General features: G+C 52.8%; 5 protein-coding genes across 7 annotated transcripts; 2 read left to right on the forward strand and 3 right to left on the reverse strand.

The window, feature by feature from the left end:
- Positions 1-10,676: 10,676 nt before the first annotated feature.
- RTN4RL2 (reticulon 4 receptor like 2) lies at positions 10,677-24,373 on the forward strand. Its single transcript, XM_079789516.1, has 3 exons — positions 10,677-10,921; positions 15,760-16,241; positions 23,274-24,373. The coding sequence occupies exons 1-3, from the start codon at positions 10,891-10,893 to the stop codon at positions 24,021-24,023; spliced, it is 1,263 nt and encodes a 420-aa protein (XP_079645642.1). The 5' UTR covers positions 10,677-10,890; the 3' UTR covers positions 24,024-24,373.
- Positions 24,374-31,624: 7,251 nt separating this feature from the next.
- On the reverse strand, positions 31,625-55,936 carry SLC43A1 (solute carrier family 43 member 1). Of its 2 annotated transcripts, none has more exons than XM_079788292.1 (15): positions 55,661-55,936; positions 54,220-54,386; positions 45,543-45,720; positions 45,378-45,433; positions 45,170-45,246; positions 42,432-42,524; positions 40,628-40,761; positions 39,552-39,721; positions 38,308-38,454; positions 38,180-38,215; positions 37,837-37,975; positions 35,587-35,728; positions 35,235-35,308; positions 33,193-33,316; positions 31,625-32,243 (listed from the first exon to the last, which is right to left on the reverse strand). In XM_079788292.1, the coding sequence occupies exons 2-15, from the start codon at positions 54,371-54,373 to the stop codon at positions 32,097-32,099; spliced, it is 1,671 nt and encodes a 556-aa protein (XP_079644418.1). In that variant the 5' UTR covers positions 54,374-54,386; positions 55,661-55,936; the 3' UTR covers positions 31,625-32,096. The 2 variants fall into 2 exon arrangements, with proteins under 2 accessions (XP_079644418.1, XP_079644417.1); XM_079788291.1 differs by lacking the exon at positions 55,661-55,936 and adding an exon at positions 55,185-55,462.
- An 8,577-nt stretch (positions 55,937-64,513) lies between these two features.
- TIMM10 (translocase of inner mitochondrial membrane 10) lies at positions 64,514-67,783 on the reverse strand. 2 transcript variants are annotated; one of them, XM_079787015.1, is made up of 3 exons: positions 67,671-67,783; positions 67,080-67,189; positions 64,514-65,243 (listed from the first exon to the last, which is right to left on the reverse strand). In XM_079787015.1, the coding sequence occupies exons 2-3, from the start codon at positions 67,148-67,150 to the stop codon at positions 65,042-65,044; spliced, it is 273 nt and encodes a 90-aa protein (XP_079643141.1). In that variant the 5' UTR covers positions 67,151-67,189; positions 67,671-67,783; the 3' UTR covers positions 64,514-65,041. The 2 variants fall into 2 exon arrangements, with proteins under 2 accessions (XP_079643141.1, XP_079643142.1); XM_079787016.1 differs by lacking the exon at positions 67,671-67,783 and adding an exon at positions 67,288-67,509.
- Positions 67,784-69,960: 2,177 nt separating this feature from the next.
- Positions 69,961-82,092, forward strand: SMTNL1 (smoothelin like 1; the record flags this gene model as incomplete). The annotated part of the gene is made up of 8 exons (XM_079786889.1): positions 69,961-69,979; positions 75,405-76,099; positions 76,350-76,482; positions 76,592-76,643; positions 77,664-77,822; positions 78,039-78,153; positions 78,269-78,420; positions 81,948-82,092. The coding sequence occupies exons 2-8, from the start codon at positions 75,407-75,409 to the stop codon at positions 82,090-82,092; spliced, it is 1,449 nt and encodes a 482-aa protein (XP_079643015.1). The 5' UTR covers positions 69,961-69,979; positions 75,405-75,406.
- Positions 82,093-83,591: 1,499 nt separating this feature from the next.
- UBE2L6 (ubiquitin conjugating enzyme E2 L6) lies at positions 83,592-94,080 on the reverse strand. Its single transcript, XM_079789450.1, has 4 exons — positions 93,438-94,080; positions 90,383-90,478; positions 86,390-86,576; positions 83,592-84,814 (listed from the first exon to the last, which is right to left on the reverse strand). The coding sequence occupies exons 1-4, from the start codon at positions 93,462-93,464 to the stop codon at positions 84,663-84,665; spliced, it is 462 nt and encodes a 153-aa protein (XP_079645576.1). The 5' UTR covers positions 93,465-94,080; the 3' UTR covers positions 83,592-84,662.
- Between the last annotated feature and the right edge of the window lie 9,374 nt (positions 94,081-103,454).

Genomic DNA, 103,454 nt, shown 5'->3' on the forward strand with positions numbered 1-103,454 from the left:
ACCCTGGGGGTATAGATTCTCCCCACCTTACAAAAGAGGAAATACAGTCCTGGAGAAGTGCTGTAGCTCAGCTCAGTGAAGCTCCTGAAACGTATCTCAACCCCAAACTTGCTCTGAAGCCATCAGCAGCCACTGCTGGGAGGAAGGAGAGGATAAAACCTTCCACTGAAAAGAGACTGAGAGAGAGGGTCCCGGGCCCTGCCCGTGCGGTGGGAGAGGCCTTCGGGCCTTGGCATCTCAACTCCTCCGCCTGGGTCCACCTGCAGCCTGAAGAGTCTGCATTCCTTAGGTGGGTCTTGCCTCAGGCAGAACATTCCTCTTTTTTTAATTTTAAACTTTAAATTATTAAAGAGATAATACACGCACAGGTGTTTTGTTTTTTGCTTTGTTTCTTTAATTAAAAAAAAGTACAAAAGGTTACGGAGTAAAAAGTAAAGTTTCCACGATCTGGGGCAGAGCCTGGGGTGGCTGTTGTGGGCATGGCGGTGGGAGAATCTCTATTACTCACTTTCCCAAACCCCTCAAATTACCCCGAGACTCGAGTACAGTCTGCTGGCTGGACAAGCACGAGGGCAAAACCAGCCCTTCCCCTGTCATCTCAACCAGCATCCTTCCGACACACAATCTGGCAGCTCCTCTCACCTGTTTCGTTGATGTCTTTTCAGAAAGCATCTATGCATGTTATCTGTATGTGTGTGTGTGTGGTTGTATATATTTCATCCCACAGGGTTTTGACACAAATGGTAACATACTAACACATTGTTCTGCGTTTTGCTTCGTTAACTTAGTCTCGTTGAGATTATCCCATATAAAAACATCTGAGTCCTTCTTCATTCTTTCTAATGGCTGTGTATGGATGGGCTGAAATTTAAGTAACCAATCTCCTACTGACGATATTTAGGCTGTGTGTGCTACATCATATGCTACTGCAAACAAGGCCGCATTGACCATCCATCTACACATGTCTTTGTGCACAAGAATAATTGCAGGATAATTCCCTAAAAAGTGAAGTGTGGGGTCAATGAACATGTGCATTTTAAAGTTAATAGCTGTTGTCAAATTGTCTTTCAAGGGGTCATACCACCCAGCTGGCATGGCTCAGTAGTTGAGCATCAACCTATGAACCAGGTGGTTTTAGTTTGATTTCTAATCAGGGCATATGCCTGGGTTATGGGCTTGATCTCCAGTGGGGGGCATGCAGGAGGCAGCAATCAATTATTCTCTTTCATCATTGATGTTTCTATCTGGCTCTCTCTCCTGTCCTCTCTGACATCATAAAAAATATATGTAAAACAATAAAATAAAATAAAATAAAATAAAATAAAATAAAATAAAAGGGTCTTACCAGTTAAGATCTCCACCCATAATAAGTGAGTGCCTCTTTTCCCCACGCCCTGGAAAGGCAAGAAATTCATAGACCCATTTTGGGAAGAGGGTATGTTGGCCTGTTTTAGACCCCTCGTATTTAATAAGACCAAGGGAGGACTATAGTGGTAAGAGAAGGACACTGGGGTCAATCAGCACTAGACTTGAATCCGGGCTCTGTGACTTACCCACTCTGTGACTCCTGCAAATGCCTTAATCTCTAAGGGCCTTGGTTTCCTAACATGTAAAGTAGAAATTAAAAATCATATCCATTTCATGGGGTCATTATAAGGAGTCAATAATAAAGTTTCAATTATGCCTATAGATAACAATACTGCATTGTGTACTCAAAAATCTGTTAAAAGATAAATATCATGTAAAGTGTCCTTACAACAATGAAATAAAAATAATTGTTTAATATATATTTTTTGGCCCAGAGATGGGCCAATGGATGAAAAGAAAACCAATGAGATAATGTATATGTAAAGCTTCTAGGATCATGCCTGGCACACAGTAGGAGCTTAATAAATAGGAAATAATTATTGTGGTGGGCAACCTGATGAATATGAGTGTCCTCTTTGTCTGCTAATGGCTTTGATCAGGATTTGGCTAAGAAGCCTTGGAGAGGCACTGCGCCTGGGGACAGGAAGGACACGGGACTGAATGCACCCAGCTGGGAGGGGCTGGGAGACCCCAGAGAGGGCTTCTAGCTGGGATGGGTCCAAGCCTCAGGAATGACTGTACCTGAATGGATAGGGGGTGTAAGACTGGAACTGAAGGTTGGGTCATAAAATAGTTCAAATTTTCCAAAAAGAAGTGTACAAGATGATCTTGGGTGATTTTTTATACTATTAATGTTTTTGTATTTTATCATACTTTGGTAAACACAATGAACACATTTAAGAGATAATTCCTGCCCTGGCCAGTGTGGCTCACTGGATAGAGCGTCGGCCTGCGGACTGAAGGGTCCCAGGTTCAATTCTGGTCAGGGGCATGTACCTTGGTTGCGGGCACATCCCCAGTGGCGGGGGGGGGGGGGGGGGTGCAGGAGGCAGCTGATCGATGCTTCTCTCTCATTGATGTTTCTGGCTCTCTATCCCTCTCCCTTCCTCTCTGTAAAAAATCAATAAAATATATTTTTTTTTAAAAGAGAGATAATCCCAAGGCAATTCTTGCTCAAGATAATGCTAGAGAAGGTGTTCAAATGTTTAAGGAGTGCATTGATTTCAAGTTAAAGATTAAGTAAATCATAGCACATGGTGTGTGAGCCCAAGTTATCCCCCAGATTGTGATGGTGATACATTAATAACTGAAGTTCATTAAACAACAACACACAAAGCTATGGAAATCAGCACAAGTTCTGGAATCAGACAGCCTGCGGTTGAAGTTCGGCTTGGCCACTTAAGGTGAACAGTTAGGCAGGTGGGCTAACCTGGAGGGATCTCAGATTCCTGATCTGTAAAACGAGTGTAATATTAGTTTTTACTCACAGGGTTGTCATGAAGAGCCAATGAAATCACATACGTGACTCACCTCACTGCCTGGAAGGTAATGAACACTTAACAAATGTAACCATGGTAATTATTATCGTGAACGTAGGCTAAAGAGTTTTGACTGTATTCTACAAGCAGTGAAAGAGGTTTTGTTTTTATAGAACTCATTCTGTCATAAAAATAACACCTCAACAACATGAACAGGGAACACTCTTAAACAAAAAGGAGAACCAGTCGTTATTCTCCCAATTTTAAATAATTTTAATTTTTGCATATTCTCCCCCAGACTTTGTCAACACGAGTACTTACTGTTCATGGTTGCAACCACAGTGTTCATGCAAATTTTTGTTCTGCTTTTTCTCAACAAATGTGCTGTTACACACCATTTCCATGCTTCAGCATATTCCTCATAATGTCATTTCTGTGGCTGCATTTTTGCACTGGTGAGATTAGCCATCGTCTTCTTAACCATCTCACTGCCTGGAGAAGTGCAGCAGGATAACCCAGTGGGCCATCTGGAGCATTTTCCATGTTGAATTTCCTTAAGATCAATTCCTGGAAGTTAAATTAATAGGACAAAAGGTAATATTTTTCAAGGCGCTTGTTACACATTCCTAGATTCTTTTTTTTCCTTTTTTTTTAAATCCTCACTCGAGGATAGAGGGAAAGACAGAGCGAAATACCGATGTGAGAGAAACACATCAATGGTTGCAGGCCGATGCTCTATCCACTGAGCCAAACCGGCTAGGGCCACTTTCCTAGATTCTTTTCCAGAGTTTCATGCATTGCTTCACTTCCTCATTTATATAGTGAATGGACAGGAGACAATCCCTTTCCCCCATAATTCTGTGGGCTGAAGCCACTGAATTTGCAAGGGAGAGTGAGTACCTGCGTGAGGGGCGTGGTAAGAAGCAAGGTGGAAAGTCACCAGCTCTAGCTCAGGGGATATGGACCCTCCTGCCCATCCCCACTGCCACTGTACAATTCAGACCCCACTAGGGGACCAATCACAGAAGCCTACTGACAGATTTCTCTGTCTCTCAGCCCATTTTCCTCAATTAATCTCAGAATTAATCTTCCCAAGGTGTAGCTTTGATCATGTGCCTTATCTGGTTACAAATGATTAATATCTATCGATCTAAATGCTCACTCAAGCCGATAAGTAAAGCCTTAAGACTTCAACAGGTAAACTGGTGAAAGCTGTGGACAAGTACTTCCCCCAGCAGGGTGAGCAGAGAGTCAGCACATACATAGAAAATGGTTCAACAGAAAACCAGGTGAAAGATGTGGACAATCACTTTGCCCAGGAGGCTAGCAGAGAATCAATAAATACTTGGAAAATAGTTCTACCCATTAATGATGAAGGAGATGGAAATGAAGGCAGTACGGGGGGAGCATTTCATACTTAATGATTAGCCAAATTTGCAAGCACCATCAGCCAGTGCTGACAAGGCTGGAGGGAGTCCCTTCGCTGCTGCACTAATTCTCCGCCCCTCCCACCTCCTGGGAGACACCTTCCTCTTGTAGTTAAGAGGAGCAGCAGAAGTTTCTCTTCTGCTTACAGGATGTTGATTGCCTTGAGCTCAAAATACTCTGCATTACACAGAGACACATCTTGGGGTGACTCATTCTGAATCCTTAAACCCCATAAAATGGGTTCCCAGACTAAAAGAGTCAAAGGCAATTCATTTAATAGGCGTCCCCAGGCAATGCTTCCCAATACTCCCCCACACCCACCCTCCAGACTTTCCCCATCTGCTGGACATCAGCATGACCATAGCACCTTGCAACATGATTAGCATCTTCCTCTCTAGACCGGGGGTCCAGTAGGTCAGCAACATTTGCCAAGTGCCTACTCTGGGCCAAGGCTGGGCCAGGTGCATGAAATAAGCAAAGAGAATATGGACCCTGCACTCAGTGAAGTCACAATCTAGGGAGAAAAGGAGGCTCTCTTCTCTTGGAAGGGAACTTAAGCAGATACAATGGAACCCAACTTTCTAACCAATACACAGACCTCCAGGGAGTCAAAATTCTGATTTGTGGCCAAGACTGTCATGGACTTTCATGAAAGAAGGAAATATTTACATAGACCTGGATTCAGAGCCTGGCTCTTCAGCATCCTGGTCATGTCCCCTTTGATTAAGTCATCTGCAGGGCTGGAGTGCAAATGGAGGTACTGCTACCAAGGACTGGGAGGTTTCTCCCCACCCCACCAGTCCACAAGGTACCCCGAACCTCCTACTACATCAGCATTGCTCCTTTGTATTCTTCTAAGAAACCTGACATTGAAAAGCTAGGTTCAGTTGTAGAGATCTGACTCCTTGGAGTTCTATACAGAAATATGGCCACCTCCTCTTCTCTTAACAAATACATCTCCATTCCAAACAACAAGGGGTCTCATGGGCATGCATGGGAATATCCCACCCACATGTCCAAGCTTCAGCCACACCCTTTGATCAGGATGCACACACTGGCAGAAAGGTAGATGGGAAAAGATGTCCACACAGATCCTGGAAGTAGACTTGGGCCATTTGAGCAGGGGATTCCCATGTCCTGGCTACCCAAACTGTGGTCTAGAAGGGAATTCAGGCTCCCAGAGGGCAAATCCCTCAGTCTCGGGGACTTTTCACTCCATGGAGGGAACGTTGGCTGGAGGAGAACCAGAGCAAAACCCTCTAAAGCAGTGGTTCTCAACCTTCGTAATGCCACGACCCTTTAATACAGTTCCTCATGTTGTGGTGACCCCCAACTATAAAATTATTCTCGACCCATAGGTTGAGAACCCTGACAGCGGTTCTCAACCTATGGGTTGCGACCCCTTTCACAGGGGTCGCCTAAGACCATCGGAAAACACAGATATTTATATTACGACTCATAACAGTAGGAAAATTACAGTTAAGAAGTAGCAACGAAAATAATTTTATGGTTGAGGGTCACCACAACATGAGGAACTGTATTAAAGGGTCGCGGCATTAGGAAGGTTGAGAACCACTGCTCTAAAGCATAGGATCCAAGCCAAGACCCTTCTTGTCCAAATCTAAGCATAGTATTACCTCTCTGAGCTTGTTTCTCCATCTGTAAAAAGGGATGGTATTAATAGACCTTCCTTTATAGAGCTACTCTATTAAATGAGTCAATACACATAAGTTCATGACATAAAGTAGGTGGTTAATAGAAGCCAGTTATATTATAAAGAATACAAGTGGACAGGGACTCTAGAAACCAAGCAGGAAGGAGAAAACACCTCGGACACCCTTGCCCTTTAAACTAATCTAGTTTAGGCTTTCTTCCCTGTTTTAGAAAGAACCTGGGAAGGAGCCATGTCCCCATCTGGCTGGGCAAAGTAGGCTGAGGAACTCACTGTGGGAAGGGTGACACGGGCAGGCCCAGTCCCTCCCGCCAGAGTCTGTGGTCACCGACAAGCTCAGGGGCAGGCCTGCTGGCCACTGGGAGGGCTGCGGAACCCAGAGTGGGGTCTAGGGGATCTCTAGAAATTCTGATCTTCCTCTGGAACCCTCATCACACCCTCCGAGCTGGGAATGAGATCCAGCTCAGACGCTCCATTTTCGGTAGTTTCCAATTCCAGAGCTACAGAGAAACAAGGATGTCGCAAAGTCATGGCTCTGTGAGACTTTCAGGAGCATTCAGCTTAATGTTCCTTTCGATGATGGCGAGCCTGAAGGCTAGAGAGGGGAGAGGTCTGTCCCAGGTTACCCGGCCATTCAGAGGCAGAGTCCAGGCTAGAACTCAGGACTTCTAATCCAGGTGGAGATTGCTTTCATCACACTGAGCAGCCTGGTCTGAGCCAGGGGAAGGTGGGGAAGTGGAGGTTAGCTTGGGGTCAGACACACAGAGGGTAGGAGATTATAACTAGGAACTGACTCCCTGGCCAAGCTCTGCCACTCACGACTATGAGTCCTCAGGTGATGACTGTGCTTTCTGCCCCTACACTGCAACATCTAATTCTTGGTGTGCTGTTAGACTAAAGGAACAAATTGATACTATTATTATTAGTGTTTATTGGCACAGGGTCAGGTACTCTGTTAGGTTCTCTCATGGTTTATCTCATTTAATCCTTAAGCAACCCTATGAGATAGTATTGCCTGCCTCCCATTTTCTGGATGAGAAAATTGGGAGTTAATTTTCTTCTGTTTAACTCAGAAGAGTTAAACACCTTGCCCAAAGTCGTCTAGCTAGTGAGCAGCAGAACCAAGACATGAACCCATCAAAGCCTGTGCTCTTGACCATTGAGCCACCCCACCTCGTGCAGTAACTGCCAAGAGACCTACACAGTGAGGTTGCCAAATAGGTGGAGAAAAGGACCAGGGGAGTTCTGTGGACTCACTCGGTGGGTTCCCCCAGATGGAAGAGAGGCCTAGGGTGTCACACAGAGTAGGGGGTGCTGTTACTAAGGGGAAACTCAGAGGAAGTGGAGACTCCTCTAGTGTAGGCCAATATCCTGCTTCTTCTACATGACTTCCTTTCCACTGTTCTCCACACAGCAGGTCGTCCCCCTTCTCAGGGAAAATCTATCCATCAGCCATTTCTGGAGATCCTTGGCTTCCTGTGGGGCTGCAGATCCATCGACAGCCACCAGAGGGCGGGCCAGCTCTATGGCCAAGTCTAAGGACCCAGTACTCCCCAGGGTCTAGCCAAGTGTCCCGCCAGGGAGGCACCTAGTTGCGCTATGGCACAGCCCGCCGTCACACTTTGCCACCAGCTTTCTCCCTCGGTTCTCAAAAACATCTCATTGCAGAAGTTCAGCTCACCTTGAAACAAGGTGTCTGGTTCTACAGGAATAAAGATCTTGTGAGTCACCACCCAAAAGGCAATGGCAACAGGCACCACCACAGTCTCTGGTCAGAACTTCATTTTACTAAGCACTTTCTCACACCTTGCGTGACGGGAGATTCATCAAAGCCTCATGAGCGAGTGGCATATTCACACTGCACAGATGAGGAAACTGAGGCACCAGGAAGGGGAGTAACTTGCTTAGGGTCACCTGGAGACCTCTGGTCTTCAGACTCCAGGGAAAGCTTATCCAATTCCCTGCCTGTCTGGAGGGGGGCCAGGGGGGGGGAGACTGCAAACGTGGGTAGGGAGAAACAAGGGGTCGAATGTTCTACCAGGAAGACCAGATGCATGGTGGTATTTCCTGTGGACAGACCAGCCAGCGACCCACCCACCCACCACCATCCCTCCCCAAGTATACCAGGACACTGAGCACCTGCGGAGGACACAAAGGTGGACGGCAGGCGTCTCCTGCCCTCAACAAGCTGGCAGTCTAGTGCGAGGAAAGCGGTGCGTCAGCAGGTAGTTAGAGGAAACCGACGCCTGTATAATGGGACATGGGCAGAGGGGTTCATAAACGTCAGGAGCATACCCAAGTTGGGGGTGTCCCCTGGGGCTCCAAGGCCTGAAGAAGAGACCTAGAGCCAAGGACTATTGGCAGATGCACCCCTTTCCCTGAAGCTCACCCCGGGATGGGGGCTCCCCTCCCAGCTTCGGGGGCCCGCTTGTGTTGGGAACCCGGGGTCCCCCCACCCCCCACCCCTCTCCGAAGCGCGCGGGCTCCGGGAGCCGATGACAGCACACCTGAGTCAGCCCGCCGCCCACCCACCCCTCAGCGTCTGTCTACGCATCTTGTGATATTTCGCTCCCCGGGAGCCAGCCCCACCGCGCTCCGGAGGCAGCTCGGCAAACAAACCCAGCGACAGATTGTGCCGCGGCTCATTCCGGGGAAGGACGCCAAATCCCACCCTGCTACCCCCAACACTCCCTCCCCGCCTCCCCCTCCAGGGCCGCCTCCCCAGGCGCGGGCCCTCCCCCGCTGGGTGGGTCCCGGGAAATGCGGGGCCTCTTCCATCTAGAGGTGGGCGGGGGAGCGGAGCCCCAGAGACGCCCCTTTCCGCTCGCTACCGACCCGATGGAGAGAAGGTGGGAGAGGAAAGCAGGTGCCCAGAGGGCCTGGTAGCCCAGGAAGAGCGGAGGATGCGGCCAGCAGGGGGCGCCCGAGCTCAAGGTGCAAGTGGGCCGGGAGCCCGCTAATGAAATGAGGTGGGAAAGGTGATAGAGGCAGAGAAAGAGGCGCACGAGGCACAGAGATGGAGGGACGGGGAGCCACAAAGACCGAGGGAAGCGACAGAGCCACGGAGAGACGAGAGAGAGAGAGAGAGAGAGAGAGAGAGAGAGAGAGAGAGAAGACAGCGAGTGCATAAAGGGAGGGAATAACAGGGAGGGAGGGCAGGACAGAGACGGAGACCATAAACTATGAATAAGGGGGGTGGGGGAGGGCGAAAATGAGAAAAACCGAATGAGAACGAGGGAAGAATGAGACTGTGGATGGAAGAGAGAATGAATGGGAAATTAGACCAGCATTTATACAGCGCCGACTGTTTGCCAAGCGCTGCGTAGACCTGAGACAGGAGAGGAGGAGCCAGAGAGAGGCGGCGGGGCGAGGGGTTCCTTTCCTTTGCTCCCGGGAGGGGCCGTCGGGGTTCCCGCGCTTCCGTGGGCGCCGCTGGGCTGCGCGCAGATGGCACTGTCCTTTCTAGCCACTCCAGCTGCCCCCAACCCGGGCCGCGCCTGTTGGCCACGGTCCCCGAAGCGACTCCCTCCAAGCCCCCGCGCCTATCCCGCCCCGGGGTGGCCTCCAAGGGCCGGATGCCGGGCCCGCTGGGCCGGGTCAAGGCCAGGATGTTTGGCATCGCCGCCTTTGTCAGGAAGCGGGCGGCTGGTATCTCCCCGAACGCTGCCACGAGGGGCGCGGGGGGGGGGGGGGGGGCGCAGCCGCATGAGATCACAACGCACCTCTCTTCAAAGGAAAGAAGCAACTCGCGTGAAGCCAACGCTCCCCTCCCCAACCTGGAGCCCTCTCCTGACCCCACGCGGGAGATGGGATGTCCCGTTTAGGACACATCAAACATACACATAAAAATGCGCCTACGTGCGCACCCAAATTTGCACCCGCTCGCAAATGCATCAGACACGCGGACACAGGTCCCCTGGCCACCCATCTCCAAGTTCGCTCGGCCAGGCTCACACAGCCTCACGTTTCCCACCAGCACGGACACGCACGCGGGCGGGCGCGCAATGGCTCACCCGTTGGCACACTCACGGGCTCCGCTCTTCCCTGGGCCCCTGGGCAGGTAGCGTGTACGCACTCAGAGTCACACCTGCACGGGCGTCCTTGAGCGCGCGTGCACGCTCCTATGCACTAGCTCCTGCCTACACTGTTTTCCTCTAGTCTCACACTCGGGGCTCGGAGTCCAGGAAAGGAGGGGGAAAGTGGAGCTTGGAGCGCTCCCAGGGGAGAGAAATGTTGGAGGTCTGAACCTGGGCTCCAGGGACGCCACGAGAAGGCGGGGAGGGTGACCCAGGAGCCCATCTCCTCCGGAACAATTGGGAGGGGGGGAACTGGACAAGTCCATGAGGTTCCACACACTAAAGCGCCCCCCTCCCCCTCCCCCTCCGCCTCCCCCCCGGGATTTTTCTGGAAGCGAGGCGCCGCGAAGGCTATCGAACACAGTCCTCCGGGTCCCCCAAGGAGGGGCGGGGTCCGGGATGGAGGGGGCTAGGGAGCCGCTCCCGCCTCCTAGTGGCCAGGAAAGGGTTACGTCGGCAAGCTAGGAAGCGAGGGAGGAGCCAGCGAGTGCGGGAAGGAGTGGGGGTGGTTGGGAAAAGCATCCTCGCTGTCCCCACTCTCCCTCGGCTCGCAGCCGGGGCGCACGGACCGGCGGACCCGCGCGCCGCCTGCGCTGCTGGGCGCACCCTCACCGGGCTTCGACGGCTAGCCCCAGCCCTCCCCACCCCGTCGCGCCCCGCCCCGTCCCGTCGGGGCCGATGGCTCCTCCCGAGGCCCGCAGCCCGGGGGGCGCAGGGTAGAGCGCCGCGGCCCGGCCTCACTGCCCGGGGACTCCCGGGCCCTCCCGGAGCCCCGCGGAGTCCCCGCTGTCCGTCTGGCGGGCTCGGGGAGCGAGTGGGAGAGCCCCCCACCCCCCACCGCCGCCCCCTCTCCGAGCGTCGAGACAAGATGCTGCCCGGGCTCAGGCGCCTGCTGCCAGGTAGGGACCCCTGCCCGCCGGAGGGCGGAGGACGTCCTGGGGAGGGGAGCGGGGCGCCCCCGCCCACCGGGCTGAGGTGGGGCAGTTGCTGGGGGTGGGGGTAGCCTGGCGAGGGGAAAGCCTTCGCCCCGGCCCCGCCCCCAGGGCTGCCGGCCGGAGGAGCGCACCCGATCGGAGCCTGGAGCCTGCGGGGATGTGTGGGGAGCTGGTGACCGTGGGGGGGACGCCGGGGCCAGGCGGGCCGGGCCCGGAGGGGGGAGGGAAGCTCAGGTTCCGCTGTCCCGGCTCCACCTGCTCCCGGGGACGCTGAGGACTCGGGCCGGCTGGGGAAGCGCCGACTCAGCAACTCCTGTGCCCGGTGCCTCAGCACTTTCCAGTCACCTGAGAGGACGAGGGCTGTGAGTAGGGGGCTGCCTGTGAGCACAGGGGCGCAGAGGAAAATCCAAGTGTGCCCCCTGGCAGGACAGATGGTGGGCGCTGGTAAAATAGAGTTCCACGGATTGATTGACAGCCAAGGGTGTGGGCCAGAGACTGGGGGTGGGGCGGGGAAGGAAGGGGTCGGAGGGAGGCGGATAGGAGGGGGGCCATCACGACGGGAGAACGTGGTTAGCGAAGGAGGGAGACAAGGGAGGAGGAGGAATAAAGGTTAGAAGGGAAAGGCGTGGAGGGAAGTGGGACCCAGGTTGGGACCGAGGAAGAAGGAAGGAGAAGGTAGACCGGGTTAGGGGAGGGGGTGAACAGACAACTAGGGACAAGCACCCAGAATCTGGGGACAGGGTCATGGGAAAGAGCCTGGGACCCTGGAGACTGCAAGGAAAGGGGAGTGGGAAGACCAGAGACCAGAGGAGGATGGGGATGGTGGACAGAGACGGAGTCTCCGGCACCGGGAAGAGGACCGAGGATGGGCGCTGGGGTTGGGGATGGGTAGCCATCGATGAGAGGGGTTGGGAGTTGATGCCAGGGTGGGGATGGGAGCTGGAAAGGAAGGAAGGGGAGGAAGAAGAGAAAGGGGTGGAAGAGAGGGATGGGGTGGGGGTGGGGGTGGGGGTGTTGCCAGGGATGAGACAAAGAGGCTTCTGGTAACCACTTCCACGTGGGAAGCCCTCCATTCCCAGAGCGCCTGCCCATCACATCCCTTCTTTCAGGGAGTGGTCGGGGGCTCGGAGCTCAGGGCTTTGGGGGGTGGCCGTGGGGGGGAGAGGGGAGGACGTTTGCACGGAGTGGCAGCCTCGGAGGGTGGGCACCCTGGCTGGCTCCATGCTGCCATTTATATCTCTGGACCTCACGTCGGATCCTGCCGCCGCCACGGTGACTGCTTATTTTGGGGTGTCACATTCTGGCAGAGTGAGAAGCCGTCTGCAGCAGTCTAAACCTCCGAGGCAGCGTCAGTGCCTCCCAAGGCCCCTGCGTCACCCACCGGCACTGCCACCACCTCCACCCCGCTCCTGGCTCCCGCCTCCCAGCCCCTGCCCCCTCAGCATCTGCCCCAGGCCCCAGCCTTTTCCCAGCCTTTCCTGCGGGGAGCTGTTGCTTCTCATCTGGGAGCCTGGGACCCTCCTTCAGAGTCAGAGGCCTTGCCTTCCCAGGCCGCTCTGCACCGGCCTCGCTGCCTGTGGGTTGGTGCCCTGGGTCCTGCCTCTGCCCTGGGTCCATCTGCTTCCTGTCACTGGGGCCTCTGAGCCAAAGGGTGGCTCCAGGGGTGAGAACGGTGTTCCTGAGCCTTGGTTCCCCGGGGTGATGGCCCAGATTCCTTGACAGTGGTCCCTCAATGAATGGATACTTTTTGGCTCTGGGCACCTCAGCCTTCTGGGATCGATACCATGTTCTGGCTGGCCTCTCTCCATCCCTCCTCTGGTCAGTTCTGGCCATATCTTCTGGGCACTGGTCATCTCTCCTTGACTCCCAACAGCCTCCCCGCTAGAGCAGCCCTGACCGGGAGCCCAGGAGAGGAAGGTTTGCAGAGAGAGCCTGGTTCCCTCTTTGCCTTGACTCTGAACAGCCCAACAGACCCAGGATCCTGGCTGGCCCAGCCCTGTGCACCTGGGCGCAACTTTTGTCCTCCCTTTATCTCAAGGGCAGCGTCTCTCGCCCTCAGAGCAGTCTCCTTGGGTGATGTGAGGTCTCCCTTCGGACACATGCTTGTCCATTCTGGGTCCCACCTGTTCCAGCTGCGTGGCCTGAGGCAACTCATTCCACGTTTCTGAGCTTCCCACCTCTCTTCTGCAAACTGAGGCCATTGTATGGGTCTCCCAGGGCTTATGTTGTAGTCTATGCGCACAAAGACATGTACAAGTAGTGTCTGGCACACAGTAGGTGCTTAGTAACAGATGGTTTCTGCCTGTCCCTGCTCTTCACTCCCCTGCAACATTAGCCATTACCTGCAGACTTTAGAAAAAAAGGAGAAAAGAGAGGAAGGGATGAGCAGAGAGGGTGGGGACACTTAGAAGGGGCTTTCCTCGGCCCATAGAGGAGCGGGGAGATGACATGAAGGCTTCGAGAAAGGAAGTGAAGGCAGACTGTCAGATTCGAGTCAGAAGCTGAGCCTTCCCCTCTCAGGCCTTCAGTGGTGTTACCTGGGCAGTAAGAGCTTTTGCTCTGATGGCCGCTGAGGCGCCCCCTTCCAGCTCTGATGCCCTGTGCATCTTGCCCCAGTCTTTGCCAGGGATTCGCACCCTGAGGGCTGGGAGTGGAACTGTGGTCCTGGAGAGAGAGGAGGCCACAGGCCTGGAGGGAAGGACTGATGGGGAAGAGCCCTGAGAAGCAGGGGTGGGGAGAGGACCGTGGTGAGAGGAAAAGGGCAGGGACAGGAGGGCAGAGGAGGGAGAGAAAGGCACAGCTCCCCGCCCCCAGCCCCCCTCTGCCCAGGAGCACTCCAGCCAGGCCTGGGGGCAGAGAAACCAGTGCCTCCCACCTCCCCCTCCTCCGAGCCTCCAGTGAGAGCTGCAGCCTGAATTATGGATGAGGCTCCTTGGGTTACAGCTGCTTTGCATGGCAGCGATGGCCAGAAATGGCAACAGAGTCACTGTTACGCAGCAGCTGTCATGGAGGGGCCCTGCTCAGGCGTGGGGAGGTGGGCCAGAATGGGAGAGACATGGGGCCACGGGGTGGGAAAAGAAGGGAGGACCCCCTTTTGTGGGCAAGTGGGGGCCAGGGAGCTGTGGGGAGAGGGATGCTGGCTCCCCCTGAGCTGCTGAGCTCAGCCTCCCGCTGGGAGAGACCGTGGTGCCACACAGTAGCCCCTGACTCTGGAGCGCTCCGGATTGCACATCCCTCCCTCTGTCTCTCCTGGGGTACCAGTCAGCCCTAGAGGCCGGGGGAGAGCAGTCCTCCCTAGGGCTGGCGGCCTTCAGGGCTCACACTCTTGTGAGCTTGTGGATAAGGGGTAGGATTAAGGGATCAGAGAAGGATTTGGCTTTCTCTGGTGTCAAGTCCTTGGGGAAGCGAGCTCAGAGGGTGCCTCTGCCAGGAAGGGAAGTGCCCTGGCCAAGCATGAGGAGGTTCCTTTCTGGTCCTTGCCCTGCCAACCACTTTGCTGTGTGACCTTGGGCAAGTCACTTGCCCTCTCTGAACCCCAGTTGTGACTTCAGTAGAACAAGAGCTTGAACCAGGTGGGCTGGAGAACCTTTCCAGCTCCGACATCGCCCGTTCTAGCCCCAAATCTGAAGCCCACTGAGGTTCCCTATCCGCTCCCACATCCCACCCCTGCCAGGTTCTGGTGAGGGGTGAGAGACATGCCCCCCCCCCCACGTGGCTCTGAAACACTCAGGAGAAAGTCATCGTGAACTGCCGCACGGGGGAGGGGTGAGAAGGGCCGAGAAACGCGGAGGTGGTGTGAACGAATAGCACAGCCGCGCTGTGTCACTGAATGTTACATCACACCCAGCCTACACACGCATGGGGCCGGCGCTCGGCACTCGCACACGCGTGGGGACAGCCCGCACATGCAGGGAGGACTGGGGATGCTCGTGGTGAGGCCCCAAATGTGAGCGGGAGCATCACATTGGCCTGGGGTTCCCCACCCTTGCTGTGTGTCCCCCATGGGAGGGAGCTCACGGGCCATCCATAATGTCTACGCCACTCAAACAGCCCGGCTCTGCAGCTCTCCGGGTAGTGGGCACTGGGCTCAGACATAGACATTCACGCGCAGCGCCCGGCATCATGTGCAGTTATGCACCCCTCAATCCCCCCAGGATCTCTGGACCCCAGGGAGCCTTGCAAGTAGGTCCTGGGTCCAAGGCCCACTCTTCCTCCTCTTGGCCTTAGATTCGCAGAGATCTCAATTTAGCCCCAGCCGGTCTCAACTGGGGGCGATTTTGCTCCCCAGGAGACATTTGGTAATGTCTGGAGACATTTGGTTGTCATAATCAGGGGGAAGGTGTTACTGGCATCCAGTGGGTAGAGGACAGGGATGCTGCTAAACACCCTAAATAGGACGCGGTATAGGACTGTCCCCCACAACAAAGAGCGATCGCCTCAACTCTCAACTCGAAAGTTCAGGGGCCTGACAGTTCACACAGTCAAACCCACCGCAGTGACAACAAGAGCGGAAGAGACCACCACTCACCAAACAGCCTGCAGCATAGCAGTGCTTTCCAGTGTCCTCTCGGCATTTCTTTATTATTTGTTAATATACCAGGGGTCTCAAAAAGTGGAAATGGCCAGGGCCTCTTGCAGTTAGGTTGTTTGCGCCCAGAACCCTCCCACCTAGGAGCCAGGCTCCTGGCCATTGGGGGAAGTGGGGCTTCTGGCCATGGGGCGAAAGGGGGGGTGGGCAGGCCCCTGGCGGGCCCTCCTGCCCTTGCAGCCTGCCCAGAAAGGCCTGCCCCCTGTCCCCACAGGTCCCGCCTCAGCCTGCCTCCTGCTGCTGCTCCTGGCCCTGCCCCCAGCGGCCCCCAGCTGCCCCATGCTCTGTACCTGCTACTCGTCCCCACCCACCGTGAGCTGCCAGGCCAACAACTTCTCCTCCGTGCCGCTGTCCCTGCCGCCCAGCACCCAGCGCCTCTTCCTGCAGAACAACCTCATCCGCACGCTGCGGCCCGGCACCTTCGGGCCCAACCTGCTCACGCTGTGGCTCTTCTCCAACAACCTCTCCACCATCTACCCGGGCACCTTCCGTCACCTGCAGGCCCTGGAGGAGCTGGACCTCGGTGACAACCGGCACCTGCGCTCCCTGGAGCCTGACACCTTCCAGGGCCTGGAGCGGCTGCAGTCGCTGCACCTGTACCGCTGCCAGCTCAGCAGCCTGCCCGCCAACATCTTCCGCGGCCTGCTCAGCCTGCAGTACCTCTACCTCCAGGAGAACAGCCTGCTCCACCTGCAGGTGAGCCACCCACCCATGCGCAGGCCCCTGCACACACCCTCCTGCTTTCCCCTCGCTGTCTGCCCCTGTGTGTGTCCCTCCGCTCTCCCCAGCACACCCTTCCTGCCTCAGCATCTCAGCATCCCTCTCCATGCCTGTCCCTTTTCTAAGTGTGTCCCTCTCACTTTCTCCCGGGGCTTTTCTCCATTTGGTCTGTCTGTCTGTCTGTCTGTCTATGCCTGTTTGGTTCTCTTGCTGCCCCTCTCTCTCACTCCCTTATCCCCCCCACCACCACTGTGTGTCCCCTTCTGCCTCTGCCTGTCTTGTCTGTCTATCCCTCTCTGTCCCTCTCTGCCTCTCTCACTGACTTGCCTCCCCCATCTGTCTTCTGGTCTTCTGTCTGTCTCCCTTCACACACCCACTCCACGCGCACCCCATGTCTGGTTGATGGATGTGTCTTTCCGTGATCTCTCCTTTCCCCTTCGTTTGCCTTCGGGGGCTCTGTCTCTCCCCAGGCACCAGGCCTGAAGGCCTCTGTGGCTGCTTTCTCCCCACCCACCCCCTCCCACTGCCGCTGGGGTCCCAGAGAAGGTCCCACCTCTCTCCAGCACCCTAGTTAATGGGACAAGGAGAAACCCTACCCTTTCTAGATCCCCATCCCCAACCTGCTGTCTCAATGAAAGGGAAGAAGGAAAAAAAAAAAAAAGGGTAAAGAGCTGTTAAGTAGCTGGAAGATGGATGCTCTGAAAACGGAAGGAATAACAGTAATTGCTATTTATTGTTATTATTATTGATCTAAATATTGTTTATTGTTGTTATTAAGCTGACTGTCTGACAGTCAAATCCTCCCATTCTATTTCCCCAGGAAGCAATAACACACCCTCCAAACCACCCTCCCTGGGCTCCACAGCCTCAGGCTGGAAGGGGGCTGGAATAGCCAAACCCTCCCTTTCCCCAAGTAGATGGAAGGCATACCTCCTCCCACCCAGGCTGGTGCTGATCTGAAAATCAGGTCAAGGTTTATGCTGATAAAGACAGTAACAAGGGCAATAATCACTTAACAAACATGTATTGTGCACCCACTATGTGCAAGGCGCTGAGAATACAGCAGTTAACAAAACAGACAAAGCCCCCTGCCTTCACCGAGATAGCACTCTACGTGGTGGAGAGAGACAGAAGTGAAATACGGTAGCCCCCCCTCTTATCTATGGGAGATCCGGTCCCAGACCCCGTGGATGCCTGAAATCTCGGATAGTAACGGAACCTTATATGTACTATGTACATACACACCTAAGATAAAGTTAGTTTATAAAATAGGCACAAAAAGAGATGGACAACAACAACTAATAATAAAACAGAACAAGTATAACAATATACTGTAATAAAAGTTATGTGGATGGCTTTGGGGCCATAATTAAGGAAAATAGAGGGGCTTAAACACAGGCACTGTGGGACCACCACACTTGATCTGACAACTCAGGTGGCTACTGAGTGTCTGACAGGCAGGGAGCGTATGCAGCATGGAGATGCTGGACAAAGGGATGGTTCACATCTGGGTGGGATGGCTTCGAGATTTCTCCACGCCGAATAGAAAGAACAGCACGCAATTTAAAACTTACGAATTGTTTATTTCTGGAATTTCCTATTTAATCTTTTGGACCATGGTTAACTGCAGGTAACTGAAACCATGGGAAGCAAAACCGTGAAGGGGAGGCGGGGACTGCTGTACATAGTATGTTGGAAAAATATGTCGTGTTGTTATGATTGCATCAATAATGATAATAGTACCCACTACAATTAGTGGGCACGCTCTGTATTGGGCGCTAGGCTAAGGCCCTTATGGGTATCAACTCTGCCATTTACAAGTGTGTGACATTTTTAAATCCCCCTGAGCCTCAGTTTTCCCATTTGTAAATTGGGGGTAGCACCAGCCCATCTCCTAGGGATTTCATAAGTGTAAGTGCATGAATAATTTGTAGAGCACTTAGAATAGTGTTTGGCATGCGATAAGCACTATATAAATGCTTGTTAAAATACTATTTAAAAAAGAGGCAAGCCTCATTGAACATTGATCTCAGTGAAATGGCCCATCTTGGACCTCATCTTGGAGATTTGGGTCAACTTCAAGGGTGATGCCCAGGCCATGGGTGGATCCTAGAAAACTCCCTCTTTTCTTTCCTTCCTACATTTGCCTAGCACCTCACAGTTTCCAAAGCACGCTCAGCCACCTCATCTCATTTCCACAGCCCTGTCAGGAGATGCTCACACCTCCCCACGGATGAGGAAACTGAAGCCCAGGGTCCTAAGACTTGTAGATGTAAGGCCTCTTCACATGAAGTCTCTTCAACCATTGCCCATATGACTGGGGGCTCACATGTTCTCAGCAGCACGCTTAACCTCCCAAAAGCCTGGCAATAGAGACAGCTAGGGTCAGAGGGCCTGAGCTGGAATCCCTGCTCGGTTGTTTCCTGACTTATTTAACTTAAGGCATGATGCCTCTCCTCTCTGAGCCTCAGTTTCCTCATCTTTAAAGTGGAAATAAATAAAAAGCATCCTTTCCACAAAGAATGGCTGTGCAGAGTAGATGAGTTGTGTAGATACAGCGCACAGTTCAGTGCTGAATAAATCCTGTCATTAGAACCTGGTCCTCCATTGACTCTCTGAAATGGGAAGTTGGTTCTACACACCCCTGGCGTGAAGGGTATGGCATCTTCACACCGGGTCCTTTATAGAGAAAGAAAGAGTCCGCCTCTGCCTGTGAACTGCCTGGAGGAACTAGGCTGGGAGATGCCGCAGGTGGGGGAGGACACGTGGGCTGGGGTGATGTCCACAGGATGCAGGTGTGACCCGAGGCAGGGCTGGGCCTGCCCTCAGAGGGGCGCTTTGGAGGAGGCAAGAGGACCACAGCTTGTAATGGTTAGGAAGGTGGAAATGGAATGGGGTGGGCTGGAGGTTCTCACAGACTGTCTTCTGTGTGCCAGGTACTGTGCCAGGTGAGTTCATTCATCACCAGATATGTATTGAGTGCCTACCGCGTGCCGGGCAGTGTTCTGGGTGCCAGGGACTCAGTCTCTCTGCTCTCCTGGAGTGTATTTCCTACTCGAGTGGTACCAGAACTTGTCACTCATTCACCAGCCTGCGTGGTGTGTAAGAGCAGTCTTTGTACGCGGGCACATCTGAGTTTGAATGCCAGCCCCACCTCCACTTTGCTCTGTGGCTTTGGGCAAGTTACCTCAGCACTTGAAGCCTGCATGGCCCCATCTGTAACACGGGGAAAATGCCCTGTGCCTCAGGGTTTATTGTGAGGGTTCAAGGAGATGCTGCTTGAAGCGGGCCCAGCAATGTGTCTCATTCAGAGTAAGTGTAACCGGACAACCAATGGGTCCAGGCCACCTGTCACTACTTGAGCCAATTAAGCAGAGACAGGGTTGAATCGTTTAGGAGCATTTATTCCAGTAATGCTGGCAGTATGGGAGAGGAGCAGGTCATCCACAAAAATCTGCTCTCCCCTCCCCATAAGCCATCTGCTTATATTGGGCAGAAGGGCAAAGATTATGTGGGAAAGTAAGAATTCCAGGCCGGGGAAAGTAGGCAAGGCATAATGGTTACAGGTTACAGGCAGTGCGGGCTTGGACAGGGGGAGAGGGGGGTTGTAAAGGGCAGGCACCTCCAGGACTAGATTGTTTCAGCCATGAGGCTGTAGGGAAAGGAGGATGGGCTTCATTCCAATGTTAGTTCCCATGTCCCAGGGTGTGCAACTGTCAGCCAGGTAAGAATGTGCTTTCTCTAATCAGAACAGAACAATCACGGTTAACAGAGCACAATTAGTATTTCTCATAATTATAGCTAGTCCCCAATATTCTATTTCTGCCCCTAACATAAGCATCATTTCCCCCATTTAACAGCTAAGGACACTGAGGCTCAGTGAAGTTAAGGCACCAGCCCAAGGTCACCCAACTAGCAAAGGCTCAGCCTAGAATTGACCCAGGTCTGTCTGACTCAAGTGTAGCCATTCAGAATCCTGTCTCCACATTCTACTACATATTAGCTGTTGAAACCTAGGCTTGCCCTCTCCCAGCCTCCCTTTCCTAATCTCTGAAAGGGGAGATAATAACATCTGCTTCGTGGGGTTGTGATGACCAGGTTGCTACAGGAGACGTGTGTAGCACAGAGCTTGGCCCATAGTTAAAGCTGAGTAAGTCACCTGCTTGCCTATGCTGACGCAGACCATGACAATGACACCAGGCACAGATTGGTGATCTCTGTGAGTGAGGGGGGGAGGGGGAGGCGCCTGGCACAGAGTAGGCACTCAATACAGCTTTGTTGAATGAATGAGGTACATTCCAGGATTCACTCACTCATAAATATCAGATGAGGATGGATCTTAATGATCAACTATCTCAAGTCCCTTGTTTCACAGATACTAGTAAAAAAAACTGAGACTCAGAGAGGTACCTGGAGCTGCCCAAGGTCACACAGCTCAGCCACTGGTGCCAAAGACTGGAGCTTGGGAGGGTTGGAAGGAGGCAAGGTTAAGAACAGGATGCTGTCCGGAGAAGGGGGGCAGGGATGCCGCGTTGAGATTCCATATGGATGCAGAGAGCTGTGAACTGGCTGGGGGAGGTGAGGGAAATGTGGTTTTGGAAATGGAAGAAGATGACTTTAGCAGCCACTCTCAGCCCAGAAGGAGGGGGCGATAGGGAGGGGGGGTAGTGGGGAAGGGCGAGGGCTGTGAAAGTCAAGAGCTTATTAATGCACAGAGAAGGTTTTAACAGTGGAGAGAGGACTGGATTTGAGAGCTGCAGCCCAGGAAGTGGCAGCGGGATTTGGCAACAGCTTGGATGGGGGGAGGGGAAATGGACCCCCAAGCTGAGGTTCAGAGAGGGAAGGGGCAGGACTTTTGCAGAGGGAAAGGGGGGAAGGAGAGGAGGGTAGAATCAAGGAATTTTGTAGCCCAAAAATTGGGGCTGTGGGCCAAAGGCGCCGCAATTCCCTAGGGGCTCTGAACCTTTGATCTTCTCTTCCTAACCCTCCCAAGCCAAACTCCATTACCTGTGCTCCCTCAACTCCGCCCCCCCCCCCCCCCACACACACACACACACACTAATCCTCTCACAGGTATCTCTGAGGGTGTCCCACTCTTAATGATACCCATAAAAAAGAGAACCCCTAGCTGGGTGTTTGAATAGAAGGGACTCAGAGCCCACTCTCAGGGTGAACCGGAAAGAGGACAAGGGTACCAAGCCCAATTGGGCCTGGCCAAGGCCACAGAGGTCCAGGGAGCCCGCTGGAGACCTGAACTGAGCCTGGGGGTGGCACAGGGAGTGGAGAATGCTGGTGTCAGAGGCAGCCGAGAAGGTTGAGGGGGACGGATCTCAATGTGGCCAAGAGGAGGGTTCTTGGCAGGCTCAGTTCCTGTAGCGGAGAGGGCGGAAGCCAGATGGGAGGGGGCGAGAACACGCAGGAGCACAGGAAGGTGGAGGCTGTGGGTGTGGGCTGGGAGTCAATGCCCTGCCCCCACCTGAGAGCCTTTGACCAGACTCCTGGGTGGGGTAGGGGAGGCACCTCCCCAGACAGGGAAGGGTGGGAGAGCCACAGTCCCCAGAGCGCTGGCTTGAGCATAGAGGATGCCTGTGTCCCTAAGAACCAGACCTCCTGGGCCTGCTGACCACAGTGACGTCCTGCATCGCTGCGGGAGGGCCTCAGGCCTGGGGCTCTGGTCCCCTCTGGCAAACTCTCCATCTCAGTGCTCTTCTCTGTAGAAAGTGGGCTGGGCTGGTAGACCCTGGAGCTCATCATCACCTTCGTGAGCTGGTTAAAATGCAGAATCCAGCCCCTGGGCCCTCCCCCACGCCCACACCCCCCTTCATTCTGAACCACAGTCCAAGGTGAGCAGGGCCTGATTTGGGCACTGCCCAGCCCCAGACAAGTGGGACAGCCCTTCTAAGTGGGCAGTGATGTAGGACATCAGGCAGCAGCCTTCTTTCCCCTCCCTGGCTGCCTTTGAGGGTCTGGGGCGGGGGGGGGGGGGGGGGAGCTGACACCTGGTCCCCTTAATATCTTAGCCTAGTGGCAGGACTTTGGGACCCCGGGGAGCTCCTCAGTTATCTAACTGAGCCCCTCTGGTCGTAATAACCATCATTTCTTGAGGGTGGTGGAGGTCCCCACCAGGTCCTTATAGCATGATCTCATCTCACCCTCCCCCAGCCTGCTGAGTCTTCTCCAAGTTATACAGACTGAGGAATCCGAGGCTCTAGGAGGCTAAAGAACGTGCCCAAAGTAGCACAGCTGGGAAGAGGGCAAGCTGAATGGGCTCCTGAGCCTGTGGGCTTCCTCATTGGACTGGATACTGGTGTGCCAGGCACTGTGCCCGGCACCTCACCATCTGATCCTTATTGGATCGTCTCCTTTAATCCTCAGAACAAGCCCATGAGGAGGTACACTCATCCCCACTTCATCGTTGAGGCGACAGGCTTAGAGAGATTACTGGCTTGGCCAAGGTAAAGATAATGGCCAACTCCAGAATGCCTTGCACACGGAAAGCTTGTTCTAAGCACCTTAAGCCATGTTGCTTCATTTAATCGCCCCATCTTACAGATGAAGAAACGGAGGCGCAGAGATGCCGTGACTTGCCCAAGGTGGCACAGTCAGCTGTGATAGATCCAGGTTTGAAGTCGGGAAATCAGGCTCCTCCGTCCGCACGCTGAACGAGTATCTTCTTTTCCGAGCGTGGTCCCCTGCCCAGCAGAGGCAGCGCCTCCTGGGAACGTGTAGACAGGCAGATTCTAGGGCCCCACCTGCTAAACCACAAACTCTGAGGGCAGCGCTTCGGGATTCTGATGGTCCCTCAAGTTGAAGAACCACTGGCCTCAATGATATCACCTTTTCCACCTTAACCTCTAACTAGGTTAGAGGAGGGAGGATTCAACCCCAGGACTCCGAAAGGAAGTCAGATTGTTTCCCACGGTGCTCCCCCACCTCCAGGCCCTGGGGCAGAAATCTCCAGCTGTCTCAGGACCTCAGGACCTCTCTCTTCTCCACCCCTCCTCCCAGGATGACCTGTTCGCGGACCTGGCCAACCTGAGCCACCTCTTCCTGCACGGGAACCGCCTGCGGCTGCTGACGGAGCACGTGTTCCGCGGCCTGGGCGGCCTGGACCGGCTGCTGCTGCACGGGAACCGGCTGCAGGGCGTGCACCGCGCGGCCTTCCGCGGCCTCAGCCGCCTCACCATCCTCTACCTGTTCAACAACAGCCTGGCCTCGCTGCCCGGCGAGGCGCTGGCCGACCTGCCGGCGCTCGAGTTCCTGCGGCTCAACGCCAACCCCTGGGCGTGCGACTGCCGCGCGCGGCCGCTCTGGGCCTGGTTCCAGCGCGCGCGCGTGTCCAGCTCCGACGTGACCTGCGCCACCCCCCCGGAGCGCCAGGGCCGGGACCTGCGCGCGCTCCGCGAGGCCGACTTCCAGGCCTGCCCGCCCGCGGCGCCCACGCGGCCCGGCAGCCGCGCCCGCGGCAACAGCTCCTCCAACCACCTGTACGGGGTGGCCGAGGCCGGGGCGCCCCCCGCCGACCCCTCCACCCTCTATCGAGACCTGCCCGCCGAAGACCCGCGGGGGCGCCAGGGCGGGGACGCGCCCACCGAGGACGACTACTGGGGGGGCTACGGGGGCGAGGACCAGCGTGGGGAGCAGACGTGCCCTGGCGCAGCCTGCCAGGCGGCCCCGGACTCCCGCGGCCCCGCGCTCTCGGCCGGGCTCCCCACGCCTCTGCTTTGCCTCCTGCTCCTGGCGCCCCAGCACCTCTGACTGCGGCGCTGGGACTGCAGAGGCCCGGCTGGCCCCCAGCCCCCCAGCTGCAGCTCTGGCCCCATCCCCGCCCCTGGCCTTGCTGCCTCCCTCCCCCCTCTCTGCTCCGCCCTCCTCTGGGACCGGGCCGCCTCTCCCGGCCTCCTGGGATGCTGGCTTAAAAGACTCTCCCGAGGGGCTGTGTCTGGCGGCTCAGCCCGATTCTCCCCAACTCTGGCCGTTAACTCGGTCCCACCCCGCGGTGGGGTGGGGCATCCCAGGCAGGCGCTGACCCCTTCTCGCAATGCCCACCGCGGACTCGAGAGGAACCTTCGTCTGCAAAGCATCTTCCACCAGCAGAGCCTTCAGAAGCCCCGGAAGGGAGGCCGCCCAGGAGCCCTGCGGAGGGATGCACAGCGGGGCCCGGCTGACCCGGGGCCCCTGCTTCTCGAGCCCCTCTCCGTCTCCCGACACGGGAGGAATACTTTTCTCCTACGTCTACCGGGACACTTTTTAGGGTGCCTGGAGAGAACTTTCCTCTCCACCGTGGCCCCTGTGTGGTGAAGATCAACAGAAGTTGTTTTGGGGGGAAAATTTATTAAAAATTCTATTATTTTATCTCCTTCTGTAAGGTTTGTTGGCTCGGGACCTCAAAAGTGGGAGGAGGGCGAGGAACCACCAGGATTTCAGGGCCAGGAGGATTAGAGAAAGGGGGTCCCATTGTGCCCTTGAGGAGCTTCTTGCTCCCCCCAAGGAGAAGAGGCTATGCCTGAGGAAGAGGGGTGTGGCCTGGAGTCCCAGGCAGGCCACGAAGGGGGCTGACAGCACCTCGGCTCCCCATTTGTCCAGGACAAGTGGCTCCAGCCGACCCTGACTTGTGTGGTGCCCAAGGAGCTAAGCCCGGGCAAGGCCTCCAGCCTGGCTGACTCCCTCCCAGTTTCCACCTTCTTTCTCCTTGCAAGGAGGAATCAGCCATCCATGGTCACAGCCAGCCCAAACACAGCTTTGAGCAAATCCGAAAAAGACACCTCTTCTGCAGGGGAACCCAGCCCCACACCAGACCAAACACTCAGCAAGCAGAGCCTCGGGCTGGATTTCAGCTCCCACGTGCCCCTCCGCTGCGTGCCCGTGCGCAGTGCACAGCCTGCACCCTGGTACACAGCCCTGCAGCCAGCCCGTCCCTGGCTCCCGCGATGGACCATATCAGAGAACCAGTTCTCCAGGTTCCAGGAGAAACCAAGGGGCTGGGTGACCAGAGAGACAAGAAGCCTATGTTGGGGTGCCTTGCTGGCTTGAAGCTTCATCTGCCCAGTGTGGGGATGAGAGGCTGGAGTCAGGGAAGAGCCTGGGCTCAGAAGGACCTATGATGGAGGTGAGACTCATCCGACAGAAGCATGAGGAGATAGATGTTCAATGGTTTAGATTTAGGGTTCAGAATCTAACTTAGGAAGTGGGAGTGGAAAGAGAGAGGACCTGGATGCCAGGGTTCATGGAGGAAGAATGCTGAGATTCTGTGACTCTGGCCAGGCAAGTCAGAAGGAAGATGAGATGAGACGAGGTGGCAGAAACAGGAAGGGGTCGACATCTAAGGCCTGAGGCAGGTGGACTTTGGGAAAGGGTGTGAGACGGAGGGTGGGGGTAATGAGAGCAGCCAGCTAGTCAGGAAGCAGGGGGTCTCTGAGGCTGGGGTCTCACCGGGGCCTGTGTCAGGCTGGCTTTACGGAGGCTAATGTTGGAGGGGAGGGGGACGCAGCCAGGCAAGAGCTCTGATGGAGGAGGGCCTGCCAGGGCCTGGGCAGGGGGAGGGAGGATGCTGTAAATCAGCAGCAGGCTGTCCAGGTCACAGAATTATCGTTGTGAAATATTCATGGGCCTTCGGTCCAGATGCTATTTCAGAGCAGTGAAAGCAAGAGGAGTGTGTGAACCTCAGGAAGAAGCCTACAGCGATGCCACTTTCCCCACCCTCACCCCCACCAGCCCAGACAGACCCACGGACGCCCATCACGTGCACTCCACGCTCGCACGCTCTCTCACACACATTCCCACAAAGCGGAGCTACAGAACATGTGCAGCATGCCAACACCCACGGGTCCCTCAAAGGGCAGATGCACCCCCAATACTGACATGCACACAGCCGCTCAAACGGGACCCCACGCAGAGACCACCCACAGAGGTCTCACACACACAGACCCCCCAGCCTCTCCAAACCTCCCAGATTCACTACCCTCACACACCCTGAAATGGGAGGGACGATAACGGCCATCCAGTCCAATGCTCTGATGAGGAAACTGAGGCCCAGAGAGAAGGGACTTGTCCAAGACTCCCCAGCATAAAAGAAACAAAACTCATTCATCAAACCAATCACCCCCCATTCTGTGGGCGTACCCACATTCTGTGTTCTCCTGCCTTCCTGACACCCAGCCTAAATGTAGTTATCTCCTCCCTTCTCTAATCTCTTATATCTCCTCACTCGGTCCCTCTCCAGCCCCAGTCCATCCCTTCCTTCCACTCTCCCTGCCACCTCCCCTGCTCCATCTCTTCATTACCTCATGCCTAGAAATGCAGGAGAAAATAGCACCAACCTCCTCTCCAGTTTTCCTACGTTCAGTCTCTCTCTCCCTCCCACCAGCCTGCCCATGGTGGCCAGATTCAGGCTCACTGAAATGCGCATTATGTCCCTGTGTCGCTCAGGAACCTACAACAACTCCCTGTTACCTACAGGTTCAAGGTAAAACACCTTCGCAAAGCATTCAGGATCCTTCGGAGTCTGGTACCAGTAGCCTCTCTAGTTTTGTCTCATGGCCATGTCCCAAACCTCCACTCCAGCTAGAATGATTGCATCATGTTGGCCATCCATTATTATGCACTTGAAACCTATAACTGACCTTGAACTCCCCCTTAGGTCCCTCAATCTCCCCAAACTAGGAACCCTCTCTCACTCTCCTCGGGTGCCGACTCCAAAGCCCTTCCCCAAGGCCAAAGCTGCATCTCTCTAACCTTATCAATAGGGATTCTTTTACTGTCCTTCAAAGCTGCAGGTACAGGCTCAGGCTGAGGCTGCCTCCAAGCAGATGGCTGCCTCCTACTGGCCACTGGGGAATCACAGCCAGGCTTCAGTATCCTAAACTGAGAGTGAGCATCCCTCTATCTGGGGAGAGGAATAGGAGGCCGCCAGATGACATGGTTTATAAGCCCTTAAGCCTCTAAGGTTCTTACACTAGGAGTGGGAGCAGGGTTCTCCGCGCTGCTTTCTGAGCTGCTGGCTCCTGAGTTTAGTCCGTAATCCATAAGAGAACCCCTCTCCTGTGGAATACAAAGACTTGGGGCTCCCAGGACCCTGCTGAAGGGAAATTCACCCACCAGGCTCTGAGAGACCACAATGCCAGGGACAGTCCAGGTGGCAGGCCCAAGGTCCAGCGGGGGTCAAGTTTCCACATGAATTTTTAATGCTTCCAGCCAGACCTGTCAGATGTTCCGAAACCTGAGCATCTCCTTTCATCTCTGGACATGATGCCCTTCCCAATCCATTGCCCCTGGGGGAGGGGCAGGGGGGCAGGTCTGGGACAGCTACCCAGCAGCCTCTGGAGACAGGATTCTGGGCAAGCAAAAGGGTGAATAACCTACTTATTCTCCCACTTACTGTGTGACCTTGGGGGAGTTACTTAACCACTCTGAACACCCCTGGTGTTTTCTGTTTTCTTTTTCTCTTCTATAATTTGTAACCTGGGAGCAATAGTGCCTGTCTAAACTGGGTTGCTGTGTTAAGTAAGTGTATAGCCCATGGAAAGGTGACCTACATGTTCGCTGTTATTATCTTTCCTCCTGCCTCCCTCCTTCTGTGTTTTTCCAACCCCAGGGTGCCTCTACCTCTTTCCTTTGGCGGTGGGGACCTTGGTTGGCTCTGCCATTCCCTGCTAAGATCCCAACTGCCCACCCCAGGACCCTTTGGCCTTGCTAGAAACTTTGGGTGAGGAGGAGGAGGAAGGGAAGAGAAGTGAGGCAAGGCTGGTGGTGTGAGAGGCAGATGGAGAAGCGAAGGCCGGGGGGAGGGAAGCCGGCAGCAGACAGTGGAAGGGTAAGACCCTGCTCAGAGAAACAAGAGCTAGGTGAGACTCTCTCTCCTCCTCCTCCCTTCCTTCCCTCCTTCCTGGCAACTTCTCCACACCTGGTCCTCTCAGACTGGGAGCAGAGATGGCCACACTGAGCAGAGGTCGGGAGGGAGCGTGGAGGAAGGACGGGGAGAGGCGGGCAGGGCTGTGGAAGGAAGCATGCTGAATCTTTCCAGCCCACGGGTTCCCTGCACCATGTTTCTAAGCCTCAGAATCGAAGGGCCTTTACATCACACTTGGGTCGGAAGCTGCTAAATGCGGATTCCTGAGCCCTCAGACCCGCCCAGCCAGATCTCTAAGGGGCCCTGGAATCTGCATTTCAACAAGTGGGGTGGGTCCCGAAGCACTCTAAAGGCTGAGAAACACTTCCTTCAATGTGGGTGGTCGGTGGGGGTGGGGTGTAGACCGGAGAAGGCAAAGGAAGAAATGTTAGATCCTGCCCCCTCCACGCAGACTCGATGGGAGTTACAGACAAGACTCCTGCTTGCAGAGGGTGATGCCAGCGATGGGGAGCAGGGGACACGGAGACAGAGGGGGAATGGGGGACGCAGAGAAGGTGACACCCAGAGTAAGCAGCCGCAGAGGAAACAGACTTGGGGGGGGGCCCTCCCCACCCCCCCACCACGATCTGAGAGACTGAACTTCTGGTCCGGGATGCGGAGACCCCTCCCAAGTCCAAGGACCAGCGCCCTCGCAGAGGTGTGATGCGCACGGATACCCGGATACACGCCTGCCATTCTCCGGCCAGAGCGCCCCAGTCCTCCCCTCGGAGCTGGCTCGGGTCCAGCGCCGTCTGACCTCCCTCCCCTCCCCTCAACCCCGTCCCAGCTCATCTGCATAAAGTTCCAATTAACACTCTTCCCGACAGCTCTTTAAGATCCCTGAACACGCTCCAAGCTCAGGAGCCCTCTGCCCGCCGCCCCCTCGCCCCCCGGAGTGCGGCCCCATTAACCCGCACCACCCGGGCAGCTCCCAGGGGCCTGGACCCCGCCGGCCTGGCCAGCGCCGGGTTGAGGGGGGCGGGGGCGCTCAGGGAGTCGGGGGCGCGCCCGGGGCGGGCGATTGCGCGGCAGGGTCTGTCGCGGGCCAGAGGCCAAGGCACCCCGGAGAAAAAAGACAGGCGCTGGGAAGAGATGGGGAGGGGGCTTCTCCCGGGAGACTCGGGGCGTCGAAATTCTTGGTTCCTCATCCGCCGGCCCCCGCACCCCTCCTCCTCCCGCCACGTACCCTCTCCCCTCCCAGCCATCTGTTCCACTCGGCAGCGCAGCGACAAACACGGCTCCCGCTCGCTTCCGCCCCTGCCCAGCCCCCTCCCCAAGCTCCCAGCCCGTTAGCGGGAGTGAGAAGACACCCTCCCCCGGAGGCCGAGGTTTCTGCGGGCGCCGCCCACCCGGCCCCGAGAGCCACAGCCCGGCCGGGACCAGCGCCGAGATCCCCTCCTTCGGTCTCCAGGGTCGGTGGGGCTGGAGGTCCCGCTTGAAAAGGTGGGGATCGGGTAGGGCGTGGGGAGATCTCGAAGGAGGGCAGAGCAAGCCAGGGTGGGGGCTGAAGGTCAAGGCCCAGGGGGCCAGACTCCTGGGCAGCGCGTGCGTGTGCAAGGGCGCAGGGTTCCCTTCCCGGCTCGCCTCCCCCTGCCACCCCTCCCCACGCTCCCCCACCTCGTCCCAGTTGCAGCCACGCAGCGCCGCCTGCTGGGCACACCGCGTACCCCGCGCACACGCTGGGTTCCTTGGCCGCCCCTTACCCGGAATCCGTGGGATCCCACTGCCATTCACCACTGGCCATCAACCTCCACCAGCCCACCAACACCCGAGCTCAGAAAGTCAAGGTCCGGGACAGAAAGTGCAGCGACACCCGGACAGGTACTCTGGCAACCCACCCAACCCGGTGGTGGGTGCCGTCCGATTCTGATTTGGCATTTTGCCCAAAGGGCAGTGTCAGAATCCAGGGGACTGGGCTCGGATCTGCTATGGGACTTTGCCCAAGTCTCCAGACCCCTCTGGACATGTTTTCGCACCTATAAAATGGGTGGGTGAGTCTTTTTTATTAAAAGAGTTTAAGACTGTAATACTGTCCTCTCAGCTCTAACATTTGGCGGTTTTTCAAGCTTTTTTTTTTTGAGGGGGGGAGGAGGGAAGGGCCCTTGAGGTCACTCTCAGCCTGAGGGGACAGCTGAGAGCTGGGCTGAGCTGCGTGGCCCTCCCTTCTGCCCCTGGCTGCCCTGTGGTTGGGACTCCGCAGCCAAACTGCCCAGGTCCCAAGCTCAGCTCCACCGCCACCAGCTGTGTCCTCTGGTCCTGTGCCCTAAGCTTTCAGCGTGGCGCTAAGGGCCGCTGGGCTGCAGTTGGGATGAAATGAGATACCTGTGCAGATCAACACACGTTAGTGCCCCTTCCCTCCATTCTGACTTACTCTAGCCTCTAGGATTGATGTCCTAGGGGCCCACACAGGTAGAGCAGTGGGATAAATATCTTCCTGGAATATCAAAGATGGTATCCTCCCTTGCTGCGAGTAATTTTAAAGCCTCGCTTTAATGTTAAAAGTAAATATCAATATAGTATAACAAGCCCTAACTGGTTTGGCTCAGTGGATAGAGCGTCGGTCTGCGGACTCAAGGGTCTCGGGTTCAATTCCGGCCAAGAGCATGTACCTTAGTTGCGGGCACATCCCCAGTGGGGGGCATGCAGGAGGCAGCTGATTAATGTTTCTCTCTCATTGATGTTTCTCTCTCTCCCTCTCCCTTCCTCTCTGTAAAAAATCAATAAAATATATTTTAAAAAATATATAGTATAACGCGAAGCTCAAAATTTGCATGACGTTTTAGGAGACTATTAAAAAGTCACTTTCAACAGGCCCCCAGGGATAGTTTGGTAGGAAAGTTTGAGAGCCATCCATTCTGTCTAAAGCAGTGGTCGGCAAACTCATTAGTCAACAGAGCCAAATATCAACAGTACAATGACTGAAATTTCTTATGAGAGCCAAATTCTTTAAACTTAAACTTCTTCTAACGCCACTTCATCAAAACAGACTCGCCCAGGCCGTGGTATTTTGTGCAAGAGCCACACTCAAGGGGCCAAAGAGCCACATGTGGCTCGCGAGCCGCAGTTTGCCGACCACGGTTCTAAAGCATCCTGCCCTGACCCCCTGTGTGGAAAAAGGCCAGCCTCCTGGATGTACCCCAAACCCGGGAAGCGGGGGCAGGAGTAGAGAGAGAAGGGTCTGAATCCAGACTCTTAAGGACAGGGCCTGGCCGAGAGCGGGGAGGTCAGCCAGCCAGCTAGCCAGAGGTAAACAGGCTGGCACTTCAGGCGTCCTCCTTCGTGCCCAGCCAAACCTGGGTGAGGTGATGGGCGGGGGTGTGGGAAGACACAGGCACACACCAGCCAGTCTCTCACTTCCCTTTTTATTTCCTCTGAGATCTGCAAAAAGCAGCACCCGGGAGGGAACCCGCCCTCCGGCCCCTGGAAGGGCCTTACCCCCCCCCCCCCCCCCAGACTCCCCATCCATGACACAGCCAGCACCTCAGGCCCCTTTCCCCTAGGGGAAGGTTGGTTCACACACGCACACATGCACATGTACACACTTCACACTTACATGCACACTCAGGGCATGACACAGCTGGGACTTGGGGGTAGCCTGTTTGCTGATCCCCAGCCCCCAGGAGGCACTAGGAGGATGAAGGCCCAGAGAAAGAGCAGCCCCGCACCCTGGTCTCCCCCAGTCCAGGAGGAAGAGGCCCCATCCTTCTAGCGCAGGGGCTGTCTTCAGTCAAGGGCACATTGCTTTGGGGGATTTTTTTTTTTTTTTAGGGATTTTTTTTTTTCTTTCCTTTTAGCAAGTCCCTACAAAAATAGAATTTCTCCTGGTATTTATAAATCCACGGCCCCTGGCTCTGCGTGTGTTACAGGTAGAAAAGCCACATGAGGCGTTCCCTTTGGTTCTCAGGCCTTGGCGGCCTGTCATCGGGTCCGTTGTCTGCGGAGGTCTACGCAGTCACCTCGGAGTTGCTCAGCGCCTTCAGTGGGCCCTCCCAGTCGGTGGTGTGCTCCCTCTGCAGCCGGGCTCGGTAGTAGAAGAGGTAGGAAGGTAGCAGGAATCCCAGGAGGGAGAAGAGCAGGAGGCCCAGGTTCACCTTGAGGGCAAAGAGAGAGAGTCAGGCAGGTTCCCGTTCTCCCTCTCCCCTCCAACAGGGAGGAGGAGGCCAGAAGGACACAGAGCTAGAACGTATTGTGTTCCATCACTGAATGGTGAGTGGTCTTGTGAAGTGGAGAGCCTGGTTTGAACCCTGGCTGACGCCAGCGCCCACGCTGGGGACACTGACAGTGGGGTCGCTGGGGTGGTGAGAAGAGCCTCCCAGGCGGCAAAAGGAGCTGGGCGCTCAGCCTGAAGGACGGAAGTCTCGGAGGCCCAGCACAGCGGCCCCACACGGGCGGGCGGGCGTGGACCCGCCTCGCTCTGCGTCCCGCTCTGCATTGCTCTGGGCTCTAAGTGCCTCCTCCTCAGCACCCTCCCGGCCAAGATGAAGGGATAAAGCACACGGTGTGCTTAGCGCCTGGAGAGCGCTCTGTAAATGGTAGCGGTCACGTCATGGTCTTTGTGGGAGAAGGGCTTCTGGGAGTGAGTGGGGCATGGGTCAGGGAGACAGGCTTTCGGGGGGCAGATGTCAGTTTGGTGTAAGGAAAAGCCTTCCCAACAGTCCCAGCGGCTGCTGCCGCGTGCAGGACCGGTCACTGAGGGACCCCCGACAAAGGAGAGGGTCCCTGCACTGGGTGGACCTGGGTGGGATCAGTTCTGGGCCATTTCACATGTCACCAGGGAGCTTATTAAAAACAGACTCCTGGGCCCAGGCCAAGAGCTGCTGATTCAGCAGGCGGGGGAATTTGTGTTCTTAACACTCTGCGAGGGGTTCTGACGGGCAGCCAGCTTGGGAACCCCCCAGATTACAGACTTCCAAGGCACCTCCTGGCTGCGATGAGAAGAGGGAAGGATTCTATCCCATACCAGCTCCCCCGCCCCCAGCTCCTGGGCTGCACCCAGGAAGGGGGCTCCTGCTCCCCCCCCCCATCACCCCCAGTTCTCACCCAGAAGGGGTTTCCTCTCAAGCGTCCCACCATGACTATGAAGAGCGGCTGCTGGAGCAGGGCAAACACAGCACTGATGAGGGACTGCAGGCCTGTCAGCGTCCCAAAGTGGTTGGACGGGAACCTGTCAGGGAGAGGGGGCCAAATGTGAGGGGCCTGTGGCCCTCTCCTGCCCGGCGCCCTCCCCGTCCCCTTCCCCAGACACCGCTCTGTTCGCCAGGCAGGGTAGAGCTTACGAGTTCAGGCTCTGGACATGTGCTCTTTGGTCCCTGGCCTGGAGGGTGTGGATGCCATGACTTCAGGGCCACCAAACTGGCTTCTGACACCTCCTCCTTGTGCAATTCGCTCAACCTCTCTGAGCCTCACTTCCTCCCCTAAACACAGGGCTAACCCTCGCCTCACGGAGCTGTTCATTTATGCTTTTCACAAATATTTATTCAGCTCCTACTATGTGCCGGGTGCCAGTCTAGGTGCGTGGATATTCAGCCATGAACCGAACCGACAAAGATTCCTGGAGGTGGGCCGAAACCGGTTTGGCTCAGTGGATAGAGCGTCGGCCTTCGGACTCAGGGGTCCCAGGTTCGATTCCGGTCAAGGGCATGTACCTTGGTTGCGGGCACATCCCCAGTGGGGGGTGTGCAGGAGGCAGCTGATCGATGTTTCTCTCTCATTGATGTCTCTAACTCTCTATCCCTCTCTCTTCCTCTCTGTAAAAAATCAATAAAATACATTTTAAAAAAAAAAAAGATTCCTGGAGGTGGCATTCTGGTGGGGCGGGTGGCAGTCACCCACTAAGCGAGATAAAGGCCTCATGTGCTAGCCGGTGATAAGAGCCAAGGGGAGAAGTTAAGCAGAGATGGGGAGGGTGTCGAGGGGCTGCAGTTGCAGATAGGATGGCAAGGGAGGTGCCCCTGAGGGCAGCGAGGTGGGACCTGGAGAAGATGAGATAGCGGAGAGCCGTGGGGAAGAACGTTCTGAGAAGAGGGAACGTGCCTGGGGTTCATGAGGCACCAGGGTTGCTGAGGCCATCGGTGGAGGGCAAGGAAGAGGGCAGAGAGGTCCCTGGACCAGGTCTTGTGGGGCCTTTTAAGCCATAAGAAAGCCTTTGGCGTTTTCCCTGAGTGAGACAAGACTGAGTGAGGAAGCCTTGGAGTGCCACGAAGAGACTTATGTCCTAACAGGTGTCTCCAGCTCTTGCGTTATAAATAGCCCGAGGGAAGGCGAGGGCAGCCAGGACGGGGTGCAGGGGTGGGGCCGGTCAGAAGGGTTAGATATGCAGCGGGCAGGATGGTTGCTAGATGGGACGTGGGGTGAGAGAAGACGAAGAATCAAGAGTGACCCCACAGTTTTAACGTGAGCCAATGCGGGGGGGGGGGGGGCGGGGGGGATGGAGCTGAGACGGCTGGCGTGAGGTTTCAGTTAGGGGGTGCGGCCAAGTGTCCCGCAATGTGTCCCCACGGAGCACATGCTCAGTAACGGCCGGGATGTTGTCACCGCTATTGTAACATCCTATGTTACCGCATCGCATACGCAGGGAGAGTCGCCCGGCCGCGCCTGGCCGTGGGGATCAGAAGAGAAAGAAGGGAACGGGCCGGGCCGTTCAACAGGAAGCAGGAACATTGTAAGGCAAACAAGACTGCGGTCTGGAAATTTCTACAGGGCTGACACGGGGAGAGAGGCCACTTGGGGGACCATTTCAGAGAGCAGACATAGGACCCACGTGTCACCAAACCAAGTACTGCAGCTTCCTCGAAGGGGGGCTTCCTGACGGGGGACGCGTCCTGCAGTGGGGTGGGCTGCGTCTGAGGAAGTGAGCTCCCCGTCACTAGCGGAGCTCGAGGGGGCAGTGGACCGGACGGCCTCCCAAGATCCCCACCAATCCTCTCCATCCACCCCTCCTCGGACATGTCAGCATTCCGGGGAGGCTGGGGAGGGCTGGAAGCGGTGCCTGAAGGGGTGCCTGGGGCCCCTTCCCCTCTGCTCTGGGTCCCTCTGCTTCTGGGGGGAAGCTCAGCAAGGCAGGTGGGACCAGGTTGACTCACACAGCCGCGTAGAGGCCGCCGCAGGCCGAGTGGTAGAAACCCCGGACGATGGTGTGCAGCACAAAGGTCACGAACTGAAACCAAAAGGGAGAGGAAAGGAGTTTCAGGGCTCGGGGCAGGCAGGACGAAGGGTGGGCGGTGGGAAGAGGGACACGGAGCCTCGCAGAGCCCGCCTACACATGCCGACCCTCTCCGCGACCCAACCTGCTGGAACACTCCCCAGAAAACCCAGGTAATAGATCCGGAGGAGGAGAACCACGCTTCCTGGACAGCGGGCACCAGGCGAACCGTCCAGAACGGTCCCCTTGGAGGAGGCTGAGAGGCAGGGAGAGTGGGAGACGGAGGCAGGTACCTGGAGGTGTAAGTTGTTGATGAGGCAGGTGATGCCAAAAGCCACCAGCAGAACGTTGGTCAGCGTGAAGGCGTTGATGGCGTTGGTGAGCTTCTGGATCTTGCGGTAGCGCGGTCTGACGGACTTGGTGGCAATCCCGTCCCTGCCGAGAACAGGATCACTGGCCGCTGCCCCTCCCTCTACCTCCCCGCAGCTCCCTGGTGCTCAGCCCGGCCCCTGCCCCTTCTGCTGTGGCTCCCCACCAACTACACCAGCACCCCTGGGACCCCCTAAAATGCAGACACCCCCCCCCCCCCGCCTCGGTCCAGACTCAGACTCTTGGGAGTGGGACCCAGGGATCTGCATTCAGACAGAGATCCCACGTATGTCACACGCACACTGACATCTGAGACTCGAGGATGGGAAGGCAGGTAGAGGATGGGGAGCTCTCACACCGTCTCTCATCAGGAAAGTGTCTCTGCCCATCAGCCTGGACACGCGGCCTGCCCAGCAAACCCTTCTCTGCACAGGGTCAGGGCTCCACGGCTGGCCCAGGCGAGAGGGCAGTAGGCTGGGATGAGGGCGGGCTGGCATCGGTCCTAGACAGAAGGGCCCTGCTAATGGGCCCTGGCCCCCAGGGGCAGAGGGCTGAGGAGGAAGGCTGGTGCCAGGGCCGGGGCACCGCTGGTGGGAAGGAAAGCCACTGATTGCTCCTTAGCTACCTTCTCTCCTCGTCTCCCTCTCCCAACCTCACAGGAGACTACTGACTGAACACAAAGAGAACAGCAGTCGGACCTTGGACCCAGAGGTGGTCTCCGGCCAACAAGTGGCCCCGGTGACCCCCGCCTCCTGTATCCACACCCTAGCCAGTGATGGCGAACCTATGACACACGTGTCAGCACTGACACGCATAGCCATTTCTGATGACACGTGGCTGCTGAGGCAGCCGCATGCCAAGGATGAAACATTTGCTGCTCCTGAGGATGAAACATTTGCGAAATAATGTTTTTTCCACAAAGTGACACACTACCCGAGTTATGCTCAGTTTTTTGGCGAAGTTTGACACACCAAGCTCAAAAGGTTGCCCATCACTGCCCTAGACAGTCCTTCCACACGGCACAGAGTTACTCCGTGTGACCAACAGAGCACGATGGGAGTGATGGTGTGGTTCTGAGATTATGCTACAAAGACACTGCAGCTTCTATCTTGGTGTCCCCCTTAGGCCTTGCTCTGGGCAGCCAGCTGCCCCGCCCTGAGCAGCCCTGTGAAGAGGCCCGGGTGGGAAGGGCCAAACCTCCTGCCAACAGCACACGAGTACGTGCAGGAGCAGATTCTCCACCCCAGGCAGCACTTCGATGACTGCAGCCTGGCCGACAGCTCGACCGAAACCTTATGAGAAAGGCCGCTCCGGTCCGAATGTCCATGACCCCCCCAATCCACAGGTTGAAATCCTAGTGCCCAAGGTGATGGTATGAGGAGGTGAGGCCTTTGGGAGGTGATTCGGTCCTGAGGGCAGAGACCTCATCTTAGGATTAGTGCCCCTAGAAAAGAGGCCCCACAGAGCTCCCTAGCTCCCCAGCCACGTGAGGACTCAGCGAGAAGTCTGGGACCCAGAAGAGGGGCCTCACTCAACCATGCTGGCACCCTGGTCTCTGCCTTCCAGTCTCCGGAACTGAGAAACAAATTTCTGGTTTTTATAAGCTGCCCAGTCCGTGGGACTTTGTCATAGCAGCCCAAACAGACTCAGACTCTGAGAACCACTCAGCTAAGTCATCCCTAGATTCCTGACGCTCGGAAACTATATGAGATTGTTGTTTAAAGAAGCCAAGTTTGGGGGTAATTTGTTATACAGCAATTGGTAACTAATGCACCCCCTTTATCTCGTGCTAGCCTTAAAAAGTGTACCCTTTATAACATAGGTTCTGGAGCCTGCTACCAAAAGCTGTGTGATCTTGGGTATGTTACTTAACCTTTCTGTGTCCTAGCTTCCTCATCTGTGAAATGAGGATAATGTACCTAGCTCAGAGAGCTGTCGCAGGATTAAATAAGACAATGCAAGGTGCCTAGTGCACAGTCGGCTCTCGCCGTGAGCTATATTTATCAAGCAGGCCTTGTCCCCTCTTAGCCTCAGTTTCCTCATCTATAAAATGGGGAGGTACCTCTGCTCTCTCGGGGCTCTTGAGAGAATGAAATAAGATGCTGGATGTAAAAGCACATAGAAAATGGGAGCACCATCTGATTACTTGCTGTCATCATCCCTGTGCCGGTCACCTGGCATCGTCGAGGGCCATGCCCTCAGTGGGGTTGTCCACGCAGTCCTTGATCCGCCAGTCCATGAGGTAGCCAATGAGAGGGCAGGTGAGTAGACACAGCAGCTGCATGGCCCCAAAGACGGAGGAGTAGAACCCAACTGGGCAGGACGGGAAGGAAGCGGGGTCAGGAGCTGGCACGAGGGATGCCAGAAGCCCCCCACTTCCAGCGGAGAAGAGGGAATGCCAACATAGCCCTCCCCTGGCCCCACATTCTTAGATCTGACAGGGTGTGTCCGGGCTCCCTGCCAGGAGGGCGGCGGCAGGGTGGGTGCAGGCCAGGGTCTCAGCTTTTGTCCCCCTACCTGTCTCTTCCGCTCTTTGCTTCAGGGTGACGGTCTCTATTGGGGGAAGCAGGGGGAGAAGCCAGGGTGAGAGGAGCTCAACCAGGGTGACCCTCCTGTGCCCCCCAGTGGGCTCAGCAGCACCTCACCATGCTTCTGGCCGCCGGTCACGATGAACTCCAGCATCTTGTTCATGGCGGCCATGTAGAAGATGACCCGCAGCTGGGTGATGCCCATGGTGAGGAGGCTCCACAGGAAAATGGGGGAGCAGAGGCTCTTGCGGAAGGGGATAGACTCTGGAGAGACAGCAGGGGGCACCCCTGAGCCCCTGATCTTCCATTTCCCTCAATGTCCCGGCTCATGCAGTTCTAGTGAAGGCTCTGACACTATGTGCCTTTGGATAGAAGCCAGTTTCTTCAAAAACAAGGATTCAGACTCACTGACCTCCAAGTTCTTGCCCAGCTCTGTAACTATCTCAACAGCACATTTTCAGCGACCTCCGGGTATAAAACCGCATGCTTGCTGTGGTAATTACTCCAGCTACTATGCATCAAACACTATGTGCCGCACACTCAACAGGAATTATCCCATTTAGTCCGACTGTGCAACACCCCTACCTTTGCCACATATTACAAATGGGGAGACTGGGGCTCAGGGAGGCCAATGACTTGCCCGAGCTCATGGAGCAAGCCAAACTCAGCTCACACCCATAACTCGGCCATGGGAGAACCAGCAACAGGAATACCACCCTAGGAACTGCACAGCATTCTGCCTTTTCCAAAGGGCTTCCGTGTCCATGGCTTCATTCAATCCTCACAACTAACTCCCCTGTGAGATGGGTGCTATCAGTGCTAGTTTAAGAGATGAGGAGAGTGAGAGCAGGGTGAAGGGATCTACCTAAGTCACTTGGCATGTAACTGGGGAGCGGGACTCAAACCCTCATCTGATTCCAAGGCTGGTTGGTGCTCCTGCCACCAATAGAACTGACACCTTGGGAAGTGGTCCAGACAGAAGGCGGGTTGCGGCTCCTCCTGCGGCCAGCAGGGGGCGCGAACCAGACAGGTGTTGGAGGGCCCAGCTCACCTGATGCAAGAGGCTTAGAGGTTGCAGGGAGCCCTGCTGAAACCAGTTACCCCACAGGCCTGGAGTCTCTGCCCCATCCTCTCTCCGTTACCCCAGGAATCCAGCAGAAAAGCCCCAGATCTGAACTTCCCAGAGTTCTCTGAGCCCTATTCCCACTCCCCCTATTCTGTAAATGGGGATTGCCCACCTACATCATGTGGCGATGTGAGAACTGAAGAGGAGAGAGATAAGCCCTTGGTGTGAGTGCTCACTAAGTGTGAGGACCCGCCTTCCCCGGTCCCCAAGGCTGTCACCCTGACCAGATACTCACTCTCACGAGGTTTTCCTGAGGTGCCACGAGTGTCCTGGGAGGAGATGTCATCCTCCTCCATGCTGGGGGCCCTCTGGCTCAGCCGCTGGCCCACATTGACCACATGGGTGTAGAAGCGGTCACCTGTCACCTTGTGATCCAGGGCCAGCCCAGTAAGCTTGATCTTCTTCCTGCCGGCAGCCAGGCCGGAGCAAGTAGTAACCAGCCCCGCAGAGCCCACCCTCAACAGCCTGCCTCTAGGGGGCTGTCCCAGTCATCCCTGGGGTGCTGAGCACCCCTTTGCCCAGCACTAACATGCCCCCTGATGAGCTCCCTCAGATGTGTGCAGGGTTCACATCTGAGTCCCTCAGAGCCTGGCCCAGGGACCAGCTTAGCGCCCAATGAATGAAGGCTGGATGAGTCCTTTTCCACTGGGGTTGTTACCATGGAGGCGGCATTAAGAACTCAGACTGGAGTCAGAAAGCCTGGCTCACCCCCCTTAGGAAAGTCACTTTGTTAATAGCAGAATCCACGGTCATAGGGCTGTTTGAGAATGGCATGAGGACTAAGCGCAGTGCCTGGCATACAAGAGACAATAAAGACCAGCTGCTTAACAGGCACCCTCTGTGCTTGGTTTTGGAGCATCACACACACACATACACACACACACACACACACACACACACACCCATCCCCTGGGGAACTGACAAGAAGTTGGGAAAAGCTGGCATTCAGGCTGCCCCACGAAGGGTGGTATATTTGATTCCTCTCTATCCCCCTCCTGAGTCCCACTGGCTATTCCTGGGGCCCCTCCTACTCTGATCCTGTCCTCAAAATGCAGAAAGGATAATAACAATAGCAGTCCCCACGTTCTGACTGCCTGTTATGTGCCGGGTCTATTCCAAACACCTGTGGGTGTGCAGGATCAGGCCCATGGTAAGAATGAGAAAGCAGAGCTCGGGGAACTCAGGCCCCTTGCAAACCCAGGTCTCTCTGACTTCACCGCTCATTCTCTCCATCACACCACCACTCCCCTGGCCTTCCTCTGCAGGAGGGAGGTCCCCCTCCACCCCAGCACCCCCCACAGAGCCACTCACGTGTAGCTGCCTTCCTCAGGAGAGGGAAAGGCTTCGCTGGGCCAGTTGAGGGCACAGTTCAGAAAGATGAGGCAGGCCAGGCCCGACCAGGTGAACATGATGACCATGAAGGACACGCCGGCATCGTAGATCAGCTGTGGAAGGAGGAGCAGACCCGTGGGGAGGCCGCCGGGCTCCAGGCCCCCCTCTTCCAGCCCGAGGTAGAACCCGGGCCTCCAAGGCCTCAGAGAAGGTCTCTTCTACCCCATTGCTTGTGTCCAATGGGGGTTTGAAGATAAGAAAACCAAGGCCAGAAGTTAAGAGTCAGGCCCAGAAGCCACTCCCCCCCCCCCTCTTCCTTTTTCACTGCTTCACCCTGGAGTGGGGTGAAATAGTTCCCACAAGGTACTGATGTTGCCGGCCACAGCTCAGAATGTCTTTGAAATCTCAAGTATTATCTTAAAAAGACACATACGTTTTGCCTATGACTCCATACATGTTTGTTTTACCCAAAAATGTCATCTCGTTTTATGTACAAAAGAGGAGAACTAAGGCTCTAGGTTTACCAGGCCCAGCCATGCTTATCCTGCCCCTTCCTGGCCTGTTCCCCGGGGGAAAGACAAACCCAAGCTGACAAGCCTTATCTCACCTTTCACAGGTGCTGACGCTGAGGGGGAGGGAGTGTGTGCAGTACTCTGCCCAAGGCCTCCTGACCCAGGACAAGCAGGTTCTGAATAGACTGGAAGCCAGGTATGTGAGCTGGTGTCTCTCCTCTGTGCTCTCAGCCACCCTCCGCCTGGGATGACAGATGTCCGGCCTCCCCTCGGGCTCCTGCTCAGAGCCCCAGTGCTGCCCAGGAAAACTGCTCCTGCTGGGGGCTCCGTGGGCCTTGGGGCTCTTTCTTCCCCTGAAGGCAGCCCAGAGCTTCCAAGGGCCACATCCCAAGTGAGTGGGGATCAGATCTGGCTCCTCAAACCCCACTGGCTGAGTTGAAAAGGGCGAAGCTCCACCCTCCATGTCTGCTGCTACCTGACCAACGGGCAGCCACCCCACCAATGCACGTTCTCAAACTCCTTCGGGGACGCCGGGCAAGTGCCTTCTACACTAATAAATTAACTGCTCCCCGTGGAATGTGAGGGGCATACTGCGGCCCAGTTGAAAGGAAGGCTTTGTTACCACTTGATATCAGAGGAAGAAACGAGGCCCCCAAACTTGCCCAGAACGAAACTCGGGCCTTCTGGCACTAGGTCCACTCGCTGACCTGCCTAGGATCTGGCCTGGCATGGACTAGCTTTGTGACCTTGAGCCCAAGTCACCCAGCCTTTCCAGAGCCGGGGAAGGAGATGTGGCTGGAAAGACTGGGTGAGGCCAGAGAACCAAGAGCCCTGAATGCATGTGAACAGGTTGGACTTGATTCTGCAGGGGAAGCAAAGTGGGCGTGTGAGTGAGCTCTCCATCTAAGATCCTTCCGTAAGCCATGTGAATGACAGATGGGAGAGGGAAATGGCCAGAGACAGGAGACCAGCTGGGAAAGCCTGTTCTGGCCCAGGAGAGAGGGTGGAGGCCTGGACCGGGACAACAGGAAAGGAAAGGAGGGGAGCAGAGAAATCAGACCCACTGGTGGGCCACAGCACCTGGGCTCTTCCCATGATGCCTCAGTGCTTTTCCCAGAGGTGGTGGGAACTGACTGGCAGGAACTGGATCACCAGACACTAGCCACTGCATACATACCCAACCCCACCCAAATCTTACATCAAGGCAAAAAGAAAGGGCAGTGGCCTCACTCACTGTCCCCCCCCCCCCCCCCCCCCAGGCAGATCCAAACCTTGATTCCTGGAAACGTGATGGCAGAAGAGGCGTAGGAGCCGATCATGAGGGCCATGACAGTGGAGCGCAGGTTCCCAAACATGTTGGGCAGCTGAGGGAGGAGGACAAGGCCAGTGAGCAGGGGAGACCCTGACACCCGCCCCAGCCTCCCCTTTCCCAGCCCCGCCTGTGAAACTTGGAAGCATGCAGCCCAGTGTCCTCACAGTGAGCTCCAAGAACACTAGCCCCACGAGACGCCACAGACAAGTCATAAGGCAAATCAATGTTGGAAACTGCTCTACCCGCTCCTACAGACTCTCAGGCACTTTAGAATCTAAAAGACTCCCAAAAGTGCCCTCGCAGAGAAATTTTGTCAATTTTGTTTAACCCCGGGGTTTCCCAAGTTCGTTGCTTATGGAGCCACTTTATCCTGTGATGCCTCTTAATAACCCATTAAATGAATGTTTAAGAAGCATTGATCTACTTTGTAAGGTATATAAATGTCAAACCACCACCCTAGCTGGTTTAACTCAGTAGATAGAGCACGGGCCTGCAGACCAAAGAGTCCCAGGTTCGATTCCGGTCAAGGGCATATAGCTCAGTTGTAGGCTCCTCCCCGGCCCAGGCCCTGGTCAGGGCTTGTGCAGGAGGCAACCAATTGATGTTTTTCTCTCACATCAATATTTCTCTCTGTCTTTCCCTCTCTCTTCTACTCTCTCTAAAAATCAATGGAAAAATATCCTCGAGTGAAGATTTTAAAAAATAATAATAAATGTCAAATCACTATGTTGTACATCTGAAAGTAATGTATATCAACTGTAATTAGAAAATAAATTAATTTTTTAAAAAAGAAAGAAACACTGATCTAGTGCCACTCCTTTGACAGATGAGAAAGTTCAGGCCCAGAGAGGGAAAGAAATGTACTCAGGCTCACAGAGCACGTAAATGACTTTGTCCCTTGTCTGGCCATTCTAGTTCTATTTATTCCAGACCCCAAGGCTGTGGCCATGGTTGGCTCTGTCACGAGATGGTGCCCCTTAACCTTCCCGGTGGCCCCAAATGTCCCAGTCCACAGTTTCTGCTGAACCTCAAAATAGCTCTGGAAAGGAAGGTGAGCCAGGACAAGCCTGGGATAGGCTAGGAGGTGAGGGTGGGACGAAGGGAGGCCAGGTGTCCAGGGAGGTGGCTCTGACGTGCACAGAGCTTCCACCAGTAGAGAATTAACTGATTGTGTGTTCTGCTCGCTGGCCGAAGCCAGGCCCTCAGGGTAGGGCAAGGCAAAGTCATGCTGCCCTCTGTGTACACTCTGGCCCCGCCATCCTCGCAGGTCAGTAGATCCCATAGCTGGGAGGGCCTTCGAGGCTTAAACCCTCTCCAGAGGGGGAAAACCAAAGCCCAGAGAGCTCTGGAAAGGAAGGTGGATAAACACAGAGAACCGAGTCCCCCACCAACTTCCCAGTAGCTATGCAAAGGGTATAGCGCCAGGTTTCCCTGGCACCTGTATCTGCCAGGCACGCTGCCAAGGCCACAGGGAAAGTGCCAGGAGCGAGAACAGCCCGGCCTTTGACGCCGCCCCGCCACCCTGCCCCCAACTCAAGGGTCCCAGGGCGCTGTCTCCACCCAGCACCGCCGGCGCGAGGCCAGCTCCGCTAACCCCGGGCTGACGCGCGGGCGGCACTGGATGTCCTGCCGGATCCGTCCTGGCGGGAGCCGAGCTCGCGCGGAGGCCTGGGGGCGGGGCCGGGGCGGGGCTGGCGCGGGGCCCTGCCATTGGCTGGAGATCACTGGGCAGGGCCGGGGAGGAGCGGGGGGGGGGCTGCGATCCGCAGGCAGAGCCCCCCAAGCCTGACCCCTAGGCGGGCCGGGACAGGGTCCAAGGGTAGACCCCCCGCCCCGCAGCCACGCAGGGCAGGGAAGAAGGGACTGCGGGCCCTGAGCCAAGATGCACAGCGTGGAGAAGGGGCTGGGGCGGCTGGGCGGGGAGGAGGGATTTGCTTCCTTAGAGAGTTGTGAAATGTCCCAGGCTGGAATGAAGAAGGGCCGAGGGGAAATTCAGCCAAAAACACCCAGTTTGGTGGTCAGGCAACCCGCATCCGAAATAAACAACCAGCCCCAGCCAGAGGCTTGGCCCAGCCAGAAACCGCTTCCCCCACCACACACGCATAAGCCTTGAACCCTAGACTCACCCCCACAACACAAACACACACTTAAAGGAACACACACGCAAAACACACACATGCATAAGAGATGGATCCATGGGATAAAGCCATGTTTGTAGGCCAAGTACGGTCAAGTGTTGGCAGTTTCATACGGTTCAATCAGATGCACGCACAGATACCTGTGCCTTCGCATGCCCTGCCCCGGGAGAGCACCACAAGTGCACCCTGAGGCAAACATACTGGCCCAAGCTGGCCCCTCCCTGTCACTATCACATTACCCCTCTTATTCTCTTTCCAGCACTGAGGACTACAGATGCCATGTGTCCGTTTACTTGTTGTGTTCCCCCAACCCCACAATACAAGCTCCAGGAAGCTGAGGAAGTTCAGTTGTTTGTGCTGCAGCCCCAGTGCCTAGAACAGAGCTTAACAGACAGTGTGGGCTGGGGACACACGGACACACACGGACACACACACACACACACACACACACACACACACACTCTTCATCTGCATCCACTCTCCCCTCTCACCTTCACTCACTCCTACCCCCACCCACTCCTGGGTGCCCTGCTCACAAGCCAGAGCCTGTCATACTCACCGTGAGTGAAGAGAACGTTAGGCAGATTCCACCAAAGCCATTCAGGGACAGCGCCAGGAATATCAATGGAGACAGAACTGGGGAGAGGCGAGGGGTGAATAAGGGCATTGGGGAGCTGTGGGAGCCAAGGGCAGAAGCTGGGGTAAACATCCACCTTCACCCCACTCATTCTTTTCTCGTGGGGGCAACCAGAGGCCAGACCTCTCACCTTGGGTGTCCCGAGAGGCCAGGGCCATGAGGGTGCAGGATGCAGCAAAGCATGTGCTGTGGAGATTGGGGGTGGAGAGTGGGACGGTGAACACTGAGCCTCCCCTCCCCCTGCAGCACCAGTCCCTGCCCTGGAGTTCCCCCAGGCCTGGCATGGCCACCTCACCTGCCCACCAGCCGTGTGGGCCGGGGGCCAAAGCGGTCCATGAAGATCCCCAGTGGCAGGGTGGTGGCGCTGAGCACGAAGGAGCCGATGGTGAAGCCCAGGTTGAGCATCTCTTCCTGACCCTCACAGCTGGGCCACCGGAGCTGTGCATCCTGGGTGATGTTAGTGGTGTTCGCAGCTGAGGAGGGGAGGGGAGGGCTCAGCACGTAACAGCAGGAGCAGCTGGGTGCAGGAGAGGGCGGCCTGGGATCAGGGGTCCTGTGCTCAAATCCCATGCCGCCTCCAATTCACCGCCAGCCAGGTGACTTTGGGGGTGGCCTAGAGTCATATCTACTCTGGTGGGGAAGGAGCTCCATAATGGCAGCAACTAGCATCTTACTCAGGGGAGTCACACACCTAATTGGAGGCCTCTACTAGCTCAAACATGATCACGGACATCAAAGTATTCACCAGGTTGTGAGACTCACTCAATGTCCGAGCTTAGGGTGGGCAGACCCCCAACAGGAAACACCTTCGAATCTGGGACAAAGTCAGTGAGTGCTGCTTAGCTGATGTAACAAGAATTCACTTAAAACTTGGATGAAGCTTTCCCCATAAATGACATGCTGATAAAATGTAATAATAGCTAATATTTATAGAGCACTTTTATGTTCCAGGCACTGTTCTCGACAGTCACTGAATTAACCTACAACAGCCCCATGAGTCAGCTAATAAAGTATCTCCATTCTCCAGATGATAAAACTGAAGCACAGAATTAGGCCCATGGCGCTGCCCTCCAATACCCTTTAGAAGTCCTCCAGGTAAACTGCCAACTTGGAGTTGTGACAAGTTCACGAGAAAGGCTTGTGGTGGGGGAAGGAGGGTGATTTCCCTTCACTCAGGGCTCAGTGAGCCATGAGGTGGCGGCTCCCCTGCCTATCCGTCACCTACCCATCATTGCCAAGGGCAAACTCAGGGTGCACCCGGAAGGAAGACAGTCCAGGGTCTGAACTCCCACCACCATCCTTCCCACTGTGCAGGCTTAGACAGGAAATGTCCTCTTTGTGCCTCAGGCTCCTTGCCTGCAAAAGGGAGCAGAGAATGCCAAGCCCACAGGCTCCTTAGGAGATTCCGCTGGAGGTGAAAGGAGACATAGGCACAGGGCCTGGCCCAGAGAAGGCGCTCCTGAAATAGCTGATGAAGGGGAGACGATGCCCCCACCTTCAAGGGTCAGATGTGGTCAGCCACTTCTCTAGGTGCTGGGGATCATGGGGCTTCTATTAGATAATAAACAAGTAGACGCTGATTTAAAATGGCAGGTGCTGTGATAGGATGATGCGATAGTGCCTGAATGCTGGGGGTGGGGATGGGGGAACACCTGCTCGCAGTGGTGACAATGACCCGGATTTCAGATATTTGAAGGGCTTGCAGGTGGCAGAAGGGTGGAGTGATCTGTGTGATAACAAGGAAGAACATAAAAAACGTTCAGATTATGGTGCTGGCCAACTAGGCGCGAAGCACCTGGGACCATGGTGAGTTTCCCATCGGTAGATACCAGCTGCTGAGGAAGCTGGGGAAGGTGTTCAGGCCCCTGGAAGAGGCAGTTAGAGGCTTAGATCACACAGCCTTCGGGGTTCAGACTGACCCCTTGGTGTTGTGATCTTTATGATCACTGTTCACTTCTCCACCAGGTTTGTCTGCGCCCGTTTATTCAATCAACACTCACTTATTGGGCACATCTACTGTATGACGGGCACTCTGTTGGGACACTGTGTAAAGCAGGAAGAAATGCAAAGGTCATTTAGGCTAGAGGCTGCAAACAGGGGACCAGCAATGTCCCCCACACAAGTTTCACTTGGCTTGGAAGTTTTAACTGGGTGCCAGTTTAAAATCAAGAGTTATTACACAAAAATCCGGAAGTCTGGCTTCTCTGTAAGAAGTCAGATCTGGCCATTGCTGGGGCCAGATGGGGGTCACCCCTCTTCACCAGAGCTTGCCCTCTCGAAGTCACCCAAGTCCTGGCTCACTTTTAGCTCTGGCATGAGCCATCTGACAGCTGCCCCGATTTGCCAATTATTAACTGGTTGGCCTCTGTTGGAATTTGAGGTTGCAGCCCCTGAACTAGACGCTGTCCCTGCTCCTACGTCTTTGACAATCAAAAGACACGTCTCTTACAAACGGTCCCACTAGCTCTACATTCATTAATACCGGCTTTGTGTGAGGCTTTTTCACAGAGTATCTCATTTAACCCTCACAACCGTGATCCTCATTTTACAGCGGATGAGGCTCCGAGAAGCAAAGAGCTCACGGCCTCACGGCCTCACACAGGCAGGCTCAGGTTCAAAGTCAAGACAACCTCTGGAGCCAACGCCTGTCCACTGCACCACCGGGCCTTTGTCCTGAAGAGGGTGGCTTAGCTAGTGTCCCCAGCCGAAGCGCCTGCTGCCAAGTAACGTCGTCCTCTTACTGGTGCAGAATTCCAGCCCCGTGGGTTGCTAATAGCTCCAGGTCAATTAATGCATGCGTTTCTCCAGTTTATCGATCAGCCTCTTGTGAGTCTGACTAACATGAGCTAGTCCCTGAGACCTCATCACTTGATGTGGCTGGAGAAAGCCAGACTTCTGAAGCAAGAGGGAAGCAGGCCAAGATGCAAAGACCTCTCCGATCTCTCCCCAGGTCAAGACAACGGAAGAGGTCTTTGAAATCCAACCCGACTGCCCCACTTCATAGACAAGTCAGGTGAGGCAGGGGGAGTGGGACAGGGAAAGCATACTCGTTAAGTTAACGCTGGAGTTAGGCTGAGAAGCCATGGAAAACAGTGTCTCCCCGGGGGTGATATGCATAGCAGGTGGGGTTTAAGAGGCACATGGAATGGGTTTTATAGTTATTAGCCATATGAATGAGTAACAAAAATACACATGTGTATTTCTACATACAAATACACACATGTATGTATAGGAACATATATGTGTATATTAGAAACATATGTATACATATGAATATATTAGAAATGTGTGTGATGTATATGGGTATGTGTGTAAGTAATATCAAACCCAAGATTCCAGGCATGTTGCCCTTTAAAATGAGGCTTTTTTTAAAGTGGGTTGATTGAAAAGGAAGGACTAAGTAAATAACAGCACCTCTGGCACACAGAAATAGTAAAATTGTGAAGGTGAACTACAAATGACCTGGAAAAACAATGGAAAACAGGATCAAGGTCAAACATCCTGCCTCTGGAGTCAAGAGTGTGGGGAAATGCTGGCTCCACCAGCTGTGCTGCCGAAACCCTGAGGCTCTGTTATTCCACCTGCGAAACGGGGATCGTGGTGGCAGCACCTGAGAGGCCAGCTCTGAAGATGCCGCACACACAAACCGGCACAAAATGACCCCATTTTCTTTGTCTCCCGGACAGGGAGCACTTCCTCACCCCACTGCTTCCCTTTCCTGCAGTTGACACAGTCACTTTCACCAAGACTCCCGGAGGACTGGGCTCTACCTGGCTGTCTTGTCTATACCTGAACTCTGAAAGGAGGACTCTCAGCTGCAGGAGGTCGGGGACAACCGTCTACACCATTTCCGTGAGGCCTAGGATAAAGGTTCCGGAGTCAGGTCTGGGGTTGAATCCTCACTGAGCTCCTTGTTTATTAGCTGTGTGACCTCACGCAAGTTACTTAGCATCTCTGAGCTTCGGCTTTCTCTTCTACAAATGGGGTTAATAATACGTCACATCATCCACCTACATCACAGACCTGTTGTGAGGACTAATGATCTAACTAACAAATAGTAATTGTTTAGTTAACTTAAGCCATTGTTTTCTTATTTGGGCACTTACGTGGGATACACAGTAGTGTGTGACAAATTGAACTGTCCCTGTCTAATTCTGAGTCCTCTTTACTTTATTTTATTTTTTTACCCTCACCTGAGACTATTTTTCCATTGATTTTTAGAGAGAGTGGGAGAGAGAGGGAAAGACAGAGAGAAATATCGACGTGAGAGAAGCACATCAATTGGTTGCCTCCTGCATGCCCCCTGACCAGGGCTGCCTGAGCCGGGGAGGAGCCTGCAACCAAGGTCCGTGCCCTTGACTGGAATCAAACCAGGGCCCCTTCAGCCTGCAGGTCGACACTGAGTCCTCTTTAGATGTGACGTCCTTACAGGTGGCTCAATCACCCACCCAGGCGATCCCTCAACAGAGGGACAACAGAAAGCACTGAGAAGACAGAGGGTGTGGCCAGGGAACCCCAAAGCCACACTAATGAACATCTCACATCACTGTACAGACTTAGAAGTGGAGATCCAGAGAGGGTAGGTGACTTGCCTAAGATCACGGAGCAAATGCTGGCAAAGCAGGGTCCAGAACATAAGAACAACCCCCACCAGTTGTCTGAATTTTGAAATCTTGCTCTCATTTCATTTTCACAACAGCCCTGAAGTGAGGAGTATTGCTCTATTTTTATAGATGGAGTAACTGAGATCGGAAGAAAGTTAAGTAACTGGCTCACATCAGCCGACCAGACCATAGCAGAGCTGGAAGGGATGCTGCCTGTCTGTTTCCACACACCATGGGACACAGATTCCTGGGCTGATTCTATGTTCTTGGGCCCTGCAGAGAGAAAGGTTGAGGCCACAGTGAACGGGGCTTTAAGAAGCAGAAAGCTGGCATATTTTATAGGGTAGCATGATTAGGCAGAATAGGGGAGCGCACCCCCAATTAGCCTGCTGTCTCAAGGACTGAGGCTGGAGCCCCTTGAACGAAAGAGAGGGGAGGGGAGAGAGACATGTGCTTTCCAAGAGTGGACAAATAAGTCCTGAGAACAGGAGAAGTGTTCACATCGATCACCTCTAGTGATCCCAAACAGCCAGCTCAGATGTAAACGCCTTCTGGGCAACCCCACACACCAAGTGGACACCTCACACCGCATACAAAAATTAAACTCCAAATGGACCACAAATCTAAATGCAGAGTAAAACTCTAAAACCCTCAGGAGGAAATATAGGCATAAATCTTTGAGATCTTAGATCTGGCAATGGTTTCTTAAACATGACACCAAATGACAAAAGGTAAAAGAAAAAAATACAGCCCTAGCCGGTTTGGCTCGGTGGATAGTGCGTCGGCCTGCGAACGGAAAGGTCCCAGGTTCGATTCCGGTCAAGGGCACATGCCCAGGTTGTAGGCTCAATCCCCAGTTAGGGACTTGCAGAAGGCAGCCAATCCATGATTCTCTCTCATCGTGGATGTTTCTATCTCTCTCTCCCTCTTCCTTCCTCTCTGAAATCAATAAAATTATATTTTAAAAAAGAAAGAAAAAATACATAGATTGGACTTCATCAAAATTGAAAACTTTTGTACTCCAAAGGGCACCGCGAAAATGTGAAAAGACAACCCACAGTGGGAGAAAAAAATTGCAAGTCATTATCCTATAAAGGACTTGTATCTGGAATATAAAGAACCCTTTCAAGTCAATAATAAAAAGGCAAATAATACAATTAAAAATTGAATAGATGTTTCTCCAAAGAAGGTATGCCAATGGCTAAGAAGCATATGAAAAGATTCCCAACATCATTAGCCATCAAAAAATGCAAGTCAAAATCACTTTATGTCCACTAGAATGGCTATAATAAAAAAGATGAGTAATAACAAGTGTTGTCTGGGATGTGGGGAAACTGACACCCTCATACAACACTGGTGGGAATATAAACTGGTGTAGATACTTTGGAAAACAGTCTAGCAGTTCCTCAAAAGGTTAAACATAGAGTTACCCTATGGCCCAGCAATTGCACTCCTAGGTATATACCTAAGGGGGAAAAAGCGTATGTCCACACAAAAACTTGTACACAAATAGGATCATTATTTATAAAAGCCAAGAAAGTGGAAACAACGTATATGGCCATCAACTGATGAATGGATAGAGCATGGTAGATCCATACAATGGAGTATTAGTCACAATGGGAAGAAACCCAATCCCGACCTGTGCTACCACGGAGGTGAACCTTGGAGACATCATTCCAAGTGAAAAAAAGCCTGTCACTGAAGACCACATATTATAAGGTGCCATTTATATGAAATGTTCAGAATAGACAAATCTATTCTTGCCATAGGCAGACCTATGACAGAAAGTAGATGAGCGACTGAGGGCCGAGGGGGGTGAGGAGAGTGGGTACTGCTAATGGGCACAGGCTTACCTTCTGGTGTAAAAAAAAAAAATGTTCTAAAATTGATTGTGATGATGGTTGCACAACTCTGAATAGACTACAAACCATTTAATTATATACTTTATTTTTGGTTGTTTTTTTTTCTTTGCAGACATTAAGTACATTTGTCCACCTGCAACTATTTCTTCAAAGACCATTTCTTTATTTTCAATAGGTTTTTAAAGTTTTATTTTTCAAGTTTTCAATTACAGTTGACATACAATATTATACTGGTGTACAGCACAGTGATTAGACATTTATATTTCTTATGAAGTGATCAATCACGTGATAAGTCTATTACCCCTATGACACTACAGTTATTACAATATTATTATTATTTGTTATTGTTGTTGTTGTTAATCCTCCCCAGAGGATATTTTTCCATTGATTTTTAGAGAGTGGAAGGGAGAGGGAGAGGCAGAGAGAAACATCGATGTGAGAGAGACACATTGACTGGTTGCCTCCTGCACACACCCCGACCAGGCACCAGGGAACCTATAACCAAGGTACGTGCCCTTGACCAGAACTGAACCCGGGACCCTTCAGTCCGTGGGCCAGCGCTCTATCTACTGAGCCAAACAGGCTAGGGCTACAATATTATTGACTATATTCCCGGTGCTGTAATTTACATCCCCGTAGCCGTTACTAAATTGTATTATTTAAATGGGTGAATTGTAAGGTATGTGGCATATCTTACTAAAGCTCTTATCATTTTTTTTTAAACTCAGGTGGAGGGATGGGCAGCAAAAAGAGAAGCAGGAGTTTGGGGGTGATGGAAATATTCTATTTTAAATGTTCATTGTGGTGATAGTTCCTGAAGTGTACAAATTTGTCAAACCTCATCAAAATGTGTGACATAAAGTAATCTTCAGTAAAGCTGATTTCTAGAAAAAAGGCAGGAAGAAGCTACTGGATTGGCAGTGGCAGGCATCAAGGCCACGAGCACAAGTCCTCTCTAGTCTCCAGGGTAAGCAACCCTAAGGGGACCTGGGTTCCCCACCTCCATTTGCAAATGGGGTTTCCCAAAATCCTTCTAGCTCTCTGCCTGGTTCTCTCAGCCACCCTGAACGCCTATCGCTTCATCCCAAGCCCGCTCCTCCTGAGCCCGACTTGCCTCCCCAGGCCAGCTGCCAACTCTAATCTCCACCTCCTCCAGCACCAGCACCCTGTCACTGGGGCCATCCCTTGATGCCACCTGCTGCTTCCTTACAGATAAGGGTGGCAGGGGCGGAGCAGCTTTGGTGGAGCAGGTGCTGCCCGAGCAGAGATCAAGACCCTTCCAGCACTACCCACAAGGCCTCAGCTTTCTCCCACAACCAAGGTAGGTGCCCAGAGGGAGTTGATTTGAGGGGCCAAGTAAAGTCAAGACACTACTATTTATCAAGCACCACTGACTCTCACAGCAACCCCATCTCGTCTTCTCGTTTTGCGGACCAAGCAATTGGAGCTCCGTGTGTTCAGGAACTCACTGATGTCACCCACATGGTAAAAGTAGTAGAAACTGGAATTCAAACCCAAGCTGGTCTTCCTCCAAAAGCCTGTTCCACAATACGGAGGCTGGAGGAAGAAGGAGGAGAAGGCCCTAACCGGTTTGGCTCAGTGGATAGAGCATCAGCCTTCGGACTGAAGGATCCCAGGTTCGATTCCGGTCAAGGGCCTGTACCTTGGTTGCGGTCACATCCCCAGTAGGGGATGTGCAGGAGACAGCTGGTCCATGTTTCTCTCCCATCAATGTTTCTAACTCTCTATCCCTCTCCTTTCCTCTCTGTAAAGAATCAATAAAATATATTTTAAAAAGAAGAATGAGGAGAAGGGCCAAGTTCCGCACCCATCCAGGTCCTCAGGCTGAGCCTGTTGGCCAAGCTCCCCTTCTCAGGAAAGGAGGATGCCCTTCCAGCAGACAGCCCACAGCAGTTAGGTAATCTCAGAAATGGAATGTTAGAATTCCCACTTCCTCACTGGGGGTCACACTACGTCAAGGTTATTGAAGTGGAAAATAGGAACCATCCACAGTGCCTGGCCTAAAGGAAATAAGGCTATTATTAACTTTGTACAAAAGGGTGATTGAAGGCCTGGGGACCCAGGGTCCTGAAAAAGGGCTGCAGGCCCTTTCTGTTCAATCCCTTTTGTAGGCTCTCCTGTGCCTTCTTTGGCCCCAGTCAGAAATCCCTCACCAGTTAGCTGTAGCACTTCCCCCTTCTAGAAGTCTCCATCATGCGCTAGACCTGGGGCTGCCAGAGGCTTAGGACTCTGCCAGTCAGTCCCAGGAGGGGCATTCGGCATTCAGTGAAGACTGGATTAGACAAACTGGGTAGAGCGGGCAGAGGGCCGCCCATCCTGGAGATGAAGTTTGAAGAGGTCAAGAAGCGGGCTGTCCAACTTCCTGCCCAGTGCTCTGGTTTCAGCAACCCCGCCTTCTGTTCACTCCGCCGCCCGTCCTTCTCCAGTGTCCACCTCCCCCTCTGCTGCCCCTCTCCCCCGCAGACTGGCCCCTTCTTGGGCATACCTGGGCACAGGCTGGAATAGAAGCCCTCGTTCTTGAGCATGATCAGCAAGGAGCCCCAGCCAAGGAGCACGGCGGAGAAGAAGAGATTCTCCACCACAGCAGTGCAGGCCATCCACCAGCGCCTCCGGTACGCCTGCTGCAGCGTGGGGGCCATGCTGGCCGCGAGCCTGCACAGGAACAGAGCGCTGAGCGAAGGGCCCCCCAGCGGCCCCTGGTAAGGGTCCTGCATCCTGGTGGCTCCCGAGACCCCCTCGAGCCAGCCCATGAAGGGGGGCCTTCATGGAGGCCCCATAGCTCCCTGGGCTTTCCGGAGGGTGCCGCCGAGCTGGCTCTGGGCGCGCTGGCAGTGCTGGGGGCGCACGCGGCACTGAACTCCCGCCAGGCCACTATCAGAGATGGGAAAGGTCCGGTCTGCGCGCCACTGCCTGCTGGCGCGCTGCCAGGCTCTTCCACCCCAGAAGAGGACGCGCTCCCAGGGGCCAAACCTGCGCTTCCCCAAGTCCCCAAAGGTCAGCAGGGGCCGGGCGCGCTCTGAAGCCACCCACAGCCAGCATCCGGCCTCCCGCGCCGGGCAGGACCCCCAGAAGCAAGCGGGAGCAGGAAGGGGAAGTCTGAAGCTGGCCTAAGACACCCCGCTTCCTGTGGCCCCAGTAAGACCACTCCTCTCCTCTGGGGCTGGGCGACAGCTAGCCCTCCTCTGCTCCGTAACAGGCGACCTGTGTCCCTACAGGGTCCCGGTGCCAGCCAACAGCTGCCACGTGGACCGAGACCCAGGGCGGGCACACTTGCGACCCCAGCGCCCTGGGCGCCCCTCACTCACTCCTTAGGGCACGGAGCACCTCGGAGCCCGCCCCCCCAGCTCCTGCCCGGGGAGGGGGCGCGGGCTCCGGCAGGAAGTCCGGTGGCCGCTGGCTTTATAAGGGCAGAGGCGGCTGCCGGGCAGGCGGGCGGGCGGGTGTGTTTACCAGAGGGAGGGAAGGAGCCCGAGCTCCCCCCGCCGAGGCCGCGCGGCTGCCACCGCGGGAGGAGAGGGGACTCGGGCGGCGCGGGGCGGAGGACGGCCAGAGGATGAGGCCATGGAAAGCGGCGAGGAGCGGGACGGGGCGGGCAAGGCGGGTGGGGAGCTTCTCCGGGGATCTCACTACCCTCATCCGAGAAGTGGCCCTTTGGATTCCCGCGCTCCTGCAGGTCTGTTCAACCCCCAGAGAGTCGCTCTAAACAGAGGAAGTGCGGCCAGATGGGCCCAGAGGAAGAGGGGGCGGGAGGAGCCGCGTAAAGGGGAGGGAGGGACGCACTTAGAAGAGACGGGACAGGGCGCCCGGGGACCCAAGGGATCGGGTAACGGGTTTTTCTTGGAGAGCCTGGGAGTGTCGTGGCAACCGGCCCGTACTCTCAGCGGACGAACGCGGGGCCGGGACCCCGAACCCCACCAGCTGCTCACCTCGGGTGGGGGGCAAATGCCCCTCCTGCCGCTGCGGACGCGTCTGGGAGCGCAGTGCCTCGGCGGCGCGCACACTCGCGGTGCCCGTGTCCCGCGGGCTCCGGCGCTCGGCACTTCTCTGCGCGCTGCGTCCCCGCGGCCCGACTGCTCCTGTGCTCGCCTCCCCGGCCCAATCGGAACAAGTCCAGGAGCTGGGAACCCCCTGGACGACACTGGTCCACGAAGCGAGCCGGGGAAGAAGTGGACCTACAGGGTTGATACTTGTATTTATACCCCTCCGCGGCTGCACCCTGAGTTAGGGGCGGGGGCTCCCTTCCCTTCCCCTCCTCCTAGGTCGAATTTCACGCACACGTGACTCGCGCTCTGGTCCCCTGCACACGCCCCAGCACCTAAAATTGCCACCGTCACCTCCTCCCCTCTTCCTCGTCCCCCCCAGACCGATCCGGCAGCGCCCTCTCTATCCTTGATCAAAACAACCAGAGATTTGGCTGCAGCCGACAGATCTCGACTCAGGGCCCGCTTGGGTGGGGTTTTTAACTGTGCAGTTGGGAGTCAAGTTTTTCAAGAGACAGAATGACACAGGTTCCTTTGGAGTTAGACGGAGGTCTGAGTTTGGGAATGGACTGGCCTGGGTTACCTTGGGCAACTTGCTTTACCTCTCTGAGCCTCAGTTTCCTTCTCTGTAAATTTGAATTATGACAGAGTAGTACCTGCCTATCTTTGGGGAAATGGCAGGTGAAATTGGGGGTTACCCGCATGGTAGAAAGCTCACTCAGCACAGGGCTTGGTACCTAGTAAGCATAATAAATTTTCATGTAGAGCCTGGGAGTGTCGTGGCTGTTGTCATAATTTTTTTTTCAGAAGGCCTGATGATGGGATGCTTCCAGACACTTATTAACTGATGGACCCCTAGTAAATTTCTCAACTTTCTGGGCCTGTTTCCCCATCTGTCAAAGTGAGGTGTCACTACTTGGGCTGGGGTGTGGATTGATGAAATGACAAAGACAAATCGATAGGGAGTGACAGTGTTGCAAGTAATATCGGTGATAGCCACCAAGTTCTGTGGGCATGTGAGCAAATGTCCAGGAAGTTCCGAGAAGAAGTCAGACAAGAGGGCATCGCTGGACAGCTGAGCCACCAAGCCAAGAGAGGAACTAAGATTTGCTGAGTGGCTACTATACCCTGGGCACTTTCCAAACAAAGATTGTCAGTAAGTCCTTAAACGTCATGTTCTCATTTAAACCTCACAACTTTTCACAGATGGAGACTGGCGCTGGCTGGTGGGGCACCGTGGGTGCAGGCAGGATGCAAACTCAGACCGGTCTGGCTTTTATGTGGTCCTTCTGCCTCCTCCAGGTCAGGAGGACGGCAAGAGCAAAGGCCTCGCTCGCGGCAGAGAAGGCTCCAGGAGTTCTCTCTGGCAAGAGCGCAGGGTCAGGCTCCCATGTTTTCACTTCTTAAAATTCATTTCTGGCTCCTAGAACTTCCAGATCAAGGTCAAGCTCCTTCGCTTAGCACAAGGGGCCCTAGAATAAGGGCTCTAACCCAAGACGGTCACGGATCCCTTGGAGAACACAATAAAATACTGTGTCCACTCCCTAGGAAAATGCATGTGTGAACCTAAGCACACACACACATTTCCATTCATATTTCAGGGTTATTGTGGACACTCCCCATGCTCCAAAGGTCTTTGGACACCCACCCACCCAGGGCAGGGCCGTAATGGTTGGCCTTCCCCAACCCACATTTCAATGTTTCCCCCTGTCAGCTCCCTGAGGGCAAGGGCCTGATCTGTTGTGTTCACTGCTATATCTCCAGCGTCTAGAACAGCACTTGGCATCTAAGAAGCGCTTGGTAAGCACCTGCGGAATGAAGTGTGAAGCCATCTGGTTTCACACCTCCTTGCCTTTGCACCTGTTCCTTGTGTGGATGACAGAGTCCTTTCTTAATTTCTAAGGTACTCATCCTTTACAACTCACCTCTTTCTGGAATCTGTTTGACCTCTTTAAGACTGGCTTAGGGGCTGTTCCCACATACTCCCCCCCTCCCCCAATACTATTCTAATCTCTACTGAAGCCCTCTCACTGAGCTAGAATCATCAGTTCACTTGCCTGCCTCCCTCCTGGTAAGATATGAATCTCTTGGGGGCAGGAGCCATGTTGTAGGTGGTTTGTAAACCTGTCAGGGGACCTTGCATGTCACAAGCCCATGGTAAACACTTGTTGAATAAATAAAACGGAGTGGTGGGAAACGGAGCTGAAGAGGCAGGCTGAGGTCAGTTTAGAATGACATCCGCCAGGCCAAGGACTTCCAATGTTGTGAGAAAGGTGACCAGCAAATCTTGGATTATGTTTTCTTTTGCCTTTGTTTTGAAGGAAGGGGATAATACGGTCAGGTTTGTGTGTTAAATGAATGGAGGAGGAGACTCTGAGCCCCTGGCACTACCCATACTTCCAGTAGAACAGTGTTATCACATGGATCTCCTGTGGCTCTGGCTCAAAGCTGCTTCACAGATGAATGGACAGGAGGGTTGGCTCAGGAGTGACCAGGCAGGGTCCTGATCCTGGCTCTGCAGCTGATTAGTCCAGCAACTTGGCCCAAGGCACTTGCTTCCAGAGACCCACTCTTCTAGCCTGTTAAGTGCCAAAAATAATAGTATATTGGGTTCCTGAACCCAAGTCTACTGTTGGAGGAGGTGCCCCACACCAACAAACAATTCTCAGAAGCCAGCAGGGTGTCCAAGAATTCAACTCAATTCTGACATTATCTGCCCAGAGATAACATCAGGTTCCACAGGTTAATGGTTTAGTCTTACAAGACTGCCTGCGCTCCAAACACACACACACTTCAGAAGCTAGCCGTAAGCCCGGCTCTCTGTGCTTCTGACCAACTGGCTACAGATTGGCGGTTCCAATGACCGCCTGCAACTCGGAATGCCAATCGCAAGTCCAGGTTGTCGCCTGTGCTTCTGCCTGACTGCCTATGAATCAGAGGTTCCCACATCCCCCTCCTTGGGTTCGGTTAATTTGCTGGAATGGTTCTCAGAATTTAGAGAAGTGTGTTACTTACTAGATCACTAGTTTATTGTAAAAGGATACAACTCAGGAACAGCCGGATGGAAGAGATGCATAGAGTACGGTATGCGGAAAGGGCGTGGCAGATCCATGCCCTTTCCAGACCCATTTTTCCCCCAAGTCTTCACCTCTTCACCACCCAGAAGCTCCTGAGCCCCATCTTCTTGGGTTGCTATGGAGGCCTCATTACATAGAAATGACTGATTAAATCACTGGGCATGGACAATTGATTCAATCTCCAGCCCCTCTGTGCTTCTGACCAACTGGCTCCCCTGGAGTCATAGGTCAGAGAAGGAAGGAGGGTGGGACTGAAAATGCCAACCCTCACTTGATTGGCTTCTCCTGGCAACCAGCCCCCATCCTTTGGTGCTTTTGAAATTCACCACATTGACAAAGCAGGAGACACCTGTATCATTCTCAACACGTAGGAAATTCCAGTGGTTTGGGGAGCTGTGAGTCAGAAACTGTGAGGACCAAACATACATGAGAAATATATTTCGGTCACCTAATGACCACACACATATTTCTTACATTATCTCAAGTAGTAGCCAGTTTACTGTGTAAGAAATTATCTATTCAGCCTAACAAATAGTTATTATGTATCTTTGCATGAGGAATGTAAATAGAATGGACACGCTGCTTTGGAAAAGTTTGGTAGTTCCTCAGATAGTTAAACATAGAGCTACCATTCTGACCCAGCAATTCCACTCCTAGGATTATATCCGAGAGAGAATGGCAAACGTACATCAACACAAAAACTTAGACCCAAATACTCATAGCCATGTAATTCATAATAGCCTAAAAGTGCAAACAACCCAATCACGCATTGACTGACGGATAAAAAATGTGTGCGTGCTAACACACAATATCAGTTGGCCCTAAAAACGAGTGAGGTACTGATACTTGTTACAAGAAAAATGAACCTTGAAAACATTATGCTGGGTGAAAAAAAAGCCAGACACAAAAAAACATATATTTTATGATTGTACCACATGAAATGCCCAGAATAGGCAGGTATATCGAGCCAGTAGACTAGTGGTTGCCGGGAACTGGGGGAAGGAAAAATGGGAAGTGACTGCTACTAGGTATGGGGTTTCTTCTAGGGGCAATGAGAATGTTGTGCAATTGGATGGTGGTGATGGTTGTACAACTTTGTGAATATACTAAACTCTACTGAATTTTACACTTTGAAAGAGTGTCCATAATCCCACCATCCAGTCAGAATGATCTACTGGAAACCCAGTGTTGATCAGGCCACTCCCCTTGAACGCTTCCAGTGATGGTTGGGGAAATGTACAAACTCCCAGCAACGCTTACCAGTATGTCCCGGGTTCACCTACTGCCCCCAGCCTCCCTCTGGCCTCCCTCCTCTCTATGCTTTTGCCTTGGTGACCTCTTCTTGCCCATTAACACCCCATGTTCTCTCCCACCTGAAGTTCCTCCTGGGCATGGAACATTCCCGTGCCCTGGCCTATCTAGTCAATCCGATTTTGACGTAATGGTGACTTCCTTAGGGAAAGCTCCTTGCCTGACTCTAACAATGTATCCCTTTGCTGCGTGACCTAGGTAACATCCCAATTTCCCTTTGGTGAAACTCGTCATAAGATGCCTGTTTCCGCTGATAAACAGTATACCTGGGGGCAGGGACCTGTACCTACCTGCCTTACCACTATCCTCCCACAAGTAACAGATCCCGCCACCCACTGTGCCCCCTAGTTGACACATTCCTACCCACCCTTCAAATCTCACTCAAGCCCTGGCCTGCATAGCTCAGCTGGTTGGAGCGACATCCCCTGCACCAAGGGTTGCAGGTTTGATTCCCAGTCGGGGCATGTTGACAGCCGATCAATGCTTCTCTCCACATCGTTTCTCTCTCTCCCTCTCCTTTCCTCTTGCTCTCTAAGATCAGTGAAAGCATAGCCTCAGGGACTTTCAGGGGGACAGTCTTCTCTGAGCACCCAGACCTGGGGGCACATTGCTTTATGTAGCCTCACAACTTCCCAGACATCCCTTATAGCTCTTAGCACAACTGTACAAGCCACTAGTTTTACTGTCTCCCCTCCACAGACCTTCCATTTTGCTTGTTTCTCTTTGCCCCAGCACCTAAAGCAATGCTCATCACAAGACTCCTCTCAGGGCAGACCACAAGAATTCTTATGAAAATCCCTAAAATCACACGCAAAATTCCATGTGCATATACCTTTTTCTAAAAAGCAGTCTGTGGCTTTTGTTGGAGTTTCAACAGTGTCTAAGACCCAAAAGAAGTTAAGAACTTCTCCCCAGAGCTGAGGGTGTTTGTCTTTCCTTCAAAACAGCACTGCCAGCCCAGACTTCTACTATGTGAACCATCCCCACCAGCACAGGAGCTCCTAGAGGGCAAGGATCTTTGTGTTGTTGGTTAATGTGTCCCAAATGCCTGGAATGGTGCCTGGCCCATCCTCGGTATAGGGGTGGAATGACCATTGTCTCAGACAATTGTAACAGCTGTGAGAACTGTACGTGGATTGGATACTTACTGCTGCATAGAAAAGTACCCCAAAATGTAATCGCTTAACATATATTATCTTAGTTTCTCTAGGTCAGGCATTGGGGTACAGCTTCAGTGGGTCCTCTGCTTCAGGGCTGCTCACAGGCTGCGAAGAGTGGGCCAGGGCTGTGGGCACCTGAAAGCTTGACCGGAAAGGGACCTGCTTCCGAGCTCACTCGTGTGGATGTTGCCTGGATTCAGTTCCTCCCTGGCTGGAGCTTGCCCTCTATTCCTTCCCACACGGGCCTCTTCACAGGGCAGCCGACCAGATGGAAGCTTGCTTCATCAGTCAGCAAGCAAGGGGGGGGGGGGGGGAGAGAGAGAGAGCAAGGGGAGAGAGAGAGAGAGAGAAGAGAGAGAGAGAGAGAGAGAGAGAGAGAGAGAGAGAGAGAGAGAGAGAGAAAGAGAACACACAAGATGGCCATTACAATCTTCTTAACCTGAGAAGTGGCATCCCATCACCTTTGCTGTATTATTAGAAGCAAGTCTCTAGGTCTCGGGCACACCCAAGGGGATGAAATAGCAGCAGGCAGGATATTGAGAGCCATCTCAGAGACTGCCTACAACACATTTCCTCATATAGCATCAGCTCATCCGAGCACCCAGAGCAGAAGGCACAGACCAAATGCCTTCAGGTCAGGCAGACGGTGACAAGGAAGAAGTGAGCGGAGGGAGGTTTGGTGGACAGCCGAACCTCTGCCCACCTCTGCCCGTCCTCCAGAGACAGCTACCAAGCAGCAATGTGGGCCAACTTGTCAGATCTTCTAAATTTTCAAAAGAAACCAAAGTCCAGGTTTTTGTGAGACATTTCCTGATTTTTAAAGCTGTGATAATCTAGCAAGAACACATCTAAGGATTAGTTTTTGCCTCTTCTCTATGGTACAAAGGGCCTAAGCCAGTGGTTGGCAAACTCATTAGTCAACAGAGCCAAATATCAACAGTACAACGATTGAAATTTCTTTTGAGAGCCAAATGTTTTAAACTTAAACTTCTTCTAACGCCACTTCTTCAAAATAGACTCGCCCAGGCCGTGCTATTTTGTGGAAGAGCCACACTCAAGGGGCCGAAGAGCCGCATGTGGCTCACGAGCCGCAGTTTGCCGACCACGGGCCTAAGCCATTCTAATATCCTTTGCATGTCTGTTCCATCTCCTGCACCCACCCACCCCTCACCCCCTGCACTCACTCACTGAGGGCAGGGGCCTAGCTAGCTCACTTAGGGCACTTTATGTACTTCTTTGCATGTAATGGGCCAACAGTAAATATTGTTGAATGAAATGTGAAATTTCTATCTCATTGGGAAGCACCCCCTTACCCCCAATCCCAGAGGACTGGTTAGAAGTAGGTGCTGCTGTCTGAATAAGTTGCAATGCTGGCTCTGCTACTTGCTTGCTGTGTGACTTTCAGCAAGTTATTAACTTTCCAGAGCCTTGGCTTCTTCATCTGTAAAATGAGAATAGTGGTACCCGCTTCTCAGTTATTATAAGGATTAACTGTAATAAATATACTTATTAGCACACTATAGCAATTCATAGCTGTTCTTACTCCCATCACCCCCCTTCTTGCCTCCCTGGCTCCCTGGCCCAGCTCCCCTTAATCCATTAAACCATCATCTACCACTATCCACCCAGCTGGCGGCTAGAGGGAGCCTCTAAAATGAGAGACCTGTCATGTTCCCAGCCAGTGTTTACGTCCTTCAACAGTTTGCTGATCCCCTTAATAGGAGAAAATCCGAACTCTTTCACAGTTCACCAGGCTCCTCTGGACCTGCGTCTGCCCAGCCTTCAAGTCTCATCTCTCACCACAGCTCCCTGCACACTCGGCACTCCAGGCACACCCAAGCTTTGTTTCCTGAAACCTCCATACTTTCTGCCACTTCAAAGCAAGTGTTCTTCTCTCCACAACTACTGCCACTTCAAAGCAAGTGCTCTTCTAGATGTTCCAGTTACGCGCTCAGAGAATTTGTGGCATTCCTTGCTAAACGTGAAGGCAGGTATATCAATTTTCTTCCCTCTGCACTCTTCCTAGCACAATGCCTGGATAGAACAGGCAAATAATGCATAATTTTAGAATTGTTCACAGCAGTGCCGATCCCGTGAGCTGACAGCGCCACCTGTTGACCCAATCTTGCACTTCACTTAGAAAGGAGCTTTAGCTCTCTGCCCACCACTAGCATAGATGGACAATGGTTTTGAAGTTTTCCAGGGGTCTACCCAGTGTCCCCTCACACAAAACTGAGCAATTAAAAAAAAATAGAGCTAACATTATTGAGGCACCCTCCTAAATGCTTTAGTTACTAACACAATTTTTACAACCACTCAATGAGTTAGATACTTTCATTGCCATTTGGTGGATGAGGTAACTGAGGCACGGGGCAGTTAAATGCCTCACCCATATCACGCTGCTAGGAAATGTCACCTCAGGCGGTGTGGCTTGAACCTGCACCTTTAAGCCTGAAACTCACTGCTTCTATTGTTTCCTTCACTCATGCCCAGTGACCTCCCAGACACTTCCCTCTACAGGGAAGGCCCACTGTGAAGGTACTATCAGTGGCATTGGTGCCAACGAAAAATTCATGTACAGTGTCCCACACATTCTGAGACCTGCACAACTCTCCGAGGGCACTCCTCAGGAAGGAATTAGATGTGGTGGCAGCCTCTCCTGTGAGACAGCAGATGTGGCAGCCAGCCCCGGCCTCCATGTTACTGCTCTACTCGAGATCTCCAGCAAGCACCGCCCCTCTGCGCCTCCAGCTCCTCAGAGGACCCTTGGCCCAGCTGGGTGGATAGTCTGAAGAGTGAGGAGCGCAGTCCCTGATGCAGGTGGACGCTGAAGGGCAGTGATCTCTCAGTCCCCTGCCTGGGGCACTCCCATCACACACCAAGTTGGGTTCCCTCATGCTCGATATCGCTGTGTAGAACCAAAAGACTGACTGCTTCCTTCTTAAACACAACCATTTTCACTGGCTCCTCTAAATATTTTTCTGTATAATTTGTGAAAATGCCTGCCTCCACTTAATTTTGTTATTAAAATACATTTATACTATCAATAATTACTTATTTTATCTTATAATTAGTTTATTACTCATTACTTTATAATTATATATTTAATATAATTGTATATTTTACAAGTTATATCATCTATATTTATACATAATATTTAACAGCATATATAGCATGTTATCTAAATGTGTATATTTAAATATACAATATATATACATAGCCATATATATGGCTAAAATGTATTACTTCCTATGCCCCAGTCATTATTCTAAATTCTTCACACATATTAACCCATTTTATCTTTACAATAGCCCTATGATTATCCCCATTTTACAATGAGGAAGCTAATGCACAGTGAAATGACATGTTCAGGGTCAGACATCAGGTTGCTCACCTGGAGTGCAAACCTAAGTCATTAGACCAGTCTATACTTTTAAACACTGTGAGACTCCCTCTGCTGGTAGAGGTTGTGTCTGTCTGCTGCCTTTACTCTGATATGTGCCAGGCATCTTGATGCTAAGAGCATTTTTTATTTGCACACAGTAGGTGTCAACAAAAATTTTTTAATGCGCACACACACACACACACACACACACAGTCACATTCCAGTGTGACAAATACCCACTCTTCGACTGGGGGAGAGCCAGGCTTCAGGCTCCGGGAGACTCTCTAGAGATAGCCTAGGCCTGGCAGTCTTCACAGATGACACCCAACAGGGGCACTTTAATTAGACAAGTGGGAAGGGACAGGGTGCACCTCGGGGTGGATCCTGTGGGGCCTCATGCAGGCCCAGAGCTCTGCTGCATCCTCTTCATCAGCTCTTCATCCTGCATAGACAACTCTGTCAGCTTTTTGCCCATCCGCTCATGGATATCCAGGTACTTGGAGACACACCGGTCCAGGCATACAGACTCGCCCTTGGACAGTTCTGCTTCCTTGTAGTGGGGAGGCACGCACTTTCGGTGGCAGGCACTTGTCATTCTGGGGGAAAGGGAGGGCAAGGTCAGGTCAGCAGCACCTGGTGGCAGACCAGGAACTCTCAACCATTCCCAATGTGCTAAACACCTGATTTCACCTCTGAGGCAGGCAGTATAAATCCTGTTTACACCTCAACTATTTTGGAAGGTCCTTGAGAGTAGGAACCTTACCTGAACCCATGTTTATAACTAATTAAATAGAAACCATTAGTTGAGTACTGGCTATGTTCCAGGCATCATGCTAAGTGCTTGACATGATTTTTATGATAACCCTATAGTTACACTTGATAAATATCCCCATTTTACAGATGAAGAACATAAGGTACAGAGAGCTTCAGGACCACATACAGCTGAGGTATTAACCCAGAAAGTCTGACTTCACAGCCTACATTTTTATTTTAAATATACTTTTATTGATTGCAGAGAGGAAGGGAGAGGGAGAGAGAGATAGAAACATCAATGATGAGAGAGAATCATTGATCGGCTGCCTCCTGCACACCCCCGACTGGAGATCGAGCCCACAACCCAGGCATGTGCCCTTGGCCGGAACCGAACCTGGGACCCTTCAAGTCCGCAGGCTGACGCTCTATCCACTGAGCCAAACCAGCTAGGGCTCAGCTTACATTTAAAAATTATTCTAACATATAGCCTCCAACATAAACCAACCAATAAGCAGAGGATACTAGAGAGCTCAAGCTAATAAAAATAGCAGACATTTGTTAACTGCTTACTATGTATTGGGCTTGATGCTAAGAGCTTGTCATACATTTTAACATTTAATACATTTTTTAAAGATTTGTTTTTATTAATTTTTGGAGGGGAAGGGAGAGCGAAACATCAATCAGCTGCCTGACTCCTGAAAGTCCCGTACTGGGGATGGAGCCCACAAGCTGGGCATGTACCCTGAACAGGAATCGAACTGGCAACTCTTCAGTGGACGGGATGATGCCCAAGCAACTGAGCCACACTAGCCAGGGCAACATTTAATATTTATAATGTCTCTATAAGGTAGGTAGTAGTACTGCCTCCATTTGATAAACGGGGAAACCAGTGGTCAAATAGTCCAAGTAATTTGTCCAAGCCCATACTAGTGGTAATTGATGGAGCTATGAATTGTTCCCAAATTTGCCCAAGTACTGGACCTCACATTGCTACTGACCAGCTGTGGACCCTGGGAAAGTTATTTAAACTCTAGAAGCTTCACTGTCCTCACAGTAAAATTAACCCAGTGGATTATTTTTTGTTTAATTTTTATTTATTGATTTTAGAGAGGAAGGGAGACATGTATATAGAGAAACATCAGTTTATTACTCCACCTATTTATGCATTCATTGGTTGATTCTTGTATGTGCTCTGACCGGGGATCCAACCCACCTGCAACCTTCGAGTATCAGGACGGCCCACTTAACCAACTGAGCTACCTGGCCAGGGCCACCCACTGGATTATTTTGAAGATTAAAAAAGATAATGCATGTAAAATGCTTAGCAACTGCCTGAGGTAGAGTAAGAGTTTAAGAAATGTTAAGTAAGTGGGATATGTTCTATTTTTCCAAAGACAAATACTTTCAACTGTTCTTGGAACCTAACCAGAGACTGAACTGGACCTTCTCTCCTGCTCAGCTCCTTCATCGCCAATCCATCCCAGTCTAAATGCCCGACTCCTTCTAGTGACCCTATACTGAGTCTGCATTGGCCTTTAACCATTGGGATTGGGGGTTGAGTGGAGTCGGTGGGGGTGGGTGCCTCCCTAAATTGAGCAAAGCATTTTTCATAAGTCATCCACCTCTATCCTCAGCAAGAGCAACCTAGGATCATTCCCTAAGACAGAGTCGGCTCTTACCTGTTGTACATATCAGCCATCATTTCTACCTCCAGCTCCGCCGCCAGCTGCTGGGCCCTGAGCGGATCCATCTCAGCCCTGCACGGTGATCTCCTTCCTACCTCCTAGTCCTGGGAAAAGACATCACCGTCAGCACCCACCTCTCCCGTCCCAGGAGTTAAAGGATGCAGAATCATCATAGGGCATCAGACCAGCAGGGGCCACTGACCTGAGTTCAACCATCCCATTTCACAGATGTGGACACTGAGGCCCGGAAGGGGAACACTGCCTAGCCCAAGGTCACATAGCACATCACTAGCAGGGCTGGAAATCGACTCCCCTGGCCTGACGCTCAGGGCCTCTAGGTCACCTCTACCCAGGAGACCGAGAGACCGGAAGGGAACTCTCTAAGCCGCAGGCCTGACATCCAAGCGGCCCTAGGAATTGGATCCTACGCGGACAACGTGCCCGGGCCCCGGCCCAGGGGCTGCACCTCTGAAGTGGCGGCGACATCACCAGTGTCACCTTTAGGTCAGACGTCACTCAACACAGCCTGGAGCCGGTCACAAAGCCCCCGGTGTCCCCAACTTCAGGCAAGCACTCAAAACTTACCAAGAAGCCAGGTGAGCCAAGGTGGAAACACGTGGGCCACTTCCGGGAGGAAGTCCCGCCCCCTTTTGGATCCGGACTCGCTCTCGGGAATGAAGTACCAACGAGGCGGCGCTAGGAAATCGGCTCCGGCTGAAGGCGAAGGCGGCTTGCAAGTGCTAGAGAGGACACCCAAATACCATAGAGGCCTGGGCGGAGTGCAGAGCGCCGGCAGCCTGGAGGTCAAGTGCCTGGCGTTGTCAAGGGAGAGGCTTGCGTTTATTGGTTCTCTAGGAAGGGGCGGGACTACAGGGCTCAGGGAACCTCGTCTCCGGTCCTCCGAGAGCCGACCCCTGAGCACAAATCGGGCGCGTGCGAGGAAGGACGCCCCAAACAGCACTTCTCAGTTGGTGCTGCACGTTAAGGTCACCTGGGACGCTTCAAAAAATCCTGATGCCCAAGGCGCATCTCATACCAATTCTCCAGAGTCCCTGGGAGGAGAGCCCAGATACTATCAGTAAACTTTTTAATTCCCAGGTGAATTAGATGTGCATTAATGTGCATTAGATGACGTGAAGAAATTACTATAATTTTGAGGGTGTGAAATGGCACTGTAGAAAAAAGACATGGATAAAAATAGATGAGTAAAATAAGGCTTGATGTGAATAATGGTTAAATCCTGGTGATAGGTATTTGGAAGTTCAATACACTGTGCTCTCCACTTTCCTGTATGTTTTAAATTGGCCGTAATTATTTGCATTATTTTGTTTATTTTTCTTTTTGTAGTGGTTTTTTAAAAGTTGACTTTGAAATAATTATGGATTTGCAGGAAGTTTCATAAATTGTACATAAATTCCTTTTTGTGTGCGTGCTAACACACCTCCTTTTCTCTGCTACATTCCCCCTGTAGAACCTATCACCAACTAATAGAACATATTCTATATTTTGATTTTCTTACTGTCTATCTCTCCACACTAAAGTGTAAGCTCTATGATCTAGTTTTGCCCATTTTTTTGTGTGTTCACTGCTGTGTCTCCAGCACATACAAGGTGTTCAAAAACCATTTGATCAATGGATACACGAAACTGTCTAAGAGAAGTTTTTTGTTGTTGTTTGTTTGTTTTTAAATATATTTTACTGATTTTTTTTTTTTTTTTACAGAGAGGAAGGGAGAGGGATAGAGTTAGAAATATCGATGAGAGAGAAACATTGATCAGCTGCCTCCTGCACACCCCTTACTGGGGATTTGCCCACAACCAAGGTACATGCCCTTGACCAGAATCGAACCTGGAACCCTTCAGTCTGCAGGCCGACGCTCTATCCACTGAGCCAAACTAGTCAGGGCAAGAAGTTTTAATGGGTGATTCAGTGATCTTATATTTTGCTGTTTTCAATACCTAATGATAGTAGGGCTAGAAGATAATTGAGTTTTAATTTTTTTTTAAAAGGACAGGAGGGCCCTGGCCAGTTTGGCTTGGTGGATAGAGCATCGGCCTGTGGACTGAGGAGTCCCGGGTTCGATTCTGGTCAAGGGCACCTGTCCGGGGTTGCGGGCTCAATCCCCAGGGGGGGGGGGGGGGGGGGCGTGCAGAAGACAGCCAATCAGTGATTCTCTCTCATCATTGTTTCCATCTCTCCCTCTCCCTTCCGCTCTGAAATCAATAAAAATATATTTTTAGGAAGAAAGAAAGAAAGAAAGAAAGAAAGAAAGAAAGAAAGAAAGAAAGAAAGAAAGGAAGGAAGGAAGGAAGGAAGGAAGGAAGGAAGGAAAGAAAGAAAGACAGCAGGCTAGAGAGGTATGTGAAAAAGCTCACCTATCTTGGGTAAATAAACTGTGGATGTGTGAAGGAGACATCTCAATACTGGAGACTGCCAACAACCATCAGTATTGAACTGTTCAACATTGGTACCCAAACGTCGCTTTCAGATCATCCCAAGCACAGGCCCCCAAGTTCCAATTCCACATTTCTATTAACTAAGTAATTAACTCATGTATTCAATATATTGAGCACCTCATATGAACCAGGCAATTTGCTAGTTCCTGGGCATACAGCCATGAGCAGAGTACATACAGTCCCTGCCTCAGAGAGCTTAGAGTCTAATGAGAGAGTCAGATAATAAGGTAAATTTGGATCCCAATAAATAGTATGAAGAAAATAAAACAGGCTGAAATGATGGCGTGGAACTGAAGGTCACAGAGCCCTCTCCAAGGAAATGAAATTAGAGCTGAGAGCAGAAGAATGAGAAGGAGCTAGTCTTGCAAAGAGCAAAAGCAAAAAGGTTACAATCCTGCGTGTGGCAAGGAATCGATTTATTTAAGGAACAGGAAGGAGGTCAGTGTGGCTGAAGTGGTGGGGGCCGGGAGTGGGGACTGGGGGAGCCACAAGCTTCCTAAGTTGTGTGCATGGGTAGGAGGGGGGCAGGGAGGGTGGAAAATGCTCTGCACATATTTTCCAAAAAGTAGTGCCTCTCATAGGACATATAAAGAAGGTAAAGATGTGTTTGGTTTTTCTGAACAAAATCTAGATTCAGTACAAAAACGTCACTTCACTCAAAACAGAGCTCAGCTTTGTGTTCCTAAACTCTAAGCCCAGGGATCCATCTCCTTGGCCCATCAATCTTCTCCTCTTTGCCCCCCCCCCCCCCTCAATCTCTGTCCGGTGTGAGCCAGGAGACTTCCAAGACACCCAGTATAGCCCGGACAGCAGCTGTCCCCCTCTCTCCCTCCTTAGCCCACCCTTCAGCAGCTGCTTTTGTCTGAAGAAGAGTAAAAGGGACTATTTAAAGACACAAGGTGGGGGGCGGGGCAAAGGAGGCCTAGCCTGGGCTCTGGATGAACAGGGGAGGCCAGAGGGCTGGGGACCATCCAAATGGGCCTGCAGATGGTTTTCCAGGTCTCCGGGGCCAGGCAAGTACACTGGGAAGAAAGATGACCAGAGAATGCATGCTGCTGGGGTCAGGGCAGGAGGCACGCACTGTGATTGAAAGGTGCCACCTGTCAGATCTTCATGGGAAATCTGAGCCTCCCAGGGCAGGGGAAAGTGTTGTACCAACAGGGCCGTAAACAATGCTCTTCGGAGACCCAAGGCTCTTGAAATGGGGGTGGGGTGGGGTGGGGTGGAAGGAGGGTGGAAGGTGGAGGGGGCAGGGACAGAAGCACTGGGGGCTCGAGGCCTCTGGCAGCCAGGAGTGAGGCTGCTCAGCTAGAAGAAGGAGACAGCTCCCAAGGCCCCGGGCAGTGGCCCCCCAGGTAAGCGAAACCCTGGGCTCCTTTCTAAGGGGCCTCCCTTTATCTGCCAGCCCCTCTCCCACATTCCAAGGGCGGCAGCCTCCAAGCAGGGCCCCAGAGTTGGAGAAATCCAGGCTTCTTTTTAGATGCCAGAGCTCAGGGACTCAGCCTCTGGGGTGCTGGGCAACCCGAGATCACCTACAGAGCAGCCTGCAGGTGGCCATCCACGGGGAAGCCTGCTGGGCAGAGGGGCTCACTGGTTCAGTTGGGCAGGGTGGCGGGCTCTCTAAGCAGCTAGGAGTGGCCTCGGGACCGCCGGAAGGCAGATGGGTGACGGTGGGTCTGACGGTGTCAGCAGACCCATCAAATGTCATCAACGCTGTCTGAGGCTTGGGACTGGGGCTCCTGGGTTCTTTTCCTTCGGGTCTGCCAAGAGCAACAGGAAGGGGAGGGGAACTGTCTGCAGTGCAGGCCTGCTATGAAGGCTTCCTGCGGGGAGGAAGGAGGGAAGAAAGTAGAGAGGAAGGGAGAAAAGAGAGAGCCCAACTCCTCAGCCATGTCTGACTGTCCTCCCCCATCAGCGAGAGGCCCCGCCCGCACTCTGGGCTGGAGCCTTTGAAGGGCACTGGCTGAGCACCTGGTGGGAGCAGCAACTGTGGTTCGGGCTCCGGCTCGTTTTCAGGAGACCTGGGTTCTAGGTACGGGTTGGCCATTTAATTGTCCTATGACTTTACTCAAGGGACTTCACCTGCCCCAGCTTCAAATTCCTAATGTGTACCGTGGGGCCAATCCCGCCTGTTCCCAAGGGTTAGAGGGGGGAACCAGCAAGGTAAAGCAGGGTGTTATGTGAGCTATAAGCTGCTCTAGAGTTGTTCATGCTGGGGGTGGGGTGTTTCTGAGTTTCTTCACTCTTATCTATTTATGACAAGCCTGGAGGGTGGAAAGCAGAGGTGATGAACACGCAGCATGGCTGAGGTGTGTGTGTGTGTGTGTGTGTGTGTGTACGCACGTGTGTACACCTGTCTTTCCCCGCCACCACCCTAAGGGTGTAACATGTAGATGAAGAGAAAGATGGTTGCAGCACTTTGCTATGTCTTAGCCAATTACTACCACACTTTGAGGTCTAAAAAGGGCTGGTTATCAACTTACTGGCCTTCAGTTCTCTTTGCCTTGTCTCACCAACTAAATGCCCTCACAGCCGGGTCAGGGCCTTTATCTGGTACATGGCTGGGAGGAGGCCAACCTACACGGTACCAGCTGATGTGTGCTGAGCATGCCCTCACCAGCAGGCAGGTTTCAAAGTGCTTCCTATGCAGTGGTGTCCTTAACTCTCCACCATCCCTATGCAACGAGACCTATTTTTACCTCCAAAAATCAAAACACCAGGAGGGCAGGTAGCTTGCTCAAGGTCACATTATTAGTACACAGTGGGAGCTGGGATCCCATCGTAGGAAGACTCCTGAGTCACTAATCTTCACCACTACTCCATACCACCTTCCAAGCAAGAGCGCAGGGCAGTAAGGGGTTGTGCGGGTCATTGTGCGGGTCATTTAGACAGGGTGGGCCATACTTTCTTCTGCTAAGCATGGCATTGCTCAAGGAGTAGGCACCTCAAGAAAAACAGCAAAAAATAAAAGAAAGCAAGAAAAAATCCATGGTCAAAGAGGTTTGGGGAGCCCTAGCTGGTTTGGCTCAGTGGATAAAGCATCAGCCTGCAGACTGAAGGGTCCCAGGTTCAATTCCTGTCAAGGCACATGCACAGGGTGTGGGCTCGATCCCCAGTGTGGGGCATACAGGAGGCAACTGATCAAGGATTCTCTTTGATCATTGATGTTTCTATCTCTCTCTCTCTCTTCCTTCCTGTCTGAAATCAATAAAAATATTTTATTTTATTTTTAAAAAAAAGAGGTTTAGAGAAAAGTTAGTTAAATAAGGCTAAGCCAAGTTAAGGTTTCTTTACTATGGGGTATCCAAGTGCTCATGAAGTTGCATAGTTTAAAAGGGTAAAGATTAGGTTCTGGAACAACCTTAGCCAGAGACTAAACCCCACAGCCCTTATTAATGTCTTAGGAGACCCTAATTTTCCACAGAACACAGTTTGGGAAAACTGATCTAGACCCATCATGTCATTATTAGTAGAAACTGAGGCCCGGAGAGGCAAAGGGACTTGCCCAGGTCTCAGAGTGAGTGACTAGGAGATGGGGGTCAAGGCCAGATCCATGTGCATTCCATGTCCCGGCTCACTTGTCCCCTCTAATACATGCTGGAGCAGCTGAACCATGAAGGGCTCTGGTGGGAGGGGCAGAACTAGGACAGTGTGAACACCTTTGCCAATTCCACCTGCTTCCTAGGAAACAGTGGGCACGAGTCCAGGGACCCCGGGACCCTGGTCTGGGGCAGTAAGACCCAGGAACAGAGCCCTGGCCCCCCTCTGCCTGTCCTGCCTCTGTCCCAATTACCCAGGTGCCCTCTCATCCAGAAGAATGGCATTGCGGAGGGCAGGAGGTATTTTTAGCCAGTGACAGGAGTGTCTACTTCTCTTACTGGCTGAGTCATGCCCTGAACACTATTTGGGGGTTGATTTCTTTGTAAACAGACCCCTGAGAAGGGCAGGGTGATGAAGGAGCTGGCCCCAAACTCCCCATCCACCTGTTATTGTAGATCCTAGAGTACATACAGTACTTGAACAGGAAACCCCAAGTTAAGATGTCATAACCTCCCTCCCCTCACCAACCCCAGGCAGTTGGAGGATCACATTTCCCTGCAGAGGTTCGAGAGAGTCATTTCTATTCTTCGCCAAAGGAAACTGTTCCACGCCCAGGCTCACCTTTTCCGAGAACCAGAGGCTGGCAGAGCAGGCAGAGGCTGAGACCAGTGGGCCCAGGGTTCCCCAAACTTCAGGCACTCTTACACCACCTCCCTGATTTAGCTCTATCTGTACCACCTGCTTTCCTGAATGTCTTCCTCTGAACTAACTTATTTGTAAATTCAATAAATGTGGGTGTTTTATTTTTTAAGAAACGTTATATCACTACTATAGGCCTGGTGCACAAATTCGTGCACGGGTGGGGTCCAGCTGGCCCGCCCTGATGGGGGCCCATCGGGCTGGGCCAGTGGGGGGGGAGGGGCCACGGGCGGTTGGCCAGCCGGCCCCACCCCTGATCAGGGTGTTGGGGGTCAATTGAGAGCCAGGCTGGTGGGGGGGGCGGTCCAATGGGGGCCCAGATCAGGCTGTTGGCTGCCGCAATGTGCATCATAGCCACCGGTCGTTCTGGTCATTCTGGTCGTTCTGGTCATTCCGCCATTCCAGTCACTCGGCTTTTACATATATAGACTGGAAATGGAAGCAGTGGAGACAAAACAGTATTACTAAACCCTGTCTAACTGCTCCTTTCTGCTTTGGGCTCTGCGCCTGAGGCTCGCTACCATCGCTGTTCCAGAATGCTAGTGTGGAATTGTAACCACCCAAGCATCATCCTATGCACTGAAAGGTTGCTAGTTCAATGCCCGGTCAGTGCACATACCTGGGTTGCGGGTTCTATCCCTGGTCGGGATATGTACGGAAGGCAACCAATCAATGTTTCTTTCTCACATCGATGTCTCTCTCTCTCTCTCTCTCTCTCTCTCTCTCTCTCACTCTCTCTCTCTCTCTCCCTTTCTCTAAGTATGTCCTCAAGTGAGGATTAAAAAAAAAAGAGGCAAAAATCATTGAAAAGGCATTATGTGACCTAATATTCTTTTGTTGTTGTTGTTAATCCTCACCTGAGGATATTTTTTCCATTGATTTTAATTTTTATTTATTTTTTTAATACATTTGTGTGTGTTTTTAATATATTTTTATTGATTTCAGAGAGGAAGAGGGAGAGACAGAAACATCCATGATGAGAGAGAATCATGGATCAGCTGCCTCCTGCAAGTCCCCCACTGGGGATCGAGCCCACAACCCAGACATGTGCCCTTGACTGTAATTGAACCTGGGACCTTTCAGTTTGCAGGCCGACACTCTATCCACTGAGCCAAACCGTCTAGGGCTTTCCATTGATTTTTAGAGTGGAGAGGGAGAGGGAGAGGGAGAGGGAGAGGGAGAGGGAGAGGGAGAGGGAGAGGGAGAGAGAGAGAGAGAGAACATCGATGTGAGAGAGATACACAGATTGGTTGCCTCCTCGTATACCCTGCAACCCAGGTATGTGTCCTTGACCGGAATCAAACCCGTGACACTTCAGTGCACTGGCCGGTGCTCTAACCGCTGAGCAACACTGGCCAGGGCATGACCTACTGTTCTTTAAAGCCCAAGCCACAATCTGCAAAGGGCAAGTAGGTGGACGCCACCCAACATTAAGTCGGCATGGCCCACTCCCCACCTCTGGGGAAGCAGCACTCTGTCCCTGCATCTTACTCCAGGGAAGTGGATTCTCTGGTCACATGTCCAAGTAGGGGGCCTCCAGCCTCCTGGCCAGCGCTGTCTGAGGGCGGGCTTTCACCTCATGCAGGATGGGGCATGACCAGGCCTGCTTGTCTTCTCTTCCCAGAGATGGAGCAGAAGGAAGAGAAGCCCTCTGAGGATGGGACCACTGTCTCCCCAACCCCAGGGACCTCAGGGACGCCAGGAGGTGACACCTCTGCAGGGGAGGAGGCCAAAGGCACCAGCACGGCCACAGAGGGGCCTCCGGATGGGGCAGGAAAGCAGGACAGAGCTCCAGCTGAGGGTGGTGCTTCAGCAGATTTCCAGGGGGAAGCCAATGGGTTGGATGAGGTCAAGGTGGAGTCCAAAGTGGAGGCTGAACTTCCAAAGGAGGACAGTGGGAAGGAAGAGACCAAAGAGGCTCCTCAGGAGATGACGGGTGGGAAAGAAGAGACCAACTCTGAACCCAAGGAGGCCGAGGGAAAGGAGGGGACGGTGTTGGCCACGGAGAAGCAGAAGGCTGAGGAGAAAGCGGCCACGCCCGAATCCAGGGAGAAAGCCGATGTGGAGGACCAGGCCAAAGCTGAGCTGAAGCAGGGCGCTGGGGAGCCGGAGGCCGGGGCTGGGTCCAGGGAGGCTGATGGGGAGCAGGAGGCCACGACAGCCTCTCGGGAGGAGAGCGCCGCCGAGTCGGAGGAGCCCAAGGCTGAAGTCCAGGCGAAAGCCAGTGCCCCAGAGGCCACGTCGGACTCTGAGAAGAAGGCTGCTCGGGAAGATGAGGCCCAGGCTGAGCCACAGGAGTGTGGCCCGAGGGAGGAGGTGGTGAGTGAGGCAGAGGAGAGGAGGGAGGAGGCCCCACAATGCTCAGGAGTCCCCTGCCCCCAGGGAAGCAAGGCCCCTGTGCTTTATTTCCTGGGGAAAGTCCAGTCTTCCTCCCATGGATACCAAGAGCCTGGGGTGGGGGCTGCTGCACCGTGTCCCAGGCTGCCTTGCAGAACTTTCTGAAGCCCTCACAAAGCCCTCTGCAAGCGCTTGTGTGACTATGAGCTCACCCAGATCCTGTCGGTTCCAGGAGTCAGGCGGTCCCAATGCAGAGCAGGATCAGGGTGTGGAGAAAGAGTCGGAGGAAGGGGCAGGGGTGAGTCCCAGCTCCCCCGAGGAATGGCCCGAGAGCCCCACGGAGGAGGGTCAAGGCCTCAGCCCAGGTGAGTGAGAGCCAGGAGCCCACAGGCTGCTGCAGGGCTCTCCTGGAGGGCGTGCAGGGAGGGGTCGTGGTGGACTCACCTCCCCCCCACCCCTGCTCCTTTCCTGCAGAGGGGTTGGGCCCAGACACCGCAGCTTCCGGAGAGACCAGTCCCTCAGCCAGGTAATGTTCAACCCCGGGAGCCCACCTGCTTTCCTGAGCTCCAAATCCCCCTACCTCCAGCTCCCCTCACCTGGGCCTGGGCCTCCCCAGCACCTGGCCTGGAGAATTCCGGGACTCCTGGTATTCAGCGCCTTTCCCAGGGCAGAGCCCAGGAAGCTGAAGGAGCCAGGGCTTGGATTCCCCCCTGCCCCCTCCATCCCTGGCCTCTCGGCATCCCTGGCAGGTCTTATTGAGGCCCTCATCTTGCCGCTCAGCATGTTTCCTTGGTGCCAGCACCTTATACAGAGCATGAGCAGAAAGCCCGAGTTTGGACAACGACTCTGCCACTTACCAGCTGTGTGACCTTGGCCATGTCTTCTCATCTGTGAAGTGGGTGCAGTAACTGTACCGCCCTCGTAGGATCCGTGTGAGGCTTAAATGATATCATGTGTATAAAGCACTTAGCACAGTGCCTGGTGCCCAGTGGGTGCTGGAGAACATGAGAGCCTTCCTGCCCAACTTTAGTCATTGGAAAACTCTTCCTTTATTTTGACCTGAGATCCACCTCTGTGTTACTTTCTTAGAGAAAGATAACTGAATACTCACTGAGCACTCAGGTAGTTCCGTGGCAGGCTCTAAATTCCCCTTCTTACTCAAGCCTTAGGGCCATCATGTCAGGCAGGTGCGTTCTTGCCCCCATTTTACAGACGAGGAAGCTGGGGCTCAGAGAAGTAACATGAGCAGTGCCAAGATCACACAGCAAATAGGAGGCAAAGCCAGGCTTCAAACTCAGGTCAGACCTCAGACTTGCCCGAGTTCTGCCCTCACATACCGCCAGACCACACACTCCCCAAGTTAGACTGAGCCTCGCTACTCCTTCCAGCCCCTCCCAGTGCTGGGCACAGGAAACGGGTGCCCCAACTGTCCATGCCCCTTTGGACTGCGGGGACCCCCAGCCCCAGCCCGCTCCCACCCCTTCCCAGTACCCTGTACCGACTGGTTCCCAGCCCCTCTTACTGGTCTCTGCACCTTTCTGCATAGTGAGTCTTCACCCAGCGAGGTGCCCCAGAGTCCCACGGAGCCCCCTCCCTCACAGGAGAAGAAGAAGGAGAAGGCACCGGAACGCAGGGTGACAGCCCCTGCCCGGCCCCGGGGGGCCCGTGCGCAGAACCGCAAAGCCATCGTGGACAAGTTTGGAGGGTAGGATGCAGGCGAGAAGCGGCTGGGCTGGGCTTTCCCAGGACGTGGGTTGGGAGGATGGAGGCCTCAGGGGGTGGGAACAGCCGGGGCCAAGGTGGGAGGGCTGACTGGGGTGTGGCGGGAGTAGGGGGGGGGGTGCCTGGGGCTCCTCCCTGATGGCGCTCTCGGTGGCCTCCCACCTCTCCGGCCTGGCCTTCTCCATCCCTCCGCTCACAGGGCAGCCTCGGGCCCCACGGCCCTGTTCCGGAACACGAAGGCAGCCGGGGCAGCCATCGGCAGCGTCAAGAACATGCTCTTGGAGTGGTGCAGGGCCATGACGAGAAACTACGAGGTGGGCGCGGGGCGGGGGCCCTGCCCCGGGGCGCAGTGCTGGGAGGTCTGCGTGGTGCAGAGCCCCGAGGGCGCGAGGCTCACGGGGGCCGCCCCTTCCCGCCGCCCGCCCGCAGCACGTGGACATTCAGAACTTCTCGTCCAGCTGGAGCAGCGGCATGGCCTTCTGCGCCCTCATCCACAAGTTCTTCCCCGATGCCTTTGACTACGCCGAGCTGGACCCCACCAAGCGCCGGCACAACTTCACCTTGGCCTTCTCCACCGCAGAGTAAGCCACAGCCGGGACCGCAGAGCCAGAGGGGGCGGTGGCTCGGTGCCCAAGGCGAGCGCTACACCCGCCCACAGGGGTCGGGGAAGGTGGCCACACCTTGGTGTAGCCCACAGCCTTGGGTCACCAGAAACTGTTTCAGGACGGAGCAGCGGGTGGATTGGCAAAATCCCTGCTTGCCCTGTAGCTTATGATCATTAACACACACGCATACCAAATATCATGCCCAGGAGGAATAGGTGCCATAAAGACAGCGCCTGCAGGGGCAGGAGTAGAGAAGGGGGAGGGGGAGAGAAAGGGGAGGAGGAGAGAAGGGGGAGGGGTAGAGAAGGGGGAGGGGGAGAGAAGGGGGAGGGGGAGAGAAAAGGGAGGGGTAGAGAAGGGGGAGGGGGAAAGAAGGGGGGGGTGCCAGGCCTGCTGTTTCAGACAGGGTGGTGCGGGGAATTGGGGTCAGGTTCTGACTCGGCCATTTGTTGGCTGTGTAATCTTGGACAGGTTCCTTTACCTCTCTGAGCCTCATATTCCAATCTTTAAAATGGGCATGAGGTTTCCTCTTCTGCAGGGTTATAGTGAGAATTAATAACTGAGTAAAGTCCCTATAACAGTACCTAACGCACAGAAAACACTTTTAAAGAGTCCTAGCTGCTGTTCCTGAATTATAATGAACGAGATCACAGCTGTTAAGGTATGTTTCACTTTGGAACCGGATGGAGGGTTTATTCCTGAGACTCATATAGCTGGGTGCCGGCAGTGGTGTGGGATGGAGACATGGGTGGTCCTGGAAAGGCAGGAGGGGTGTGAGGAACAGAGTGGCCCAAGGAAGAACCGGAGAGGCAGATACGACTGCTGAGTGGGGGACAGGGCGGCACTCCCACCACCAAAGCACTAGAGCCAGACGTCTGTGCCCACCAAGGCCTGAACGCTTCCGATGCCTCAGGACTCCAAGGAGCTCACGCCAGGAGCGCCTGTTTTCTCCTCTCCCAGGGAGAGGCTTCCGAGCCACCTGGCAGAGACAGGACTGTGCAGAGGGCGTGGCCAGTGAGGGCAACTCTGGCCATGAGTGGGTGCCCCAACTGTCCATGCCCCTGGGGGCACTTCTAAAGCCCGGGACAGGGAAGAAGTCACTGTAGATGTTAGCAGCCCCTGGGTCTGGGAGGCTGAGCCCTCTGCTCCTGTGCAGGCCTGGCCACCAGCCTGCAGGGAAGCCTGGGACAGCAGCCTCTCCCTCTCTGGGCCTGCGTGTCCCCATCCGCAAAATGAGAGCTTTGGATATTGGTCTGTGCTTTCAGTGGGTGTTTTCCCCCCAGCAGATTTCTCAAAGTATTAAGTGAATGCCCGACATGTAAAACAAATTAAAGGAGAATCTTTTTAGGTTAGGGGATTCCTGGAGCTTAATGCCCAACCTCCCTTCCCAAGATGGTCCCCTGAAGCATGTCTGTAGGCCTTGGGCACCTAGAGTGCCATTGACAACCACCGACTTGATGGTCCGGAAGATTCCTTCCAGTTCCACATTATCCCGCCAAGGGAAGGGATGCGTGCCTGGGTGGGGGCTCAGGGGCTCAGAAACACCTTTAAGGACGATGACAAGACACATGGATTGAGAGGGGTTGTCTGCCAGGCGTGCTGCTAAAGTGCTTCCCTTGGCTTATCCTGTTCAAGCCTCACAGCATCCCAGAGTGTACTAGTAGATGTAGAGATGTTTCGTGACATCCCAGGGTGGGACAGGAGGGCTGTGGCAGAACTGGGATTGGAAAGTGAACTCCTAGTCAGGACTGAAGTGAGCGTCAGAAGGGCACGCAGCTCCGCCCTGGCCAGGGGTCCCTGGCCTGTGGGGCATGAGGCATTGCCCTCCTCTGGCAGCTGCCTCGCCTTGGTTCCACGCCAGGCAGAGCCACAGGAAGGCAGAAGGAGGGCTCAGTAATGATGATGGGATGACAGGAGGCATCAGACAGCAGGGTGAAGGGGAGGATGAGGCAGGGACCATGGGGTTGGAGGGTGGAGAACAGAGGTTGAGGTGCCGAGTGTGAATCCTACCTCCTTGGCTCTGTCACTCTCGGCAGCTGAACCACCCTTATGGGTTCGAGTGAAGATTAAATGTGCCAACTAAGCTGGCCCCTGCCGGGGCCATTGCACCTTACCGCCCCATAGAACTCTCCTCTGATTCCTGTGAAGTCCTGACGGAGGGGAGCAGCCCGTGCCGAAGCCCCCAGTGGGCTCAGTCGGCTGTGCTGCTGGAGGAGCCTGGCCCCAGGTCCTGTGTAGGGAGACCCACACCCAGAAGCCGAGGTCACTGTATCGGTTGCAGGGAGCCGGTCCCATTCTTCGAAATCCTCCCGTCTACGCTCCTCCCCCGGCACCCAGGCCAGTCCGGCTGGCTTGGGTTTCGGCCCAGCTGTCTCAGCCCCAAGGGAGGATTTCTGCTGGGACCCTGGTTTCTCCTACTGCCAGCACCCACGTGGCTTGGCAGGCTGGGGCTGCCGAGGCCCGGCTTCAGGGCACGGATGCCAGAGGCGTCAGGCCAGCCTGGGGCTGAGTCCCAGCCATATCACTCACTTCAACCTTGGGCAAATCATCAAAATGCTCGGCGTGTCCAGTCCCTCTTCTGCTGGGTGAGGACGGGGGGCGGGGGTGTAAATGAGACAGTTCAAGGGGAAACACTTGATAAAGCACCTGTCCCATGGTAGCAAGGCCCCAACAGTGGACAGCTCAGATTATCAGCCTTCGCAAAGCCAGGAGTGGCACGTCGCCCCCAAGAGCAGCTGGGAAGATAGAAAAAGAGGACTTGCTGCTAACCTCCATGCAGTCCCTCACACACATCAAGCACACCTGCCTCAGGGCCTTTGCACATGCTATTCTCCTGCCTGGCATCCTCGTCCAAGATCTGGACATGATTTACTCTCCTGAAGAGACCTTCCCTGAGCACCCTTTTAAACATACTGTCAATACAGGAACATCCCCTGCCTCCCTTCCTTGCCTTGTTTTCTTCCACAGCACCTCTCACCATCTGATGGACCATCTAGTTCATGTGTTTGATTACTGTCTTCTGCCACGAGAATGTCAGTTATCACGAGAGCAGGGAAGTTTGGGTTTTGTTCAGTGCTGAATTCCCTCAGCAAATACACGGAGACGGAATGAAGAGGGAGATGGTTCAGCTATAAGCCATCATTCTAGCTAGGATTGGGGTTCTGTCCTTTAAACTCTTCCGGAGGGGCTTGGCCTTCCAGAGGACAGATGCAGGAGCGTGTGAGAGGGGCGCGTTAATGCAGACCTGGAGACCAGAGGGTCCCGTTCCACGTGAGGCCACAGTGCAATGAAAGCGTGGGCTCTGGAATCAGACCAAGCTGAGTGTCAGTTTTGACTCCGTCAGGGCCTCAGCTTCCTCATCTGTGCAATGGGATAGCTGGCCTAGATGACTCCCACCTCCAACACACAATGCATCTGTGCTGGGCTGCCCCCACCCCTTCCCCTAGCTCCCATGTTCTTCACCTTGGCTCTGGTCCTCACCCCACCCCTCCTCTGCCTCTCAGGAAACTGGCCGACTGTGCCCAGCTGCTGGAGGTGGATGACATGGTGCGCTTGGCAGTGCCCGACTCCAAGTGCGTCTATACCTACATCCAAGAGCTGTATCGCTGCCTAGTGCAGAAGGGACTGGTGAAGACCAAGAAGAAATGAGGAGCCGACCGACCCTGTGGGCAGGGTGCCCAGCTGACCAGCCACGGCCCAAGGCTCCCTTCTGCTCCCGAGACAAGAGAGCCGGGGCTTGGGCAAAGGCAGGTGGTACCAGTCTTAATGCATTAAAGGTACTTTTGTAAAATCCTGTCTGGCCCTCAGTGCTCCCTCCCTATCCCAGCCAGGAACCTGTCCCTCTCTGGGACAATAAACCCTGGCTGCCAGGATTCCTCAGCTGACATTTCCTCACCTGACACCATCTTTTCACTTTAAAAAAAAAAAAAATTTTAGCCCTGACCGGTTTGGCTCAGTGGATAGAGCATCGGCCTTCGGACTGAAGGGTCCCAGGTTCGATTCCAGTCGGGGGCATGTGCCTTGGTTGTGGGCACATCCCCAGTAGGGGGTGTGCAAGAGGCAGCTGATCGATGTTTCTCTCTCATTGATGTTTCTAACTCTCTATCCCTCTCCCTTCCTCTCTGTAAAAAATCAATAAAATATATTTTTAAAAAATTTAAATTGACTTTTGGAGTGAGAGGAAAGGTGGGGGCGGGGAGGAGAGGGGAGAAACAGCTATGTGAGAGTGAAATATCGATTGACTGCCTCCTGCACGCCCATTCGGGGGGAATCAAGCCTGCAACCCAGACATGTACCGACTGGGAATCAAACCAGCAACCTTTTGGTATATAGGACGATGCCCAACTGAGCCACACCGGCCAGGGCTGACACAATCTTTCTACCGGCATGAAAGGCATTTGGGAAAGGACAATGACCTGGGTCCCACCACCAACCAACCAACCGTGTGACCTTGGGCCAATGAGCTAACTTCTCTGAACCTATTCACCATCTGGTTGTGGATAAAAGAAGTTCAAACCTCATGGAGGTGTTGTGAGGGTTAAAGGAAATAATTAAATGAGCAAAAGCCATGCCTGGTGCCTGTCACATATGCGTTCAGTAAGTGGTGGCCAAGAGTAAAAACAAATCTTACATTTCCGGCCATCGGTGGCACTTTTCCTGTCTCTTCCCGCTCTCCACACTTCTCCCGGATTAGAGAATTCCAGGGCAGGGCTGGAATAGAAGATGCTCTAGAAATCACACCCAAAGTAGGCTAGTGGGGCCTACAGTGAGGCCCTTGCCACAAAGATACCCCACATTTCTGTCCCTTCAAAGCAGATGGGGCCAGAACTGGTTTGGCTCAGTGGATAGAGCGTTGGCCTGAGGACTGAAGGGTCCCAGGTTCGATTCCGGTCAAGGGCATGTACCTTGGTTTCGGGCACATCCCCTGTGGGGGGTGTGCAGGAGGCAGCTGATCGATGTTTCTCTCTCATCAATGTTTCTAGCTCTCTATCACTCTCCCTTCCTCTCTGTAAAAAATCAATAAAATATATTTAAAAAAAAAAAAAAAAGCAGATGGGTTTCCTGTAACTCGGAACCATCACACCCAGAAGGTTCTTCCTTCCGGTTAGTTAATCCCTCCAACTCTGGCTGAAGTTGTGGCTTGTTTTTGTTTTTCCATTGCTCATTAGAGAGGAACGGCTGAGCTGATGACAATGTCCTGCTAACAGTCCTGTCTGGCTTTATCAGCCACTGGGGAATGCTGTGCTGATAACAGCCCATGAAAAACACAGAGACAAAAGCCAGCCAGGTTGGCACGGAGGCAGGAGGTGACCTGGCACCCCACTCTGTGCCCTGTGCCGCTGCTGCCTCATCTATGAAATGAGGACATTACCCCTGTGGCGGTGTTGACGGCCCTCTGGCCAGGGTGGCCTAGTCCCTCGTGGCCCCCCACAATATTTGGGGTTACTCCCGGCTCAGGACCATCAGTTCATGGGAAGTAGGGTCCCGCCTTTTTTTAGACAGCAGCTAACTCCCCAGCCTCCTCTTCTCCTGATGAAACCGCCCCATCCCCTCAATGAACACGGAGCCAGACTCCACAAGTCATCTGAGACTTTAATGGCTGGAAAAACACATGCTTCCCGTGACTCCCCCTTGACTGGAAGCTGAAGGGGCCACTCCTCCCAGCCTGAAGCCTGGCCCCCAACCTAATGGGATTGCAAGTGGTTTGGAAACTGTGTAGTCGGATTTCTGGGACAGAGATGAGATTCTTCACTTAGTGATTCATCAGTGGGAAAGAAAAGGTTTAGCACTTAAATCTACACAGCCTGGCTGATAATGTAATCAACATATCACCCAATTGCAAGGGACTCCCTTCCATGTGCCCGCCTCCCGCCCCCACTCCCCCAGGCGCCTGGGTCCCAGGGGTTTTCTGGTTGGCTGCCGGGCTCATCTCCTGCGAGCTGGCCTGGAAGGTGATCTCTAAGACAGAGCCACGAGTAGGAGCTGGCCTGTGATTCTGCAAACCTAAACCGCCAGGCTCTGGGGCACAGAAAGGGAATGGAAAGCACACCTGTGGCCAGGTGAACCTGGAACTGGGTCCACACATACCACACACACAACTAACAACTAACAACCTAAGAAAGGAAAAACAGAAAAATTGAGCAGGACATGGTGTCCGTCCATGCGGTGTGTCCGTCCATCACACGGACAGGACCCGGTGCAGAGGGCCAGAACTGGAGCTAGGAGGGCCGGGGTTCTCCAAACTGGAGGGTGAACTCTTCAGCGCTCCTGTAGAACTGCTCTGAGTCCTGTGTTAGCAGGTCAGCAAGCTCCAGGCGCAGGGGCTCCCCCAGGTCCGGTTTATTCACCAGCACGTTGAGGGCCTCCAAGACTGGGGAGAGAGGCCAGAGCAGGACATGAGGACGGAGAGAGAAATCCGGGGAAGGGTCCGATGGCTGCCCACTCCCTGAATCTCCATGCTCACTCCCTGGGGAACCCCCAAGAAGGTTCCACCTCTCAGGATGACTCCCTAACCCAGTGGTCGGCAAACTTATTAGTCAACAGAGCCAAATATCAACAGCACGACTGAAATTTCTTTTGAGAGCCGAAAACCGACTTCTGCGCATGGGCCACGAAGTTTCAATCGCACTGTACGTGCGCGCCCGCACGTGATATTTTGTGGAAGAGCCACACTCAAGGGGCCAAAGAGCCGCATGTGGCTTGCGAGCCGCGGTTTGCCGACCACGGCCCTAACCAACCTGAATGCCCCACACATTCCCAGCTGACGATGCCGAAAGCTCTGACTGGTTCTATCAGTGGTTTCTAAACTATGTTCCGTGATGAGATACGTGGGGTGTCTGGGTCCCACTCCCTTTTCAACAAGAACCACTTCGTTTCCCTCTGTTTGGTATTAGGATTCCAAATGAACTTTTATTCGGGAAAAAGCATTCGGAGGCTAAAGACTGAGAACCACTACTGCCCGGTGGTTGATCTTGCACAGATGCCTTTGGGAACCTGGTGAAGGCAGGGGCCCGTCTCCCCAGGCACGTGTAAAAGGGCACAAACAGGTAGCTCTGAGGTAAGAGTGCTTCACGGGTCCCCTGAGGGTCATCCAAGGAGCACTCCCCACCCGCCCCCACCCCAGGACCCTCCTTGCCGGGGTTAAGAACCGAGATCGTCCAGAGGCAGGATAGATCGCACATTGACTTGAGCCAATAGTCACCCGTGCTTATCGCGTTTTCAATGAATTGAAATGAACTACAACTAGGAACTCAGTTCCTCGGCCCACTGGCCACATTTCAAGCGCTCAGTAGCCACACTGTGGCCACTGACGGTGGAACTGGACAGGGCACACAACACTCCCATCACTGCAGAAAGGCCTGCTGGACGGCGCCGAGCTCGCCAGCCAAGCCGGGCTCCGCGTCCCAGCGCTGCCGCCGGCCAGCTGAACGACCTCAGGCAAGTGCCTCACCTCTCGGTGCCTCAGTGTGCTCATCCACTCAATGGGGCTAAGGAGAGCGCTAGCTTGTGGAGTTGCTCAGGGGATTCCATGAGATTATGCGTGAAGCTCTCCGCATAGTGCCCCAAGTGCTTAATTGAGTGATGTGGATTGTCATTACTGGGCCAACCCCTTCAACTGTCCTTCAGGGCACTGAGCCCCGGAAAGGAGTGGACACTTCACCAAGGTCCAGAGATAGAGAGCAGCGGCCTTCTGATCCCCAGCCCGTCCCTCTAGAGCTCAGCTGCTTCTCTCCCGTGACCCACAGACACGTTGTTGTCACACCTGCCCACGTGTAAGAACAGAAGCAGGAGCAGGTATCTCAGGACGCATCCCTTCTATCCAACAACAGACTCCACTGAGACCCACAATTCTTATCTCTTCTCTTTTGGGTATTTTCTAACTCAAAATCAGCCCCATAACCCCTCTCCAGCATGGGCCCCTCCCTGGAGGCAGAACCCCGCCCACCTTGGTAGGCCTTGGTATGGAGCTTCCAGTTGTTATCGCTGATGATGGGTAGGCACACCTGGCCATCGATGCCCACGTTGGGGTGGTAGATCCTGGTTGTGAACGTCACCGTGGGGGGTCTCATTGGATATTCCTCGGGGAAGGTGATGCGCACGTTGAAGGCCCTGAGGTTGTAGGGCGGCCTCTCCTGTATAAGAAAAGGCGTGAAGCTCTGTTCCGAGGCAGGGCTGCTCTGAAAAGATCATTTTCCTCCTCGGGCCTTGGTCCCGTTTCCCCCTTCCCTGCCCCCACCCCAGGGTCCAAGGCAGCCTCTACTCCACTCCGAAAAAGAATCATGAATGGGGACAGTGGCACCTGCATTCATTTGGCAACTGAGCCATGCGTTAGTGGAAGAGTGGAATCACAAAAGAACTCTGACCTGGGGGTGGAGGGGGGCCCAAGACGGATTCTGGCTTTTGCTGGGTGACCCAGGCCAGCGCCTCCCATCTCTAGGCCTCAGTTTCCTCATTTGAAAAGCGGGTAAAGTTTGACTAAATGAGCTCTAAGGACCATCTCATCTTTTTTTTTTTTTTTTGTACAGATAATTAACCTTTGCCCAGATTTATTGAGAAATAATTGGCACACACCATTATATAAGTTTGAGGTGTATAGCCTGAAGATTAGATTTACATGTATTGTGAAATAATTACCCTAACAGTACCAGCTAACGCTTATCTTCTCATATAGATACAAGAAAAAGAAAAGAAAAAAATGTTTCTCCTTGTGATGAGAACTGTTAGGATCTACTCTTTTTTAAAAAAATATATTTTTATTGATTTCGGAGAGGAAGGGAGAGGGAGAAAAAGATAGAAACATCAGTGATGAGAGAGAATCATTGACTGGCTGCCTCCTGCAAGCCCCACAACCCAGGCATGTGCCCACAACCCGGGCACAACCCGGCCATGTGCCCTTGACCAGAATAGAACCTGGGACCCTTCAGTCCACAGGCCCATGCTCTATCCACTGAGCCAACCCAGCTAGGGCAGGATCTACTCGCTTAAAACAACCTTCCTATAGACCCACAGCGGTGTTAGCTATGATCATCACATTATATATCTCATTCCCAGCATTTACTTACCTTATAACTGGAAGTTTGCATCTTTTGACCACTTTCCTTCATTTCCCCCTCCCTCCACCCTCTGATCTCTTTTTCTTGGAGTTTTGGGGTTTGCTATTTTTACTTATTTTTTTTTAGATTCCTCATTGACGTGAGATCATACAGTATCTGTCTTTCTCCGTCTACCTTCAAGGTCCATCCATGTTGTTGCAAATGGTCATCTCAGTTTAAAGCCTTCCTGAGAATTACGGAAGAGAAGGACACACATCCTCTGTCTGGGAGCTGTTAGCAAATACAGGACAACACCGTGGTTGGAGGGGATGAAATGGAGAAAGTGAGGAAACTGGAAGAACTCGGGGACTGCAGATGTAAAATAGGGCAGCCACTGTGGAAAGCCGTACAGTGGTCCCTCAAAAATTTAAACAGAATTACCATATGGTCCAACAATTCCACTTCTGGTGATATACTCAAAAGAAGTGAAAGCAAGGACTCAAATAGGTATTTGTACACCCGCATTCACAGCTGCGTCATTCATTATAGCAAACCCTGGAAACAACCCAAATGTCCATCTACGAATGAATGCTTAAGCAAAATGTGGCATGAACGTACAATGGAATATTATTCAACCTTGAAGAGGAAGGGAATTCAGCCCTAACCAGTTTGGCTCAGTGGATAGGGCATCGTCCTGTGGACTGAAAGGTCCCAGGTTCAATTCTGGTCAAGGGCATGTACCTTGGTTGCGGGCACATCCCCAGTAGGAGGTATGCAGGAGGCAGCTGATCGATGTTTCTCTCTCATCGATGTTTCTAACTCTCTATCCCTCTCCCTCTCCTTCCTCTCTGTAAAAAATCAATAAAATATATTTTTTTAAAAAAAAAAGGAAGGGAATTCAGCCTGGCTGGTGTGGCTCAGTGATTGTCAACCCATGAACCAGGAGGTCACACAGTTCAAATCCCAATCAGGGCACATACCTGGATTGCAGGATCAATTGCGGGGGGGGGGGGGGGGGGAGGGGAGAGGAAGGGGGGTATGCAAGACATGCAAGAGGCAGCCGATCAACGATTCACTCTCCCTCTCCCTTCCTCTCTGAAATCAATAAAAAATATATTTTAAAAAGGAAGGAAATTCTGACACATGCCACACCATGGATGAACTCTGAAGACATTATGCTCAGTGAAATATGCTAGACAAAAAAGAACACATTTTGAAGATATCTAGACTAGTCAAATTCATTGATATAAATTAGAAAGTTAGCAGGGACTGGAGAGAAGGAAGAATGGGGAGTTAGTGCTTCATGGGTACGGAGTTTGGGGAAGATGAAAGAGCTCTGGAGATGGATGGTGGTGCTGGTTGCACAAGAATGTGAATAGACTCAGTGCCACTGAACTGTAAACATAACAATGGTTAAGATGGTAAATACTGTTATGTGTATTTTATTGTGACTTAAAATAAAGAAAGAATACAGTGGCTAAAGAGATCGAGGGATGGAAGCTGCTGGGACCCAGTAGGAAATCCTCCAGAGTTTGAGCAACCTGAAGGCTTGCCTGAGCACCTACTCTGTGCTGCCCTGTGCTAAGGGCTTGGCACACATTAGGCCGTGTAGCAGACTGTAGGGGTTGCATGGACTTTGGCGCCACACTGCCTGGGTGTGCATCTTGGCTCTGCTCCTCACTAGCTGTGTGACCTTAGGTACGTAACTTAACTTCTCTGTGCTTCCATTTGGGCATAATAATACACTTCTTCATAGGGCTTCTGTGAGGATTAAAAGAGTTATGCTAAGGACTTAGAACAGGGCCTGGCACATGGAAAGCACTACATTTGTGTCAGCTGTTATAAGTATTATGAAAACTCATGACTATCAGCATCTCCAATTCCATGTGAGGAAACTCAAGCTCAATGCACGTAAGTAACTTGCCCAGGCCCACAGTGGCAGGGCTGGGATGGGAACCCACGCCCTGGACTCTATTTCCACACATGAACACTGTGCTCCACCCCGAGACAGAAGGAACCCCAGAACTTCGGTGACCCCAGTCCAGGCTGGTGCCAAAGCTCCAGACCTTTCAGAACCTTGGCTGCTGAGAAGACAGGACAAAGACAGAATGGCATACACATTTAGGCACAGTCAGGTTTTTAAGAGAACTCCTCTGCCTTAGCAAAAGGCAAAACAGAAGCCACAGTGGTCTTGGATGTGTCTGAAACAAGAGAGGGGGCAACTAGTGGGCAGATAAAATGTCTCAGCATTTATGTTCTTGAATAACAAGAAGTGGGTGGGACCAGGAAGCAGAGACAAGGCCAAGGGTGAGGCCTCACAGAAGGCTAAATGACTTTTGCATCTTATCTGTGATCTTTGAAATCTGAACAGCACGACTCCATGGAATTAAGCACTAACACTGTTGGAGAAGGGCCTCCTAAAGAAAAGTATTCTCAGCTCAACTGACTCATTTCTGTGTCCATTACCCCTGACCCCTTCAGGACACTGATGAAGCGTGCTCTCTCTCGCCACTTGTGTACATGTCAGCGTCACTGACCGTCCTGATATAACAAACGTCTGGGGAACACTTCGAGGCTGGCATAATTTGGGGAACCACTCTTTACCCTCGATCAACTGTGGGAAACAGGAAGTTTATCTCTGGCCCCTGACACAGGTCCAAGAAATCTTTCCTTTGTTTTTTTTTAAAGAATAAAATCTTACCATTTGCGACAGCATGGACGAACGAAAGGGTATCTGCTTCAACCTCAGAAGCAATAAATTCAGAGAGAGACCCCTCTACCAATGGCAGAGGCAGTAAAAAAGGGACCCCAACACAGGGAAAATTCTTGCCCCGTCCTAACCATCCCTGCCCAGGCCCCTGGCCTAAGTCACCCCAACCCAGGACCAGGATCCCAGGGACACTCACGGGCAGAAGGAGGACGTGCCACACCAGGACATCCGCATCGTCGCTGGACAGGTTCCGCAGGTAGTGGGGAAGGTCCTTCTGAAGATCCTCCAGCTCCTGAGGGGGGGGGGGGGGCGGCAGTTGGCTTAGTCTCCCCTACTTCAGCCGCTTCCCCCTGCCCCAGCACAAGCTGTCCTAAGTCCCAAGTCGGGCAGAAGCCGGCAAAGTCAGAGCTCCCATTTATTGAGCACTTCGTATGTGCCAGGCCGGTGCTAAGTACTTTTAAGTGACAGCGGTGTTAGTCTCACACAGCTCTGGAGGTGCCAGGTGAAGGGAACATGAAGGTCACTGCTTCCAGATGTTAGAACTTGGGAGTCAACTCTCTTAGGAGTCGTTTCTCCTGAAACCAAGGCACTTAACCTCCATCCTCTAGTCCTTTTCCTAGGGAGTCACCAGGCCCTAATACCCTCCCTCCCTCTGGCCCTCCCTAGCATCCGCCAGTGTCCAGCGTGACAGTGTGTCCTTACAGGCTCACAGCAGCAGAGACATCCCCCTGTGCTTGGCAGACCCCTCCGTCCCAGGGTGAGGGAGGGAGGTGACTCAGACCATGCAAAGCAGAAGTCCACACACCACACAGAGAAACAAGGGACAGGAGTGACTCACCTTCCTAGAAACGTGGCCCAGTCACCTGCACGTCACTGAATTCTCCCAGCAGCCCTGCCTGAGCAGCCTCTGCTAACACCTGACTAAGACAGGGCCCAGTCCTCAAGACCTTCCCTGGAGCAATGGAAGAACCAGGGCTGTGATGACGTGGACAAGAACGGGGAAGGAGAGGGGGGGACAGCAGGAAGGCTCTGCGGAAGGTGGCACTGAGCTGGATCACGGGGCATGAAAGGAGCCCACCCCGCAGAGAAGGCGAGAGGCACCAAGGCAGAGGGCCCAGTCAGAGCTAATGTGTGTCTCCTGCAAGGTTAACAGTTACCACGGTCAAGGGCTCTGGGAAACCCTGGCTAAACAGATTTCTCCACGGCAGGACGTCCCAAGTCTTTAATGTGCTATTGTGTGTCGTGAACCTCCAAGAGGCGAGCCCACAACATACAGTACTTCTCAAACTTATTGGACCAAGGAGCCCTCTCCCTTTCAGGGTTCATCCTGTGGGACAACAGACCTTTGGTGGGGGCAACTATTAAAAGATTAAAAGACACTCAAGGGCAGGTCATAGGCTCTGGAACACAGAATGGGGGATGCTACCGGCATTTAGTGGGCCGAGGCCAGGGATGTTCACAGACATCCTACAAAATATTATCTAGCCCAAAACGTCAATGGTGGCAAGGTGGAGAGACAGACCCTGGTGTAAACAAAAGCAGAGAGAAAGCTTCTCACAGCCCATCCACGAGGAGGGGTCCCTTAGCACTGTGGGCCACCTGAACTTTATCTGCCCCCCAATATATAAACACACCCGTTCCCCATTTCCTAGGTTCAGCCCATACTCCATCTCTGTTCATGCCAACAAACTACTTCTGTCCAAAGTGTCTGACCCTCATTTATCAATTTACCCCAAACTAGAAGCATCTGCTACTCCAAGTCCTAGTTCCAATATAATCTGTGACTCTTGGGAAACAACGAAGGCCAAGGTTGAACGGAGAAGCTGTGGGATAGACACTTCCTGGCTTACTATAACTGGGAACATAACTCTTATAGGTGAGTTCTGCCAAAACTTTCCCCAAGCCCGAGAATGTGGAAACCCAAGCAAGGACGCACAGCTCCTTCCTGAGGCCTACAAGGAAATTACCTGACTCAAAGGAACAGAAAATGAAAGCAGAGAGGCCCCCGAAAGAAGCTGCTGGTTGGAGCCCCATCCACCTGGACTCGAATCCCAGCCCCTTCACTCCCTACTCGATGACCCTGACAACCAAGTGATTCTGAGCCTCAATTTCCTCATCTGTAAAATGGGGGCAAATGACAATTACATGAAATGACTAATGTGTAAACGGCTTGGCACCTAATGGTGCCGGTGGGATAAATACCAAACACAGCTCCTAGCTCTTTCCCACTTGGCTGGAAGACCCTCTGCCTAACCTTGAGATTTCAGTTCTGGGCTGGGTCTGCTCCAGGTGCCCCAATCTGGGACCGCCTCCCTCTCAAAGGCTGAGGGTAGCAGGCACCCCCTGTGACCCTCCTCAAGCCTGTCCCCCACTCCGCACATTTAGAGGGGCACTTCTGAGAAGGTCAGAGTCTGGGGGGTGTCAGACTCACTGCACCAGGATTGCTCTTCCTTCCCCTTCTATCTCCTGGCTCCACCCGGTCCGGAAAACACCCTGCGTTTCCCCACCTCCTGGGGGAAATCCTCTGTTCCCCATCCTTCCAGACTTCATTTCAAATTGTGTCCCCCGACTGGAAAGAAAACGGGGTGAGGGCAGGATTTTTGCTCATCTCTGCACAGGAACCAGCACATAGTAGGTATTCAACATGTGTAGAACGAATGAATGCACACTTTTACTCCAGGACACCTTCCAGGTCCGCTTCGATAGCTTTTCCTCCTGAAAATACCCAGGAAACCTTTGTTCCCAACTTCTACTCAGCACCCCCCCCCCCACACACACACACACACACACACACATCTCGGGACTCTAGTGATGTAGGTACCAAAATAGGAGGCGGGTCCCGGGCTATTCCAAGACAAGGACCTTGTCCTGGTTACATCTCCGTTCAAGCCCACCCCACCCCGCCTGGCTCCTGGAACCCTTCAGCACCTAAGGCGCAAGCAACCGCTATCACAAGTTTCTGGCAGGTGAAAAGAAACTGAAACCAGTGTGCGGAGCGCCGGCTCATCCCCATCTTCTTCGCGGCTGAGGGAGACAGCGCCACGAAATGCCCCTCCGCTCCCCAAACTCCAGCTCCGACCCCTCCCGCAGACCCTTCTTCCTCTGGGAGGGGGCGGGGGGGGACCAGGGTTCAGCAGCCCCGGAACCTGCACAAACAAGTGCGCGCGGAGAAGGGCGGGGAGGGACGGAGGGCGGAGGGACTGGGGACGGCGCGGGGAGCCCTGAGAAAGGGGTCACCTACGTGCGCTTACCTTCGCCACCCGCTTGCACGCCGTCATCTCGGGACCGAGTGTGGGCTCCGGTGACCGCAGCGACAGAGCACAGCCGGCGGCCCGGGCTCGTCCCGCACCGAGGACCCCGCCTCCGGAAGCCCCGCCCACGCGCCGCGCGCCCGCAAAGCTGGCGGAGGGACCGTGGGAACCTGCCCCCCGCCGACTCCGCTGCTAACGGGAAGCCGCCGAGGGCAGGAGACTGCCGGCCCTGGCCCGGCCCCTGGCGCGGTGGGCTGGATCCCTGGAACTCGCGCACTTGGTCGGGAGAGCGGCGGGCCTGGGAGCGCGCGGCGTGGCTAGACCTTGGCGTCCCACTGGGGGGCGCCGTGCACCAGGCGGCGAGCGCTCCGGGGCGCGGGGCTGGGGTCCGCCCATCCGGGTTCTGGTTCCACGCCGCGGCCGGACCCCGCGCCCGGGCTCCCCCAGCTCCCCGCCGCTCCAAATACATACTCGCCCCAACTCTTTGCAGGATGCTGGTTCTGCAAACGCTGCTCCCGACAGCTCGCTCGGCGGCCTCCACCCTCAAACCGCTGCCCTGAGCCCCCCTAGCGAATATTTGGAGCCCCCTGGACACGTCATTTCCCTTTTCTGGGCCCCTGGCCCCATCTCTAAAAAGGGGTGGGGCACAGCATACACTATATGCCCTCCAACGGCCCCTGCCCTGGCAGTTGAGATCCTTTGTGCGGTCTACCCTTCGATGGCGCAATTGAGGGTCGTTTCTCCCTGGTGACGGCGCGGTGAAGAGCGCCGCCAGGGGCGCTGTTGGAACCATTCTCTCTTGCTTTGGGTCCTTTATATTAGATTTAATATTTAGTGCCTGCTATGTGTCGATTGGGAAAACAGTGGGTGGGGGCGGCCCCAAGACGGATTTCAGGAACCTCCCTTATTTTACCACCGATCTATTACAACCTGCGGGCCTACTGTGTGCCTCCCCAAGGGGCCAGGAGCGTAAGGGCAGAGACCCATTCCCCAGCCTGGAGCTGAGGCCGCCGGAGAAGAGCAGTCCCTGGGCACCGAGCAGCATCTGGGGAAGAATGCCCTAGTAATAATGAGACGCCTTGGGAGGATTGAACCCACTTTCCTTACCCCCAGCGCTTTCAGTCCAGCTGAGGAGGAAATGAGCATGCTTTGAGACCCTATTTTGAGTTCTGTGCCCACCACCTCACAGGGTTTTTATCTAAGTGTCTTGGAACCGAATTGCTTTTCTGCGCAGACGTACGATGTATTTGCAGAACGATTAATTGTTTAATTCAATTCAATAAACTTTAACTGGGCTCCCTCTACGTGCCAGAAATGAAGAGGACACTGGCCACAATCTTAACCTAGGTAGAGATGAGGGAACCCGGGCGTTTCGCCCTACCTCTGGTCATTCGTCTCAGTTAACATGCATTTACTACTGAGTGTCGGGCCCTGACCTTTAGGGAACAGCACGATGAGAAAGTGGGGGTCCTTGCCCTTGAGGGAAAGAATGCGGCCCCTGCGTTTTTAATGCAAAGTGGTAAGCAGGAGGATCTAGGGAGCCACCTGGTGCTGTGGGGTCACCTGACGCAACCTCAGAGAGGGGCTAGGTTTCCTGGAAGACATAAAAACCCAAGTGCATTGCCGCACAGGGGGAGTTCGCTAGAGGAAGGACTTAGATGAGTGTGTTCCCAGAAGGGAGAACAGAATAAGAAAAGGTGTGGTCGCAATGCCTGTGGAAACTGAAAGCAGTTCCATAATGTGGAGCAAAGTCTGTCCAAAGTTCTGCGGCTCTCCTTCCTTTCTCATCCAGAAACCCTACAGCCCCGAAGTGAACTGAATTTAGTCATGGATTTAACCCAGCCTCCCCATCCTGGGATGGACTCTAACCGCCCATACAGCTGGGAGGCCCACGTGCATGGCCTTGTCCTTACACAACGCAGACCTTCGTGTGTGTGCCAGAAACAAGGAGAACCTGGATTCTAGTTCCACATGGGCACCCAGTGCAGCATGGCCTTGGGTGGGCTGTGGAGCCTCCCACCTCCTTCCCAGGACCACAGTGAGGCTAAGCTCACAGAAGTAGAGGAACTTTGAAAATTATAACTCCCAGGTACAAATAATCAGGATTCAACCCCAGCTCGACTATTATTATCTGAAAAACCTTGGGCAAATTACTTAGCCTCTCCATTTCCTCATCTGTAAAATGGGGCTCTTAACAGTGGGTGTAAGGAGTAATGAGTTGATATTTGGACAATAAATGATTGTGTAATCATCTATAATAATAAAAGGATAATATGCTAATTAGACTGGATGTCCTTCCAGACGAAGCCGGTGGCTGGAGGGAAGCCAGGAGTCCCAGGTGCCTGCTGGCAGCCAGAGCAAAGCCCAGGTCCCGGGTGCCAGAGGGAAGCCGGTGCCAGCAGCCAGGGGAAGGAAGGCGTACTCTAGCACAAATTTGTGCATCGGGCCTCTAGTAATATAATATTCACCTTTATATGCCTGCAGCATGTCTGGAAGATACAAGATACTGTGATGGTCCCCGGGGAGGGTAACTAAGTGACTGTGTATGGGAAGGGAAGGAAAATTTTTCACTATAAACCCCATTTCCTTTTAAATTATATTTTACTAGAGGCCCGGTGCACGAATTCGTGCACAGGTGGGGTCCCTCAGCCTGGCCAGTGATCGAGGCCTATGGGGGGGCTGGCCAGCCAGGGGGAGGGACCCCGGGAGGTTGGCCAGCCAGCCCCCACATAGGAGCCTATGGGGGGCTAGCCAGCAGGGGGGAGGGATCGCGGGAGGCTGGCTGTGGGAGCACACTGACCACCAAGGGGCAGCTCCTGCATTGAGCATCTGCCCCCTGGTGGTCAGTGCGCATCATAGCGACTGGCCCACCGTTCGTTCTGGTCATTCTGTCATAATGGCCGCTTAGGCTTTTATATATATAGATTTTTATACAAAGAGATCCTATAACATGATATGAAAAACAAAGCAACCATAATAAGTACTATAAAGGCAAAGGACATGAACATTTGATCAAAGAGAAAACATAACTACTAAAAAAATAAAGTATTTAACCTCATTAATAATCAAGAAAATGATTGGGATACCATTGCTTGCTTATTTAATGCACAAGGTTAATAGCAATTTCTACTTTTTCTATTTTTCTAAATGTACTCAAATTTTCTATTTTTAGTAATAAAATTTTGAGTTATTTTAAAAAACATAGAAGGTATGAAAACTTCTGCCAATGCGGAAATCATAAAAAGCATAAAAACGAATCAACCTTTGCATGGGCAGCAAGGCTCAGATCCCTGGAAGCCAATTCCTTTTGTCTTGGTTTCTGAGTTTTATTATGGGATTGTCCATAAACAAAAGGCTGTTCATGGTTTACACTATGACAATCTCCCAAGCACAAAGATATACATATACATATCTACTTATGCATATTAATGTCTGTATGTAAATTTTTCCTTCAGGTAGACTATGATTCCAGGAAAGGACGTCTTCAGAATCACTCCCTACAGAGGACTCCTATGATTCCATTTGCTGAGAAGGTCCCATTAAGTTCTCCCCATATGGGTCTCAACCAGTAGGAATGCCCTTGATATTGAATTGGATGAAGATCTACTGAAGTGCTGCCCGCAAGACAGCAGTGTCCTAGGCTTTTTGTAGCTGGCTCCTTGGGGAATCTGAGGTGGGTCCTGTCCTTTAGACACAGCCAGACATTTTTCTGATTTGATGCAGATCAGAGTGTACTAGTATCTCCTGCTTGCTCAGACCATAGCTTGGAGGTAGCTCACACAAAGCTCAGGCCGGAGCAGCACCAGGGCAACCACCCCAAATAAAATAATCATGTTAGGATGACTAAGCTAGGAGGCTGAACTCAAATCCGATAACTTTGTTCAGCATATTTCTTTTTGTTTTGTTTTCATGATATCTTAAGTTTTACTGAACAAAATGGTAGAACATAGCAGAGCCTAAATTTACGAAGCAAAAGCACTCTGAAACCTGAACTTTGCTAAATAATCCGTATGAAAGCAACTCTATGGAAAACAATATACAAGCAGGAAAAATAATACAAGTTTCATCTGAAGTAACGTTTAATCAAATGACAAATTTGGTTGTCAATTTATTAAGTTGTAGCCCTTCTCTATTTCAATTCAGTACGACTCTATAGACTCTCTTCTCTGGTACTGAAATCCTCGTGGCATCTATTTCATAGATACCTCATTCCAGGGCTGCATTCTGACTTTCAGGGGCCCTGGTCACTTTTACCTTGGGTGGCCCCTTCTTCCATTAAAAAAAAAAAAAAAAGATTAAAAATTACATGTTATTGCCCAGCTGGCGTGGCTCAGTGATTGAACCAGGAGGTCACAGTTCGATTCCCAGTCAGGGCACGTGCCCAGGTTGCAGACTTGATTCCCAGTGCAGGAGGCAGCCAATCAATGATTCTCTCTCATCATTGATGTTTCTATCTCTCTCTCCCTCTCTCTTCCTCTTTGAGATGAATACAAATATATATTTTTAATGTTACATGTTATTATTGCATTAGTATAAATAAGAATATAATCCAGCCCTATCCGGTTTGGCTAAGTGGATAGAGTGTCGGCCTGTGGACTGAAGGGTCCCAAGTTCGATTCCAGTCAAGGGCATGTACCTTGGTTTCGGGCACAGCCTCAGTAGTGGGTGTGCAGGAGGCAGCTGATCGATGTTTCTAACTCTCTATCCCTCTCCCTTCCTCTCTGTAAAAAAATCAATAAAATATATATTTTTTAAAAAGAATATAATCCAGATCTGATTCATCATTACATTTATTGTTTCTTCTGTTAAATTTTTTTAATTAAAATTAAAGTATTTTCATAAACCCCTAAAAGTATCTTGGGCTCAAGACCCTGTGTCTGGTCAGCCCTGATTCATTCTATTAATAGTGAGCGCTACTGATTTTCCATTTACAGAGAGGTCAAGTTTCCTTTTTATATAAGTGTATTCAAGTAAACAAAACAAGTCCATTAAACAATATTGTATTAGTCAGCTCGAGCCACCACAGCAAAATGTCATCGACTTGGTGATTTAAATAATAGAAAGTTATCTTCTTAGAGTTGTAGAGGCTGGAACTCTGAGATCAGGGTGCCAGCATAGTATTCTGGGGTGGTCCCTCTTTCTAGCTTGCAGATGGCCTTGACCTCTTCACTTTGTGTCCTCACACGGAGCGTGTATCTGTGGGTCTCGCTCTTCCTCTTCATATAAAGCCAAGTCCTATTGGATCAGGGTCCCATCCTTATGACCTCAGTTAAACTTAATTACCTCCTAAAAACTCTCTCTCCACATACACGCATGCTGCAGATTAGGGCTTTCAACATATGAATTTTGGGGGACACAATTCGGTCCAATACAAATATGAAAGAACTTTTAGTATAGGGGTGTGTGAGATAAAGCAAAAATGAAAGCCATTCATTTTACAGATGACGGAGGTCTAGGAATAGAAAGCCCCAAGGAGCCAGGATTGGAATTCCTACGCATTCTGGGTCCTTCAGGACACCTGGGCTCCTCCAGCACACTCCCAGGAATGGGATGAGCCACTCCTGCCCCACGGCCTTTGACCTGCCCAGAGAGTCAGGACTTGGCCCACAGCCTGCTCTTGCCAAGCCCTGCGTCCTGGGGAGTCAGCTTCCCAGAGGAGCTAAACAGAACTGCATTTTGTTTTCACCAGAACGCTACCAAAGAAAAATACAAATAGACAATAAGCATGAAACGGTGTTCAATCTCATGGGTAATCAACGAAATAAAAATTAAGACCATAATGAGACATTAATAGATTGGCTAAAAGTTTACATTATGACAACCCCAGGTGTTGGGAGAATTTGATGGAATAGTAACTTTTTGTTTTAAACACCTCTTATTCATCCCATTGCTGAGGGAGGGATTCCTGCCCTATAGTTAGGGGGATGGCTGAACCCATGGCACCTAACACTGGACAGACAAGATAACAGCTGGTGATTGCTCACATATACTCCCATCCTGAAGGAGGAGGACAGCACGTGCCACAAGGGGCCACACGGAGTTGCACTCAGGAACAGAGCGAGCAACCAGGGGCTCTGGGGCTCAGCCTTTCCAGTACAAAGAGGATGCGGTGCCCCCTGGTTCCCATGGGAGGACGTAGTATGTGGTTGACTTGTTTGAATAATTCTGCAGGCTGGCAGGGAACCGAAACCCACTACTCAGAGTAAGTGGGAACTCTGCCTGGTCTCCTTGATAAGGAGAGTTATTTGGCTACAGGGCCTGATCTGAGGAAGCAGAGTGGGGAGGGGACTTGAAGTTAGGCCATTCACGTCTCTCCTCGTTTTACCAGCTGTCAAAGCAGCACATAATAGTGAGCCTTCAGTTTAGATCTGCATTAGGGTTATCCAGAAAAACAGAACCAACAGGATGTGTGTGTGTACATCCATATATACATGTACATGTATAAATCAGTGGACATTGAGTAAAGCAGATTGCCCTCAATAATGTGGATGGGCCTCAACCCAATTAGTTGAAGACTTTACTAGAATAAATGCTTACCTTCGTCTTTCTCTATATATAAGTAGATAGATAGATAGCAGATAGATAAGGATAGATATAGATATAAATATAGATATAGATAGATATAGATATAGATATAGATATAAATGATATAGATGTAGATGTAGATGTAGAGATAGAGATAGAGATAGATAGATATAGATATAGATATAGATATAGATATAGATATAGATATAGATATAGATGATATAGATGTAGATGTAGAGATAGAGATAGAGATAGATATAGATATCTCAAAACAAAATTCAAAACAAGAACTTACGATCTGAAGAGGACTAAATTCACAGCTGAGCAAATAGTCCAAACCTGGGTTTTCTATCCAAAGAGGTGGCAACAGAGAGTTGGAGGCAAAGGTCAATGACGGAAATGTGGCAGGGAACCCAGGTAAGCTGCTGAGCGAGAAGTGTAAAAGTGGGCAGACAAGAGGGAGCCTTTGGGGACCAGTTTGCAGTTAGGGGTTGGGGGTCAACCCAAATGTATCTCAGTGTGAGATCAAAGAAATAGATTGTGGTAACAACCATACAATGGAATACTATGCAGCTGTTAGGAAGAATGAGATAGAACAATGCTCTGACAATTAAGAAAAGAAATATGGAAGAGTAATCATTATGTGTTTGGGAAAGATGTATAAAATTCTGTATTTTTATAAATAAAGAGGAGGTCTGATTGATTTCAGAGAGAAAGGGAGAGGGAGAGAGAGGTAGAAAAAAATAAAGAGGAGGTCTGGAAAAAACACATTTACAACTGCTACCAGCAGTTGTATCTGGAATATCTTTTCATTTTTTAAATGTCTGGGTTGTCTGAAAATTTTGACAAAATATATATATATGATTTTGCAGTGACAACTTTGACAGAGTAATATAAAAATTCCTTAGAACGAAAGAAATGAGCCCATTTAAAACACCTGTAAAGACTCATCCCTTGTTTCTGTCTACCCAGAAAAGTTCTGTATTCCTTGGCCTTCCAGGGTCTTCAAATACATTGTGAGTTTGAGGTTCTGTGTGTTTGTGTCTGAACAATTTTTTGGATCTAATTCATGTCTTTGTCTCTCATCCCCACCCATCTCCCAGAAGACTGAGGGAAGGCGAAAAGAAAAGGGACTATTTTATTTTACCTTCATGAGAACACAACATGAGATATATCCTCTGAACAGATTTTATTTGCACATTATTGTGGACCAAAGGTGCAATATTGTTCAGCAGAGCTCTAGAATTTCTTCATCTTATTTCATTGAAACCGTACACCTGTAAGAAGTTAAAGAAAATTTTATTCCCCTCCAATGGTATTTTGCAGCCGGGTTTCTGAAAAGAGGATGGAGCCCTAATGCCCAAGGCATTCTTTGTAATCAATCAGCATCTTTCTGCGTCTAGAGTGGTACTAGTTGAGTCCTTTCTGTGGGAGAACTGAGAAAATTATCACTTGAATGATTCTCTGTGTTGTGAGAATCAGCTAACCCTGATCCTTCTGCCTTATTTCCAAGTTTTTGTATAATTTTTCTCCAGAGGAGAAAGTATAGGTATATTGATTGTGAGAAAGTGTTCACCCATAGCAACTGGAACCTTTAGTATCTGAGGACCTGCCTGGGAGAAAAACCTGATAAAATGTTCTGAGTTCAGAAAGAGCTTTAGTGAGAACTTAAACTTCATCCAACACCAGAAAACCCACAGCGGGGAGAAGCCATGTACAAATAAAACATGGGGAAGACGTCCCTGCGGGCTCATCCCTCCTCACCCACCAGAAGAGAGGGTTCTCATGGCACAGACAACCTAGACCTGCCCCCAGAGCTGGGGGAAGGACCGAAGTCACAGCCCTAAGCTGACGGACTGTCTGAACACCCACGCTAGGGAGGAATTCTCCGAACACCACAATTAAGTCAACCTCTGGCCATTCTGTTAGGGAAAAGCCAGGGAGAGCTCCAGCTCCAGCTCCAGCTCTTCAGGCAGGAAAGTCTCCACAGAGCGCACACAGCCCTGAACGTGCAGAGTGCAGGGATGGCTTTGGCCAGAGAGCTGAGATGGCTGAAGGAAGTAGATGCCCAGGCTGGGAAACCTCTCCACCGGGCCTTATCCACCTGAGACTTTGGTCCACAGAGCATCAGAGTCCTGCAGCTGGGCAGAGGATGCTCAGTCTCCTGTCTGTTTCAGTCTAGCCTTGGTATATGGCAGTAATGTATAGGGTCAAAAGACTCGGTCCATATTTTGGCCCTGTCACTTACTATGTTGGCTGAGTCAGTTAAATTCTATGAGTCTCTCTCTCTCTCTCTCTCTCTCTCTCTCTCTCTCTCTCTCTCATTTAAGGTAGGATTAATATTAGCACCCACTTCATAGGTGTCATGAGAATTAAGGAGAGGATGAGTGAGGTGGTTTTTCACCACCTTCTTTTTGTTTGTCTGACCTACTTCCCAGAACTCACAAGCTCAATGTGCCTTCGAGGCTCTCAGTTGGAACCAGTGTGCAGTTAGGGGGTCAACCCAAATGTATCTCAGTGTGAGATCAAAGAAGTAGGTTGTGATCTCAGTTGGGTCCTGGGATAGAGAAGTGATATTGTGTGTGCAGCTGCTCCAACCATGTGCCATATGAACTCAAAAAGGGTCTGGAGGCTTTGGCTAGAAATAAGTGATAAAGGTTTTTCAAGGGCCTTTGAGTTTGCACACGGGCAACACAGGTAGGCAAAACCGCAGAAGTGTTCCAAAGAAGAAAGAGCAGTTAAGTGTTCTTATAGTAAAAAAGAGCCTTCTTGAAAATAACCCATCCTGCACTCTTAGCCCTAGGATTGGTCCAGGAAGGCTATCGGTCAGACTCAGGATGATGGATGCCAGGTGGTCTACACACATGAGTCCTCTTGGGGGCGGGGGGGGGCAATCAGAGGTTTGGCGTGTATTCAGGCATTGACACAGGACTGGCAAATTCAAAAGTTTAAGTCCCCAGGTTAGTTAAAATGAGAGTAGACGCATGCCTGAGCCTTCTTGATCTTGGTAATTCAGCAGCTTGACTAGAGTGACTCCGTTTTATTTCTGGCACTGATGTGAAGGAGCTTACCCACCATGTAAGGAGGTTCCCAAGTGGCCACAGGAAATGAAGTTCCCCCAAAGCAGGTGCAGAGTCTTCATAGGTCTTTTCCAAGCCCCTCCCTCTGCCCCCCAACGTGACACACAAATATTCTCTCCCTTTTGTTTCTGCCCCTGTCAGTCCCTTAGAGAAGCACTTGTGGTGCTAACAGCCAACTTTCCTGACAGGCCCAGCAGTGAGACAGTCATATACCATGCGAGCAGTATCAGGTCACCAGAGAGGGGCTTGTTTTTCAGAGGAGGCATGCATGGTTGCCAGATTTAGCAAATAAGCTCAATGGCTTAACTATCAAATGGTCACAAAGGGGCCAATTTCCAAGGGGTTACTTGGAAGATCAGCTGAGATGAGCAACTCTGCTTGCCTGGAAACTGTGGAGCAATTTGTGTCCGTG

Source organism: Cnephaeus nilssonii (genome assembly GCF_951640355.1).
Source record: "Cnephaeus nilssonii genome assembly, chromosome: 13".
Classification (NCBI taxonomy): Eukaryota; Metazoa; Chordata; class Mammalia; order Chiroptera; family Vespertilionidae; genus Cnephaeus; species Cnephaeus nilssonii.

Coding starts and splice junctions, on each gene's coding strand:
- RTN4RL2 (XM_079789516.1), top strand. CDS start 10,891: ATGCTGCCCGGGCTCAGGCGCCTGCTGCCAG. Junction 10,922..15,759: donor GCTCAGGCGCCTGCTGCCAG/GTAGGGACCCCT, acceptor CTGTCCCCACAG/GTCCCGCCTCAGCCTGCCTC. Junction 16,242..23,273: donor ACAGCCTGCTCCACCTGCAG/GTGAGCCACCCA, acceptor CCCTCCTCCCAG/GATGACCTGTTCGCGGACCT.
- SLC43A1 (XM_079788291.1), bottom strand. CDS start 55,297: ATGGCCTCATCCTCTGGCCGTCCTCCGCCCCGCGCCGCCCGAGTCCCC. Junction 39,722..40,627: donor CCTGAGGAAGGCAGCTACAC/GTGAGTGGCTCT, acceptor GGCTGCCGGCAG/GAAGAAGATCAAGCTTACTG. Junction 38,216..38,307: donor GACCGGCGGCCAGAAGCATG/GTGAGGTGCTGC, acceptor TTCCCCCAATAG/AGACCGTCACCCTGAAGCAA.
- TIMM10 (XM_079787015.1), bottom strand. CDS start 67,150: ATGGATCCGCTCAGGGCCCAGCAGCTGGCGGCGGAGCTGGAGGTAGAA. Junction 65,244..67,079: donor ATGGCTGATATGTACAACAG/GTAAGAGCCGAC, acceptor CCTTTCCCCCAG/AATGACAAGTGCCTGCCACC.
- UBE2L6 (XM_079789450.1), bottom strand. CDS start 93,464: ATGACGGCGTGCAAGCGGGTGGCGAAG. Junction 90,479..93,437: donor CGTGCAAGCGGGTGGCGAAG/GTAAGCGCACGT, acceptor CCCCCCCCTCAG/GAGCTGGAGGATCTTCAGAA. Junction 86,577..90,382: donor GGCACGTCCTCCTTCTGCCC/GTGAGTGTCCCT, acceptor TTTCTTATACAG/GAGAGGCCGCCCTACAACCT.